The 114,283-nt window shown below is 51.2% G+C and overlaps 2 protein-coding genes across 7 annotated transcripts; one reads left to right on the top strand and one right to left on the bottom strand.

Annotated features, from left to right (window-relative positions):
* The first annotated feature begins 42,289 nt into the window (after positions 1-42,289).
* On the top strand, positions 42,290-97,955 carry CIITA (class II major histocompatibility complex transactivator). Of its 6 annotated transcripts, XM_047780507.1 has the most exons (21): positions 42,729-42,838; positions 52,257-52,474; positions 69,254-69,400; positions 69,613-69,708; positions 73,285-73,347; positions 73,537-73,617; positions 76,527-76,571; positions 77,584-77,736; positions 78,451-78,594; positions 79,972-80,121; positions 80,647-80,715; positions 81,813-83,466; positions 84,908-85,066; positions 86,282-86,353; positions 89,394-89,474; positions 90,623-90,715; positions 92,627-92,713; positions 95,641-95,724; positions 95,885-95,968; positions 96,740-96,836; positions 97,238-97,955. In XM_047780507.1, exons 2-20 carry the CDS (start codon positions 52,423-52,425, stop codon positions 96,807-96,809), a joined length of 3,384 nt encoding a protein of 1,127 aa, XP_047636463.1. In that variant the 5' UTR covers positions 42,729-42,838; positions 52,257-52,422; the 3' UTR covers positions 96,810-96,836; positions 97,238-97,955. The 6 variants fall into 6 exon arrangements, with proteins under 6 accessions (XP_047636466.1, XP_047636461.1, XP_047636463.1 ...); XM_047780505.1 differs by lacking the exon at positions 52,257-52,474 and having other exon boundaries at positions 42,294-42,838; XM_047780506.1 differs by lacking the exon at positions 42,729-42,838 and having other exon boundaries at positions 52,193-52,474.
* Positions 97,956-101,250: 3,295 nt separating this feature from the next.
* On the bottom strand, positions 101,251-113,509 carry DEXI (Dexi homolog). The gene is made up of 2 exons (XM_047780503.1): positions 112,573-113,509; positions 101,251-101,885 (listed from the first exon to the last, which is right to left on the bottom strand). The coding sequence occupies exon 1, from the start codon at positions 113,004-113,006 to the stop codon at positions 112,719-112,721; it is 288 nt and encodes a 95-aa protein (XP_047636459.1). The 5' UTR covers positions 113,007-113,509; the 3' UTR covers positions 101,251-101,885; positions 112,573-112,718.
* Between the last annotated feature and the right edge of the window lie 774 nt (positions 113,510-114,283).

Raw genomic sequence — 114,283 nt, 5'->3', positions numbered from 1 at the left:
GGGATGATGCAAGGACTAGAGAAAACAGGTGTGAAAGGCTTCTCAGAATTGGGGCTCAGGAAGCAGTGGCCCTGGTGACTCTGGCTGTCACCAGGGGAATCAGCAGGGGAACTCAAGGAGCCCCTGCAGGCCTGGTAGCACACAGGACCTGAGCCTCATGCCAGAGCCGTTCCTCCTGCCAAGGGACACCCGCCTAAATGGGGAACAGGAGCTGCACATTCAGCGCCATTGGCTGTTTCCTACCTGCACGTACCTGTGACAAATGGCAGCCAGAACGGAGGACCGTGCATCGCTCTCCTCCCCGGACAGGCCCCCGGGCGCCGTGGACCAGAAGGCAGAGGCTTGGATTGGACTAACACAGCTGAACTCTGGAGCCCAGAGTCTGGCCGGGGGCAGTGGGAGGGGTCGGCCAGGCTGGACCTCGCTGGGCTCCAAGGCATGCAGACTTTCTGCTCTCATTCTGTGGGTCAAGGGCAGCTGGCGCGCAGGGTTAAGTAGTGAGTGAGGGCAGTGGTGTGGGATCTACCTGTGCCTGGAAGAGGCCCTGAGCTGTACCCCATCGCCCATCAGACAGGAGGGAAGCAGCAGCTCCCAAGCCAGCAGCCACTTTTCACCCTCAACCTGGCATTCCCCGCTGGTCCCTAAGATCTACCCACACAGCACCTGACAATGGTCCTGCATGCCCCTCACCCCAAAGCAAGGTGCCAGATCTAGCAAGCAAAAACTAGGGAGCCCAGTAAAATGGAACTTGAGGTAAATCACTTTTAAACATAAGTATATCCCATGCAATATTTGGGATATACTTATGCTTTAAAATGATCGGTTGTTTTTCTCAAATTCTGATTTACCTGGTGTCCTCTATTGCATCTGGCAAACCGTGACTCCAGGCCAGGGGGCATCCAGGCTCAGAGGACCCGGGGCTCCCACCCTGGTGTCTGCCCGGCTGTCCCTCGGCCTCTCATCTCCCTGCTTTCCCACAGCTGTGCCCACGTCCCAGGGCCCCTCCCACCTGACCCGGGCCCTGTCCTTCTCCAGGCTGGCAGCCACGGCAGGTGCCCAGAGGGCCGAGCAGCGGGGCCAAGTAGGGCAGGTGGGTCCCTCCCGTGGGCTGCCCTGGGGTGGGGCCAGGCGGTGCGAGGGGTGAGCTCTGGATTTCTGCCCAATGGACCTCAGCTGTGCCTGGGCCTCTGATCCCAGGCACAGAGATTTCCCACCCTACACCCTCCCAGATCCTATATTCACTCAACTCTCACCTGCTCTGTGCTTGATATGCTGGTCTAGACATGGGCACAGCAATTGGTGAGACACGTTATATGCTTGTCCTCTTTGGGCCAATATTCCACTTGCAGAGGGATTAAAAACCACCAAGCCTGCAGCAAAGAATCTGACAGCAGTGGCTCGGCTCGCTGTGGAGGCATGGGTTCCATCCCTGGCCTGGCACAGTAGGTTAAAGGATCCAGCATTGCCACAGCAGCAACAGGTGTGACTCAGATTCAGCCCCTAGCCCAGGAACTTCCACATGCTGCGGGTGCAACCATAAAAAGAAAAACAAACAAAAAAGCCAAAAAAAAAAGCCAACCAAGTAAGAAAAAGAAGTTACAAGAGCTATTTGAAAAGTGCACTAGTCTATGGCCATACCACCCTGAACACGCCCGATCTCATCTGAAAAACACACTAAATGCCCCCAAACAATGCTGCCCAGCCCAATCCGGGAGCCAGGAGTCACTATGGAGCCCTCGATGGGGGTGAGACGAGATGGAGTTATTCTTATAAGATATACACACTGGGTTTTGACGACCTGGGAAAAGGATGTAAAATATATTCTCATAATTTTTAAATTGCTCACATATTAAAATGATCATGTTTTGGCTATATTGGGTTAAAGTGATTTGACTAAAATCAAACTGCCCTGTTTTTACTGTTTCAGACGTGGCTACTAGAAAATTTAATATGACCCATGTGGCTTGTATTACATTTCTATTCTAGAGAGTGATTGGGTGGAAATTCAAAAGGAGAACAAAAAAAATCCACTCTGAACAAAGCCCCAACATTAAAAAAAGTTTGGGGAGTTCCCTGGTGGCTCAGGGGGTTAAGGAACTGATGTTGTCCCTGCTCTGTTCCAACCCTGGCCCCAGAATTTTTGCATACCACAGGCAAGACCCCCCCAAAAAAAGAATTTTTATGCCCCAATTTAAACAAATGTAAACAGCATAATAAACCTTTGTGAACTTGTCCTGATTAAAATTTGTCTTTTCGCATTGACATTCCCTACTTTCTTCTTTTGTGTAATTTTGAAGCAAACCCCAGCATCTTATTATTTCGCTGTAATATTTTGGTATGTAGCTCTAAAAATGGACTCTTTTTTTTTTGGGGGGGGGGCCACACCCTCGGCATATGAAAGTTCCCAGGCTAGGGGTCGAATCAGAGCTGTAGCTGTCAGCCTACACCACAGCCACAGCAACAAAGGATCCCGACAACGTCTGCGACCTACACCACAGCTCATGGCAATGCCAGATCCTTAACCCACTGAGCGAGGCCAGGGATCGAACCCACAACCTCATGGGTACTCATCAGGTTCGGTAACCACTGAGCCACGATGGGAACTCCTAAAAATGGACTCTCTTGAAAAAAACAAAAGCACAGCAATTCCACTCCTAGGTGTGTCCCCACAAGAATTGAAAACATGTTCAGAAAAAAAAACCTTGGTCCAGGACTGTTGATAGCAGCATCCCCTCTGAGAGCCAGAAGATAGAAGGCATCTAAATGTCCATCAGCTATTGAAGGGGTTAAAGAAAATGTATCCTGCCCACGTCATGAGCTCCTACACGACCAGTTGGGCCCTGCAAACAGGATGCTCAGTGAAACAAGCCAGATACCAAAAAAGCACATATTGTCTGATTGCGTTTAGAGGAAATGTCCAGACGAGGCGAATCCACAGAGACGGAAAGTAGATGAGTGCTTGCCAAGGGGCGGGGGGGAATCTGCTAATTAGTACAAAGTTTCTTTTTGGAGGGATGAAAGTTCTCTGGAATTAGAGGGTGGTGAAGACCGCCTATTTGGGGGAATATCCTAAAAATCACTGTCTGTGACCCTTTAAAAGGGTGACTTTTATGATGTCTGAATTACATCTCAATTTTTAAAAGCTGCCACTTCCCCGTCATCATGCGTACCAAAGTGAATAATAACCAATCCTTAGCATTAGAGATTTTATCCAAACCCCCTCAGGTTTCCCATCTGGCTCATCAATATTTTTACTTCCCACAGTTTCTCACATCCCAACAAGGTCACACCCTGCTCGAGATTAACTCATGGATAAATCTCTTTCTTCTTCTTTTTTTTTTTTTTTTTTGTCTTTTTGCTATTTCTTTGGGCCGCTCCCTCGGCATGTGGAGGTTCCCAGGCTAGGGGTCAAATCGGAGCTGTAGCCACCGGCCTACGCCAGAGCCACAGCAACTCGGGATCCAAGCCGCGTCTGCAACCTACACCACAAGCTCACGGCAACACCAGATCGGTAACCCACTGAGCAAGGACAGGGACCGAACCCACAACCTCATGATTCCTAGTCGGATTCGTTAACCACTGCGCCACGACGGGAACTCCGATAAATCTCTTTCAACCAGAAGTTTCCTCTCCCCAGCTCTTCTCTCGCAGCCTCTTCTTGGGAAGACCCAGGCCCTTTGCCTTTGCATCTTCCCATGGTCTGTGTCCTGCTGCCTCCCTGAGGCGCAAGACCCCTCCAACCACCCCAGGCCCGAGGGGCAGCTGGAGAAAAGGCAGATAATCTGCCAAAGAAATATCACTGCAGAGATGATGCTGAGACAGAGCCAGGGTGCCAGGTACATAGGAAGGGCTAGGCCTTATCTGCCAACTGTGAAAGGAATGCCATCAGAGCCACCAGAACATCCCCAACAAATGAGATCGTCCCGGCCCTCTTATCTTTCCACTCAGCGCAGATCTCACGGGACCCTCCCTGTCCTCCCACATCTGCAGCCAGAGCTGTACCCCGCCCTCTGCAGAGGAGGAAGTAGGAAACCTGGGTTTCCATCCTCTGCCACGAGGTCCCCACTTTCCCCTTCCCATCAGGTGGACCCCAAACTCCCACCCTAGCTCATAAGGCTTTGCAGGGTGGGGCTGGCTACCCTCTGTTAGCTGGCTGGGAGACTCACTCTGCTTCCGTGCACTGGCCAGATTCTACCAATCACCAGAACCCATCATCAGAGGAGGCCTTTCCTTCCACAGGGCCTTTGCACGTGTTGTCTCTTCTGCATCAATATTCCTCAGTGCATACACCGATTTTTCACAGGTAGAGAATCCAAGCTGCCCCGCCTGACCTCCTCCCTAATGCCTCGCTCAACCACTGTCTCTACACCTTTGCTCTCTGTGTTCTGAGTTCTTTTTTTCCCTTTTCTTTTACTTTTTTGTTTGTTTGTTTGTTTTTAGGGCCACACCTGCAGCATGTGAAAGTTCCCAGGCTAGGGGGCGAATCAGAGCTGCAGCTCCCAGCCTACACCACAGCCACAGCAATGCTGGATCCGAGCCAGGTCTGTGACCTACACCAGATCCTTAAGCCACTGAGCAAGGCCAGGGATTGAACCCGAGTCCTCATATTTACTAGTTAGGTTCATTACCACTGAGCCATAATGGGAACTCCTCTTTCGAGTTCGAGAGACTGTTTGCTTTCCCCTCTCTTCTTTTACTTGCCATGTTTGGTCATTCTTATTCTCTCTGAATTAGAATCGCGGCTCAGTGAAGGTAGGACCCTCTGTCTAGACTCACACAGAAGAGGCGGATAAGCGGGCAAGTGAAGGACCCGGGAGTGTGCAAGACAGCAAATCTCTTCCCGTCTCATGGATAGGGGATCAGAGGCCCAGGCACAGCTGAGGTCCATTGGGCAGAAATCCAGAGCTTACCCCTTGCACCTCCTGGCCCCACCCCAGGGCAGCCTACGGGAGGGACCCACCTGCCCTACTTGGCCCCGCTGCTCGGCCCTCTGGGCACCTGCCGTGGCTGCCAGCCTGGAGAAGGACAGGGCCCGGGTCAGGTGGGAGGGGCCCTGGGACGTGGGCACAGCTGTGGGGAAGCAGGGAGATGAGAGGCCGAGGGACAGCCGGGCAGACACCAGGGTGGGGGCCCCGGGTCCTCTGAGCCTGGATGCCCCCTGGCCTGGAGTCACAGTTTGCCAGATGCAATAGAGGACACCAGGTAAATCAGAATTTGAGAAAAACAACCGATCATTTTAAAGCATAAGTATATCCCAAATATTGCATGGGATATACTTATGTTTAAAAGTGATTTACCTCAAGTTCCATTTTACTGGGCTCCCTAGTTTTTGCTTGCTAGATCTGGCACCTTGCTTTGGGGTGAGGGGCATGCAGGACCATTGCCAGGTGCCGGGTGGGCAGATCTTAGGGACCAGCGGGGAATGCCAGGCTGAGAGTGAGAAGAGGCTGCTGGCCCAAGAATGATGGGCCTGGGGCTACAGCTCCCCTCCCCAACCCGGGCCAGGGGGGAATGGGGTGCAGCTCAGGGCCTCTTCCAGCCCCAGGTCTGATCCCACACACCTTCCCCCCACTCAGTATTTAGCTCTGTGCCAGCTGCCCTTGACCCACAGAATGAGAGCAGAAAGTCTGCGTGGCTTGGAGCCGGGGGTGGTCTGGGAGTTACTTATCTGCTCTGTGACCCCCTCCTTGCCGCCCACCCTTGCTGAGTCCTCTTCTCCTGTGATGCAGCCTCTGTGTGCCAGAAGCTTGCACCTTGCTGGGCTCTGCCCTAACCTGGGGTGGGGGTGGGGGGAGGAGCAGCTTCACTAGGCCAGCTGGTCACTCCTCCAAGAAGGGACATTCCAGACTGGGGACAAAAGGGACAGCCAAGTTTCGATGTGTCCTACCCAGCCTCCCAAGCAGCCTGCTATCTCTCCAGGCCGTGGAGGAGTTGGCAAACAGGCCAGAGGAAGCCTCTTATCACTCAAGGGCTGAGACAGGGGCAAAAACATGAAGTTCACAGCAGGGCTGTTTCAGGAAGCTGGGTTCGGGGGTGTGCAGAGCTTGTTACCCATCTTGAACTTGGCCTCTTGGAACAGTGGGAGCTTGGCGGGTCCCTCCTGCGGGCCCGATACCAGGAAGATGATACTGCTGGTCCCCCCCCCCAGCAGCTGGAGGACCAGGGTGGGTCCTCCCCCACTAAAGAAGATGCCCCCAGTGAGCCCAGCTCCAGGGGGGACCTGCTGACCTTTCCCACCTTGCCCTCACCACTCATCATGCTCCGATAACACTGGCCAGACTCTAGGGAGTTCCTACTATGGCATAGTGGGTTAGGCATCTGACTGCAGTGGCTCGAGTTGGATCCCCTGCCCAGCAGAGCGAGTTAAAAGATCTGGCATTGCTGCAGCAGTGGCGAAGGTCAAAATTGCAGCTTGGATTCAGTCCCTGGCCTGGAAACTTCCCCATGCCACTGGCGTGGCCAAATCCCCCCTCCTCCCCTCCAAAAATGAAAAAACACTGGCCATACACTAACACTTCCAGACACCCTAATCCCCTCCCTGCCTCAGGGCCTTTGCACCTGCCATTTCCCCTGCAGATCTTAGGACTGAAAATATGAGGTCTCTCTCGAAACAAGACCCAGTTCATGTTCCACCCAATCACTCAGTCTCTCTTTCTAGATCTAGACATCTCTCTCTCTCTCTGGAATCTAGACATGTTTTGTCCTCTTTTGAGCAGTTTCCATGATCTCTGATTATCTTTCTTTCTTTTTTTTTTTTTTTTTGGTCCTTTTAGGGCCACACCCACAGCATATGAAGTTTTCCAGGCTAGAGGTCGAATTGGGGCTGTAGCCACCAGCCTACACCACAGCCACAGCAACGCCAGATCCGAGCCACGTCTGGCGCACCACCTACACCTCAGCTCACGGCAACGCCAGATCCTTAACCCACTGAGTGAGGCCAGGGATCGAACCCACAACCTCATGGTTCCTAGTCGGATTCGTTAACCACTGAGCCATGACAGGAACCCCTGATTATCTTTTCTTATTCGTTAAGCAAACTTTGCAATCCCTATGTCTCTGCTAGACTATTGTCTTCATGAGAGCAGGTGTGCCCTCTGTCTACCGAGTCCGTGCTGGCACACCGTGGACATGTGACCACTGTCTGGTGAGCAGGTCAGTGAATGAAGCGATGCCCAGCTCTGGGGAAGCTGCCAGGTGACTCTCTGCCCAACATGCAGAAGAAGATGTTCCAGATCAAGGCAAACAGAAGCCTGGGTTTCCCCCACCCCCGGGGGGGGTGCTCTCTGGATCCAGGTTTGTCTCAGAAACACACCACACATCACAGACACAGAGTGGAATGGGACAGGTGGTGAGGACCAGGCGGCTCAAGCCCCAGCTCAGGAGCACGGGCCCCGTGGAGGAGGAGCCCCGGTGCGGTCTGGCCGCCAGCCCTGGAAGGTCGGAGAGCCATCAGGCAGGGAGCCACCACTTACGGGAAACGCTCTGCTGAGGAGAAAGGGCAGCGATGTCTGGACACAGTGTTGGCCCCGGTCCAGAGGGATCAGGAAGCTGGTGCCATCGGCTCAACCCAGCTGAGTGGTCAAAAAGCAGCAGCAAGCAAATGCCAGAGTTCATTGCTAACATTGAAAAAGCAGATGTCACTTTTTTTTTTTTGGAAATCATTTCTGGTTTCTCTTGAGAAACTTAATGGTCAGGCGAGGATGAGCCTACCTCCCCTGTGGCGGAGCTGAGTGGGGGCTGTTTTTCTTTAGGTGGGTCCAGGCCACCCTTGGCCCGTTTGCTCGTTTCCGTTTTCTCTGTCTGCTCCTGGCCAGTTTTCAAAAAAACTCCGTAAAACCCACTATCTTAAGTGGGATTCTCCAGAAGCCGACCCTACATGAGAAGGATTTGGGTGAATGGGAGGAGTTAGCCAGCGTCCCCGAGAGCAGAGGGAGGGAGGCCACACAGGCAAGGAGACGTCAGGCCAAGTCCCACAGCAGGTGTGTCACCTTCCTAGGGCTGCCAGGAGGAAGGATCACCAATCGGGCAGCGTCAACAACAGAGATGCTTTGTCTCATGGTTCTGGAGGCCAGAGGTCCACAATCCAGGGGTCGACCCTCTGTGGCACTAGGGGAGACTCTCTGCCAGGCCTCTCTCTCCTGGCTTCTGGTGGTTCCCAGGATTGTGGCAGCCTAACTCCAGCCACTACGTGGCCGTGGCGTTCTCCCTGTTCACGTGTCTGTGTCCAAATTTCCCCTTTTTATAGGGACACCAGTCATGTTGGATTGAAGGCCCACCCTATCCCAGGGTGACCTCACCTTAAATATTTACATCGACCACAATTTATTTCCTAATAAGGTCCTGTTCTCAAGGACTGGGGGTTAGGACTTTAACATATGGCTTTGGTGGGGGGGCACAATTCAGCCCCAAACAGAGGTACCTGTGGCTCGCTCAGTCTCCCCTCGGGGGAGGGACTGGAAGTCTTTATACACCGCCCCACCCCCCATGCATCAGCCATTGGTTAAGCGTGGCCCCCAGAAGGCACAGCAATTGCCAGGTACGTCTGGCCCTTGGCACACACAGGCCAAGGGGGCTCCAGCAGCGTGGGTTGTCTTCCAGCAAAGAGGGGCAGGTGGTGCTGTTGGAAGGGAGAACTCACGGGGCTGGAGGATGTGAAGGTGGGAAAGGGATCTGAGGAGCGTGGGTACCTGCTGCCCAGCATCCACCGGATGCACTGAAAGCAGAACCTTTAGCCCACATCTGCCACCTACTTGCTTGGTGTGGGTTGGCCTCTCAGTGCCTTCCTTTTTTTTTTTTTTTTGGCTGCATCTATGGCATGCGGAAGTTCTTGGGCCAGGGATTAAACCCAAGCCACAGCCGTGACAACGTCAGCTCCTTAACCTGCCGAGCCACCAGGGAACTCCTCGGTGTCTTCCTTTATGTCCACACAGGCCACATTAGCTGGACGGGAGCTGCCAAGGCAGGAGTGGACCATACACCCCCCCACCCCCATTTGTGGGTACCCTGATCTGGCTGGCACTCAAGGGCTGTTGGCAGGTGGAGGTGTGCAGAGTCCTCATACCTGCCAGCATCACCTACAGAGGAGCCCAGGGAGGAAGAGGACCCCTAGCTCTGAGGCCACAGATCACGACAGGCAGCATCTGTAGCAGGAAGGGGAGCCAGCACTGAGTATACTTGTAGGAAATTGGGGTCCTAGAGTGGTGAATTTGACTCAGCACGGGACACAGGGGTCAGGGAGCAGTGGTGCTCTGAGAGCAAGTGTGAAGGTGCCCAAATCTGCCCCCACCCCGATCTCCTGGGCACTTAAGTGCTTGTGTGCAGACGGTGTGGGGGCCCAGTCTTGTGGAGCACTTCCCAGGAGCATAATGCAGAGACACACAGACATCTTCCCTGGGGGCAGGGGTGGGGGGGACAGCGGGTGACCAGGTGGTGGATGGCAGCCCTGACCGTCATGGTTGGAGCTAGAAGTCCCAACTTGGCTAGCGCACCACCAGGACTCCCTGTGCCCTGTCCTGCACCATGGACGGTGGCAGCAGTGAAGTGGCCCTGACTCCACCCTCTGCACCCCTGACTCTAAACCCAGGAACAGCTGAGAGTGGCTGAGGCTGGCAGACATGGGAAAATGAACCGCAGCTTGAGGTCGGTGCCTGTGAAGTTAGCCTCATGTCCACACACCACAGCGAGTACTGGCATCGACGACCTGGTTCTAATTCCAACTCTGCCATAACTCTGAGCATCAAGAATGAGCTTGGGCCAGGGGTCTCTAACAAATAAGCCTCACATTTTCCCGAGCCTTAATATCATAGAAATGTATCTCCTGCTCACGTAAACAGCCCTAAGCTGGTGTTCGGGCTGGCAGGGCAGTTCTCTACTTGGAAAAAGCCAAGGCTCTTCCTATTTCAGGGCTCCTCTGCCCTTGGACTTTGCTGTCTTCTATACCCAGAATTGGGTCAAATTGGAGCTACAGCTGTGGCACAGCAAGAGCCACAGCAACTCGGGATCCAAATCGTGTCTACGCCCTACACCACGGCTCACGGAAATGCTGGATCCTTAACCTACTGAGGGAGGCCAGGGATTGAACCCATGTCCTCATCCAGCACGGCTGTGGCTGTGGCGTAGGCTGGAAGCTGCAGTTCCGGTTAGACCCCTAGCCCGAGAACTTCCGTATGCCGCAGCTACGGACCTAAAAAGACAAAAATAAAAAAATCCCAGTTCCCAACACAGCCAGGGCACTGGGCTCACGGGACCACAAAGGAGTCATGGAACATCCTTCTGGAGCAGACAAGGCCCAGCTTGCTGGCCTCGTTCTTTCAGATAGGAAGCTGAGGCCCAGAGAAGGGAAGGCGTTGGCCTGGGGCCACACAGCTGGGTGAGTCAGAGTCAGGCCCTGCAGCGTGCATTTTCTCCGCTTTGCTCCTGCCCCCACTCCTGCAACCCACCCTCTGGCCCTCCATCGAGGGGAGATTGTTGTCAAACAGTAACTGGATCCTGTTGGACTCCGGCTCAAAACTCCCCAAAGGCTCCCATTGTTCACACCGTCAGATCTCAGCTCTGATGTGCCCAGGAGAGTCCACCTGGCTCCTGCTGCCCGGCCCCCAGGAACCTCAGCCACACCACCATCCTGGCTGTCCTTGTCCCCGCCTGCCTCAGGGACTCTGCCTCTGTGTTTCCTGTGCCTGGCATGCCCTCCACATGTCCTGACATGCTCGTCCCAGGCCAACTCTTTCACATCCTTCAGATGGCTGCTCATGTGGCACTTCCTGGAAGAGCCACAGTTAATGTTTCACCAGCACCACTGGGCACCCATGGTTCCCAAGCCTGCAAACATCTTCCCTTCTTTACTGGGGGCTTCTCTCCCCTCCAGAAGCCATCAGGCCCCTAAATGGGGCAGTAAACCGCAGGAACTCCCAGAACCAGTGACTTTTGGGAGTTGGTGTCTAATTCCCCAGCACTCTCCGCCCCCAGGTGGGGTGGTAACTCCGAGGCTTTGGGTCTGTTCGGGAGGGCCCCGGTGTGGGGGGCCTCAGGCACCCAACACTCTCTGTCCCCCTGCAGGGCTTCTGGCCTTCCTCCCACATCCTTGCCTGAGAGTCGACATCTGGAATGAGTCACACCCTCAGAAGCCTTCCCTGCCCCTCAGATCTGTAGGAGGTTGACTGTGCCCCCAGAAAAGATATGTCCGCCTCCTAACCCCTGGAACCTGAGAACATGACCTTATTTGGACAAAGGTCTTTGGTGGATGTAATTAAGGATCTGGAAATAAGATCATCCTGAATGACTCAGGGTGGGCCCTAAATCCAGTGACGACTGTCATTATCAGAAGAGGAACCCATCATGACTCAGCGGCTTAAGAACCTGACTAGTATCCATGAGGACGCAGGTTCAATCCCTGGCCTCGCTCAGCATGTTAAGGATCCAGCGTTGCCATGAGCTACGGCCTAGGTTGCAGACGCAGCTCGGATCCAGCGTGGCTGTGGCTGTGTTGTAGGCTGGCAGCTACAGCTCCAGTTCACCTCTAGCCTGGGAACCTCCATATGCCACAGGTGTGGCCCTTAAAAAAAAAAAAAAGGAAAGAAGAGGAGAGGATACCCAGAGAGGGGAGGAGGTCACGTGAAGACCCAGAGGCAGAGGCAGGCGCAGGTGCGGGCAGCGGCAGAGACAGAATCCGGCTTCTCCAAGTCAGGGACCGACGGCCGCCCCAGAAGTGAGAAGAGAGTCGGGGGCAGGTTCTCTCCCAGAGCCTCAGAGGGACCCACTTCTGCCAGCACCTTGACCTCCAGAAGTATGAGAGGCTATTCCCTGTTGTTTGAAGCCACCCAGCCGGGGGTCCTTTGTTACCACAGCCACAGGAAACAAACACCACGTCTACGTGGCTCTGCATCCCTCAGACCCCAATTCACTCAACCCATCACTCTGGCACATCTTCACCAAGAAGGGTGCAGGTGACCCATCTAGTCCCTGTCCGTGTCCCCCGCTCGAATGAGAGGGGACCCTAACTGTCCTCTTTGCCCTGTATCTCCAGCCCCAGGAAAACCCCTGATGCTCGATATTCTCTGTACAGAACTGACGAATGAATGAGCCAATGGACCCCCACCCGGTGGTCTTGTCCCCTCCTCCTCAGCCCCCGCCTCATCTGGAAGACGAACATCCATCCCCAGTTAAACTTGGCCTCACGCTCTCCTGGCCCAGGGTGCTCAACCCAGCAGGCTGTTAGAATCTCCAGGAGATTTTTTTCACGAGCCCCGTGCCCGGTCCCATCCCTGAGACTTGGAATCAATCGTTCCGTGGTGGGACCAAGACAGCAGCATCTTTTAAAAGTTCCTCCAGGTGATGCCAGTGGGAGGTGGGGGGGTGGGGACCAAGCTAGGGTCAGAGATCTAGGGTGACCCGCTAACCCGGGCCAAGGGGGTTCCAAAGGTGCAGGACTTGCCGTGCTAGAGCCACGACGATCCCAGCCAACGAGGACGAGCGGGTCTGAGGGCTCCCCAAGCCTCGGGGACGATGCTCCACTCAGCTGGCCACACCCCACCCTGGCCACTGTTAGAGGCAGGAATCCCCACCATCGGGAGCAAAGGCCCATGGGTGCCCACTCTAGCCACGTGGACATCAGAAAAGGGGCAGGGCAGCACCCGGACAGTCGCGGGTGGGGCAGGAGTCTGGGACTCAGGCGTTTGGTGCTGCTGATGAAAGACAGATTCCCCCCCCCAACCCCGAGGCAGGCACGATTCTAACAGAAGAACTTTCTGTGAAGAATTCTAAGAGAAGGATTTTCCCATGTGGCTTGTGGGTACTACAGGCTCATTATGAGAGTCTTTTGAGGTCAGGCTGGGTTTGTTTCCTCCTCAGGGTCCCCCCGCACTTGGATCTGGCACATGGTGGGTGCTCAGTGAACAGAAGTTGCTGGAATAATAAGCAATGAGATCCTGCTGTGTAGCCCTGGGAACTCGATCTAGTCACGCGTGATGGAGCCTGATGGAGGATAATGTGAGAAAAAGAAGGTATATATGTATGTATGTGGGACTGGGTCACTTTGATGTTCAGTAAAAAATGGACAGAACACTGTAAAGCAGCTATAATGGAAAAAATAAAAATCATTTAAAAGTAAAAAAAAAAGAGCAACAAGCAAGAATTAAAATGCAAAAAAAAAAAGAAGAAGAAGTTGCTTGAATAAAGGCACAAAAAAAATTGATAATCATGTCAGCTGGGAACAACCAGCCCATTCCCCACTTCCTCCTGCCCCAGGAGCAGCCCTGGGATGGAGGATAAAAGCCCCAGTTCCTTGCCCTTCCCATATAAGATCCCTTCCCAAATACATTCTTTCCAGTCACATCCTTACCAGGATCCCTTTCTAAGAAGCATACTGGTTGGGCCCCAATTTTTTTTTTAATCTTTTTAAGGCCATACCTGTGGCATATGGAGGTTCCCAGGCTAGGGGTGGAATGGGAGCTACAGCTGCCAGCCTACGCCACAGCCACGGCCACGCCAGATCTGAGCTGCATCTGCAACCTACACCACAGCTCACAGCAACACTGGATCCTTAACCCACTGACTGAGGCCAGGGATCGAACCCAAGTCCTCATGTATACCAGTCGGGTTCGTGACCCCTGAGTGACAGGAACTCCTGGTTGGGCCACATTTTATTTCCATTTCCTGCCTTCAAGATGCTCAGCCTGAGAAACTAGTAGACAACCGTGTTTGCCCAATGGCTGGGGTTCCCTGGTGGGCACCAGCCGGATCCTGTGGGTGTGCCTGACTAGCGTTCATTCTTTTCTTTTCTCTCTTTCTCTTTTTTTTAAGGTCATACAGCATATGTAAGTTCCCAGCCTAGGGGTCGAATCAGAGCTGCAACTGCCGTCTCTACCACAGTTACAGCAACACCAGATCTGAGCCGCATCTGCGACCTACACCACAGTTGATGGCATTGCCAGATCCTTAACCCACTGATCAAGGCCACGGATCGAACTTGCATGCTCATGGATACTAGTCGGGTTCTTAACCCACTGAGCCTCAACACGAACTCCACCAGGTGATGTTCATTCTGATGGTCTGGTACCCTTGGTAATGCTTATGCTCTACGGAATTATTGTATCAGCTTTATTGAGATGTAATTCTCATACCATATAATTTATCCACTTAAAGTATACAATTCAGTATATGAACTGGGATGTCTAACCATCCCCACAGTCAACTTTAGGGCATTTTCATTGGTCTAAGATAGCTTATATGCCTAATTCAATGTTCCCCCAAACCTTCATCCTCTCAAGCCTTAGGCACCCACTAATCTATTTTATGTCTCTATGGATTTACCTATTTGGACACTTTGTATAAACAGAGTCATACAGTATGTGGTCGCGTGTGACCAGCTTCTTTCACTTAGCATAACGTCTTCAAGGTTCATCCACATTGTGGCACATGCCAGTGCTCCACTCCTTTTGAAGGCTGAGTAATATTCCATTCTGTGAATACATGACATTTGATTTATCCAGTTATCCCTGGATGGACATTTGGGTTGTTTCCACTTTGGCTCTTATGAATAAGCCTCTATGAACATTTCTGTACAGTTTTGGTGTGGATTTTTTTCAGTTCTCCTGGGTATATACCCAGGAGTGGGACTGCTGGGTCATGGGGTTTCTTTGTCTATCTTTTGAGGAACTGCCAGACTGTTCTCCAAAGCCTTAGATTATTTCCCCCAAGTGAAAAGCTCAGATTCTATTCAAATATGTCTTCTATGCACATAAGAAGAAAACCCAAACTTTTTTTTTTTAGGGCTGCACCCAAGGCATATGGAAATTCCCAGGCCATGGGTCAAATTGGAGCTACAGCTGCCGGCCTACACCACAGCCACAGCAACACCAGATCCAAGAGGCATCTGCAACCTATGCCGAAGCTTATGGCAACGCTGGCTCCTTAACCCACTGAGCAAGGCCAGGGATCAAACCCACATCCTCATGGAGGCTAGTCAGATACGTTTCCACTGCACCACAACAGGCACTCTGAGAAAACCCAAACTTTTAATGAAACTTAAAATACATGTAATTTTAAACCTGTAGTGGTAGACTTAATATAACATTAAAACAATGTAAGAAAATACAGTTTACAAACATGAAATTGAAACAACGGACAAAGACTTCCTTGAGTGTTCTAGGGTTGTTTTGTAGGCATATTTATTCCACTCAATAATATTTTTAAGAAACTGATGAATCACAAGCTCTTATAATAACATTTGGTGCTCAGCCAATAGAAAATATTTGCTAATTGAATGAACTACCATTTATTTGATTTTGGTCACCTACTAGTTCATTGCAGTTATCATTTTGCCCCATCTTTCCCATTCTTGAATGAATTCAGTGTCACAATTTTATTTTTTTCTTCCTTTTCCTCATTCCATTTTTTTGTATGTTTTCACTATGATGCTTCATCTTGGTGACTCCTTCCTCATTTTTTTTGTAGAATTGCATTAGTAGAGAACATTTAAGTCTAACTTGCCTGTGAATGACTGTAGATCAAAGCCCTAGATTTTTTGGAGTTCTTGCCAAGTTGCAGCGGAAACGAATCCGACTAAGAATCATGAGGCTGTGGGTTTGATCCCTGGCCTCCCTCAGCGGGTCAAGGATCTGGTGTTGCCGTGAGCTGTGGTGTGGGTCACAGACGCTGCTCAGATCTCGCGTGGCTGTAGCTGTGGCGTAGGCTGGCAGCTGTGGCTCCCATTCCAACCCTAGCCTGGGAACCTCCATATGCTTTGAGTGTGGCCCTAAAAAGCAAAAAAAAAAAAAAAAAAGAAAAAAGAAAAAAAAGCCCTAGATTTTTTAATGTAGAAGTAGAGCTTAACATACATACCAAAAAGGGCAAAATCATAAATGCATAACTTAGGAATTCCCTTTGTGGCTCATCAGGTTAAGAACCCGCCTAGTCTCCAAAAGGACATGGGATCATCCCTGGCCTTGCTCAGTGGGTCAAGAATCCGGTGTTGCCACAGGTTGCAGCATAGGTTGCAGATGCATCTCGGGTCTGGCGTGGCTGTGGCTTTGGCCGTGGCCAGCAGCTGCAGCTCCGATTTGACCCCTAGTCTGGGAACTCCCATATGCCACAAGTGCGGCCATAAAAAAAAATAACAAACACACAAAAAAACCCAAACAACACAAATAAATAAATAAATGTACAACTTCGTGTGTCCTCATAAAAGGAGCAGTCCCATGTCACCAGCAGCCAGATCAGGGAGCAGACTGTTGCCGGCCCTCCAATCCCCTCCTTCAATGGGAAATATCGTTTTGCCTTCCAAGGGCACAATTTCCAGTTCCTTTCTGGATTTGAAATGTCCTCCACCTGGGGAGCGGTGGCGGCCAGTGGTTCATAACCAGGACTCCGTGCTCCCTTCCAGCACAGGGGCCCTCGGCCCTCCAGGCACAGAGGAATCCTTCCTGGAGCCCAGGGCAGAGCCACGCCTTCTGTGCTTGTCAGCGTGGGAAGAGCCAGGGAAGCTTCCAGAAGGAAGCAGATTGCCTCACCTCTCAAGAACCCTGGCTCTCAGGAACCCCTTTTTCCGCCGTGGAGGCAGGAAGGCCCAGGAGGCAGCGTGACCCCAGGCTGGGGACATGCCAAGAGGGAAACACAGTCTTGAATCTGCGGGGGCGCGGCGGCGGGGGAGGGGGGAGTCCTGGCAGTGGGGCCCACAAGCCTTCCTCACGCAGCCCTGTGCCTCCCCTGCGGACACCCACTGGGAGTTTTAGGGGGTTTCCTGTAGTTGCAGAACCAGGAGACATTTTCTTGATCTCGGCTTGGCCTCGAGCGCCCGTACTCAGCCTGAAACCGAAAGCGAGGTTGATGAGGGCTAGGACTTCTCTTGTCTGGGACGGGACGCTGGCCAGACACAGCAACTTCAAAGCCAGAACTGTGGGGCCTGAGGGCTTGGATGGAGCATTTCATCTGCTTAACATCAGGAAGGCCCTGGAAAGACAGAGCCATGGAGTGATGCTCTGGGCCACAGGGGAGTTCGGGGCTGCAGTGTAAACGATTCCATTTAGAATGGATGAGCCAGGGGGGTCCTGCTGCACAGCACAGGGAACAATATCCAGTCTCTTGGGATAGACCGTGATGGACGTTGGTATATATATATGGATGACTGAGTCACCATGCTGTACAGCAGAAGCACACAACGCTGTGAATCAATTACACTTTAATGAAAAAAGAAGGAGGAGGAGGAGGAGGGCGGGGAGGAGGAGAAGCCAGGATGTCTTAGTCCAGCTGAAACACAGGGGGCAGGAGTGGGGATCCATCTGACACCTGGAGCACGATCCCCGGACAGGACGATGCTGAGATAAAGCAAGGACCTAACTGCTCTTACACAGCAATGAGAGGACCCCTGAGGACACCGAGTGTGCCCTTCTGTTGCCCTCTGGGGGGGCCCCCTTACCTTCATCGCCCCCCACCCCCCCAGCCCCCACTCTGCTGACCCTCAAGGACACATCAGCAGGCAGGTTCCCAAGACCTCCAGCTTCCACTGACCAATGCGGGACCCCCACGGGAGATCAGAAGGTGGGGGAGACTGAGCTCCCTCCATCAAAGATCAACAAAGCCAGGCACCAGTTCAAGTGGCGAGGCCAGGTTTCACTCAGTGATGCTACTGCAACGGGGAAACGGGCTTAGTGTGAACGGGGCTCAGATTCCCTGAAATAAAACGGCGGAGACTTTTATTTTTTATTTTTGTATTTTTTGGTCTTTTTTATCTTTTTAAGGCCTCACCCGCGGCGTACGGTGATTCCCAGGCTAGGGGTTGAATCGGAGCTACAGCTGCCGGCCTACCTTTCAAAGTAGTTTGCTGGTCAAGAACAAGTCACACAGGTCCTAGAGAAAACAGTTGTGGGCGGGAGAGTCACACTGCACAGGGTGGAGAAAGGACTCAGGAACATCTCACTAACACTCAAGGAGGCCCCAGCTCCATGGGGCCTCATCAGCATTGCCTGGGAGCGTGTTGGAAATGCCAAGTCTCAGGCCCCACCCCAGAGCCACCGAATTAGAATCTGCCTTTAGTAAGGTCCCTGCGTGGTCTGTGTGTGGATACATACAGCTCTCGACTCTCTCCATCAGTGGGTCTCACCCTGACTGCTTGGAGCATCCTGGGCTCCCCCACCCATCCTGTGTCTCATCCCTGAGACTGTGATGTAGCCTGGGTATCAGATATTTTTAAAGCCCTCCCAGGTGATTCGAATATGCAGCCAGATGTGTGAACCACTGGTCTAGGTTAGTGCTCAATCTTGGCACTACTGAAGTTCAGGGCCAGATAACCTTGGCCGTGGGGTCTGTACTGTACGCTCTAGGATGTTCAGGACATCGCTGGCCTTTCCTCACCACGTTCTCCAGTTGTGTCAACCAAAAATGTCTCCAGAAATTAGCCCTGAGGGCCAAGCCATCCCTGATTGAAAACTCATCTTGGAAATACTCTACTAAAAAAACCCTTCCCCACACAGCTCACCATCCAATGATGATCCTGTTTGTGGCCTCCCTCCCTCTCTCTTAGCCCTGCTGGGTTTCTCTGGGGTTTACATTTTTGGACGTGGCCCGGGTCCGAGATCTTCCACAGCAGTGGTTCTCTGTCCGTATTCCTGAGACCAGCAGCATCAGCATCACGGAGAAAAATGCAGATTCTCAGGCCTCACCCAGACTGACTGATCCAGAAAGTTAGGGGCTGGGGACCAGCCATCTGGGTTTCAACCAGCCCTGCACGGAATGCTGTGCCCTCTGAAGCTCAGCCCCCCTGTAAGGGACATTCTCTCTGTTTCGTGGTATGGACCTGGGAGCAAAGGTGTCTAGAAATAGAGCCGCTTGCCCAAGTGTGAAACTAAGTCTATCTTGAGCTTCCAGGGCTGCCAGAACAAATTTCCATGGAATGGGTGGATAATAACAACAGAAATGTGTTCTCTCACAGTCGTGGAGACCAGAAGTCCAAATCTAGGTGTCAGCAGGGCCTTGCTCCCTCCCTTGCTCCTTCTGGGGGAGAAGTTCCCTTGCTTCTCATCTCCAGTGTCTGTCTGTCTTCCAGAAACCCTTGGCATTCCTTGCTTGAGCCGTGCAGCTCCAGTCTCTGCCTCCAACTTTATTTGGCCTTGGCTCTTGCCTCTGTGTTTCAGACCGTCCTGTTCTGCCTCCGAGAGGGCACTAGTCATTACATTTAGGGCCCACCCCAACCCCAGGCTGAGCTCACCTCGAGACCCTTATGACATCAGTGAAAATCCTATTTCCAGAGTTCCCACTGTGGCTCAGAAGAAATGGATCCCTGAGGACGCAGGTTCAGTCCCTGGCCTTGTGCAGTGGGTTAAGGATCTGCTATTGCCGGGGGCTGTGGTGTAGGTTGCAGACACGGCTCAAAACTGGCATTGCTGTGGCTGTGGTGTAGGCCAGCAGATACAGCTCTGATTGGACCCCTGGGAACCTCCATATGCCGTGGGTGTGGCCCTAAAATAGAACGCCCCCCCCCAAAAAAAAATCCTATTTCCAAATAAAGTCACATTCACAGGCAGCAGGGGTGAGGATCTGGCCATACCTTTTGGGGGACACAATTCAATCCACTATACTCTGCTTGTCTACTTCCGCCTAGCACTCTGCTTTCTATGGAGAACAAGGGAGAGGCTGGGGGCAGAAAACCTGAGCAGGTCCATAAGGCAGGTGAGTCTCTTTACCCACTCCCCTTCTGGGGAGGTCTCCGTGAACAGGCTTCATCAGTATAACTTACACAGGAGAGGATTTTTACAAATCAGGACAGGGAAAGGAAGAAATGGAAGAGGAGATAAAAGTGGATGAGAGAAATCCATGCATTTTTGGAGGGTAAGAGCTAAGAGAGGGCGATCCCCACCTCTGCCCAATGGAAACGGAGTGCTAGGCAGATCAATCAGGCAAGACAAGAAATGAGGCCTCTACACTGAAAAGGAAGGCGGGAAATTATCTGTGTTCCCAGATGATACGACCTGATGTGTAGAAAACCCTAAAGATTCCACACCAAGAAAATGTGTTAGAATTAAATGTATTCAGTAAAGTAGCAGGATACAAAACCAACACACAGGAGTTCCTGCTGTGGTGGGATCGGCAGCATCTCTGCAGCACCAGGATGCAGGTTCAATGCCCAGCCCGGCAGAGTGGGTTAAAGGATCTGGCATTGCTGCAGCTATGGTGTAGGTTGCAACTGTGGCTCTGATCTCATCCTTGGCCTGGGAACTCCATATGCCAAGGGGCGGCCAAAAAAAGAAAGAAAAAGAAGAAAACCAACTCACAAAAATCAATTGCACTTCCATATACTGACAAGGAATGATCCAAAAATAAATTAATAATAGAACATAATAGCTTCAAAAGGAATAAAACACTTAGGGATTAATTTGACCAAGGAGGTGAAAAACTTGCCCAATTAAAACTTCAAAACATTGCTGAAAGAAATCAGATAAGACATAAATAAAACAAAATACATCCTGTGTTCATGGACTGCAAGACTCAATATCATTAAGATGTCAATATTACTCAAATCAATATACAGTCAGTGTAATTCTCATTAAAATCCCCATGGCCTTTTTTTGTGTGCAAAAATAGAAAAATCCACACTAAAATTCATAAGGATTCTCGAGGGACCCTCAGAGAGCCAAAACAATCTTTAAAAAAAAAAAAGAAAAAGCTAGAGAACTCACACTTCCTGATTTTAACACTTCCTACAAAGCTGCGGTAATGAAAAGCATGATACTGGCATAAAGACAGACATATAGATCAACAGAATAAAATAAAGCACCTAGAAATAAACCCTCATATGTAGGGCCAAGTGATTTTTGATAAGGGGGCCAAGATATTCAAAGGAGAAAAGAAAGTCTTTTCAATAAACGGTGCTGGAAAAACTGAATATCCACATGCCAAAGAATAAAGCTGGACCCCTACCCAACACCATATGTAAAAATTAATTCAAAATGTATCAAAGACCTAAATATAAGAGCCTAAACTATAAAACTCTTGAAAGAAAACATCGGGGGAAACTTCACAACATTGAATTTGGCAACAATTCCTTAGATATGACAACAGAGGCCTAGGCAGCAACAGCCAAAAAATAGACAAATTGAACTTCAGGAAAAAAAATTTATGTATCAAAAGGCATTATCAGGAGTTTCCATTTGTGGTGCAGCAGAAATGAATCTGACTAGTATCCATGAGGACACAAGTTCGATTCCTGGCCTCGCTCAGTGGGTCAAGGATCCAGCATTGCCATGAGCTGTGGTATAGGTTGCAGACTCAGCTCAGATATGGCATTGCTGTGGTTGTGGTGTAGGCCAGTGGCTACGGCTCCCATTCCACCCCTAACCTGGGAACTTCCATATGTCTCAGATGTCAACCCCCCCCCCAAAAAAAGGCATTATCAACAAAGTAAGAAGCAACTCACAGAATGGGAGAAAATATTTGCAACTCATATATCTGATAAAAAAATTAATATCCAAATTATATAGAAAACTTCTAAAACTCAACAGCAGAAAAACCAAATGACTCAATCCAAATTGGGCAAAGAATTTAGCCAATTCTCCAAAGAACATGAGCAAATGGCCAATAAGCATGTGTAAAGGAGCTCAAAGGACTACCCATTAAGGAAGGGCAAATCAAGACCACAGCAAGGTATCACCTCACACCCATTAGGATGGCTACTATTTTAAAAAAAGAAAACTGATGCCAAGGATATGGAGAAATTGGAATCCTTGTGAATTGTTGGTAGGAACGTAAAATGGTACAGCCACTGTAGAAAACAGCATGGCAGTTCCTCAAAAAAAATAAAATAAAAATAAAAATAGAATGACCACATGATCTAGCAATTCCACTTCTGGTTATATAACCAAAAGAACTGAAAGCAGGGTCTCAAAGAGATTGCCTTTACGTTCATCATAGCAGCATTATTCACAAGAGCGAAAACATGGAGGCAGCCTGTGTCCCTTGACAGATGAGTGAATAAGCAAAATATGGTCTGCACCTATAATGGAATATTATGCAGCCTTAAAGAGGAAGAAACTTCTGACCCATGCTACACCATGGATGAAACTTGAGGACACTAGGCTAAGTGAAATAAACCAGTCAGAAAAAGACAAGTACTGTATGATTCCACTTAGGTAAAGTACTTAGCACAGTCAAATTCATAGAAAAGTAGGATGGTAGTTGTCAGAGGTTGGGGGCAAGTGGGAAGTGGGGAGTTACTACTTAATGGGTTGAGTTTCAGTTTTCCAAGGTGAAATGTGTGCTGAGATGGGTGGTGGTGATGGTAACACAACATAATGAATGTATTTAATGTCGCTGAACAGTATACTTAAAAATGGTTAAGTTGGTGGAGTGCCCATCGTGGTGCAGTGGAAATAAATCCGACTGGGAACCGTGAGGTTGCAGGTTCGATCCCTGGCCTCGCTCAGTGGGTTAAGGATCCCAGCATTGCCATGAGCTGTGGTGAAGGTCGCAGATGCAGCTCAAATCCTGTGTTGCAGAGCTGGTGGCTACAGCTCTGATTTGACCCCTAGCCTGGGAACTTTTATATGCCGCAGGTACAGCCCTAAAAAGCAAAGAAAAAAAAGGTTAAGATGTTGATTTATGGTGTGCGTATTTTACAATTTTTAAAAATTGGAGAAAAAAAGGGGGAACCACTTTCTGTTACTTTCCACAAGTAGTCTTTTAGTAGGTATAACTCAAACACTGTCACAAAAAAAGAGGCAAAGTAGATGAGTAATGCAGGTGGGTGTTAGGCATTAGGGAGTGGTGGAGGTTGTGTCCAACGAAACAGGACACTGCCTCTGTATTCATTTGCTAGGCCTGCTGTAACCATGTACCATGGCTTCCACGGGGTGGCTTCAACAACCAAAATTGATTTTCTCACAATTCTAGGCTTAGAATTCCAAGAGGCATCAGCAGGGTTAGTCTCTTCTGAGGCCTCTCTCCTTGGCTTGTAGATGGCTGCCTTCTCCTTGTCTTCAGTCTGCACATGTCTGTGTTCTAATTTCCTGTTCTTATAAAGACACCAGTCACATTGGATTAGGGCCCTTCAATGACCTCCTTTGAACCTAATTACCTCTTTGAAGACCCCGTCTCTAAACATGCCAAGGTCCTGAGGGTCAGGCCTTCAATGTATGAATTTGGAGAGGGGGCCCAATTCAGCACCTAACAATCTCCCCAAGAATATTCCCTTTCACATTAAAAAAAAAATCATTTTGCAGGCCAACCACATTCTCCCTCTCCACTTTGCAGGCTCTACTGCAACATGTTTGTTGATTGAAGAACAGTGGGCATTCGGTGAGGCTGCTCCCTAGATGGGAAAAACTGGACTTGCTGGAATTGGAGTGATCTCTGTCCCCTGCACAGTTCAAATTTGGAGAAGCAGATTCATGCATTTATTTGGAAAGGAGAACTCACCCCTGTGGTTTCTGCATCTTGAGAGGAAGTTCCATGAAAAACAAAACAAAACAAAACTTGTTTTTGAAACACTTTCTCCCAAAATATGTTGGATATTTAGAATGACCACTGCCTTCCAGAGGAAGCCTAGCTGAGCTGGGCTTGGGGACAAGGAATTTCCAGGACTCAGTGAGTCTAAGGCAACAGCTCAACTCCACCCGCCCTTTCTGTGTGTCTCTGTAAAGGTCATTACATACATTTATTATGACCCACTCTGGAGGGGGCAGTGTCAGAAAAACACTCATTGAGCACTAGCTGAATGCAGAACCTTTTGGTGGTAGAGGTCAGGGGAAAAGAGGAGTTGTGTGGGCTTGAAGGGCGAATGCTGGGCTAGTTCCAATGCTGGCTTTTCTACTCTTTTGCTGTGAGATCATGAGCAAGTGGCTTTGCCTCTCTGAGCCTCAGTCTTCCTGTCTTCAAAATGAGGATGTGCCTAACCCACCCTGTAGGGTTGCTGGGTGACTCAAGTGTGAAAACCTCGATGAGGGTGCTTTTGCCAGCCAGGAGGGCCCAGGAAGCAGGGGGCATCGTCATCACTGTGGGTTGAAACTCGAATTCTGAGAATGAGATGCATGCCAGTATCACGTGAAATATCAGAAACGGAATCCCTAAAAAGATAAGGTGAGGTGGAGCAGAAAGGCTGGACGTGGGCTTCCAGCCCATGACTGTGAACTACACAAATCGTTCCACCCTCGTGCTGCTTGAGATCCTCTTCTGTCAAGTGGAGATCAAAGTACCTACCTTTCGGGGCCAGTTTGAGATCCTAATCATCAATCCTAATTGGTTCCGGACCCTTATTCTGTGCTGGGTGGGTGTCTCTGTCATTCTCATCATGCCTCATTTGAGCCCCATGGCAACTCCAAGAGGTGGGACGTGTTTCTACTTCCATTTCTACAGGTGAAGCTCAGAGAAGTCAATTCACTTGCCCCAGGTCACACAGCTTAGGAGAGGTTGACCCTGGCTCCCCAACGTGTACTACTTGATCTGTGAAAATGCTTGTACGACATCCAGCTTCAAACAAAGCTACAATGTGGTCCATGATTGCAAGGGGGCAAGGAGTGGAGGTGAGGAGAATACAAAAGTGGTGAGCAGTGGGGGCGTTAATCTGAGAAGGCTTCCTGGAGGAGGCAGATGTGAAGTCAGGTCTTGACACTTCAAGACTTGGGGTTATTGACAAGTGGAGAGATGGGTGAGGGAATTCCAGGTGGGTGGATTGACGGGTGTCAGGGCAGGGAGGGGAAAATCCGCAAGCTCTGTGCATGGGCGAGGCAGCAGCTTGTCTCTGATTGAAGGGACTGGTGATGGGCTGAGATGAATTGAATGGGGTTTACATGGTGGGAAGAATTATAACTATGTTACAACCATATCCCTGTTAGTATAAATCGAAGGCTTACTCTGTGGTGGCTACTCTGCCAAGCACTTACCTCTAACCTTCCGTTTTCTTATCTGAAAACAGGTTAAATAGTTGCCTATGTCTCGGAGCTCTTATAAGGATGATATAAAAGAATAGGTGTCCAATTCTTATAAGCCCAGAAACGTATTCCATACTTGCAGCTACCTGGTCCTCACTCTCTTGGGGGTGCTCCTGAGCATATGTGTGCATTTCATTCATTCATGAATGAATTCAACAAGCATGTACTGAGCACCTAGCAGGTGCCAGGCCCTGGGGATTCGCAGTGGACAAGATAGAAAACATCCCTGTCCCTAGAGAGCTCACACTCAGGCGAGAGACACTTGCTAGGGAGAAAAATAAAGCTGAGAAGGAGGATAGGGAAGAAGAGAGGTATGTGGATAAGGAAGAGGAGGAAATTTCCAGGCAAAGAGAGCAGCAAGTGCAAAGGCCCTGAGGTAGATCATGTGTGTGGAATGGCAAGGAGGTCAGCAGGGCTGGAACAGAGTGGGCCGGGCGAGGCTGGGAGGGGGCGAGGGCAGAGAGGTAGTGGGGGGTCGGAATGTCAGGGTCTTACAGGCACAGTGGGGAGCTGGGCTTTTCCTCTGAGCCAGATGGGAGCCCTTAGAGCCATGGGCAAGTAGAGCAGTGACCTGCCCTTGTAGGAGGGCCTCTTACTGCTGGGTGGAGGGCACGTGGAGGGGCTTCGGGGGAAAGTGAATGACAGGCGAGTGCCTCAGACTTGGATGGTGAAGGTGAGAGTGGCTAGAAGCGGTCAAGTTCAGGGTGGTCCCAAAGTTAGAGCCAACAGGCTTCACTGAGGGTGTGGATGGAGGGTGAACAGAACCAGAAGGATGGGCTTATCATCAACAGAGAAGAAGGTGGTAGTTGGACAGGTTTGAAGGAGAAAAGCATGAGCCTGTTACTTTTTTTTTTAGCTGCCCCCAAGGCATGCAGAAGTTCCCGGGCTAGGGACCGAACCCATGCCACAGAAGCAACCTGAGCCACAGCAATGACAACACTGGATTCTTAACCTGCTGAGACAGCAGGGAACTCCTGCTACTTTTTTTTTTTTTATCTGAAAGGGACTTTAAATTTTTTAACTTGAGATAAACTGACATAGCTATAAAATTCAGTGATTGTTTGTACTGTCACAAAGTTGTGAACCCATCATCACTGTGTAATTGAAGAACAGTTTCATCACCCTCAGAAGAAATCCCGTTAGCTGTCACTCTCTGTTCCTTCTCCTCTCTGCCGCTGGCAACCACTAATGTGCTTTCTGTGGCTATGGATTTGCCAATCCTGGACATCTCATGTGAATGGAATCACATACTATATAATTTTTGTGTGTGGTGTCTCCCACTCAGGGTGAGGTTATCAAGGTTCATCCATGTTGCAGCCTGAATCAACACGTCATTTTTGGTGGGTGAATAATATTCCATTATGGGGATATGTTGTATTTTGTTTATCCCTCATCCACTGACAGACAATTGGTTTGTTTCTACTTTTTGGCCATTTTGAATAATGCTACAACGATGATTTGTGTACAAATTTGGGGGTGGATACTTTTTTGTTTGTCTTTTTAGGGCCGAACCCGTGGCATATGGAAGTTCCCAAGCTAGGGGTCCCATCAGGGCTGTAGCCGCCAGCTTGTGCCACAGCCACAGCAACGCAGGATCCGAGCTGCGTCTGCGACCTGCACCACAGCTCACGGCAATGCCGGATCCTTAACCCACTGAGCAAGGCCAGGGATTGAACCTGAGTCCTCGTGGACGCTAGTCTGGTTCGTTAACCCCTGGGCCATGACGGGAGTTCCTTGGTGGACACTTTTTTACTTCCCTTGGGGCAGAGTGGAATTGCTGGGTCTCAAGATAACTGTGTAACTTTCTATGGACTTGCCACACTGTTTTCCAAAGTAGCTGCACCACTTTACATTCCCGCCAGCAATGTATGGGTTCTAGTTTCTCCATGTTTTGGCCAATATTTACTACTGTTCATCTTTTTGACCATCCTAGTGAGTATGAAGTGGTTTTGGTTTTCATCTCCCTGATGATTGATAGTGTGCATCTGTTCTTGTGCACGTGTGTCACACTGGAGGTGTCTATAGGACAGCTGGATGGAGATGAGGCACAGACGGATGGACATGCAGGCCTAGAGGATGTGGCAGAGGTCTGGGATGGTGACATGAATATCGGAATCAAGATTTCCTGGCCTCGTTCAGTGGGTTAAGAATCCAGCATTGCCGTGGGCTCTGGTGTAGGTTGCACATGAAACAAGGATCTGGCGTTGCTGTGGCTGTGGTGTAGGCTGGCAGTTGCAGCTCCGATTCGACCCCTCGCCTGGGAACCTCCATATGCCCTGGGTGAGGCCCTAAAAAGACAAATAAATGTCCATTCCATACAATATTACAACACTATCCAAAGGAAGGAAAGGGGTTTGTATGCGTGGTAGATGTCCAAAATACAGTAAATGTTTTTATTGTGAAATAACTACAGACTTATAAACTGTTGCAAAAGAAGTATCAAGAGTGTGGTGTGTCCCTCACACAGCTTTCCCCAGTGGCAACATCTCACATAAGGACCGTGCATTATCGAACCCAGAAAACTGACATGGCCGCAACAGAATTAACCAGACCACAGGCCTGGCTGAACCCTCCCTACTGACTGTGGCCTCTGGCTTTGTCCATCACCCTCCTTCTTGGGTGTTGGTCAGTCTGTCTGAGGGTGTGCCGCAATTTGCAAAATAAAATTGCCATTCTTGCCAAGTTACAGAATTTCCTGAAGTCGATGTAAGTGATATGGGAGAATCATTCAAGGCACATCCAAAGACAGTAACAAATGAGCAATTGGCCCATGCAGTTCTTAGACCAAGACACAACCAAAGCAGAGGAAATGATGAGAAGACAGGGCAGCAATTCCCTTGCAAAAAGACTAAGAAAGCCCTTTGGGGAAGGGGAGAGGGATGGACAGGAAGTTTGGGGTTGGTAGATGCAAACGATTCCATTTACAATGGATGGGCAATGAGGTCTTACTGTACAGTATAAAGGAGTGCGTATGGATGCATGACTGGGTCACGCCCCTGTGCTGCAGAAATGGACACAACACTGTACATGAACCATACTCTAATTTAAAAAAAAAAAAAAAGCTTTAAAAAAAGGCCTTCTTGGAAGCTGTTAGCATCTTCGTACTTTTGTGACTATGCCTCGCTGTATGATGGTGATGTGAAACTTGAAGAAAATGATGTCCTATCACACGCTTTCAAACAGTTTTGTCAGGAAGAGCACGGCTTCCTTTCAGATACCCGGACTGGGTCGCAGTGTGGCTGCTGCGTAGAGTAGGGCAAGGGGCACAGTAGGAAACGAAGCCGTGGAGGCTGCTCACAGGAGCTCTATTCAAGAGCTGATGCTTTTTCCTAAGACAGTGGGGGGCCACCGAAGGGTCTTCAAATGTCGGTGTCGCAGTGTAGGAAGTCTCCCCCTATCAGCAGTGGTTGCAAACTAGAGGAGGTGACGGTGACAGCAAGAAAACACATTTAGAAAGTGGTGACTAAGATAAAGGCTCTAGGTTAGACCAGGGCACCGAGTCAGCCTCCTCCACTCACTAGCTCTGGGACTCTCACTTAACCGTCACAAGCCTCGGCTTCATCATCTGTGTAAGGGGAATAGTAGCACCCTCGCCTACGACGGTCAGGAAGACAAGTGTCAAATAATGTGCTCTTACTCAAGAACCACACTGGAGGCTGGATGAGAGGTGGGGGGAGAGTCATCCTGAGGAGTGTAGTTTAGGCTGGGCAGAGAGGAAGGATGAAGGTGGATGAGAAATTCCAGAAATACATCCGCCCAATAATCAAGTGACCCAGGACCAGACTGCTTGAGGATGTGGTTCCAGTCTTTGATCTGGCTGCCTGAGTGGCGTGAGCATCAGTCCCTGACTCAGGAGACAAAGAGGGAGGAGCGGGTTTTGACTCTGAGTCAGTGGGTTTGGTTTGAGTATGGGTAGAAATATGAGATGCCATAGTATAATTAGGAAGTTTTATCTTTGTATCAGGAATACGTGTTTGTTTGTTTGTTTGTTTGTCTTTTTAGGGCCACACCCACAGCATATGGAAGCTCCCAGGCTGGGGGTGAATCAGAGGTATAGCTGCTGGCCTACACCACAGCCACAGGAATGCAGGATCTGAGCTGCATCAGCAACCTACACCACAGCTCATGGCAACACCAGATCCTTAACTCACTGAGAGAGGCCAGGGATCAAACCCACATCCTCAAGGAAACTTGTCGGGTTCATTACTGCTAAGCCACAAAGAGAACTCCAGGAATGCTTTTACTGAACTCAAGTTTGTCATAAATAGCCCCATAAAGGGCAAGAGCAACTACGGCAGCTATCTCATAGAACAACTACTAGAAATCATGCTAAACTTTGATAGTCTGAAGAACAACAGACTTTGTTCAAGGAGGGAGAGGACTAAGCACAGACTTCTAGGACACTTCACACACCTCGAAGTCATTCATATTCTTGTCGGAAGAACAGACAGCCTCCGAGGTCCAACATGACAGAGGATTAGACATCCTAATCCTCCACCCACTGAAACAACTAAAATGCTGCATGACATTCTTGAATGCATCTTTTAAACGCACTGCTGATCCAGCACACAGGTAAGGAATCCACAGAGGCTCCAGAGACAAGAAAGCAGGGATACTGGGTGATAAGCATCCACCAAAGCCAGTTTTTTCCTGAGGGTTTCTTTCAAACTCTGGATCATTTGAGCTTCATCTTTAAAGGATGCAGAGGCTATAAAGGCAGGACGCAGCCTAGGGAACTCCCACATTGAAACGTTCAAAGTAGTATACCATCACAGAGCTGAACCCCAAAGGACTATACCCTGGAAGGGCGAGGGGGAAACAGACCCCGCCAGAGAGAAGGGAGAGTTATGAAACTTGCCTGTCTCAATCTTAGAAGTGAGTGTAGGGGAAAAAAAATCTCACCTGAGAATTTGTCATCACAACGGGTCCCTCACTGAGGCTTGTGACCTGAACTCGTGCAACGTTGTAAGCAGCAAGAAAAAAAAAATCAAGCAAAAAATTTCATTTAAAGATGTCACAAGTTGAAAGTAAGACCCACAGAGATTAGCACAGGTGAAGCTGACTACTCACTAATGGAACTTAACTTTATACCAGAAACTCAAACATCTCCTGCAGTAAATTTATAAAGAAGTGAATAGCTCACAGTCAAAAAAAATCACACACAGAGGAAAAGAAGTATAGCACCATAAGGAGAAATGTAAATGGATCAAACTCTCCACTTAAAAGACAGTGATTTTGGAGTTCCCATTGTGGCTCAGCGGAAATAAATCTGACTAGCATCCATGAGGACGCAGGTTCGATCCCTAGCCTCACTTAATGGGTTAAGGATCTGGCGTTGCCGTGAGCTGTGGTGTGGGTGGCAGAGGCAGAGCGGATCTGGTGTAGCTGTGGCTGTGGCGTGGTCTGGAAGCTACAGCTCCGATTCAACCCCTAACCTGGGAACCTCTGTATGCCATGGGTGCAGCCCTAAAAAGATAGCAATAAAAAAAAAGACAATGATTTTTAGACAGGATGTACTGTGTATAAAAGGAATATTTAAAGCTTAAGAACCATAGAGAGATTAAAAGTCAAATGATATAGAAAAAGATAGGCCAAAATAAATATAATCAAAATAAAGCTAGACAAATAGACTTTAGGCACTATCAGAAATCAAGAGAGTCATTGCATAATGAAAACAGGTTCAATGCAACAAGATGTAGGAGTTCCTGCTGTGGCCCAGCGGGTTAAGAATCAGACTACAGCAGTGCAGGTTGCTGTGGTGGTGCAGGTTCAATCCCCAGCAGGGCACAGTGGGTTAAATGATCCGGTGTCACCACAGCTAAGTCAAATCTGCAGCTCAGATTCACTCCCTGGCCTGGGAACTTCCATGAGTGGCAGGTGCAGCCATTTAAAAAAAAAAAAAGTAAAAATTCTAGTTCTGTTCCCACGTTTTTTCCCTTCTCAAAGGAGAGGCTTATCTTTTTTAAAAATCAGAGTTGAGTTGATGTACAATATTATATAAGTTATAGGTGTACAATATAGTGATTTATAATTTTTAAAGGTTAGAGTCCATTTGTGGTTATTTTAAAATATTGGCTATATTCCTTGTGTGAAACAATATATCCTTGTAGCTTATTTTATACCTAAGAATTTTTATGAATTTTATTGTGTTTATAGCTGTACAACCACATTGCAACCTACTTTTAGAACATTTCTACCCCAAACCCCCCGTCCCCTCCTTCCTCTCCGCCACCCTGTCCCCTTTGGCAACCATAAGTTTTTCAAAGTCTGTGAGTCTGTTTGGGAAAGGCTTATCTTAACTGGTTTTTACAGGTGTTCAGTTTTCTTCAAGATACTTCAGAAAAAGAATGATTACAGGCATAAGTATAACTGAATCACTTTGCTGCATATGTCAAACTAATACAACATTGTAAAACAACTATACTCCAACAAAAATGATATTTCAGATTGAGCTTTTTTTTTCTTTCTTTCTTTTTTTTTTTTTTTTTGTCATTTGTCTTTTTATGGCCACACCCGAGGCACATGGAGGTTTCCAGGCGAGGGGTAGAATTGGAGCTATAACTTCAGGGGAACTTCCATATGCTGCAGGAGCGGCGCTAAAAAGCAAAAAAAAAGAAAAGAAAAGAAAAAGAAAAAAAAGGCATGCTCACACTTGAATGTGGTGGAACAGGGATGATTTAAACCCACCTTTACTAACTAAAAAACAGCCACTCCCTCTCGTCGCCCCCAGCTTCCTTTTAGTTAGCATGGGCCATATGCACATCTGCAGTTTTATGACACTGCAGTCGATTTGAAATAATTTTATAGCTGCTATGAGGAAACAGTTATGTTAGTTTACAGTCATTCCACAGGCTAGAGAGAAGTGTCTAAAGACAGATCTTAAGGAAGGAAAAAAATTCCCTGCGCTAAGATCGTACAAACTTAAACCTTTGTGTCATTTGAGGTCTTCCGGGAAGCAGACACTAAAACAGAGCTGGAATTCCAGAGGCTTAAATCAAGGATAATGGCCCCAAAAGATAAAGGGGAGAGAGAACAGAAAGAGGCAGGCAGAGCTGACACTCGTGCAGAGAGGAAGATAAGGTGGAAAATCTCAGACCGCGGTGCAGCTCTGAGAAGTCTCAGACAGGTCAGCAGGGAGCCTGGGTACTTTTCTTTTACTTTTTAGGGCCGCAGGAGGTTCCCAGGCTAGGGGTTGAATGGGAGCTGCAGCTGCCGGCCTGCCCCACAGCCACAGTAACACAGGATCGGAGCCTCGTCTGTGACCTACACCGTGGCTCACAGCAACACTGGATCCTTAACCCAATGAGCGAGCCCAGGGATCAAACCCGTGTCGTCATGATACTAGTCGGCTTCTTAACCTGCTAAGACATGGTGGAAACTCCGAGCCTGGGAACTTAAAGTGCTGATGGACGAGTCCCGCACATGCCCCTTGTGTCACTGCCATGTTCCATCATTGGCCAGAGACTGCCTGGGAAGGCCCTGGCATGAACTTACAAGCTGAGGTGGAGTCCCGAGGCATCCGGGGTGGAAGCTGTCCACTGACTGCGCACCCTGCGTCAGGTTCTTGAAGGGAACCAAGGGGCACATCTCCAGAGCTGCCCCAGCCTTGACAGCTGGCGAAGCACGTGCACCGCCCCAGCTCTGTGAACAAAGCAGAGGTTAAGTTGGTGACCCTGTAAACTCTGACAGCAGACACCCTCTGATAAAAGCCTGCCTCTTACTGGCTGTATGACCTGGAGCAGGACACGACGTCCCAGAGCCTCAGATTCCTGTGATCCTCAAATTCCTTTTGTAGGTGAAGACTTGTAGGGAACTACTCGATCCTCTCTGCCTCTCCAGAACTGACCCACTGAGAGAAACAGAGAGCGTCTCAGTATGGGACTGAATTCCCTGTTAACAAGTGGTCCCACTACCCCCTTGTTAAGAGTGTCAAGAGGAATCACATGGGCCTGGTTTGGGATCTTCTTCAAGCTTCATCGGGTGATGGTGATGATAAGAATGCCCACCTTATAGGCTGATGTAGACATTTCTGAGTTGAAGACGACGCACAGTGCCAGAGGCGGTGATAATGCTGCGGTGGAAACACTGCTCATGGCAAAGGAGACAGAGAGCTGGCGGAGGTGACTGCCATTTGTGAAGGTGGTGGTGACAAGGATGGAGGTAGCAGAAGTGGTGAAAGTGGTGGCGGGAGTGGCAGAAATGACAGAGGCGGCAGGAAGAAGATGCAGGTGGCGGAGATGATAGTAACCATGGACGTGGAAATGGTGGTGGCGGCAGAGGGGGTGATGACGGAGGCGAGAGGGTGGAGGCGCTAGCGATCCTGCAGGAGGTGGTGATAATGAGAGAGGTGGGGGCGGAGATGACAGAAATGACAGCGGTGGTACCAGAGGCCGAGGCGATGGAGGTGCTAGAGATGGCGGTTGTGGTCGCGGACATCAGCAGCACTGGGAATGATGGAGGGGATGGAGGGGAGATGAGGACAGGGATGCTGGAGAAGGAAACGGGAGTGGTGATGACGGCGGCGTTACAGGGAAAGACGGTGATGCTGACTCCAGCACCCCCTGGGCTCAGGTTTCCTGACTCCAACTTTTGGCCCCCCGGGAGCCTGGGGGGGTCATGTCACCATCCTGTAAACTATGCAGCAGTCCCCACGCACTCTCCCCACTAGCTCTGTAGTCATTAGCCAGGGAAAACCGGAGAAGCAAAGGTAGCCGCCCACATCCCCAAGGGGCCGTCAAGGTGACTCAGGCCACGACGCAGCCAGCCATTGACCTGGTCTATGGGCGGACATGTGGCATCCAGGGCCCAGGCCTGCCATGCATACAGGCAGGTGCTCTCCCAGCCTTTCAGGAGGAAGTAACCAGGACCTCTTCTCCTTTTGCAAACCCCCAGCAGGCTTTCTTCCTCAGGTTCCCGCTCAGGTTCTGAGACTTCACGTCTCTGAGCCTCGTCAGTGAAATGAGATGATTAATGCCTGCCTTGGGGTGACTTTGATGATGATGTGACCATATCCAGAAAACGTCTCGCTCCCCACTACCCTCACTCAAGATATGGCATCTGGGAGTTCCCGTCGTGGCTCAGTGGTTAAAGAACACAGCTGGTGTCCATGAGGATGTGGGTTAAGGATCCGGCATTGCTGTGAGCTGTGGTGTAGGTCGCAGACAGCTCAGATCCCGTGTTACTGTGTCTCTGGTGTAGGCTGGCAGCTGCAGCTCCGATTCAACCCCTAGCCAGGGAACCCCATATGCTGCAGGTATGGCCCTAAAAAGACAAAATAAATATGGTATCTGAATACTTTAATATATTGTAATTTTCATTATTGATCTCTAAGCCAGAGGAGCAGAAGAGAGTAAGAAGGCAATTGTCTCTCACTCTGCAGGTAGATGACCTCATGACTACCTGAGCCCTGGCCTTGACCTGCATGTAGCTAGCTATGCTGCCTCCTCTCTGCAGAGCCTCCAGCACCCTCTCTTTCCCCTGCTGCTAGCCTTCACCACTCATTTGTCATCCCCAAGACCAGACCATAGGTCTTGATTTATGACTAAGCCATGACAGCATTCCCTAAATCGGTGCTTCTCCAAAGTGCGGCTCCAGCACCACCCTCCTGGTAACCGGACAGCTGGGGAGGAGAGTTTCACCTAGAGACTTTGTTTGATTTTTATTTTAGGGGCCATGCTCATGGCATGTGGTGACTCCTGGGCCAGGGATCAAACCCATGCCACAGCAGTGACAAGGCCATATCCTTAACTCGCTGAGCCGCCGGGGAACTCCCCTCTAGGCTTTAAATGACATGGCAAGAAAGAGAGTTTCCTTTCAATTCTTCATTATCATCGCCATCGACATTATTATTAAGTCATACCATATGATGGGTTGTTTGGTAGATTAAAACAGACAAGTGGCAGCAACGTCATTTGACTCAGCCTACATGGATATTTTAGACATACAAGAAGGTAGTAAGAACAGGAACAGGAATAAGAACAGGAATGGCTATGTCATCAAAACTCTGCTAATGAAATAAAACATTCAAGTTTTATCTAAGCTGCCTGGGAATCCCTCCCTGATACTCTTCCTCTTCCTCTCTCTTACCACCACACCCCTTTGCTCTAGAAGTAACCTGTCTCCTGAACTTACAGTTGATAATCTTTTTTTTTTTTTTTTTTGTCTTTTTAGGACTGCACTCACGGCACACGGAGGTTCCCAGGCTAGGGGGTCTAATCAGAGCTACAGCTGCCAGCCTACACCACAGCCACAGCAACGCCAGATTTGAGCCACATCTGCAACCTACACCACGGCTCACGGCAACGCCGGATCCTTAACCCACGAGGGAGGCCAGGGATTGAACCTGCATCCTCACGGATGCCAGTCAGATTGTTTCCACTGAGCTGCAACAGGAACTCCTTAAACTTGGTTCTAGATTCTTAGGGTGATTTTTTTATGGGTCAATGCAATGACTATTTTCTTTAATTGGTTTTGGTTTATACAAGCTAAGTTTCAACTTTTAATAATAAAATTCAATAACCTCAATTCTCTAATCATAAACCTTTGCTGTGCGTATCATTTTCATGTGGCCAATGTCTACAGCCAAACAAAACATCTCAAGGGCTAGCTGACTCTATGCTTGGTAACATCACACAGGACAGAGCTAATCAAGTCACAGTCATTCAAAGATGAAATTACAGACATGCACAGAATGTTTGTCACTGTTCGTAAATATAATAATAATGCCTTCCTCTCCGAAATAGACATTCTTTCTTTCTTTCTTTGGCCACACCCACAGCATGTGGAAGTTCCCAGGCCAGGGATCAAATCTGTGCCTCAGCAGTGACCAGAGCCACCAAAGAGGCAATGCCAAATCCTTTGACCTACTGGGGGAACTTCAGAAATAGACATTCTTGGAGTTCCCATTGTGGCGCAGTGGAAATGAATCCACCTAGGAACCATGAGGTTTCGGGTTCGATCCATCTTCGCTCAGCGGGTTAAGGATCTGGTGTTGCCGTTAGCTATGGTGTAGGTCGCAAACGCAGCTCGGATCCCGCGATGCTGTGGCTGTGGCGTTGGCCCGTGGCCACAGCTCTGATTAGACCCCTAGTCTGGGAACCTCCATGTGCCTCAGGTGCAGCCCTAAAAAGTAGGAAAAAGAAAGAAAGAAAGAAGTAGGCATTCTTAAATTAAGCATTAGAGACCATATATAAAATTTTTCTGTTTGCATAAAAATCCTCCAGCTTTGTAACAATCATCAAATAATTTTAAGAAATATAGACTACAACCAGAACTGGGAAAGGAGCTAGACTCTCCAACATCCTGCTCTGCTTGGAATAGCTGCCTTCCACAAGGCAGGTTGAATGCGGTCCTTTTACCATGGTCATTGCGGGATCGTCAAACAGAAACCGTTTAAAGACACTATCCTTCAATACACACAAAGATGAGCAGTGCTTTTCTATGAAAGTATCAGCTTTTTATGGCAGGGCAATCAGATAGCCTCAGTGACACCAAACTTGTGATGATCCTAGAAGGAATTACAGGTGGGCCAGCTTGAACGACCAGTGCCACAAAAGGTGGGGAGGTAGTACTATCAGCAGAGCTCGTGAGAAGATTCTGGAATGGCTATATCAGAATTCAGAGCCCTTGATAACCTGTTTTAAGTTTCTCTTCTTAGAAATATAACACTCTTGAGAATTCCCATAGTGGCTCAGCAGGAAAGAAGCTGACTAGTATCCATGAAGACGCAGGTTCGATCGTTGCACTTGCTCAGTGGGTTAAGGATCCGGTGTTGCCATGAGTTGCAGTGTAGGTCACAGATGCTGCTCGGATTTGGAGTTGCTGTGGCTGTGGAGTAGGTCAGCGGCTACAGCTCTGATTCAGCCCCTAGCCTGGGAACTTCCATATGCTGCAGGTGTGGCCCTAAAAATCAAAAGAAAGAAAGAAACAGAAAGGAAGGAGGGAAGGAAGGAAACACTCTCATGACTAATCCCAAGGGGAAATTGTGGAGCTTGGGGACCAGTGGGTTCTGCAAGTAGGTAACACCTCCCTGAAAACAGCAGCATTTCAGAACTGAAAGAAATTCGAGGGATCCTGTAATCTGATCTACTGTTTAATAGGTGACGACATTATGGTCCAGAGAGAGGAAATGTCTCACACAATGAGTCAGTGACCAAGCGGAGGCTGGCATTCAGGTTTCCCTGACTCTAAGCCCAGGACTGTGTAGTGACTGGATTGATAGGAAAGAGGAAGGTAGCCTTAGAAGTGGCTGAGAAACCCTAGTCCCTGGTTCTGCACCCCAATGCTTGTTGTTTCATTATTCTCTCTCTCTCCACCTTGGATGCTCATGGTCTGGTTCTCATCCTCCCCTTGGGGTGTCTGATGGACTCTCATGGTCTGGTCTTCATCCCCATCTTGGATGCTTGGGGATGGATGCTTCAGATCTGATTCTCATCCTTACCTTGGGGCATTTGATGGACTCTCATGGTCTGATCTTCATCCCCATCTTGGATGCCTGGGGGATGGGTTATCACGCCTGGTCCTCTCTCTCAAGTGTCTCAGAAGTGAAGCACTTAATGACATGGTTTTCTTTCTCCTCTCAGTAACTGACCCACTTGCCAGCTTCTCCACAAACTTGGCTCAAGATTACATGTCACCTAATCCATCCGTTAAGATTCTCTTTGGGCTCCCTTCTTTCCTAACTCCTCAATTTTAATCTCAAATCTCCTCTTCTTCTCTTAGGGATAGTTGATGGGTATTACCACCTTGTCCAAGAAAGTGTGTGGTCTTTTGACTGCGGGGAAAAGAAATCTCAGAAAGAAACGGGAAGTGGGGGCAAAAGTTCCCTCTTCCTCTGTAGCTGCAGTAAAGCGGACGCTGTTCTGTATCACAATGTTGGTTCTGAGAAAGTTGAGAACATTTGCACAAGTCTCCATCTCATTCTCCTGTTGTGGGAGATGTAAAGCTTTACATGAAGATGTAAAGCTTTGTTTTGTGACAGCAAAACTATTCTTTTATTTTTTTTATTTTTTTATTTTTTTGTCTTTTTGCTATTTCTTGGGCCGCTCCCACGGCATATGGAGGTTCCCAGGAGGCTAGGGGTCGAATCGGAGCTGCAGCTGCCTGCCTACACCAGAGCCACAGCAATGTGGGATCCGAGCCACGTCTGTGACCTACACTACAGCTCATGGCAACACTGGATCCTTAACCCGCTGAGCAAGGGCAGGGACCGAACCTGCCACCTCATGGTTCCTAGTCGGATTCGTTAACCACCACGCCACGACAGGAACTCCAGAACTATTCTTTAAAGTATCGTTTATACAAAAAAAAAGTATTCTCTTTTTTTGTCTTTTTAGGCTGCACACACAGTGTTTGGAAGCTCCCAAACTAGGGATCAAATTGGAGCTGCAGCTGCCGGCCTACACCACAGCCGCAGCAATGCCAGATCCGAGCCCTGTCTGTGACCTACCCAGACACAGGAGAACAGAAGATGTATATTAAAATCCCTTGGGCAATCACTACATTGAACCCGCGCCCTCATGGATGCTAATTGGGTTTGTTACTGTTGAGCCACAGTGGGAACTCTGGCTGAGCCTCAAAGAAGTAGTTTAAGATACTTCGCCTGCAAAAAACTATTGAGTTGATCTGTGGATTATGACCCTATATGCCGAAAAAGCATGCAATTTTGATTACCTTAATTGATAATTTGTTGCCCTGGGGCTAATATTTATATCTCTCTTTCCTTAAAAATAGAAATGCTTTGTTGGGAGTTCCCATTATGGCTCAGTGGTAACTAACCTGACTAGTATCCATGAGGACCACGGTTCAACCCCTGGCCTCGCTCAGTGGATGAAGGATCTGGCGTTGCAGTGAGCTGTGATGGAGGTTGTAGACGTAGCTTAGATCATGCATTGCCGTGGCTATGTAGGCCAGCAGCTGTAGCTCCGATTTGACCCCTAGCCTGGAAACTTCCATATGTTGCACCTGCGTCCCTAGAAAGAAAAAAAAAAAAATATATATATATATATATATATTTGTGTGTGTGTGAGATGAGAAGAGCTTTGAAATTTCTATCTTCTACCTTTTTACCTTCTGCCCATATACACAGAATTTGTAAGGTCATGATCTGGTCAGACCGCTTATTCAAGCCAAGAGTTAAGTCCATCTCATTTAAAATTCTGTATTAATTTCAAAATGCTGTGTAGCTATACATTTTTGCATTATGTTTTAGTGGTTGCCCAAGGGATTTTAACCTACATCTTCCATTCTCCCAACCTACCTAGAGGTAATACTGTGCCACTTGATATAAAATACAGAAACCTTGCTACTATACAGGTCCAATAACCACATTTTATGCTATACCATCCTTTATGCTATTGTCATTATAGGTACTAGAGCTCCTCTATTTAAAAATCACAGGTCATTATTTTGCTTTAAGCAGACATGTTTTTAAATAAATTAGGAGAAAAACCCCATCTTTTATATTTACCCACAATTGCTATTTCTAATGCTCTTCAATCCTTCCCATAAGATCTGAGTTTCTTTTTTTTTTTTTTTAAGATATGAATGTCTAATTGGTATCATTTTCCTTCCACCTAAAGAACTTATTTTAGCATTTCTTGTAATGCAGTTCTGTTGCAAAACATTCCTTTCGTTTTTTGTTTGTTTGTTTGTTTTTGTCTTTTAGGACCGAACTTGCGGAATATGAAGGTTCCCAGGCTAGGGGTGGGATTGGAGCTACAGCTGCCTGCCTACACCACAGCCACAGCGACACAGGATCCAAGCCATGTCTGCGAACTACACCACAGCTCACGGCAATGCCGGATCCTTAACCCACTGAGCGAGGCCAGGGATCAAACCTGAACCCTCATGGTTACTAGTTGGATTCATTTCTGTGGCGCCACAACGGGAACTCCTATTTTTCCTGCTCTCTTGAGGGATATGTTCACTGTATTCAGAAATCTGAATTGATAATTTTTTTCTTCTGTTTTTCCAAATATTATTCCACTGTCTTCTGACTTCCATGATTTCTAATGAGAAGTCAATGATTGTTCACATGCTCTCCTGTGTGTAGTGTTTTCTTTCAATCTGGCTGCTTTCATGAGTTTCTCTTCATCTTTGGTTTTTAGCACCTTGCCTATCATGTGGTGAGCTTCATGGTTTTCATGCTCTTTTCACCATATTTAAGATGTTTGGAGCTTATCTCTTCAACTTTTTTCTGTCTCACTCTCTTTTCCTTCTATGCCTCTTAAATATGCATCAGTTGGACCATTTGATATTGTCCCATAGATCCTTGAAGCTCTTTTTTTTTTCTTTTTGCCATTTCTTGGGCCACTCCAGCAGCATATGGAGGGTCCCAGGATAGGGGTCGAATTGGAGCTGTAGCCACCAGCCTACACCAGAGCCACAGCAACGCGAGATCCGAGCCACATCTGCAAACTACACCACAGCTCACAGCAACGCTGGATCCTTAACCCACTGAGCAAGGCCAGGGATCGAACCCACAAACTCATGGTTCCTAGTCGGATTCGTTAACCACTGAGCCACAACGGGAACTCCCTTTTTTTTTTTTTCAATCTTTTTCTCTCTTCTTCAGATGGAATAATTTTTATTGCTCCATTTGAAAGTTTCGCACTCTTCTGCCATCCTCATTTTGCTGTTAATCCCACCCAGTGATTTTTAAATTTTCATATATTGTCATTTTCACTTTGGTGATTTCCATTTGGTAATTTTTTAATAGTTTCTGTTTTTCTGCTGAAATTTCCTATCTTTTTATTTTCATGAGCATATTTTCCTTTGAATCCTTTGTGTATTTTTCCTTCACGGTTAGAGTCACTGCTTTAAAAAAAAAAGTTCTTGTCTGCTCATTTCAACGTCTAGGTCATCTTAGGGTCCATTTCCATTGATGGTCCTTTTCTCTTGCGAGTGGGTCCCTTTTTCCTATCTCTTTATAGTCAGGTAATTTTGGATGTCTATTGCCCATTGCAAATGATATATTGTGAACATATCATTCTGTTATAATCCGAACAGGGTTAATTTTGTTGTTTTCGGCAGGCTTATATCTTGGTGGAAATCAAACACACAGTCTCCTTCCTCCACCCTACTTCCATAGTAGCTTGCAATTCAAGTTTCATCTCAGTTCCTCCAGCCTTCATTGAACTGTTTGGAGTCTGCCCATGGATGCATGAATGAACATGAGCTCGAATGAGCCATGAGTATAAGGTTCAGAAGTCAGACAGATAAACACATAGAATTTGGAGAACTTCTCTCTCTCTTTCCTGGAATTTCTACTTCCGCTTTCCAGTAACTACTGTCATCCCAAATCCCGTCCTCTGGTTATTCAGGGCAGTAAAACTTTGCATTTTGTAGAGCATTTTAGTTGCCTTGCCCAGCATCAAGTGGTGTCTTTTTTGGGCTAAACTCATGTGCCGGGAATTCACCAGTGATATTCTTGTCTTCTACATATTGACTCCCTTCCAGGGTCTGCCTGTCTGGTCACTCCCCAGTGCCTTCAGGTAGTTGTTTTTTATACTCTTCCCTCAGAGCTTGTAGTTGTCATCAGGGTAGATTTGGTTGGATAGGCACTCTCAGCCATAGTGGAAGTGGAAATCCCTCTTTGTCTCATTGAAATGAACAATGCAAATGGTCCCATCTGAGAGAGGGTAAAGCTGAGGCCAGGGGAGGAAACAAGGTCACAGTGTGTTTCAGAAAGAGCAATCATCTATGATTTTTAAAAATGGGGTTGGGTTTTTTTTTTTTTTTTAGGGTAGAATCCTACAACAGACTGGCTCCTATGCAAAGCCTCTGTTTTGTGTATTAATAAATTGGGGATAATATTAGCATATAGTCAATGTTCGGTAAGTGCTTCTTAGGCCCAGTGCTAAGCCCCCTAAATGCATTGTCTCTTTTAGTCCTCAAGACAACTTGGTGAGATTCAACTTCTTTCATTGGGAGATTTTACAGAAGAAGGGACTAGGATTTAGCGAGGTTGAGCCCAAGGTGACAGTTGTTTGCATGATTAATTAGTAATGATAATGGCTCCCATTTACTGAACTCAGATTTATTGAACTGTAATCATGTTTTAGATAATGGGCTAGTTGCTCTCCATACGTCATCCCATTTAATACTCCCTACAATTCTAAGAGGTAAGTATAGTCATCATCACTTCACCTTTTCAGATGGAGAAAGAAGAGGCTAAGTAACTTGCCCACTATCAAGTAATCTGGGATGTGAACCCTGGCAGACTGGCTCCAGACCCAACCACTCAACCTCTACGCCTCAATGCCTTCTTGTTATGATACATCTGAAACAGCCTATCACCTTAGAGGTCCTCAAAGAGGCAAGTCCCCTTCCTCTTGATAAATACTGGATTGGCTCTAAAGGAAGCCACAAGGCTGGGAGCTTCTTCGGCTGGTGCACGCAAGTGGTACCCGTGAATATCCATGGGGTCTAAATCAGCCCCCAGAACCCATTTCCATCCATTCATCAGGCAACCCCAGCCTAACATGCAAATGAGGAAATCCTCCTAAGAAGGAATAAACTGCAATAAACTGCAGAGGTTCCCTCATCCTGTTTTTCACTTCACGTTTTGGATGCTGCAGGCCGGGTAAGCAGAGATCCCAAGGCTCTGGCCCCCGGGGAAGCGGCCCTGTCTCCGAGCCCTACCATGAACCACTTCCAGACCATCCTGACTCAGGTCCGGATGCTGCTGTCCAGCCATCGGCCGAGTCAAGTGCAGGCGCTCCTGGACAACCTCCTGGCGGAGGAGCTTCTCTCCAGGGAGTACCACTACGCCCTGCTCCAGGAGCCTGACGGTGAGGCTCTGGCCAGGAAGATCTCCTTGACACTGCTGGAGAAAGGAGCCCCAGACCTGGCCCTCTTGGGGTGGGTCTGGAGTGCACTGCAGACCCCAGCAGCCGAGAAGGACCCCGGCTACCAGGAGCCTGATGGTAAGTTGGCATCCCCTTTTCTCATGGGGTTATACCTGGCGCAAAGCAGTTCTCTGAAAGGGAGACCCATGTGTGTCCATCTCTCCCAAGCTGGGAAGGCAGACCTGGACAGGAATCAGGGTCTCTGGCTGGACTGGCAGGAGCAGCCTGGAGTCTGTGATGCTGAGCACCTCGAGGAAATACAGTCTGCTTCCCACGCAAAAGTAAACCTTCCTGGAGGCATTCAGCCAAGTGTCTCTGTGGGTCCCTCTCTGAGCCACCTCGATATCTTAGGCACAGTGCTGGGTGCCCGTGAGGGACACAGATGGACAGATCAGCTCCTGCCTGCAAGTGAGGAAGACAGATGCAGGTACAATCAGTGTGTTTCGAAGATGGAGAAATGGATTACCACAGAACGGAATCTGGGAAGCAGAGTTTCCTGTGGGTGCCTTTGCATGTGTGCACGTACATGTGTGGGTGTCCGTATGTGTGGGCGTATGCGTGCAAGTGCATGTATTGTTGCATGTGTGCATCTGTGTTGAGGAAAGAGATAGAAACTGAAAGACGGGGAGAGAGAGAAAGGGAGCAAGAGACAGGAGAGAAAGAGAGAGATGGAGAGAAGGGAAGAAGGGAGGAAGGATGGGAGGAAGGAGGAGAGAGATAGGAGAAGGAAGAGAGAGTGGGAGAAGGTGGGGAAAGAGAGACAGAATAGGGAAGGAGTGTCTTATTTTTAAATGATGACATTTGATCTGTCTTAAATCAGAAAAACAAGCCCATACCCTCCTGTTTCCACTCGAACCCTTGGCTCTGCATACATTCTAGATCTTTCTTCCCACTTTGTAACCTCTTTGTAGAGGTTCTCCCTTTGCTGCAAACCGCATTCTTCCTAAAGACACCTGTTTTTCGCTCTCCTCTATGCAAATCCGTGCTTTCCCAATTTTATGAGCTGGAGTCATAAATTCTAGTCCTTCTTGGTCCTTTTATGGTTTCTAAGTAACTTGAAACTAAGACAATAACAATTATGTACATTTATTGAGTAGGTACTGTGCACCAGGTACAGCCTAAGTGGTAGTTCTCATAACCACCCAAGCCCTTTGATGATCTCCAACCTTACTTTACACAGAAAGGAGAAACAGAGGCTGCCCAGAGGTGACCGACTCTGGCCCCCAGGTGGGAAGTGATGGGAGCTGGATTTGAAAGCAGACAAGTTTTAGACTCAATCTGGCCTTGAGGGGTTAAAATGCCTTGATGGTTTAGCCGTGGGCACAAAGGCTGCGTAGGTATTTCTCCAACTTTTTTTTTTTTTTTTTGGTCCTTTTGGTCTTTTCTAGGGCTGCACCCATGGCATACGGGGGTTCCTGGGCGAGGGGTCTAATCGGAGGTGTAGCTGCTGGCCTATGTCACAGCCACAGCAACACAGGATCCGAGCTGCATCTGCAACCTACACCACAGCTCACGGCAATGCCGGATCCTTAACCCACTGAGCAAGGCCAGGGACTGAACCCACAACCTCATGATTCCTGGTTGGATTCGTTAACCACTGAGCCACGACAGGAACTCCATATTTCTCCAACTCTTTTGCCAAGATACAAGTTTCCACGCGCTTGGCTGTCCTCCTGGTTAAATTCTCACCCAGATGGGCTCTCTCTGTTCCTTGGATGCACCCTTTCCTCTCCCCCTCCTGACAGACCTTGGGCTTCGTTACCACCGACAGACCTCCCAGACTTCTTTCTTTTTTTGGCTGCAACTGGGGCATATGGAAGTTCCCAGGCCAGGGATTGAATACGAGCCGCAGCTGCAGCAACAATGGGTCCTTTAACCCACTGTGCCAGGCCGGGGGTCAAACCCACACCTCCTCAGCCAGTGGAGACGCTGCAGTCAGATTCTTAACCCACTGTGCCACTGTGGGAACTCCCCAGACTTTTTCATGGAAGTGCGAGCAGCCCATGTGTTCTTTTTTTTTTTTTTTTTTTTTTGCTTTGTTTAGGGCCGCACCTGCAGCATATGGCAGTTCCCAGGCTGGGGGTCAAATCAGAGCTGTAGCTGCCGGCCTACACCACAGCCACAGCAACGCGGGATCCGAGCCGCATCTATGACCGACACCGCAGGCAAGCCAGATCCTTAGCCCACTGAGCGAGACCAGGGATCAAAGCTGTGTCCTCATAGATACTAGTCAGATTCGTTTCTGCTTCACCATGATGGGAACTCCAGCCCGTGTGTTCGTGATGGAGGTACAGATGCCAACTTTGGGGAGTGCCAAACTTCTTCCCTCCTTGCCACGCCCCCTGCCAACTGCAGCCGCCTTCCCACCGAAGGCTGTCCAACACCTCTGCCCCTCCCTCCGCTTCTCTGCGAGGGCTGGTTCCTGTTATTGAACTCCATTTCCTCCCTGGGGACGTAATACATTTATTTCTGATTCCATGTGACTCTAGAAAGGGAACTGGGCTCAGGGCCATGTGGCTTTCAGGAGGCTGGGAGACAGGGAGGACAAATCGCTTCCTGTCCCTGCTGCTTCCCACCCTCCAGGTCTATGACACTCGACCGACCGTAAGGACCTCGGGCAGGTGTGCTGCTGGGGCCAGGGGATGGGAGCAGGCTTCAGAGCGGGACAAGGAGAACCAGGAACAGAGAATTGTGTGGTTTGTAAATAAAGGGCACAGGCTTTAGTTTCACCAGGGATTGGTTCAGAAAAGGAAATCAGGGAGTTCCTGTTGCGGCTCAGCAGGTTAAGAACCCGACTAGTAACCATGACGACGCAGGTTTGATCCCTGGCCTCGCTCAGCAGCATAAGGAGCCAGCGTTGCTGTGAGCTGTGGTGTGGGTCACAGACGTGGCTCAGATTCTGCATGGCTGTGGCTGTGGCGTAGGCCGGCAGCTGCAGCTCTGATTTGACCCCTAGCCTGGGAACTTCCATATGCCGCAGGAGCAGCCCTGAAAAAAAAAAAAAAGGAAAGGATATCAGTGGGCAAAGTTTTTGTAACTCTCGCCACAACCCTCTTGTGATCTTCACCCTCCACTACTCTAAACGCTGCACTGACTTTCTGTGTCACTTGGAGGAAAGCTCCATCTGGACGCCCCACAAGGCCCTCCATCACTGCTCTGCTCGAGTGCTGTCCTTCAGCCTTCTCATCTTCTCCAGAACCCTCTGGCACCCTCGCCACCCCTGGCACGGGCCTGGCACAAGGTCTACCACAGGACCTCTGCACATGCTCTTCCCGTCTGGAACGCTCTTCTCCAGACAGCCTCTTCACCAGCGTCCTTGGATCTTCTGGCCCTTTGCTCAAATGTCACCTTCTTGAGGAGGCCTACCCTGACTGTCCCATTTAGAATCGCAAACCCCCCTCCCCGGGCTGAATACCCCCCCCACGTCAGTGACACATTCCCCTTCTATAAAACTTACGTTTACATTATGATTGCTGTTTATCATCTGACCTTCCCACTGGAAAATAAGCTCCTTGTGGGCAGGGATCTATGCTTTCATCACAGATGCTCCCCAGATGCTTAACACTGTGCCCGGCAAAGGATGGGTGTGCAATGTTTGTTTGTTGAATATTAGAGTGATGGATGGATGGAGGGAGGGAGGGATGGATGAGGGAGGGATGGATGGGTGGATGGATGGATGGAGGGAGGGATGGATGGGTGGGTAGGTAGGTGGATAGGTGTGAGTAGGTGGGGGGATATGTGGTTGGGTGATAAGTGGATGGTGGATGGTGGAGGGAGGCAGGATAGGTGACTGGTTGATGGATAGATGGATAGGTGATGAGTGGGTGGATGGTGGACGGCTCATGCAGTACCATTATTCTCACTTTACAGATGAGACACTGAGGCATTGGGAGGTTCGTGATTTGCCTCAGTCATGGCCTGGGCGGGGGTGGGGGGGATGTTAGATCTTTTGAATCCAGATCTATTGCTGCACTTTCTGCTTAGCTGCCCCTTCTGAGTAACCCAAAGGGATCCCATAAATCTACCCAAAACAGGCTAACCATCTTCAAACTGAAACCAACCTGATGATTCAGAAGTTACCTTCAGACATAGCAACGCCTCAGTTGCGATTGTGCAGAAAGCCCACTTCTGGGAACACAACCTTGGGGGTTGACTCCACGCCACAGAGAACAGCAGGGATGCATCCAGCCCCAGGCAAGCTGGGGCGAGGCCCAAGGGTCCCGACAGGGCCCCATCGCCTCACTGGGGAATCAGTGCAAACACTCAGGGGGTCTTTGGCTTGACAGGGGTGACCGACACCTGGAGGGCAGACAGAGGCCAAAGGAGAGAGATTTAGAATGGCCTTGATAGAAAAAGAACCAGGCTGGAAGCTGGCCAGCTCTGCTTCCGAGGCCACGCTCTGCTGCTTATAAACTGTGTGACTTTGGCCACATGACTGGGCCACTCCGACACTCGCTTTCTTCATGTCTACGATGGGAGCGATGACAGACACTTGCCAGGGCTGGAGTGAGGGCTAAATGAGATGGTAGCTGGGAAACGATCCAAGACAGTGCCTGAATGAGACACATTACTCGAGGGCAGTGCAGCCAGGAGAACTGGACAGGGGGTGAGACACCAGGGCTGTGCGTCTGCAGTCTCTGTGGGGACTCTCATCACATCCAGACACAACTCCTTCACTGAGGGCTTGAGTGCTGCGTGCATTCGAGAAACGAGCCAACGATGACCCCCACCCACAGACTAGCACGCTGCGTGAGCACATGGGCTGCGGCCTCAGACAACCTCAGGGTCCACTGTGACCCCCCTGGCTCCAAGGGATCTGACTGAGCACTTCCCGGGACCCCTCTGCGCCTCAGTTTCCCCATCTATAAAACGGAGGCGATACTAGTACCGAGTGGTTTTCCAAGCATTCAGTGACATTACCCGAAATAAGGCAGCTGCATTCCTGGCAAAAGGAATGCTCTTTCTGACTTGTCAGCCTCGAGAGTGGTGTTCGGGGCAACCATCGACCGAGGGGGAGCAGAAGGATGACAGGGGTGGGGGCGACGTCAGACCCAGTGGGCCTTGGGTTTGTGAATGGAGGCACAGCAGTGCCCTTGGGAGCAGTTTTCTCCAAAGCTGTAGGACACCCCTGCTGTGGTTTGTATGTTGTCATTTTCTGTGGCTTTCCTTTGTTCTTTTGCTACTCTATGTTTTCGTCATGTGCTATTTCCCCCCTCGAAGCCTCTGTTCTAGGAATCACAGAACGAAGGGCTCCTTCTAGGCTGTTTCCTGGTTCATTGGAAAGGGAGGGACACACCCCAGGCTACCAGGCTCCTCCAGCTTCCTTCCCCATCTGCTTCTTAGGATGCGCATCCCCAGTGCCAGGACCAGAGAGGAGAGAGTTGGCACCCTCCCTTCCCCCTCCTTCCTTTCCCCAAACCCATCCCTGCTCGGATCACTGATCTGGGAGCCTCCTTTGACCCTGGGAAGGAGATGTGTTGGTGAGGTCAACTCGTTTTTTTCATCTTGAGCTGCTTCCCGGCCAGTGGGACCCACTTCAACTCCCCCTCTCCAAGCTGCCGCAGAAGGAAAAGTACCTGCACCGGAAGTTGGCACGTCCCCATGGGTTTTCCCAGGCTGACCAGCAGCCTGTTCTGTGTTCGGCTTGGCTCTGAGCCTGGCGCCTGACCCAACCAGGGGCTGTTTCTGTTCCCTGTCATTACCTTGAGCAGCTTACCTGTGTCCTTACATCTCTCCAGCCACCCGCCCATCCACCAACCTACCTGCTCTCAAACTTACCCGGTCTACCTACCACCTACTAATCTCTATTCATCAATTTATCAGCTTACATTACTATCTACTTTATCTACTTATCAATGTATCGATCTTCCCTTTATCTGATTACCTATGTATTTATGTATCAGCTTACTGACCTGCTTTCCTACCAACTAATCCATTTATCCATGAATGGGCACAGGTTCCAACCTGCCTAATTTGCCTACATACCAGTTTTCTCCTCTCTCTTCACCCAGCTCTCCACCGATCTCTTTTCCTTTCTTTTCACCTCCTTCCTTCTCTCCTTCTAAATCATTTATTTATCATCTACTAGGAAGCCTGGGGTGGGGGCGGGGGTAGGTATCACAAACAAGCGTAACTAAAGACATTTACAACTTACACAGGGAGGACTTTGGATCCCTTTGGAACTTGAGTCTGCCTTGATCATTCAAATCCAAACTCCGTCCATTTGCTCCACCAGTCCTGGAGTTGTGTCTTTTAAATAAGAAAATGAAATGCTGGGTCCCAGACATTAAGGACTTTGAGACTTCATCAGAGGCAGCAGGGGCCATACTCATGAAATAGGAAATTCACCATGTATTTGCCAATCTGTGACACGTTTGCTAAAAATGAGTGAGGCAGAAGGTTGTTCGTATAGCTGGAAGGGTGATGAAAGTGGGACCTCGGGCCACGAAGGATGGTGAAAATACAGCCCAATGGGAGGAGGCAGGTGTGTGGTTTCAGGGCAGGGGGTGGGGGTGGGGTCTGCTTGAGCAGAGGTAGGGCCGAGCAAGGTCTGTCTGGGGAGATGGCAAGCTTTCTGGAATGCTAATCCTACTTGTAAGATCAGGTTCTCCCTATCTCCTGTCCTTAATACTTGGCAGAGAACTTTAACAGTGCTTCTGCCCGTAGCTTTGTCATGCTGCATTCCCTTGAGACAAAGAAATTCAGATGCCCAGGGCAAGGCCAAGAGGGCCCCTCAGTCCAGAGGGAATTGGCTTTATTCGAGGGAACCCTGACCTCAGAAGAATGGTCACCACTAGGGGAGTTTTGAAGAGGTACATCAGCAGGAATGCAGACTTTATTTATTTTTCAGCTTTATCATTATTATTATTATTAGTAGTAGTAGTAGTTTTAGTTTTGATTTCTGGCTGCACCCATGGCATATGAAACTTCCCGGGCCAGGGGTCAAATGCTGGATCCTTAACCCACTGGTCAGGGACCGGGATGGAACCCATGACCCAGCAGCGACCCATGCTGCCACAAAGACAACACAAGATCCTTAACCCGCTGTGCCACAGAGGGAACTCCCAAGATGCTTTAATAGGGAGAAACCCCAGGGTTGGCTTAATTCCTCAGGCGCCTCCTTGCCCCGCCCACTCAGTCTGGGAGGCTTGTCAGTACCAGCCAGCCCGTCTCCTCTCCTCCACTGCCTCTGCTAAAACGCAGGCCCCCATCAGCTTCCAGCTGGGTACCACATTAGCTCCTCTGACCTCTATATACGATGCCTTCCTTGTGCCAATTTTCAACCTCTGCCATCTGTTGAACACACAGCTCGAACATATCACCACCCTCCTTAGGAACCCATGTTGACAGGGCATGACCAGAGTTGGGTCTCAGGAAGTGTGAGGAGAGGGTGAAGGTGAGAGGACAGGAAGAGACCAAGTAGCAGACTGCAGCTGTGGTCCAGGTGAGAGATGACGGCATCCATACAGGTGCACCCAGGCCGGGGTGACTTCCATTCCAAGCTCGGCCCCGCCATGAGGCTGAGTCAGAGCTGCCTTGGCCATGGCCATGGGAGCCGGCTCCCTCCGAGGCCACAAATGTGGCCTCAGGAGACTGAATGACCAGGTGTGCCTCTCCCTGGGCATCAAGTCAGAGAAGATGAGACTTCTTGGGACCTCTCATATTCATCATGTCTGTTTTGTTAGCCCGATATAGCAAGACTGTTTCAAATTGACTTTCTGCATTTTCATTTGTCTGTCTACTTCCCCTCCGGGGTTTCTGAAAGCAGCAACAACTTCAAAAATGATCACCATACAAATATAGGCATCACCCTCCTCATTTCACACGTGGGGAAACTGAAGCCCACACCGGGGAAGTGAGGGGTCCAAGGTCAGCCATCCACTAGTACCCGAAGGAAACAGACCACCGCTCTTCTCACTCCCAATCCAGTGTTTTTCAGTACAAATGCTTGAGGCACTTAAGTTTGTTTCCCAAACGTCATCCATTTCCATTCTCATGATTTCTTCATGCCATCTAACCATTCATTACTAGCTGGACAGGTTTTTCTTGTTTGTTTTTTTCAAATTACTTTTTTTTTTTTTTTCATTTTAGGGCCGCACCTGCAGCATATGGAAGTTCCCAGGCTAGGGGTCAAATCAGAGCTGCAGCTGCCGGCCTACGCCACAGCCACAGCCACGCCAGATCCAAGCTGCATCCTCCACCTACACCAGAGCTCACGGCAATGCTGGATCCTTAACCCACCAAGTGAGGCTGGGGACTGGACCCACATCCTCATGGATAGTAGTCAGGTTCGTTTACGCTGAGCTACAGTGGGAACTCCTAAACTACTCAAGTTTTTCATTCAACTTCATTTTCCAAGGGGAGTTGATGTCCACCATAAATGAAAAAGAATGGCACGCACAGAGGGTGACTATGAAACAGGAAAGCAGAGCATCATCATTGCATCTAGCCAGACACTGCTTGCAACCGAAGGCTTGAGGCTGGGGCTGCTCTCTGTGAAATGGGAGATCAGGCATTAGAACAAGTGTTGGAGTTCCCGTGGTGGCGCAGTGGTTAACGAATCCGACTAGGAACCATGAGGTGGAGGGTTCGGTCCCTGCCCTTGCTCAGTGGGTTAACGATCCGGCGTTGCCGTGAGCTGTGGTGTAGGTTGCAGACTCGGCTCGCATCCCGCGTTGCTGTGGCTCTGGCGTAGGCTGGGGGCTGCGGCTCCGATTCAACCCCTAGCCTGGGAACCTCCATATGCCGCAGGAGCGACTCAAGAAAAGTCAAAAAGACAAAAGACAAAAAAAAAAAAAAAAAAAGAACAAGTGTTAAAATTCCCTTAGTCCCAAACTGAGACTTTCTTCTCAAGGCTTCCAGGAGCACAGACAGAGATTTGAAAGGGCTCTGACTTTCTCCCTGTGCGAGACTAGAAAGCTCTCTGCCATATCTACATGGTAACCCAAACCCTCTGGCTATGTCATATTTGGGGTAACACTTTTTTACATATAATTTATAGTTCAGTCTAATGTCTTAGGATGAAAATGGTAAGTGGACCACTCAGGCGCTCCAGGGAAATTCAGGGCAATTTGGTGTGGGAGTGGGGGTCATGGATGGAAGTGGCATCTAGAAAGCCTGCCAGAACCCAGTAGGGGCTTTCAGCTTGTCTTGAGGCATTTGTGGGCCTCTAACCCTGGCCCCATCCTGCAGATGGTGGCAGATGTTAGCAGCTGGCACCAGTGTGGGTCCATGGTGGTCTCCATGCTTTCAGAATGTCAGCATGTTGAAGATCCGCTCCCCCATCCGCCCCCCACCCAACAGACAACTCTTAACCTTCTCTGGTCACCACCCCTTTTGGTCCTTTACAGGGAACTGAAATTAACTTCAGGCACAGGGCATGTGTAAGGGAGCGTGGGCAAATTAGAGCATGTCTAGATGTGAGAAATCTAACAGCCCTGGTAGGGCAAGAATTTTCTGCTGGTCCCTTACTTGCTTCCTTTGCATGTTTGCTTAGTCTTGGCGGGCTCCTGACAGGAGCAGGGAGACCAGCCAGAGAAGTGGTTGACTGCTGCTGAGTTAGGCATCCGAAGGCATCATTGGGAAGGCTGAGGGCACCAGGAGAGGCCCCAGGAGGGGCTGCCAGAGTCCGGGAGCTGCCACCTGGCCACATTTCCCACACCATGCGTTGCTTGGCTCCACGCCCAGCGGGGTCCTACCTGCCAGAACCTCAAGGTAAAAAAAAAAAAAAAAAAAAAAAAAGAAAAGAAAAAAAGAAAGGCAGGTGGAGGATGTTGGAGTCTGGAATGCTTCTTAATTTAGGGTGAGGTCTCAGCTGGACCCACCATCCCAAATAATCAGATGTTGCTCTGAACTGGTGGGGGGGGCACGGTGGTGAGGGTGGAGAGAGGGGCCTTTGGAAAAAGTGAAGTGGCCTGCCCAAGATGCCTGGAATGTGAGAGGGCTTTAGGAGCCTGAAGGGTGCTAGAGAGCTGACCATGGGGGGGGGGGCGTGTCCTTAGCTCTCAGCATCAATGGCCTGGCCTGGCCAATCATGAGGTCCTCTCTCTGGCAGGTAAACACTGAGGGGTGTTCTCGAAGGATGGAACCCCTGCCAGACCCACTCTATCCCTGGAAGCAGGGAAACCAAAGCCAGAGGGCGCCCCCTTGGTGTAGACGCTGAGCCCCAGCTGATGGCCCAGAGCCAGTCACGTGGGTGGACCCATGCTGCCCTCGCTTCAGTTTCCTAATGGTGTTTGGGGGGAATAAGTGGGGGACAGGGGACAGAGGGTAAGAGATAGCATAGCACGGACATCTGGTACCAGCTAAAGGCAGCCTGGCAGGTTGGAATCCCAGCTGCACTGTTGGCTGGGTGTGAAGTGACACTGAACGTGCCCCAAACCTCCGAGGCTATATTCCTGAGCTGTAAAATGGGATTAGGGGGAAACTCTGATTACAAGACAAAGGTAAGGAATAAAAGGGTCTAGCGGAGAGCCTGTGCACTGTAGGAACTGAAGATCAGCACAGGAGCCCATTATTACGGTGTCCCATTGTTGTGTGGCTAGAGGGTGGGACTCCTTTTCTCAGACTGACATTCCAGGCTTCCTCTGAACCTACAGATAGATGACAAGTTTGCCAGCTCTGTTGAATGCAGCCAGAGCTTGTTGGGGGAGTTTTCCAGGGGCAGGGGGAGAGGGGTCAGAAGTCACCTCGACCCATCTCCCTTCAATTCCAGATGAAGAAATCCAAGCCTGGGAAAGGAAGTGACCTCCACCAGCTCTCAGGGTGGGTGGAGCAGGTCCAGGACCTCTGGAGGAAGAAGGGTAGGAGAAAGAGCTGCCAGGGGGTGTCTGGTAATGGGAACTCAGGCTTTCCAGGGCTGAATTTCCAGCCAGGGCAGGTCCTTGAGGAATTTTCTCTTCCTCCCCAGGACATCCATCTTCCCAGGCTTTCCTCTGAATGACTGACTCAGAGAGCAAGTCTCTGGGCCCCTGCGCCCTGCAGGGATGGTTTGCCACCTTCAAGGTGGGGCTGAGCTGGAGAGAAATTGAGGACCAGCCAGGGGTGGGGATGAGCTCCCTGTAAACCAGAGCTTTCACATCATTTGTCTACCAGCGGGCTGCCTTCCTCCCAAGCCGGGCACTGGCAGTTTCCAGGAGCTGATTGGACACTCTGCTCCAGGAGTCTCCAGGAATGCAGGCGTTTCTGAGAAAGCACGTGGTGGGTGCAGCAGAGGGGAGGTTTGGGTGCCCAAACCCCACGCTGCAGAGAGAAAGTGAAAGAGAAAAAGGGCTGCTACAGGGGGCGGAGGTGGGGTGGCCAGGGGACTGCCTGCACCATACTTGCTGCAGCTCCAGAGCTGGAGGGAGGGAGAAGCCACTGGCAGCGCGGGAGTCCAGGGAGCAGTGGTAGGTAACCAAGGTCTCCTCTGCAGCCCCTGAAGTCCGGCTGGGCACAGAGGGTCAGAGACTGGCAGCTACTTGCCAGAGGTCACACAACAAGGCTGGGAGGAGGGAGAAGGTGCAGAGTGTATATCCTAGAAACTCCTTTCCAGCATCCCTGGAAGGACTCTAGCAAGAACCGGGAGCAGGAAACCCAGGGCTGGGCTGCTGTGCCCAGAGCACTGGCACCCAGGGACGGTGGCCTCGGGGAGACCTGGTGGGAGCAGTCCGCAGAGAGACTGGGACATAGGAGTGCAGAGCCGACAGGTGGTGGCAGCGGTGGCGGCAGAGGGCGGTGGGGCCAAACTCTCGCTTGCTCGGTAGACAGATTTCCTGCGCGTCCTAGACTCTGTAGAGGCTTGCAGAGGCACGTGGAAGAGGACACAAGCTTGCTTTCTATGGGGGGGGGGGGACCTGGGACCAGGGCCACTTTTCTCTGAGCCTCAGTTTCCCTCTTGAATCACATTCCTGCTCTGACTTTGGAGTCTGGGTCCTTGAAGGGGTCCCCCGGTGCAGGGAGGGCCATGGGGAGACCTTTAGCCAGCGGACTGGAGAAATCCTCACTTCTCTTTAACCATCTTGGGGGGTGGGCAGAGGTTGTCCCAGAATGTCTTTGACTGTTGACATCTCCATGGCACTTTGGGGTCCTGAACCACATCCTCTCGGAAAAGAAACTAAGGGCCGCTAGAGCGGGGTCAGGGCAGGGGGTCTCTGGGGTCCCAGAACATCGGAATTGGAGCCAGTATGTCTGGCTCTGTCTGGAACATTTAAAACCCACGATTCTCCCTTGTCGCACAGCGTATCTCTCTACCCCGAGTGACACAAGACACAAGGGAGGGGATGTAAGCGCCCACCTCCAATTGAGGCCAGTAGTTCCTAAATTGGACAGGAAAGCTTCGTCTATGTCCACTTCCCTGGCCCCCATCCCTCAAAAAAAAAGAAATACTACTCCCAGCCAACCGAAAGGTTAAGGAAATTAGTCTGGTCGGGCTGAAAGGGGAGGAGACTTCAGCAAATCATTGCTTTCCCAAACCCCAAGCTGCCTTAGTCAAGGATGCCGCGGTGGGGTGGGGCGGGGAGTGGGTTCCTCCCGGAAGCCTGCTGTGGGAACGCCCAAGAGGCTGTTTATAGCACAGGTTGCCAGGCCCCGCCCCCAGATCCCATTGGCTGGGCCTGGGATGGGGCTCCCAATGGCAAGTTACCCAGCTGTGTGTGTGTGTGTGTGTGTGTGTGTGTGTGTGTGTGTGTGTGTGTGTGTGTGTGTGTGTGTGTGTGTGTGTGTGTGTGTGTGTGTGTGTGTGTGTGTGTGTGTGTGTGTGTGTGTGTGTGTGTACGTGTTGAGATATTCCTATGTCAGAGGTCATACAAACATTAAGAGGCACTGATGTGGTCCAAGCCCCTTTCCTTGCTACAAAACCTTCCAGGGATTTCCCCAGGAAGTTTTCTCAAAAGACCATACGGCCAAGGCATTAGCAGAGTCAGGATTTGAATCTAGGTTCCATCCAGTGCCTGGGTGGGAGGTATGAGCCTCCGAAAATGCAGAAATGACAGGTCCTGGATAGTCAGAGGGAGACTTGACGATATAGCCAAGTCTGTCTGATGGTCGGGACCAGCACTTGGTAGCTTGTGAAGGATGGAAGTGGAGAATTAAGACAGGGGTCAGTCTTGGGCAATTGGGGAGGTGGTCCGAGAGGGAGGGTGAAGCTTAGGGACTTGGCTATCACATGTGACATCAGTCAAGTGACTGGGTAAGTTACTTCCTCTCCCGAGGCACAGCTATAAGATGGATAGGACACGAGCGCTTTCCTGATGCTTCCCTGACCTGCACAGCAGCCCCTGGGAAAAGCCACCAAAGAATACACACGTGCCAGGTAGCCCTTTCAGATTCTAAAAGGATTGTATAGACAAATCTGAGAGGTCAAGGGAGGCACAAGGGAGATTCCCGAAGGCTTGGACACACACATGATCTGTGGCCCGAAGACAGTTCTCAGAGAGGCTGCAACTGTCACTGGTTCTCATAGGGAAGAAATTGGATCTTTTCTGTTTCTCTTTTAATTTCCTTTTTTGTGTGCGGGCATTGTTAGTGGCACTCTAAAACGAATGTTTCTTTTTAACAAAGTGGGAGAGCAGCTGACATTATTTTGATAACATGGTTTTCTTTTCAGTGGCAAGTGATATTGTTTTTTTTTTTTAATGCAAGACAGCGATAAAAAGTTTTCTTTAAAAAAAAAAACAAAATTTACCCATGTAATTATCTTTAAGTGTCCAATTCAACAGCATTAAGTACATTCACAATGTTGTGCAACCATCACCACCATCCATCTCCCAAACTCTGTCATGGTCCCAACCTGAACTCTGTCCCCATTAAGCAATGACTCTCCATGCACCTCTGGGCCTTGGCCCTGGCACCCACTCTTCTATTTGCTGTTTCTATGAATTTTTTTTTTGTCTTTTTGCCTTTTCTAGGGCCGCTCCCACAGCATACGGAGGTTCCCAGGCTAGGGGTTGAATCAGAGTTGTAGCCACCAGCCTACGCCACAGCCACAGCAACGTGGGACCCGAGCCGAATCTGCAACCTACACCACAGCTCACAGCAATGCCAGATCCTTAACCCACTGAGCAAGGCCAGGGATCAAACCTGCAGCCTCATGGTTCCTAGTCGGATTCTTTAACCGCTGCGCCACGACAGGAACTCTCTCTTTTTGTGAATTCAACAACTTCAGGTGCCACAAAGACGTGGAATTATACAGTAGTTGTTCTTTTGTGTCTGGCTTCTTTCACTTACCATAACATCTTCAAGGTTCAATCATGTTGTAGCGTGTCAGAACTTCCCTCCTTTGCATGGCTGAATAATATTCCAAGGGGTGGATGGATCACTTTCTGTTTATTCACTCATCCGGAGATGGGCCCTTGGGTTGCTTCCTTTTTTTTTTTTTTTGTCTTTTGCGAATGGCGCCGATATGAACATCTGTGTACATGTATCTATTTGCATGCCCTGCTTTCTAGCACATTTTCTTGTACAACAAAAACATTTGTTTTTTCAAGTTAATTTAAGGAAAATACTTAGGTAAATGATACATCAGGTGGTAGGCAGATATGACTTAAAAAGAACTGTAGGGCGTTCCCATCGTGGCGCAGTGGTTAACGAATCCGACTAGGAACCATGAGGTGGAGGGTTCGGTCCCTGCCCTTGCTCAGTGGGTTAACGATCCAGCGTTGCCGTGAGCTGTGGTGTAGGTTGCAGACGTGGCTCGCATCCCGCATTGCTGTGGCTCTGGCGTAGGCCGGTGGCTACAGCTCCGATTCAACCCCTAGCCTGGGAACCTCCATATGCCGCGGGAGCGGCCCAAGAAATAGCAACAACAACAACAAAAAGACAAAAAAAAAAAAAAAAAAAGAACTGTATAGAAGGCAGGTAAGTGCCTGGAGTTTGGGATACTCTGGCTTGGTGGAAACATCTGGTAGCTCTTGGAACAATCTAGGCTGGAGGCTGGGGGCTGCTAAGTCAAGGGGATAGCTGCTGAGGGACTTGTGGAAGGAAATACAGCAATTGGGGGTGTGTCCAATCTGATTCCAGGGTTTCCAGCTGGGAAGTAGAAAGGTGGCAGAGATGCAGGGTCTGGAAGTTTCCCTGAGAGGAAGGAAAAGTGCTGCAAACTGAGAGATGGTGTCTTCTAGGCAAGTGGAAATGCAGGCAGCCTTGAAAATAAAACCTTATATCTCAGAATCAGCTGCAAGGCAAGGGTGTGATTTGGGGGTGAGGGGGCCCCGGGGCAATGCTCATTTAAAAATACAGACATCTTGGAGTTCTACCTGTGGTACAAAGGGGTCGCTGGCATCTTAGGAGTGCTGGGATGCAGGTTCGATCCCTGGCCCAGCACAGTGGGTTAAGGACCTGTTGCCACAATTGTGACTTGGGTCTCAACTGCAGCTGGAATCTCATCCCTGACCTGGAAACTCATTATGCTTTGGGGTGGCCAAAAAAAAAAAAAAAAAACGACAGCTATCTCAGGAGTTCGCTGCTAGCTCAGTGGGTTATGGTTCCGGTGTTGTCACTGCTGTGGCTCTGGTTGCTGCCGTGGCGTGGGTTCAATCCCTGGCCTGGGAACTTCCCCATGCAGTGGGCGTGGTAAATAAATAAGTAAAAAGATAAAATTAAGACACCGATGTCTAGACCTCACCACGGACTGAGCCAGAACCTCTGGAAGTGAAGTCTGGGCTGCTGTGTGTTTAGCTTCCGCTTCAGTAGATTCTGACTCACAGCCAAGCTGGGGCTGGCTCCTGATTTATCTCGGAGTCCCCAGCACCCAGCAAGGGGCCGGGCGTTGGCTTAGGTACCATCTAATTAGGTCAAGAGGTGGGTTAGGACTGGAGTTGGGAGCCTGGCTTTGCTAACTGCAGCCACAGGCACCTTACTCTCCCCCCGGCTCCAGCCCCAGCACCTGGCTCCAGTTTTCTTCCAGCAGAGGGAGTACAGAGAGGCTTGTGTTGTGGACAAGCCCGAGGCCCCCTCCTCCCCTGGCTGCAGCTTTTACAGCCGCTGCCTCCTTCTCCTCCCAGGACCATTAGGTGCCAATAACTGTGCCATTTCTGGGCACACACACCCACTGAGCGGGTCTCATTTGAGTTACAGGATTTTCCAAATGGTGAGATGGATGTCCTTTATGAGGGTCCAGAGAAGATAGGTGGCTTGCCTGAGGTCTCGGCAGTTGTCTCTGGGGGGTCTCTTGTGGGGTTCTGTACGGTTTCCAGGTCCTATGTGGGGAAACACAGAACCGAGTAGGCTTCCCCAGGAGGTAGAGGCAGAGGTGGGATTTACTGGGGAGAGACCTGGGGGTGGGGAGCAGGTACCTGAGGAAAAGGGCAGAATCGGGGTGGGGCAAAGCGAGGACCGAGGCTGCAAACAGTCACAGCAGAGTTCTTGGCCAGTCCCCCGGGGAGGGCTGAAGCTGGGACAGCCGGAGGTATCCCAGATGGAGGCTCCCAAGCCAGACCTGTGCACCTCCACGGGCACCAGTCACCACGTTTGGGTTCCCCTGGAGGAGGGTGTGACCTTGGGCTCTTTCCAGAGAGGTTGAGTTGTGACCTGCGAGCCAGGTGCCCTCCAGCAGCTGGTCCTAAAGGGACTGATCTGAGCAGCACATCGCAGAGTCCGTTATGCAAGGTGAAATTGTGCAATCAACGGACACAGAGTGTCTGGAGGCCAAGGTCTAAACAGTCATCAAGAGTTGCTGTTGTTGTTTTTAGCGTATCTGTACAGCCCCTTTTGGGGAAGGGAGGGTCCCTCCCCCTCCCCCCTTGCCCCCACCTCCGTTAATCGAAGAGCCTCATCATCACCTGTTCTGGGATTCCGGCTCTATGTGCAGTTTCACTGGAAAGCCACTGTTATAGCGTGACATTCTTCTTTTTGTCCTTTTTAGGGCTGCACGCACAGCATGTGGAAGTTCCCAGGCTAGGGGTCAAATCCGAGCTACAGCTGCCGGCCTGCACCGCAGCCATAGCAACACGGGATCTGAGCTGCGTCTGTGACCTACACCATAGCTCATGGCAAGGCCGGATCCTTAACCCACTGAGTGAGGCCAGCGATGGAACCCGCACCCTCATGGATACTCGTCAGGTTCTTAACCTATTGAGCTACGATGGGAACTCCTGGTGACATTCTTATTTAACGAAGGAGGCCACTGGGGATTGGAGAGGGAAAGGGGCTTGCCCAGGGTCACCTAGCCTGTCAGATGCAAAGCAGAGCCCAGATCTCAGGTCTTGTGACTGCCTGTGTAGATCCTATCTCACATCTGTTGTAAACTCAGTGGTCTTCGTGGCTGTGCCGATTCACTTCCTCTGCTCTCGCTCCTGCTGCTGAGTAACCCTGCAGCCAAGCGGTAGAGACAGTCTTCCTTCCATTTCCAGCTTTCCTGTGCTCAGGTCCCTCTGTCCCGGCACAGGCTGGTCCTGATGGAAATCCCAGGATCCTTGAGGAGGGTGAGGAAGCAGCAGGCTGGGTCCAGTGGGGAGTAGCTCTTTGTTCCCAGACAGCTTGTTTGCCAACCCCTTTTCGATCTGAGCCGGGACCAGAGCCCAGACACCACAACTCCCATGCTTCCTGCTCTTTCCCTGGTGGGCATGCCAAGCTCTTCTGTTGGAAGACACCCTCTCGTGTATCCTAACCCACCACAGGGCAGGGCAGAATTCAGTCCAGCCTCTCCCTGCCCCAACTGCCCGTCCATCTCAAGCCATCATCTTTCCAGCATGTCAGAGAGAGAAGTGACCTTAGAAGGCCTCCAAGCCAATGGTTGCAAACTCAAATGCCTACGGGGCCATTATTGTGCCAAATGGGACCAGGCAGAATGCAAGAGGAAGCAGTGGGGACTTTGGCAACTATCAATTGTATAGTCTATACGGAGACCTCGAGATGGTAATTAAGACACACTCAAATTGTCTTGGGAAACAAACACCCCGGCCTCTGGGTCTGATACACCCCTGGTTAGGAATCCATCCTCCAAGCCAGGAGCCTCTTGGTGTGGAGGAGGAGCCTACAGTCAGGGTCCTGCACCATAGCCAACCAGTATTTCCAGACCTCTCCTGCTGGCCCCTTACACACACACACACACACACACACACACACACACACACACACACCTCTTCCATTCTCCCTGCCACACACACACACACACACACACACACACACACCTCTTCCATTCTCCCTGCCACACACACACACACACACACACACACACACACCTCTTCCATTCTCCCTGCCTGGAGAAGTGACCAGAACCTCCAGCTGCCTCCCAGCCCCACTGCCCTCGGCACTGCCACCTACCTGAGTTCTCCCTCTGTCTCCTGTGACCTCCCCAAGCCTTCCAGGAAGTGAAAGTCTTGAGACCAGCGGTTTCCAGAAGTCCTCTCTGTCTCATTGTCCTGGGTCGCCCAAGCTGGGCCAGCAAACGGAGCCAGAGTGTAGAGGCTTCTTCTGCAGATGGTACCTGCCCTCCCCTGCTCACCTTCAAGTCCTGCACATTCTCCTCTTCCAGGATGGGGGCTCTGGGGCCCAGGTCAGCCCATCCCTGGACGGCCTATAGGAGAGCAAGAATGCAGGTTTATTCCTTTTTGAGCATCCACGAGTGTTGGGCCTTGTGCAGGCCACAGAAATACCCCATCCCACAAAGATCCCATCGTTTTTGGTATTGATTTGTTTCTTCAGGAGTCTTTCTGTCCTGAGCTTGTTGCCAATCTCACTTTGCAGCACGTTAAGATCCTTAGTCCCCAGGAGGCATCTCTCTTAATGAAGTTCCCCTTTTCCCTTGTCGGCACCTGTTCTCACGCATTCAAGGTGTATTCTTTTGTTTGCCTGTGTTCTTATAAAATATGTATTGCTTTTTTGTGTGTATGAATATCACTCGGCACTTCGAGATTTGGGCTAGCAGAGCTCATTCTGCACCTTGTTCCCTCTGTTCTTAAGATCTGCCTCTGTGTGCCTTTGGTCTATTGCTTCGAATCACTGCATTAACCTCCACGGATGGCAGCAACTACTTTTTCTGTCCCTCCCCCAGCAATGGACACTCAGGTGGCCTCCCACCCCCGGTCCCCACAAATAGCACAGGGATGAGCATATCCTCAGATGGGTGTCCTCGGCGCAGCTGTGGGAACATTTCTTTGGGATGTATAGACTCAAGAATTGAATTGCTGGGTGATAGATCCCTGCACACTTAGATACCCTCAGTGGTGCCAGGTTGTTCTGCCAGTGGGCACACACATCCACACTCCCCAGCCCCTTGGCACTGCCAAGATTTCTAATTTTGAGCAGTTATATGGTGGCAGGTGACACCTTGCTGCTTTCCTCTTGGAGACCACGTCTTAGTAGCACTTCCTGGATATGTCACTTTGGGCATATCATAGCAACCTAATGAGGTGGACGCTATGCCAGCTAAGTATAAACAACTCAGAGAGGCTGAGTAACTTATGGGAGGTCACACAGTAAGTGTGGGACTGGAATTCGAACCCAGAGCCCACGCTCTTCAACTCCGTACCATGATCATCCTATTTCGTCCCTTCTAAAATATCACCCAAGTCTACGCTGCAAGCTTCTTGGCAGGTGCTGTGTTTTATGGATAATTGTTCTTTTATTTATGGATCATTTTTTTTAGGGCTGCAGGTGCGGCATATGGAAGTTCCCAGGCTAGGGGTCGAATTGGAGCTGTAGCTGCTGGCCTATACCACAGCCACAGCAACATGGGATCTGAGCCACGTCTGTGACCTACACCACAGCTCATGGTCAGATCCTCAGCCCACGGAACAGGGTCAGGAATCGAACCTGTGTCCTCATGGATGCCAGTCAGGTTTTTTACCGCTGAGCTGTGTTTTAAACCTTTCTAGGGCCCCCAGAGAACTGAACCCATGACTTGCCTGTAGGAGATGCTCAGTACATCATTGTTTTATAGCTCTGGACAGCAAAAGGCACAAGGGGTCTTGCAGAGTTTATCTGGAGGCCTACAGATACAAGGGGGAAAGAGGAACTCAGTTTGATCTACTAGCTCCACAGAGATGCAGACGGGGTGGGGAGGGGAGGGGATCCTGGTAAGTAAATGGCCTGGACTTCCGGCTTCCTGCCACAATGTGGCCTCCGGACGCAGCTTGTCATGAAGTTGAAGAGCAGAGTGGCAATAGGGGGCCTTGGGGGGAAAGGAAGGAGGGAGGGCTGACAAGCCATGCAGACCCTAGAACCCCCAAATGCCTCCTCTGAGAGGGCTCCCACAGCCGGCTGGTGAAACTCGGTCTCAGAAGGATAGAGAAATGCACTCAAGATCAAAGGCAGAGCTGGCACTCAAACCCGTCTCCAGACACACAGTTCAGAGGTGTCTCATCCCTTCCCCGGCAGGAGGAGACCACAGTCCACAAGAAGGGACGTCTTCCTCCTCAGGCTCTTTCAGCACAGTGCAGAGCAGGGCTGAAGGCTTCGGGGTAGCAAGGGACACCCCCCTTCAAAGCTTCCTCACACCTTCAAGGATATACTCACCCCTTTTCTGGGAAGAAAGCAGGTGATACGCTGAGCCTGACCTCTTGGTCATCATCTGTACAATGGGTACAATTGCACAAATGACCCAGAACTGCTGTGACAACATCCAGCACAGCCCCAGACACAAAAGACTCTCCCAGCTGAGACCGAGTGTTCTGTCGGAGCACAGAATAGCCGCAGAAACTGAATGTCAGGGTCTGAGCTACGACATTCTGGTAACGCTTGTTTCTCTCAGGGGAGAGAGAAGTGAACTTTTATTTCGAAAACCATATTGGTGTACCTGTTCTTTCAAAACTTGCTGTGTTATGTGAAGTGAGGACGGAAACCAACCCCCAAAGGGACTTTTGGTGGCAAAAGGGTTAGGAACTTTCTCTCAAGTTGGATGTGGAAGGTGACGGCCCAGGGGGAAGGGCTGGTCCAAAGAGGACCTTTGAAAAATACTGTGTATTTACCAAAAAGATGCAGCCCACTCCTGTGCTGGACCCTAGACAGCTCTTCAAAAGGAGAAATCATCTTGCCACCCACGTTTCCTCACCTCGGGTGAAGGCACCTCCCAAGCGTGGCTGGGGACCAAGAGCCTAGAAAAAGCTGAGACCAGGTGCTAGGCAGCTGGTTCAGACCCCAGCTCACTGCTCCTCTCTCTCAGCCTGTTTCTTCATCTGAGAAATAAGCATACAGATAGTTAGTTAGTTCAGCTTATGGGGGGTAAGGTCTATAAATCTTGTTCCTGTGGTGCCTGGCACTGCACCCAGAGGGTACCTACAATTTCTAGCTATGCATCATCCCTACTCTTCTTTTCTTTTTAGGGCCACGTCTGTGACATATGGAAGTTCCCAGACTAGGGGTCCAATTGGAGCTGCAGCTGCAGGCCTACACCACAGCTCACGGTGACGCCGGATCCTTAACCCACTGAGCGAGGCCAGGGATTGAACCGGCATCCTCATGGATACTAGTTGGGTTTGTTTCTGCTGAGCGACAACAGGAACTCCCTGCATCACTCCTACTGTTGGTGAGATCCTGCCACATGCTAGAGCCTGGGGGCAGGTGAGCGAGATGGAAGTATTCCTGCCTTCACGGGGCTCCCCGCCTATAGGGTCTGCCCTGTGCTGGGGCAGCTGAAGAGGACTCTCTCCCCTGCAGTGAAGTGCTCAAAGCCCTGTGCCCCCCGTCCTCTCTGGAAGTGCAGGTGGAGGAAAGAGCCCAATCAGGAGCCTATGAAGCACTTCCCAAGCATCCAGAGACACAGGAAGCATGGTTGTGAACACTGGATTGTGAGAACACTTGCATCCCAGGCCAAGATGTAAGTGGATCTCGGCATGCCCAGGAGGAGCTGTGGCACCATGGGAAGCTCTAGGTTAACAGCCCAGGCTCTCGGGCTCCTGGCATAATGGGCTTCCTTGACCATGGGCCTCCTATGTGCCTGGCGCATCATGTAGAGCCTTTCTTGGTCTTTTGCTGGCCCCTCAAGGTAAGCGGCATTGTTCCAGTCTGGTGGTGGGAAAGCTGATACTCAGAGAGGTTAAGTCACCTGCCTGAAGTCTCCCGGCCAGGACTCAGACTCCGGCTCTCCAACCAGGTGACCTTGGACAGGCCACTTCAGTGAGGTGTTTGAGTATCCTCCTCGGTCAAATGGGCATGATACTCCACCGGCCTTCTCCCAAGCGCTCTTTGTGACTCAGACTGGGACCTGGAGGCAGAAGTCTCTTGCGAACCACAAATCCCTGGCTACTCAAGAGAAAGTGTGTAAGGTGCAGGCTTTGTCTTGGAGATGCAGGAAGGTGACAGGGCGTGTGCTGGGGTGTCTGGGAGCAGACTGGCTGGGTTGCACTGCTGGCTGTGGGGCTTTTTCTATGGGGTCTCCTTACGCAAAAGAACAGCTTCACAATGTGGTGACTCAGGAATGGAACAGAAAGGATCCCTTTATCAACCTCACAGAGGTAAAAGGTGAATTAAGGAGTTCCCGTCGTGGCGCAGTGGTTAACGAATCCGACTAGGAACCATGAGGTTGCGGGTTCGATCCCTGCCCTTGCTCAGTGGGTCATGGTTCCGGCGTTGCCGTGAGCTGTGGTGTAGGTCGCAGATGCGGCTTGGATCCTGCGTTGCTGTGGCTCTGGCGTAGGCTGGCAGCTACAGCTCCGATTTGACCCCTACCCTGGGAACCTCCATATGCCGCAGGAGCGGCCCAAGAAATGGCAAAAAGACAAAAAAAAGGTGAATTAATAATAATCATGGCCATCACCTATATTGTGCTCATCATGCGTGGCTTGGATGCTGCTCAGCTTCCGTCCACTAAGCCCTTACCAAGCACCAGTCGCCTTCCTGAGAGCTCTACATGAATGAACTCGCCTAGTCCTCGTGAGCTACCAAGTATTATTATTCCACTTTACAGATGAGGAAACTGAGGCTCCTAGAAGTTTAAGAAATGAACTCCCCAGGGGGCAGAGGGTTGGCAGATAGGCGTGGTTTCAGAGTCAGGCAATTTGACTCCTGCCTTCTTTCTCTACCGTCAGTAGAGTTTTGCCGGTGTTTGACTGCATGTGGTGATAATGTCCAGTGTGTGAAGCTAAGCTCGTCAATAAGCCAGGCTTCTCCCCACTTCACCTCCCTCCATTGCCCATCTGTGATGGGACCTGGTCCCTACTCCTGAACCTAGATCCATGGGGGCACTTATTTGACTGGAAGCATCATGATTGACAGGAAAGAGCGTGGCCTGGAAGTCTTGTGCTGGGGGATCACGTGCAGGCCCAGCCCCTGGCAGACTCTGGGACCTGTGCAAGCACATCCCCTCTCAGAGTCTCGTCTTCTCCTCTAGAATAAAGGAGATTGAGCTTAAGGGTCCCTAAAGATCTTGTGAGAAAACTGAGAATTTCAGAAACTTGACCAAAGTCGCACATCTCTTTTATGGAATTGCTGGCATTGGTCCACCACTATTCTTGCCAGACCTCACCGCCTGGCAAATGAGGCAGGCTCCTGTGATGAAGGCTCTCAATAAAGGCCACGGGTTGAAAATGGGAGGCTGGCAGCAGACAAGATTTGGGGCAGGGAGGTCTTCTCTCCCTACCCTGGAGAGAAGAGTAGATGGCTTGGTTGGCTCATAGGAGAGCAGGTTAGGAGAAGTGGAGCCCCTCTCCCCACCTCCCAGTCTTGGCCCCACTCCAAGAAAAGGGTGGTGGCCCCATCTTTCAGTTCTGCTTCCTCCAGTCACGGGTGGCTGGGCCTTTAACGCAAGTCTGCTATGTTTGGGTTCCTGCAGCTCCCACCCAACCCATCATAAATAGTCAACCCTGGCCAGGGCCTCACATTGGACTGGAAAATTCATTCTCTGTGACGTCCAGGTCTGTGCTGAGACCCTCCATAGCGAGTGAGTGTTGCTGAGTAATGTGCGTGTGTTTTCTCAACTCCATTTCTTTCTGGCCCAGGATGGGCACTCAGATGGCTATCTTGGGAGCTCCCATTGTGGCTCAGTGGGTTAAGAACCTGACATGGTGTTCATGAAGATGTGGGTTCGATTCCTGGCCTCACTCAGTGGGTTAAGAACCTGACATGGTGTTCATGAAGATGTGGGTTCGATTCCTGGCCTCACTCAGTGGGTTAAGGAATTGGCGTTGCCAAAAGCTGCGGTGTACGTTGCAGATGTGACTCTGATCTGGTGTGGCTGTGGCTGGGGCGTAGGCTGGTAGCTGCAGCTCTGATTCAGCCCCTAGCCTGGGAACTTGCATATGCCATGGTACAGACATAAAAAGAAAAAAAGAAGAAGGAGAAGAAGAAGGCAGCTATTTTGGATTTTCTAAACTTCAGGGCTATCTCTCTTCTCACCTCCTACAAGAGGCTTCCTTTGATCCTTTCAGCACTTGTCTGTGCCCCATGTATACCAGGTTGAATGCCCCCCCCCACCAAGATATGTCCACATCACACCCCTGGAAGCTCGAATGCTACTTTATTTGGAAAAAAGGTCTTCACAGATGTAATTAGGTTAAAGGATCTTGAAGTAGTATCATCCTGGATTTTTCCGTGAATAACAGAGTAATAACAGAAGGGGAATGATTCTCCCCTAGAGCCTCCAGAGTGCCTGTGGCCCTGCCAACACCTTGACTTCACACTTCTGGCCTCTAGAACTGTGAGGGAATAAGACTCAGCTGTCTTAAGCTACTAGGCTTGTGGTACTTGGCCGCAGTAGCAGTAGGAAATGAACAGACTATGGGATCACAGACTACCAGAACTATGGAGCAGGCCAGGGCCATGGCGGCCACACAGATGAAGCTTCACCCTGGCTCTAAGCAGCAAGAGCTACCCATCAGGAGGTTGCTTAGCCGCTCTGAGCCTCAGGTCACTTGTCTGCAAAATGGAAACAACAATGCCGACCTTCCAGGGCCAGAGTTTGGTTTGCTTTTGTTTTAACAGCTTGGGATATAATTCAAATTATCAGACAATTCCCCCATTTAAAGTGTACAATTCAATGGTCTTTTTAGTCTATTCCCACGCCTGTGCAATCATCCTCACAGTCCACTTCAGATGTCTCGTCATTCCCCCCAAAAGAAGCCACATACCCATTAGGACTTGTTCCCTGTTTCTCACCTCTCCCCTGACTGTAGCAAACCACTAATTTACTTTCTATCTCCAAAGATTTGTCTGTTCTGCATATTTTGGATAAATAATGTGGACTTTGTGCTCGGCTTCTTTCACTTAGGGTGTTTTCAAGTTTCATCCGTGTTGAAGCGCGTAGCAGTACTTTATTGATGTCTTTTTTTTTTGCCTTTTCTAGGGCTGCTTCCGCAGCATATGGAGGTTCCCAGGCTAGGGGTTGAATCGGAGCTGTAGCCGCCGGCCTACGCCAGAGCCACAGCAACATGGGATCCGAGCCGTGTCTGTGGCCCACACGACAGCTCACAGCAATGCCGGATCCTTAACCCACTGAGCAAGGCCAGGGACGGAACCAGCAACCTCATGGTTCCTAGTCGGATTCGTTAACCACTGTGCCAAGATGGGAACTCCACTTTATTGATGTCTTGAGCACCATTCCCTTGTATGGCTGGATTGACCACATTTTGTTTATCTATTCATCCACTGATAGCCATCTGACAGATGCATTTCTTTCTTTCTTTCTTGTCCAGCAATGCTGGATCCTTTCACCGGCTGTGTTGGGGCGGGGGCAGGGGGGGGGGGGGTCAAACCCATGCCTCTGAAGCAACTGAAGCTGCTGCAGTCAGATTCTTAACCCACAGTGCCACATCGAGAACTCCAATAGCCATTTGAGTTGTTTCCCTATTTTGGCTATTATGAAGGATGCTTCTATGTACATTCATATACCTGCTTTTGCATGGACATATCCAGGGTTCTTTTGAAGATTAAGTGAAGTAGAACCTAAGGCATCTGATATGTTCTCCAAAATCAACAATGAGATACCTTAGAGAAAATCTGTCCAACTCCTTCCATGTACAGATGTGGAAAATGAAGCATGGAGAGAAGCACAGACTTGTCAGACTTGTCAAGCACAGACTTGTCAGACTTGTCAAGGTCATCCAGGGCAGGAAAGCCTAACACTTAAATGCAGGTCCCTAAGTCAGATTGCTCAGAACCAAATCCCGGTTCCGCTTGGAACCGGGTTACCTTATGGAAGTCACTTAACCCCTCTGAGCCTCTGTTCACTCAGGTGTAAAATGAAGTTAGTAATAATACCTACCTCATACGGTTGCAGATGTGTCTGGTGCATAGTAGGTGCTCTATATGTCTTAGCCGTTATCATTCATGCGGCGCCAGTGGCAGGCGCAGGTCTCCTGGCTCCCAGGTGTGAGATGTCTTGAATCTACACTTCTCCACTTCCCTCTTCTTTATCACAGGCATCTCTCCAGTGTGACGGTAATTTTTTTGGAGGGAGGGCATAGGGCTTCCCCTCCGCCACTGGCCGGAGCAGTCAGCATGCTGAGCGAGAACCTTCGCTCAGGTTCTCTGGATCCGGCCAAGCCTGGTCTTCATCAAGCAACCCAGCTGGGATCGGGGGTATGTGTAAATTGTCTGTATCTTCCCATCATCCCCTGACCGAACCGAATGTCGTTCTTCCAGGCAGTGGACAGTGCGCCACCATGGAGTTGGGGCCTCTGGAGGGTGGGTACTTGGAGCTTCTCAACAGCAGTGCCGACCCTCTGCAGCTCTACCACCTCTATGACCGGATGGACCTGGCTGGAGAAGAAGAGATGGAGCTCTGCTCAGGTGGGCCCTCCTCCCTCTGGCCCTTTTCAAGTCCTTCCCCTTCCCTCTGCCTGCCTCGGAGCGCCGCTCAGCACCACGGACAGCTCCAGAGCCCGCCGCCAAGGCGGGCTCCTCGTGGGGACATCTCTCAGCCTGCCAGGCCACCCCCTCCTTCCCCACCAGCCCTCTTTCCTGGCTCTTTCCTGCTTCATCCAAGTGGCTTTTCCTCCCAGAACCTGACACGGACACCATCAACTGCGAACAGTTCAGCAGGCTGTTGTGTGACATGGAAGCAGATGAAGAAACCAGGGAAACTTACGCCAGTATCGGTGAGGAAGCAATTCTGAGCCAGAAAAAGGACAAGTGAGGGGAAGAGGCTTCTTTTCTCTTTGGTTAATCTCACCCACTCACCAGGAGCCAGCAGGCCCTACCTCAGAAATCTGGGCCAGGGGGATGGGGAGTGAGGGCTGGAAGGACGGAGAATCGGGGAAGAAGAGAGATGGAGAAGGGGAGGGAAATAGACCCCTTCACCGATGAACACTAGGCAATTAAGTCGCACTTTTACAGAGTTCCCATTGTAGCTCAGTGGTAACAACCCTGACGAGTAACCACGAGGGTGTGGGTTCGATCCCTGGCATTGCTCAGTGGGGTTAAGGATCTGGTATTGCCCTGAACTGTGGTGTAGGTCGAAGGTGTGGCCTGGATCCTACATTGCCGTGGCTGTGGTATAGACCAGCAGCTGTAGCTCTGATTTGACCCCTGGCCCAGGAACTTCCACATATTTTACATGGGGCCCTTTAAAAAAGAAAAATCTCACTTTTACATCCTCTGCCTCTATTTCTACATCTTTTTCTATTAGTTGCTCTTCTCTCCTTCCTTCCCACAAAGCCTATGTCATACACCCCTCCCTCTCTCCCCAGCTCCCAAGCTAAACTACTCTAGTATTTGTAGTAACTACCATTTGGGGAGCATTTGCGGCCTGCTAATCGCTGTGCGTGTCTTATCACATTGAATCCTTACAAAGACAAAGGAAGTAGATATTCTTAGTATTTTCACTTTACAGATGAGGCAACTGAGGTTTAGTGAGATAAAGCAATTTACCCATGTCTGCGTTAGAGACAGTAATGGGCGTGTCTGAAATTCTAACTGAGGTCTTATTTTTAACCACAAAAAGCAAAGTATCTAGGGTGGGGAGGTTTGCTAAGGCTTAATCTAAGAGGCTGGTTTGCAGCTTTATCATTTTTTTTTCTTTTTAGGGCCACACCTGCAGCATATGGACGTTCCCAGGCTAGGGGTCAAATCAGAGCTGCAGCGGCCAGCCTGCACCACAGCTCATGGCAACACCAGATCCTTAACCCACAGGGCGAGGCCAGGGATCGAAGTCGCATCCTCATGGATACTAGTCAGGTTTACTACTGCTGAGCCACAGTGGGAATTCCTTGTTTGTAGCTTTAAAAAGAGCTACATGGATCCCACGTTGCTGTGGCTGTGGCATAGGCTGGCAGCTGCAGCTCTGATTTGACAGCTAGCCTAGGAACCCCCATATGCTACAGGTGTGGCCCTAAAAAGACAAAAAAAAATTAAGAGCTGCATTATAAACTATAACAGAAAAAAATTTTAAAGACTACATATGTATAACTGAATCATTCTGCTCTACACTTGAAACTAAAACAATATTGTAAATCAACTATACTTCAATTTTTAAAAAGAGCCTCAGCTTTCAGTCAAGGGTAGAACTCTTTGGGGAGAAATGTTTCTGTTCTGTTGTGTTTTTTGCGGGGTAGGATGGGGTAAAGGCTCTCTCCTTACCAGGGACATCGCTGTCTTATACAGAGGCTTTGTTCAGTTATAAAAAGATGCTCCTTCTTCTGGAGGATGGAGCCCCCATTAAAAGTAACAGCTTGGGAGTTCCCGTCATGGTGCAGTGGTTAATGAATCCGGCTAGGAACCATGAGGTGGCGGGTTCGGTCCCTGCCCTTGCTCAGTGGGTTAACAATCCGGCGTTGCCGTGAGCTGTGGTGTAGGTTGAAAATGCGGCTCGGATCCCATGTTACTGTGGCTCTGGCATAGGCCAGAGGCTACAGCTCCAATTTGACCCCTGGCCTGGGTACCTCCATATGCCACAGGAGTGGCCCAAGAAATAGCAAAAAGACAAAAAAAAAAAAAAGTAACAGCTTGGCTATCAAAGTGCAGTCTGGATTTCTGCCCCCTTTTGCCCTCTTGGCTGGGCCCCCTTGTACAGTGAACAACCTGCACAACTGTTCTTAGTGGCCCTTTTCCTGGCAACCCAGGAACGACATCCCTTAGGAAGTCTGGCATAAATGTGGCCAGTCTTTCCACAGCACAGAGTGCAGAAAATGTAGAGGAACAGTAACCGTATGTGTCTCAAAAATTGCAGAACTGAGAGCCTGCCTGTTTCCTTTCCTTTCTGGGAATTTACTTGCTGGAAGGAGAAATGTTTGGGCTTGAGGGTATTCACAGTTCCTCACAACTGGAGGTAGTAACGAAGGATTTGGGCTTTTTCCCAAGTCACTTAGGAGGGGGGACTTTTTCCCTTTAGAGGCATCTAGACAGGAAGCGGGAGCATGTGGAGGAGGCAGCTTCGCCCAAGTCCGTTCCTCAAACCTGTGCTCCTAGAATCTCTGGCCAGGTAGTCATTTGAGCAACCTAGGCTTCTATAGAGATAAACTGGGAATAATAATCCCACCTGCCTCGTGGAATGACTGTGAGGACTGAATACGTTTCTGTGCATAAAGTGATTAGAACAGGATTTTGCAAAGAGTGAGCACTCAGTGTCAGGTTCCACCCCACCACGACCACCAACACCGTCATGTCATCATTATCATGTTTGTCATCGTCTTCATCACCATTATATCTTCCCTCCATTTCCTCAGCACAGAAGCCTTGTATGGCTCCCCACCGCCTATAAAATCAAGTCCAAACTTTCCCCGACATGAAACTTTAACTGCAGATACCAGTCTCTAAGAGTTTCCCAAACGGCTTTCCTCCCTCTGTCCGCACCACCCAGAAAGCCCTCCTCTTTCCTTCTCGCAGACTCTGCCCCATCTTTCTTTCTTTCTTTCTTTTTTTTTTTTTTGTCTTTTTGCCTTTTCTAGGGCCATTCCCACGGCATATGGAGGTTCCCAGGCTAGGGGTCTAATCAGAGCTGTAGCTGCCAGCCTACACCACAGTCACAGCAACACGGGATCCTTAACCCACTGAGCGAGGCCAGGGATCGAACCCGCAACCTCATGGTTCCTAGTCGGATTCGTTAACCATTGCGCCACAACGGGAACTCCTGCCCCATTTTTCAAAGTCCAGCTCCAGGACGCCCTTCTCTGGGACGTCCTCCCTGATTGCCCCATCCCACTTTACACCCTCTCCTGTATCTTCTGCCATGATAACTGTCATCCTGTTGGCTCCAAGCCAGGTTCCACTTCATACAGTTTACAACTGCTTACTGAGTGTCAACTGTGTACTGACTACTGTGTTGACTGCTGGAAAGGCAAAGCCTATACGCCTCACCATCCATCCCTGAATTGTAGGCATTACTTGTTATCATCACGTAGAAGAGGAAACGGGGACCCGGGGAGGTTAAGTAACTGGCCTAAGTTTGTACGGCTAGTAGGGTGAGTGAGGGGTAGAGCTGAAATTTAAACTCAAACCCAAGACAGCTCTACTATGCTACTGGCACTACTTTATAGTACTAGATACACATCATCCCTCTGATTAGGTTAAGAGCCCCTGAAGAGTCAGTGATCATTCATTCAGCAAACCTTTACGGACCCCCATTGTGGGCCAGGTCTGGACGGTCATGGTTGCCCAATGCCCAGCCCAAGGCCAGGCACACAATAAGCGTGAGGTGAAAACTCACTGATTGACAGCACTTTTCCTTGTCTGGACAGCGGAACTGGACCAGTATGTTTTTCAAGACTCTCAACTGGAGGGCCTGGGCAAAGACATTTTCAGTAAGTTGGGGGGTGGGGGGTTCTTGGTTCAGCCTGCATTTCCTTCCTTGTTCCTTAGGGGGCGCGGTGATACCCAGAGGCCACCCTTCAATGAGAAGTCAAGTTCCCTCCCCAATGTAGGGACAATGAGGGCTCATCTCGGACATCCTCTGACTGTGTGTCTTGGTGTCTTTGGTTTTTTCTCTGAAGTTGAGCACATAGGATTGGAAGAAATGATCAGTGAGAGCGTGGAGGTGCTGGAGGACTCAGGGCGGAAAAATCAGAAAAGATGTGAGTGAGCCCCACCCCCACCCCGCCATCCAACCTCTCCTGGCTTCATTCCTGGCCCTGCCCTGGCTCTAAAACCTCCCAGTCGCATTCCTTGTTAAGCCTTGCCTGCTCCGACCTGGCTTTGGGTGTCCCCCCCACCTCTCCTCTCACCACTGCTCGCTCGAGACCCAGAGAGGAAGCAAGTGGCCCAGCAGCAGATGGTCCCTCTCCTGGTGGGTCTCTGTTTTTGACTGTCATTTCCAAAAGACCTCTGGGCTCTGGCTTCTTTCATCCTTAGTTGTCACCCCTGTATTTAAGGGAGGTCTCTTCAAGGACAGTCTTTCCCCAGCAAGATCTGGGTTTGAATTCCAGATCTGCTATTTAAGGTCTGTGTGACCTTGGGCAAATAATTGCACCTCTCTGAGCCTCCTAGTCAGTCTGCCTGCCTCCTCTGTCTGTCCTCACCTGGCAGCCAATATGGGCTTTTGAATGCAAATTCAATCATTCGGCTGGCCTGCGAACCCTCCAATGGCTCAAAATACATACCACAAGGATCTGTAGGATCTGGCCCTTCCCCCTCTCCAAATTCACGAATGTGAGTCACTATGCTCCATCCAGCCACACTGGCTTCTTTCCATTCCTGTAACTCTTGTATCCTTTCCAGCCTCAGGGCCTTTGCACTTGCTGTTGGCCCTGTCTGGAATGCCCTTCCCCCATTTCTTCCCATAGTGGCACCTCCGAATCTTGTAGGTCTTGGCCAACATGTTGCCTCCTCCCGAAGGCCTTCCTCCATCAACTTTTCCACATAAATTAACCTCACTTACTTTCACCTTGTTTGTGTCTCTCCAGCATCACAGCCCTTGTCACAATCTGGACTTGTTTTAGGTATTGGCTTTTGCTTAGTTCCCCCACCATGGGGACAGGGACCTTGTCTTTCTTATGTAATCACTACCTTCCCCAGCACCTGGTACATGCCTGGCATGCGGGAGCATCTCCATAAATATCCACTGAATGGAAATTTCCAGGAGTTCCCATCGTGGTGCAGCAGAAAGGAATCTGACGAGTATCCATGAGGATTCGGGTTCAATCCCTCGCCTTGGTCAGTGGGTCCAGAAACCAGCACTGCCGTGAGCTGTGGTATAAGTTGAAGATGAGGCTCAGATCCCGTGCTGCTGAGGCCTTGGCGGAGGCCGGCAGCAGCCGATTTGACCCCTAGCCTGGGAATTTCCACATGCCTCAGGTGCAGCCCTAAAAAGAAAAAAAAATTTCCAGGAAATGGGCATCACAGCTAATTGAATGCTTACTCTAGGCCAAACCATGTGTAAGCCCTGAACCTATTTAATTTGAACAGGTAAACAGGTGCATGGCATAAAAATTCAAACGGTGTGAAGAACAGTCAGTAAAAAAATAAAAGAAGAAAAAAGAGCTCCCTCCCACTCGTTTCCCAGTCTTTCATTTTCCCTCTCTGAAGACAATCTATGCTGCCAGTTTCCTTTTTGTCTTATATTTTGCCTAAAAGCCAGCTCTTTAAAACAATGTTCCCCCACAAGTGGCATTTCACCCACCGTCTCGGGCACCTGGCTTTCTGCGTTTACCACGTCGGGGCGGCGATTTCCACACCATGATGGAAAACACGTGGTCCTGCCGCCCAGGAATTTCCCTTTCCTTTTCTTTTCCTTTCCTTCTTTTTTTCCTTCCTTCCCCCTTTCTTCTTTCTTTTCATTTCATAAGCATTTTCTCCCAATATTTTACTATGTGGTGTAGGGTGCAGACCACAAAATTTGTCTTTTTTTGCTTGTCTTTTAGACCCCAGGCTAGGGGTCGAGTCCGAGTGTAGGTGCCGGCCTACACCACAGCCACAGCAATGCCAGATCCTTAACCCACCGAGCGAGGCCAGGGAGCGAACCTGCGTCCTCATGGATGCTAGTCAGGTTCGTTAACCCCTGAGCCACAACGGGAACTCTGAAAAATTTCAGCACATAGTAGAGGTGACAGAATTGTACTACAAGCAACCACATACCCACTGCTCACAACCTACCATCAGTGTTGGGTTATATTTGCCTTAACACATCTCTATCCATCTGTCCATCCCTCTATCATCCACCCATCCATCCATTTTCCAGGGGAACGTGTCAAAGGACGTTGCAGATGCCAGTACTGCCCGCACATCCTTCCGCATCCTTGTTATTTTTAGGGCTGCATGGTATTTCACTGGGGGATGAATCATCATTTGTTTCATCAGACCCTCGCTAAGGGACACAGCCGGGTTTTCTCTGTTGATGTGTGCCGTGCTTGATATGCACTCACTGATTTCCAGTGCATTCCTGCAAAATGGGAATCACCACCCCTGTTTCACAGATGAGAGAGCAAAGGCTCAGAGAGGCTGTGCAGCAGAGACAACACGGCCAGGAAGGGCCCAAAAGCAGGTGGTGTTTTTTTTTTTTTTTTTTGGTGGGAGGTTGTTTTTGTTTCTGTAATGGCTGCACCCATGGCATACGTTTCCAGGGCAGGGATTGAATCTGAGCTGCAGCTGTGGCAATGCCGGATCCTTTCACCCACTGCACCAGGCCAGAGATGGAACCTGTGCCTTCACAGCGACTCGGGCTGCTGCAGTCAGGTTCTTAACCCACTGTGCCAGGGTGGGATCTCCCACAGATGTTTTTTTCATTTTTATTATTATTATTTTTAAACTCAAACTCTTCCTGTGTCTCTTCTATGGTTTTGCCTCTTCCAGTGCCTCACTGCCCTGGGTGCTTCAAGATGGGGTTTGGGCTCAAGCAAAAGAGTGGGGGCAGAAATGGTTGGAGGAAGAGGAGGGAAAGGGACCCCCCCAGGCCACTTCCCAGCCACTTAAGGCAAGGCCACAAGGCCTAACTGGGGTCCACAGGCCCGTCCTGGCTGGGTCTGATGACCGTGTGTTCTCTCTGAAGCTTTCCCGGAGGAGCTGCCTGCGGATATGAAGCACAGGAAGCTAGGTGAGCAGGGTGGGTGTGTCCAGGGAGACTGCCAGGCAGGGAAGCTGGGGTCTCCTCAGGTGTGCACATAAACTAGCATTTAAAAGCTGAGGCTCAGAGAGGTGAAGCCACTTGTCCAACATCACACAGCAAGTGAGAGGTGGAGTTGGGATTCAGACTAAGATCATGAATCCACAGTGCGTGCTCTGCAGTTCAAGGACTGTTGGGAGATTCACCTCTACCCACAAAACCTATTTTGAACTCTGAGTCAGAGCTGAGGACCCCCCCACCCCACCTTGTTCCACTGCCCCTCCAGGCCACAGCTCTCCTTTCGGAAGGCAGAATCACCTCTGGTCAGCTGGTTGCCTGGCGGTTCCCCCCTCCCATGCCTCAGTGAGCCTCTTCCCCATGCCTCCCCCCGCCCCCACCAGATGCTTCCTCCCCTCCCTTCCTCCCTCCTCCCTGATTCGGTTGTTATTGCAAAGGTGGGGAGGCCAGCTCCCCTGTGAGAAAGAGACTGAGAAATGAAAGCCTCATAGTCTAATGGAGGAAGCCTGGTCTCTACTCCCAGGTCTAATCGGATGGAGAAGACAGGGACCCTGACCAGGAGGACCCCAGCGTGATGGAGACCCCCAATCTGATAGGGGAGGCGAGTCTCCGCCCTCCTGAGCTCCCGATTCAATGGAGGAGATAAACTCGTGCCCCAGGGAGATAGCAAGTGCTCGAGGTCCCTGGAGGCTATAGAAGGTGGTAGGGGCCTGGGCTAACACCTTCTTCTTAGGTGTGTCCCGCCTGCCCCTGGCTCTCCAAGGCAGGAAGTGCTCAGGGAGGAGGCCGGGGGTGGGGGCTGTGTGACACAGCACGGTTGCTGCTCAGACCAGCTTCACCCAGGGCTGCGAAGAGGACAGGAATTCCCTTCCACTGCCAGCAGAGAATTCCACTCTGCTCCCTGAGCACTCCCCACCCTGGGAAGGACCCTCGGGGCACCCACCCAGATCTCACCCAGCCTCTGACACGGCCCCCTTTCTCATAGCCGAGCCCCTCGCCATGCCCATGGTGACTGGCACTTTCCTGGTGGGGCCAGTGAGCGACTCCTCAGCTCGACCCTGCCCATCACCTCCTGCTCTGTTCAACAAGGAATCAGCACCCAGCCAGACCCAGCTGGAGGACGCTGTCCCAATGCCCGGTAGGTTAGGGGCTTGGAGGGGCAGGGCTTCCCCTTCCCACCTCCCCGCAGGTGCCTGAGGAGTGGCTACTGCAGGAGCCACAAGGGACAGGAACTGCTCCCCCTACTACTGTCACCACTTCCATCCCAGCCAGTCCCACCCCCCAGGGTCCCCCTCGACTCCGTCTGTGCCAGAGAATGTGCCCTGGGCGTCACAGCAGGGAATCTCTGCCAACCAGGGAATTCACCGCCAGCCCTATGCTAGTTCGCTTGCTTTCCTCAGCAGTGAACCAAGCACCCTCTCTGGGCCAGCTGCTCTGCTGGGTGCCAGCAACACTGTGCTGGGCCAGCAGACAAAGCTTTTCAATCTCCTCCAGGATCTCTCGATTAGAGTCCTTGAGAAAGGAGTCAGAAGTTAATTAAGATGCTCAAGGGCTGGGAGTTTGGAGTTAATAGATGCAAACTATTGCCTTCCGCGTGGATAAGCAATGAGATCCTGCCGCATAGCACAGGGAACTATATATCTAGTCAGTCACTTGTGGGACATGGTTAAGGATGATGTGAGAAAAAGAATGCATACATATGTACAGCTGGGCCACTCTGCAGTACAGTAGAAATTGACAGAACACTGTAAATCAACTATAATGGAAAAAATTAAAATCTTTCAAAAATTAAAAAAAAAAACAAAAAAGATGCTAATGGAGAACCCCACCTTACCACCTTGGTCTCTTGCAGCGCCCCCTTCAGGTTCCTTGTTGAGCTGCCTGAGTGTCCCGGCTGGATCCATCCAGATCATCCCCACGCTCTCCACCCTGCCCCAGGGGCTCTGGCACATCTCAGGGGCTGGGACAGGGGTCTCCAGTATACTCATCTACCAAGGTGAGCGTGGGAAGCCAGGCTCCCCACCCCCTCTGCCTGTGACCTGACTATTCCCTGACGCCATCCTTTCCCCACCCCAGGCATTTAGTACTTACAGCCCAGCACCTTCTCAGGATCCTCTGTCCCCATTTCCCCAAACTCAAAAGAGAGGAGCAAAGCTCCCGCGTGGTCTAAGCAACCCAAGTGCCTAAGTGACCTTTTTCAGTCACTTTTCTCCACTAAGCCTTAGTTTCTCCCTTTTAAGAAAAATAACTTCATTATACTTTAAAATCCCAACATTTATGTATGCTCATTAAGAAACCAAAAAATAAGACATACTTACAAGAGTCACGGAGTCTCCCCATCGCTCTCTTTAGTATACCGTTGTGGATAGTTTGGTATGGATCCTTGCACAGCTTTCTCAAAATTGTCTTGTTTCCGGGTCCGTAAGAAGGTCCTTGCTGACCTGCCACATTGGAGGGTTTTAAATTGTCCAAGGGAAGGCACGTTGGGCTCTCAGGGATGGGAGAGAGAATGAGGCTAAGGAGATATTTCCACTCAACTCAAGAGCATCCTTTGAGGAGTTTCCACTGTGGCACAGCAGAAATGAATCCAACTAGTATCCATGAGGATGTCGGTTCAATCCTTGGCCTCCCTCACTGGGTTAAGGATCCTGTGAGCTGCGGTGTAGGTTGCAGACACGGTTCGGATCCTGCGATACTGTGGCTGTGGTGTAGGCCGGTGGCCATAGCTCTGAGTCAACCCCTAGCCTGGGAACCTCCATGTGCCGCGGGTGTGGCCCTAAAAAGCAAAAAGACAAACAAAAAAAACAAAACAGTAGAACTGCGCTGCCTCATGGCTCACAGTCTCCGGTTTTACGGGAATGGGGTTAGTTTCTGGGTGGTCTGTGGCTTGGTCCGGCTTGCGCGGACTTTCTGGGTGGCACACACACCTCTCAGCCAAGATGGATTCCAGCGCCAAGGATCCTGGGAAGTTGGTGGTCTCCTCCCTCCCACGGGCCCCTCCCACGGGCCCCTCCCACATCCTCCCGGTTAGTCTTCAGGGCAGCACCACATTCCTCACGGGGCCTCCTGTTTCGAGATACCTCCTGCTAGTGGCTGTTACCCTGCCTGGCCAAGGTGGGCAGTTTCGGCCAGTCGTCCCCTAACAGAAGCGCTTGCCCTTCTCCCTAGAAGCTGGTTGTGTCCCTTTCACAGATGGGGAAATCAAGGCTCCAGGAGCTCCGTGTCACTCCAGAGCTTTTTCCTCAACTCAGTCCTGAAATGTCTTCGTCCCCTCTCCTCTCTCCAGACTCCCAGCCCCATATCCTGATTTGGGGTCAGGGCGACTTGAGTGGGTGCCTGGTTGTTCCTAACACTCCTTTCCTTCCCAATGTAGGTGAGATGACCCAGGCCAGCCAAGCACCCCCTGTCCATAGCCTCCCAAAGTCCCCAGACCGGCCTGGCTCCACCAGTCCCTTCGCCCCGTCAGCAGCTGACCTCCCCAGCATGCCTGAACCAGCCCTGACCTCCCGGGCAAACATGACAGGTAAGAACCTGCAGGGCCCTGAGAGCTCCTGGCAGCAGGATTGAGGCCCTGGGGAAAGGAATTTCCTCAAACAATGAGCTCTGTTAACAGAGGCGCCTGCAGGACCAGCAAGTTGTGATCCTGTGAAATAGGGCAGGGAGGGTCTCAGGGAAGGGGGTCCACGGGAGGGGGGCTGAGAGAGAGAAACAATTGGAGAATCCACGTCCCACCTCAATGGGGCCACCAGCTTTTACCAGCTTGTCACTTGGTAGGAAAAGAGGCTCAGTGCAGTGAGACCTTCTGAATTGTCAGCAAATCTGAGATCCTGATTTTAACATAGATGTTGTGATTTTTAAAACACTGGTGAAAGTTTTAAAAGAGCAGCTGGCCAAAGAAAGGCATCTTTGAGTAGGATACAGCCTCGGGTCACCACCTGGTAACCAGCAGTCTTGAGGACTCTCAGTCCAGGTCAGAAGACTGATGCTCCAAGGGGGGTCCCCCAGGCACCCCTCATTCTAACTCTAACATGGACTTCTTCCTCTCCAGAGGGCAGTGTGTCCCCCACCCAATGCTCAGGTGATCAAGAGGCCTCCAGCAGGCTTCCCAAGTGGCCAGGTGAGTGGTGGCAGGGTCCCTCTGCCCAGGTGCTGGACATAGAAGCCCAAATCCGACTTCCCTTCATGCATTCACCCAACACTTGTTCAATCTCTCTTTTGTTGGCTCACTCATTCATTCATTCACTCATTCATTCACGTGCTCATTGCATCTGCACATCATCTCATCACTCATTCCTCTGGTTATACCTACACTTAAAGCTACCTTTACCGAGGTCCTGCCCCGGGGAAGCCCATGCTGGGCGTCAATATCTTTTTTTTTTTGTCTTTTTTTTTGTTATTTCTTTGGGCCACTCCCGCGGCATATGGAGATTCCCAGGTTAGGGGTCTAATCGGAGCTGTAGCCGCTGGCCTATGCCAGAGCCACAGCAACACGGGATCCGAGCCGCGTCTGCAACCTACACCACAGCTCACGGCAACGCCGGATCGTTAACCCACTGAGCAGGGGCAGGGATCGAACCCGCAACCTCATGGTTCCTAGTCGGATTTGTTAACCACTGCGCCACAACGGGAACTCCTGGGCGTCAATATCTTGTTAGCGAGGCTGAGAGAGTGAATGAAAGGAGCGTGGGTGACCAAGGGACGAAGACAGGAGTGGGGATGAAAGGGCAGCTGACTGCTGAGTCTGACTCTGTCCCTGGTACTCCAACACAGGAGATGTAGTAAATCAGGAAAGTCCCAACCTGACTATGGTCCCCATTTTGTGGAGAAGAAAACTGAGGCACAGCGGGGTATCGCACATGCTCAAGATAATACTAGTAAGTGGTGGAGCCAGGACTTAAACCAGAAACATGGATTCCACTATCTTAACCCTCAACACACACACACACACACACACACACACACACACACACCTCCAGAATGGTCTCCCAATCGTGAGTGAGCAAAAGAAGAAAATCTTGGAGTGGGTAAATGATGGAGAAGATGAGGGAATGAATGAGTGAATGAGGCAGCTAATCCAGAAAGCCATCAGGGAAGATGGGTGAATGGATGAAGAAGCTAGTGATGGTGGCCGGGCTGGCCTCTCGGCAGCCCTCCTGGTGGCCAGTCCTGCCACTAGCATCCTCCCCTCCCCCACCCCCCCTTTGACCTGTGCAGAGACTGTGGAGCAGTTCCACCACTCACTCCGGGACTGGTACCAAGCCAAGCCCGCAGGCCCGGAAGGCATCCTGGTGGAGGTGGACCTGGTGAGGGTGCGGCTGGAGAGGAGCAGCAGCAAGAGTCAGGAGAGAGAGCTGGCCTCCCTGGACTGGGCAGAGCGGCAGCTGGCCCAAGGGGGTCTGGCGGAGGTGCTGCTGGCCGCTAGCGACCGCCGGGGGCCACGCGAGACGCAGGTGATCGCCGTGCTCGGCAAAGCAGGACAAGGGAAGAGTCACTGGGCCCAGGCCGTGAGCTGGGCCTGGGCTGACGGCCAGCTGCCACAGTACGACTTTGTCTTCTGCGTCCCCTGCCACTGTTTGGACCGGCCGGGGAACACCTACCGCCTGCAGGATCTGCTCTTCTCCCTGGGCCCGCAGCCCCTGCCCATGGACGACGAGGTCTTCAGTTACATCTTGAGGCGGCCGGACCGCGTTCTGCTCATCCTGGATGCCTTCGAGGAGCGCGAAGCCCAGGACGGCTTCGTGCACAGCGCGGGCGGACCCCTGTCCTCAGAACCCCGCTCCCTTCGGGGGCTGCTGGCGGGGCTCCTCCAGCGCAAGCTGCTGCGAGGCTGCACCCTGCTGCTCACGGCCCGGCCCCGGGGCCGCCTGGCCCAGAGCCTGAGCAAGGCCGACGCCTTGTTCGAGGTGGTCGGCTTCTCCGTCCAGCAGGCCGAGACCTACATGCTGCGCTACTTTGAGTGTCAGGGAGCCCGCGAGCGCCAGAAGAGAGCCCTGGAGCTCCTCCAGGCACAGCCGTTTCTCCTGAGTCACAGCCACAGCCCCTCCATGTGCCGGGCCGTGTGCCAGCTCTCAGAGGCCCTCCTGGAGCTGGGCGAGGAGGCCGAGCTGCCCTCCACGCTCACCGGCCTCTACATCGGCCTCCTAGGACCAGCGGCCCGCGAAAGCCCCCCGGGTGCCCTGGTGGGACTGGCCAGACTGGCCTGGGAGCTGGGCCGCCGTCACCACAGCAGCTTGCAGGAGGGCCAGTTCCCATCGGCAGAGGCCAGGGCCTGGGCTGTGGCCCAAGGCTTGGTGCAGCGCGCCCCAGGGGCCCCGGGGGCCCCTGAGCTGGCCTTCTCCAGCTTCCTCCTGCAGTGCTTCCTGGGGGCCGTGTGGCTGGCTCTGAGCAGCGAGATCAAGGACAAGGAGCTGCCGCAGTATTTGGCATTAACCCCTAGGAAGAAGAGGCCCTATGACAACTGGTTGGAGGCTGTGCCGCGCTTTCTGGTCGGGCTGGTCTTCCAGCCTCGCGCCCGCTGCCTGGGAGCCCTGGCAGGGCTGGCGGCAGCCACCTTGGCGGACCGGAAGCAGAAGGTGCTCAACAGGTACCTGAAGCGGCTGCAGCCCGGGACCCTACAGGCAGGGCGGCTGCTGGAGCTGCTGCACTGCACGCACGAAGCCCTGGATTCTGGGCTTTGGCAGCATGTGCTGCAGGGGCTCCCAACCCAACTCTCCTTCCTGGGCACTCGGCTCACGCCTCCGGACACCCATGTGCTGGGCAGCGCCTTGGAGGCTGCAGGCCGAGACTTCTCCCTGGACCTCCGCAGCACTGGCATTGACCCCTCTGGACTGGGGAGCCTCGTGGGACTCAGCTGTGTCACCCATTTCAGGTGGGGGCTGGGGACAGGAGAGAGGGCTTCTTTGCATTGAGCACCTACTGTGGTTTTGCTGCTGTGCCCAGTGCTGGCTCTGTGGGGTCTCATTCAGTAGGCATGGCAGCCAGATGTGGGTAGAAGTGATTCCACTCATTTGAAGATGAGGAAGCCAAGGCTCAGAGAGGGAGAGTAGCTTGCCCGAGGTCACACAGCCAGTGAAAGGCAGCATCATTCTTTTAACCACTGTTTGAAGGGGCCATGTTCCAGGCACTGGGCCATGTCTAGAGTCTAAGACTGATCTGGGTTCAAATTCATTTTCTTCTCTCCATCCCCTGATCAAGTCACCATTTTGTCATGGTTAGATTAAAACCACAGCCTCCCCTGACTTCCCTGCCCCCGTTCTCGCCTCTTCCACTCCATTTTATTTTATTTTATTGGTTTTTAGGGCTACACCTGTGGAATATGGAAGTTCCCAGGCTAGGGGTTGAATCTGAGCTGTAGCTGCTGCCCTACACCACAGCCATAGCAACGCAGGATCCGAGCCACATCTGCAACCTACACCACAGCTCATGGCAACTCTGGATCCTTAACCCACTGAGGGAGGTCAGGGATTGAACCACATCCTCATGGATCCTAGTCAGGTTCGTCACCACTGAGACATGACAGGAACTCCCCCACTCCACTTTATTTATTTATTTATTTATGCCTTTTTTTTTTGCTATTTCTTTGGGCCGCTCCCGTGGCATATGGAGGTTCCCAGGCTAGGAGTTGAATCGGAGCTGTAGCCACCGGCCTACGCCAGAGCCACAGCAACGCGGGATCCGAGCCGCGTCTGCAACCTACACCACAGCTCACGGCAACACCGGATCAGTAACCCACTGAGCAAGAGCAGGAACCGAACCCGCAACCTCATTGTTCCTTGTCGGATTCGTTAACCACTGCGCCGCGACGGGAACTCCCCCACTCCACTCTATACTTAACCATCAGAGCAATCTCCCTAGTAATTGCATCTGATCATCTTTCATCCTTGCTTACAATCTTTTAGAGGCACTCCACCTCCCTCAGGGTGAAGTCAAAGTTCTTAACTTAAGGAATCTAAATCCTCCTGTGATCTGTTTGATCCCTTAAGCCTGATTTCCAGAGAATCTCTCCTACCTTCCCTCTAGGCATATTTTACCAGAGCTATAAGGTCTACACCATTGTAATGGTTCAACGGAGAATTTAGCACTGAGATTCCTGGTAGCCAAAGCAAAAAGGGAAAGAAAACCCAGGAGAGTTAAGAAAAAGGAGGAATTGATAAGGGCTTAAGTGGTCATGGAAGGCTTTCTAGAGAAAGTAGGGGGTTAAGCTGAGCAAAGAAAGTACCTGAATAGGTAGGAGGTCCCTTCATGGAGTTGCCCATCCATTATGGTCTAGCCCGGTCACCATGCCTGGGTCTGAGGCCCTTCCTCCACAGGGCCGCCTTGAGTGACACAGTGGGGCTGTGGGAGTCTCTACAGCAGCGTGGGGAGACCAAGCTACTCCAGGCGCTGGAGGAGAAATTTACCATCGAGCCTTTCAAGGCCAAGTCCATGAAGGATGTGGAAGACCTGGGCAACCTCGTGCAGATCCAGAGGTGAGGAGGAAAGGGCACGGGAGGTAGTCCAGGCCATGCAGGTCCATTACATTTGTCATTAGCACTTCCAGTGCCTCATCTTTGGGGGACATCCCATGTCCTCCCCTTGGACAGTGGCCACCCAGAATCTCTCACTGTTGTCACCACCCATGCAGAGCTCCCAGGATTTATCACTTGGTCCCATTAAAAACTTGCAGTCATGTTCCCAATTTTTTTTTTTCTTTTTTAGGACCACACCTTCAGCTTATGGAAGTTCCCAGATGAGGGGTCAAATTGGAGCTATAGCTTCTGGCCTACGCCACAGCCACAGCCACAGCAATACCAGATCCAAGCCACATCTGTGACCTACACCACAGCTCACGGCAATGCTTGATTCTTAACTCACTGAGTGAGGCCAGGGATCAAACCCTTGTCCTCGTGCGTACTAGCCAGGTTTGTTACCCCTGAGCCACAATGGGAATCCCCCTAATTCTTTCTCAGCTAAAGCCAGGGAACTATTCTCTGCTGCTAAGAGTTCACAAGCTGCCTTCTGCATCTAGTAACAGAAGTGACACTATGGCCACCTTTCAAGGCAGCCAGGACCAGTATCATCCCCATTTTTTCGATGGCAGAGATCTAATGTCTAGTGAGTAGAGGACACTTGACCACAGAACAACTGCCTTTCCCTCATTCCTTCATCATACATTGTTCGAGCACCTACTATGTGCTGTCTGGGATGGGATGGGTCTCCTCTGAGGCTCTTTTCCATGAAACACACAGGAATATTAGCCTTCATAACATCCTGTTCTGAGGCTTTTCTTTTTAAGAAGGGCATAACAAGGAGTTCCTGTGGTGGTTCAGCAGGTTAAGAACCCAGCTAGTCTCCATGAAGACAGGGGTTCAATCCCTGGCCTTGCTCAGTGGGTTAAGAATCTGGTGTTGTGTGAGCTATGGTGTAGGTCGCAGACACAGCTTGGGATCCCACGTTGCTGTGGCTGTGGCGTAGGCCAGCGGCTACAGCTCCAAGTCCCCCCCTAGCCTTGGAACTTCCTTATGCCACAGGTACAGCCTTAAAAAAAAAAAAAAAAAAAAAAAAAGAAGGGACTAACCATAGCCCGGGAAAGGCAGTCCTTCTGGGGAATTTTGGGAATGCGGCACGCATCTTGGTACATTTAGGAAGGGACTCAGCGACAGGTGAAGATCCCCTGACATTGCCCATTCTCTCCATCTCTCCAGGACGAGAAGCTCTTCTGAAGACGTGGCTGGGGAACTCCCTGCTGTCCGGGACCTAAAGAAGTTGGAATTTGCGTGAGTGAAGGGGGTATTATCTCGGGTCCCCACGATGTTTCTTCCCCAGCATTAGCTCGGCTTGTGCCACCAGAATGGAGATGGATCCTCAGAATCTTTCTTACCCGTCTTGCCCCACAACTCTAGAAACCAGCTTCCAGCAGCTGCGGTATGACCGGTCCAGGCTAGTCCTGGAGGTTCTCAGGGATGAAGCCAACTGGCCCATTGGCTGGTATATGTGCTCATTTGCATCCACTCATTCAACAGACCTAATCCTAGGACCAAGGCCACTGTTCTCCATGAGCTCACCATCCAGTGTAAATAGATAATTACTACCTGCTGTGATTGGTGGCCGGAAGCTCAAGGGCTGTCAAAGTGCAGACTTAGGAGAGGTCAAGGCGACTTCCTGGAGGAGGCAATTGAAGCATTGAAGTTTGGCAAAGGAATGGAAATGAGCCATGAGCTAAGGAGATGTTGTTATCGTTGCCCCATTGTACAGATGCAGGCAATGAGGCCGAGGGAGTGTAAACTGTTTGCCCAGAGTCACAGATGACAGGTCAGCCTGGCTGTTGTTCCAACAAAGGAAAAAGCTAAATTTGTGATGAGTCCTTATTAAAGATCTAAAACCATCCGTCAGTGAGGGAGGAATTATTAAACACCTATGGTGTACTCGGGGTTTTTTATATGCAGTCTCATTAATTTCAAGAGCTACTCTGGGAGAGAAATGTTATCCCCTCCCCCCATTTTATAGACGAAACTGATGCCCAGTGAGGTTAAGTAACTTGCCCGAGTTCCCCAGCTGGTCACCCATGAGCTATCTGCTCCTCCTGATTGCTGCTCCCACCCCCGCACCCCCAGAAAAAGCCAAGTGTTTCTTCTTTTGAACAGAGGCAAGGTGCCAAATATGTGCAGAGCGGAGGTAAAAATGTTGCTGAAAAGAGGAAATAAATGTGTAAAAACAATCACCAAGAGCCCTTTCTGGCTTTGAATTATTTTCAGCTTAAAAAGCCCCTAGTTCAAAGTCGGAACTGTGCTCTGGGAAACAACGAGCCGTGGGGTGGAACAGCCCAGAACCAGGAGACTAGCCACCTGCAGGCTGGAAGCCCTGAGAAAGTTCTGAGGAAAGAAGGAAGGAAGAAAAGGACTATTTTGGGTGTGTGGCCAGCTGCTGCTGTGCCAGCCACTGTGCCAGCCCTCCTGTGATCTCATCTGCCTATAGGTCGGGCTGCTTGGCCACTCGCAACCCTGCAGGGGCTCTGCTGGTAGAAAAGTCTTCCCTGATTCAGCCCCCTTTCCCTCTGCACCCTCACCTCCTGCACTCTCCCCCAGGCTCCCTCCACTCCAGCCATGTGGGTCCTCTTGAGGCTTTTCAACCTCACTAGGCCTGGCCCGACCCCTGGGCCTTTGCACTGGCTGTGCCTTCTGCCTTCTGCCCAGGATGCTCTCCTCCAGATATCCACGTGGCCCAAGCCCTCATTTTCCTCTGGTTTTCAGGGAAAGAGACCTTTTCTGACTCCCATACTTGAAAGTACAATTCTGCCCTGCCCACCACGTGCTCATCACTTATCATCTCCTCCGCAAGATAGTTGACTGATTTCTTTGATTATCTATCTTGCTTCCTGAAATGTCCGCCCCATGAGGGCAAGGATTTTGTCTGCTTTGTTCATGGCTGTCTGCACGACAGGCCGGCTGGACCTGTTGTATAGGAGGCAAGCCGTCGATATTTGATAAAGAATTTCTTAATCTTTCCAAAAAGCTCTGAAGACTGGGGCTAAATTTGAAAAGATCGAGATGCCAAGTAAAGAGATTTGCTCAAAAGGTCCAACCGAAGGACAGAAGCTACGTGGCAGAGCCCAGATTCCAATCGGATTTTGAATTTCCATCTTGTGCCCTGGATTTTGAATTTCCATCTTGTGCCCTTTCATTGAGGCTAGAGGTTCCCAGACTTTGGGGTTTCAAAGACAAAATATTTCACAATATGAGCAACTCTGCAGTTACCATCTTAATTTGTATCAACTGTATTTACTCAAACAAGTGAAATAACTGCTGCTGGCAGCATAATTTTATTTAAAAAGATGAATAGTTTAGGAGTTCCCATAGTGGCTTAGTGGTTGATGAATCTGACTAGGAATCATGAGGTTGTGGGTTCGATCCCTGGCCTTGCTCAGTGGGTTAAGGATCCAGCGTTGCCATGAGCTATGGTGTAGGTCGCAGACGTGGCTCGGATCCCGAGTTGCTGTGGCTCTGGTGTAGGCCGGGGGCTACAGCTCCGATTCAACCCCTAGCCTGGGAACCTCCATGTGCCGAGGGAGCAGCCCTAGAAAAGGCAAAAAGACAAAAAGAAAAAGAGGGGAAAAAAAAGAACAGTTTAATGTCAAAAAAGTTTAAAGGATTTCAGAATAGAAGACAGTTGTTTGCACTGAGTACACTTAACCAGATTTTAAAAACAAAATCAAACCTCCCTCCATTGTCTTTGTTCTTCTCGTTCCCCGAAGTCTGGTCTAAAGGTCCATCCAGGCTGTGTGACCTTGTATGAGTTAGTTAACCTCTCTGTGCCTTGGTTTCCCTTTCTGGAAAATGAGGATAAGAAGCACTCTTAGCTCAGAGTCATGGTGAGGAGTAAATGAGACCTGAACTGGGTGATGGACTCAGCGTGTTCCTGGCACATAAAAAGTGCTCAAGAAATGGTTCTGTTGGTTATTGAAAAGCCATGGCAAATAATTAAGCCACCTTTCTCAGGACTGGTGGTGTCCTCGGGCCGGCATTTGGGACCCACTTCCCCAGGCCAGGGTAGGAGAGGCATGTATGTGGGTGTTGGCAAGAAATAGACCTGGCTCCCTGCTCAGAGAGGACAGCTGGGGACCTGCAGTTGGGAGCGAGCTGGCCTCTGGAGGAGCCTTTGTGAAAGCAGAAGAATTGGGAGCCCACCTGGTGGGGCGGGGGTGAGGGTGGGGCCTGGGGAGGCAGGGACGGGGAGGGGGCCTCAGATGGTCCTGCTTTCTGGGGGCTGAATAGAGGGGCCGTGACTGTTTGGGGGTCTTACCTCTTCTTTGCCTCCTAGGCTGGGCCCTGTCTTGGGCCCCCAGGCTTTCCCCAAACTGGTGAGGATCCTTGAGGCCTTTTCTTCCCTGCAGCATCTGGAGTGAGTATAGACGCTGGCATCCCTCCTGGAGACCTCGAGCTTCAAGCACCCTAAACCCTGGTCATGTCTGTCCCTTCCTCTCCCTCTCTCCCCCTCTCCCTCTGTCCTGCTGCTTCCTCGGTGTGGCTCCTGTGAGTGACCAGATGCTCCACCGCAAGGAAGAGATGGCAGATGGGAATCCCGAGTAATAAATAGCTTGAGGCATCCCCGTTGTGGCTCAGCGGGGTTACGAACCCGACTAGTATCCATGAGGACACGGGTTCGATCCCTGGCCTTACTAAGTGGGTTAAAGATCTGGCATTGCTGTGCGCTGTGGTATAGGTCACAGACATGACTCAGGTCTGGCGTGGCTGTGGCTGTGGTGTAGTCTAGTAGCTACAGCTCCGATTCGACCTCTAGCCTGGGAACTTCCATATGCTGCAGGTGCAGCTCTGAAAAGGCCCCCCCCCCAAAAAAAAAGTAGGTCGACTCCTTCTGTGACCTTTGAAACCCTTTCCCCCTCATGGGCCACTCCCAGCAATCCTGGCGGCAGCAGGGTTGGGGAACAAGAGCCCATTGTACAATTGAGGTTAAGAAAGTTGTCCCAGAGTTCCCATCGTGGCGCAGTGGTTAACGAATCTGACTAGGAACCATGAGGTTGCGGGTTCAGTCCCTGCCCTTGCTCAGTGGGTTAACAATCCAGCGTTGCCGTGAGCTGTGGGGTAGGTTGCAGACGCGGCTCGGATCCCGCATTGCGGTGGCTCTGGCGTAGGCCGGTGGCTACAGCTCCGATTCAACCCCTAGCCTGGGAACCTCCATATGCCGCGGGAGCGGCCCAAGAAATAGCAACAACAACAACAACAACAACAAAGACAAAAGACAAAAAAAAAAAAAAAAAAGAAAGTTGTCCCAACTCCTGAGGCTCCCAGGAAGTAAAACAGGGATTCAGGTCCATGGGGTGGGGGGGGGGAATTGGAACCTTGGCCCCTGGCTGGCCACCTGGCACCCCCAGGGTGGTGAAACCATGCTCTCAAAGGCACAGAGCCCCATCTGGCTATAGTGTGTCCAGGGGTGGGGGATGGGAGGAGACCCTCTGAGTTGGAGGGCAAGGGAGGGTCTAGTGGCTTCCGGGGTGCTGGCTGATGGCCCCCCTCTGATTCCACCTGCAGCCTGGACTCGTTGAGTGAGAACAAGATCGGGGACGAGGGCGTCGCCCAGCTCTCAGCCACCTTCCCTCAACTGAAGGCCCTGGAGACCCTCAAGTGAGTGGGCTGAGCCTGCCCTTCCTGCTGCATTTGTCCCCAAAGTCTAGCCTTTTTATTCTTTCCTTCACTCATCCATTCAATCAGGCATCCATGTAATCATCCATGCATTCATTCATTCACTCATTCGATCATTTATTTAATCCTCCTTTCAACAGTCATTTATTCATTTCATGAACAAATATTTAAGGAGCACCTGCTATGTGCAGACACCATTCAAGGCCCAGGAGACCCAGCTTTAAATAAAACAAAGCCTGTGACTTCAGCAGTCTTCTAGGGAGGAGACCCAGTAAACAAGAAAACAAACACCCATAATTATGAAGCACGCAGAGATGAATGCAAGCACTGCTCAGCGAGAGGAAGTTAGACTGGGGGGTGGGGGGGCAGATTGGGATTTATCAGTAAAACATTATTATCAAAATAGTGAATTTTTATTCACTGGTTGGTGGCTCAGCAGGCCACGGATCCGGTATTGTCACTGCTGTGGTCGCTGCTGTGGCGCAGGTGTGATCCCTGGGCCCCAAACTTCCGCATGCTGCAGGCACGGCCAGAAAACACCTTTTCTGGGTTTTGAGAAGTAGGAGAAAATATGTTGCAGGAGGGTCGACGTGATTTTTTTTTACTGAAAAATTCCACGTCTAGCCACACTCCACAACCATGACCCCAGAATTCACTTAGGGGTTTCCTTGACTGTAGGACACTGAGATTTCTTAAGTAATTTATCGTGTTTTAGGAAACAGGGTGAGCAAGCTAGATTCCCCTCCCTTTGTCCTTCCTTCCCTCGCCACTTCCTCTTTCCCTTCCCTCCTCCCTCCTCCCTCTGTCTCCTTCCCCCTCTTACCTTTCCTTCCTTTCTTTTTTCCCCATTTAAATATTTTCAGAGCACCTGCTCTGTGCTTGCCACTGCTCTAGACATGGGGACACTGTAATGAACAAACCAGATCCAACCCCTTGCCTCATGGAGCCCACATCATTAAATAAATCATGCGAGCCCTTATTAATAACAAGGGAGAAAAGTGGCTGAAAAGTGGTCCAAAGGGAGAAGAAGGATGCTGTAAAATCATAAAACAGGTGTAGGGAAGAGGGATCCCTCTTTCTCTCATCTGCATCCTCACCCCCATCCTCCCATGCAGCCTCAGGACTTAACTGCATCTTTTTATTGATTAAACGTAAACACAGGGGGAGTTCCCATCCTGGCACAGCAGAAATGAATCTGACTAGTATCCATGAGGATGCGGGTTCAATACCTGGCCTCAATCAGTGGGTCAGGGATGCAACATTACCTTGAGCTCTGGTGTAGGTCAAAAACACAGCTTGGATCCCATGTTGCTATGGCTGTGGTGTAGGCCGGCTGCTACAGCTCCAATTTGATCCCTAGCCTGGGAACTTCCATGTGCCATGGGTATGGCCCTAAAAAGCAAAAAAAAAAAAAAAAAAAGAGTGAACATAGGGCGTTCCCATCGTGGCTCAGCAGGTTAAGAACCCAAGTAGCATCCATGAGGACATGGGTTTGATCCCTGGCCTCGCTCAATGGGTTAAAGCTCTGGTATTGCCATGATCTGCGGTGTAAGTTGTAGAAGCAGCTAGGATCTGGAGATGCTCACCCTGTGGTGTAGGCCGGCAGATGCAGCTCAAATTCAACCTGCAGCCTGGGAACTTCCAGATGCCACAGGTGCAGCCCTAAAAAGACAAAAATTTAAAAAAGAGTGAGCACAGGTCTATCCACAGCACCTCCTCCTTAGTCTGGCACCCCCAGCTCTCATCCAGGTAGATGGTCTTGCGTTTGCTGCTTTGATCAGCCCTAAGAGGAAGCAGGAGCTCCCGGGTCTGCCCGAGCCTGGGGCTGTGGATGCTGATGGGGAGGGGCGTTCAAGTTTGGCCCTGAGCCCTCCCCCTTGTCGCACCCTGCAGCTTGTCCCAGAACAACATCTCCGATGTGGGTGCTTGCCAGCTGGCCAAGGCCCTGCCCTCGCTGGCCACGTCCCTCCTCAGGCTGAGGTAAGTGCCCCACCCCTGCCTGTCCGGCACTGAGCTGGTGGGCTGGGGGCAGGTAGAGAACCCCCTTGGTGCCAGCTGCCAGGTCCAGCACTGGACCCCAGAAGCAATCACTGACCAGGCTCTTCTGCTAGTCAGTGTTGCACAACTTGGTGGGGGAGAGAGGGTGCCGACCTAAAATCCAACAGGGACACACGCCCCTGAAGCTGAGCGATGTCACCACCCCGAACAAGAGTAATCTTAGCAGCACCTGGGGAAGGGCATCTGGCAAATTCTGGGCAAGTTACTTCCTCGGGAAACTGAGCCTGTGTGCTCATCTGGAACATAGGGACCATTCCAATGGCCTATGGAAAGCGCTTGGCACAATGCCTGGCTCTGGTAGTCAGTAAATATTGGTCCTCTTTCCCTAGGGGATGGCAGGACTGAGCCTTTTAGAGGCAGTGGTTGCTAAGAAGGCTGACCTTGTACAGGCAACCTAGGCTGGCTCTTGTCACTCTCACACTGGTCTGTCCCTACACTGCCACCTTCTGGTGAAACTTGGCATAGAATATCTTGCTTTTGATGACTTCCAGCCTGGCCTGTGGTGGTACCAGGGACTCATGGGTCCTTCCAGCCAGAGCTCCCACCTACCACTGCCTAGGTAGCGTGCTGGGCAGCTTGTAGTCTATGTGATTGGCACCCCCTAGAGTTGTGAGGGCATCTAATATTCTCTAATATCAGCCATGGCCAGAACCTGTGCTAGGAAGTAGAGACACAGCTATGAACAAAACAATTGTGGGTCTTGCTTTCAGGTTCCTTGCATCATAGTAAGCATATAGGGAAATTCCCGTTGCGGCATGGTGGAAATGAATCCGACTAGGAACCATGAGGTTGTAGGTTCAATCCCTGGCCTCACTCAGTGAGTTAAGGATCCAGTGTTGCCACAAATTGGTTGCAGATGCGTCTCAGATCTGGCATTGCTGTGGCTGTGGTGTAGGCTGGCAGCTGCAGCTCTGATTAGACCCCTAGCCTTGGAACCTCCATATGCCACAGGTGTGGCCCTAACAAGCAAAAAAAAAAAAAAGCCTATGCATAAACAAAATATTTAAAATGGTGATCCATGCTAGGAAGGAAAAAAAAAAGCCCTGGAGGATACACTAGGGAGTATTGAACTCACCAGGGAGGCCAGTTCTGAGGACGTGACCCTCCCCTTCTTGTAGGAAGCTGTCAGGGAAAAGCATTCCAGGAAGAAGGAACAGCAGATGCAAAGGCCCTGATGTGGGAAGGAACCTGGGTCTTTCAGGGCGAGAAGGGCCATTGTGGCTGGCTATAGGGAATGAGGGACACAGGGGGGATGCGACAGGACGGAGAGGTCAAAGGAGGCCAGATCATACAGGGAGTCCCTTGTAGGTCAGGAGGGGATTGGGGGGTTTTCCTTTGTGAATGGAGAATCGGGTGGGACATGTGAGGTGATACCTGATCTGATTGATGCTTTAGGAAACCTCTTGTTTTACGGACTCGAGATGCCCTCTGTTGTAAGTCACCATTAAGAGAACAGAACACTACTAATTACACCATGACATCCATTGGCGTCCCCGCTGGGATACAATGAGTTAAGAATCTGACTGCAGCAGCTCCAGTCACTGCAGAGGTGTGGGTTGAATCCCTGGGTTGGGTTAAAGGATCTAGCATTGCCACAGCTGCAGATTGGGTCACTGCTGCACCTCGGATTCAATCCCTGGCTCAGGAACTTCCATATGCCATGGGTGCAACCTTAAAAAAAAAAAACAAAAAAGCCAAAAAACAGGGAGTTCCCATTGTGGCTCAGGGGTTAAGAACCTGACTCGTCTCAGTGAGGATGTGGGTTCCATCCCTGGCCTCACTCAGTGGGTTAAGGATCTGGCATTGCTGTGGCTGTGGCTCCGATTCTACTACTAGCCTGGGAACTTCCATATGCAGCAGGTGCGGCTGTAAAAAGTAAAGAAAAATCTATAACATCCATTATCAGACACATTCTGATCTCATTAATTTTCAGATGTAAACATGTACATCTTGGCATCAATGAAATATGGGAAGAGTTCCTCTGCCTCATGGGGGAGGAAGAGCCTCCTGGGTTCTAAGATCCATCCCAGGAAGAGATCCTAAAACCTCTCCTTTGTTCCTGCCCTGGTACCAGCCAACCCATGACATCAGGGGATCCTGGAGTTTAATTTGAATCCACGTTGCTGTAGTGTTGACCTGCTGCTTTTACATGCAGCCCTGCAGTGGTAGCTCTGAGGCTGAGTCATGGCAAAGTCATGGCCTTGAAATCATAATCGCGGCTGTACCTGGCTTGTGAAAAGGATGCTTGTTGTAATGAGTGTACAGCTTAAGTCGGGACCAGCAACACCCGTTGTGCTATTTTTGACACTTTTCATGGTGACTGAATACACTATAGAAACTTGAGTCTACCCAGTGACTCTGGGTTTTTCCCTTCCCTGCTGTTCTGAACGCTGGGCACAGCCCCAGCAGTAACTGGTGTAGCCTTTACAACCCCCTTGGGAGGTGTAATAACCTGTAGTTAACTTGCGCTTCATTCCGCGTCTCAGGCCCCGTTCTTGGTGTTTTAACAGCATTAACTCATTTATTCCTCCCCACAATTACCCTATCATACCCATTTTATGGAGGCACAAACTGAGTCACAGAGGAGCTACGTAACTTGCCAAAGGTCAGACAGGCAGGAGAACACAGAGCTGGGATTAGAACTTGGGATGTCTCAGCCAGAAAGCTACTTCCACTCAGTCCTCCTGCTCCCTCAGATTTACCATGTGATCCCGGAGAAGTAGCCTCGATTTCCTGGGCCTCAGTTTTTCCCCCTGTAAAGTGGGGCAGTAATTCCGGCTGGGTGCGTTTGTCCCGGTCCTTGACTCCCCAGCATCCCCAGCCCCAGCTCTGACCTCTGTTTCCGGCAGCTTGTACAACAACTGCATCTGCGATGTGGGAGCCGAGAGCCTGGCACATGTGCTTCCAGACATGGGGTCCCTCCGGGTGCTAGAGTGAGTGTGGAACCCTGGGCATGGGGGGTGGGGACAGGGGCTGCACGGTGGGAGGACCAGGGCTGGGCTGAGGTCCGAATGTTTGAGAACCTGGTGATGGCCTTGGTCTGGGGCTGGAGGGTCCCCAGGGCCAGGCTCTGCAATGGGTTTCTCTCCCCAGTGTCCAGTACAACAAGTTCACAGCTGCCGGGGCCCAGCAGCTCGCCGCCAGCCTGAGAAAGTGCCCTCGCATGGAGACGCTGGCGTAAGTCAGTGTGTGATTCTGTGTGTGAGCCCTGAGCTCAGATCCCTTCAGCTCTGCCCTTTGTCAGCGTGTGACCTTGGGCAAGCAGATACTTCACCCCCAGCCTCGGATTCTTTGACTATAAAAAGGGAGTGATATTAATTATACCCTCAAGCCATTTTGTGGGGTTTAAATCAGTCAAGATACTTAGAACAGTGTTCGGTGCATGAAAATGCTCAATGCGTTAGTCTGAGCAATATGAAATCATTTATATTCAAGCAGTTTTGACCTACATAATTGGCAATTTCATATGGTTCAAACAATTACCATTAAAAAAACGAAGGAGTTCCCTGGTGGCCTTCTGGCTTAAGGATCCAGCATTGTCACTGCTATGGCACAGGTTCAATCCCTGGCCTGGGGCATGGGTAGGGCCAAAAAAACCTTATTTTTTATTATGTCACCAAAATATCTGCTTTCCAACACTGTACTTTACACTCTTCAATCATTGTCATCTACATCATCACCCATATCTTCTAAGAGGGATAGGGTGCATCTTATAAGACCTGTTTTACAGATGAGATGAATAAGGCACAGAGAGGTTAACTAACTTTCTGAGGTCACACAGCAAGTCAACAGCAAAACCCACTCTAAAGAAAGGGGTCTCGGGGCTCCTAGGTCTCTGGTGTCCCTGTCACCCCACACTAGGCTGGGTGGGAGGAGGGATTTGGGGGCAGCTTGCACAAAGCCCCCTCTCCTCTAACCTAGCCTCTGTGCACTATGGCCCCATCACAGGATGTGGACACCCACCATCCCGTTTGGTGTCCAGGAACACCTGCAGCAGCAGGACTCAAGGATATCCTGAGATGACCCAGGCTGCACCCGGGACAAGGTAACTCAGGTGGACTTGGAAGGAGAGAATCACAGGGGCCCCCTGGGGGCTGTGCGCTGTGAAGTTGGGAGGCGTAAAAGTGGGCTCAGGGCAGTGGGTGGGAGCCGGGTCACCCCCCCCAACCCCCGATCTCCTTCAAGGACTTCCCAGCCTCCCCGGTGCTGTTGCAGCCTGTTAGCTGCCCCAAGCTCTGCACTGTCTTCATAGGAATTTGCTCTACAAATTTCCTGCCTCTCTGTGCAGATACTGTCCCCTCACCTCCATGGTCCTCCGACTTGGGCCGTCCCCCTCCTCCATTCCCACCGCCCCTGCCATCCCCAATCTCGAACCAGACTCTCCCCAGGTGTTGAACTGCCTGGTCCTAAAGCTTCCTGACCTCTGCCTCTCCCGATCTCCCACAGCACGTTCTCTGAGGACGCTGACCACGCTGGACCCTGACCTGATCATCTGTGGACACAGCTCTTCTTAGGCTGTGTCCCGTGAGCTTTGGCGATCTGGTGCCCAGCCCTGGTGGCTCAGAGTCAGCCCCCACTCTGCTGGGGAAAGGACCCACGGCCTGCTGTGTGGACAGACCCAGGCCCGGCCCCAGGCTCCTTCGGGGCCCAGGTTGTTGTCAGCCTTGCTCAGCCACTGCAGTCCTGGCGACAGGCGGGCACCCAGTGGCAGCTAGGGTCCACCCGGGAGCCCTGAAGCACTCCCTGCAGGACACTGCAGACAGTGGTGGCCAGGTCAGAGTGAGGGATGTGGCGGCCACATTACCTGCCCAGGTCCTGCTGGCCGGGGGAGAAAGCACCTCTCCACACTGCTCCCCTGGTGGGGTAAGCTTGGCGCTCAGAAGATACCAGCCAGCACCCCCCAGCGTGTTGATTTCCCGAACGGTGACCGATGGGGGGTCCACGGCAGCTGCCCTCTGCCTCCGGCACCTGCGGGTTTGCACTCACTTTGTTTGCCGATCCCAAAGCTGGGCCTGGCCAGACACGCTGGACCTTAGCAGGGGAAGAGCCGACAGTACACTACGGGACGAGGGGGGGGTGGCGAGGGTCTGGAACCACATCCGCCTTCTTGCCTTCACGTCCTGTGTCTTTTTTCACTACATTATACATGGCTTATTCAGTCTTACAGGCAGGTCCTGTGTTTGAGTTTATATCACGAGGACCATTTTGCGGGGCCCACTGTTCGGCCAATCTGATGCATCACAGACTAACCCTAGGTGTGCCGTGGCTCAAAACAACACACATTTATGGAGCGCACACACCTGTCTTTTGGGCAGGGCTTGGTGGGGACAGCTCATCCCCCCCCCACCCCGCTCAGTGTCAGCTGGGGCGGTTTGAAGGCTTGGTCACTCCTAGACCTAGCACTTGATGTTGGCTGGTAGTTGGGGGCCTTGGTTCCTCTAAGGAAAAGTTGGGGGATCCTTGCCACGTGGGCTAGTTTGGGCTTCCTCAGGGCATGGTGGCTGGGATGAAGAGTGGTCACCCCAAAAGGAAGAGAGGTGGCGGGGGGAGATGGACACCCCAGAGAGAAGTTGTGTCCTTTTTGTAACCCAGCCTTCGCTGCCACACAGCATCATTTCTGCCATATCCTATGCTGCTCTCCTACCCTCCCCGCTCCCCTCAGCCCAACACACAGCAGAGTCCACTGTGGCCCAAGTCCTGTCTTTGGGGAAAGGATTTTCTTTTCTTTCTTTCCTCTTTTTTTTTTTTTTTTCCTTTATAGGGCCGCAGCTGCAGCATATGGAGGTTCCCAGGCTAGGGGTTGAATCAGAGCTGCAACTGCCAGCCCACGCCACAGCCACAACCACGCAGGATCTGAGCTGCATCTGTAACCTATACTGCAGCTTGCAACAATGCCAGATCCTTAACCCACTGAGCAAGGCCAGGGATTGAACCTGCATCCTCATGGATGCTAGTTGGGTTCTTAACCTGCTGAGTTGTAAGGGGAACTCTAGGATTTTCCTTATGACTTCCTACAATTCATTGTCAAATTCATTCTTTGGGGATCAGCAAGGTTGAAGCACTTTTGAGCTTTGCGGAGTAGTTTCCTCTGCTCTGACTTGCTGCTCTATCCTGGGAGCCGTTTCTTAGCCAAGCTGGAATTGGGCCCTGGCCGTAGCGAGTCTGGAAGGGACTTGGCAGCTTTGCTGTCTACACAGAGAGCTGCCAGCTCAGCTGTTGTTTTTCACTGGGGCACGGCATGCCCGATCAGAAGGCCTGATCTGGGGCAACTTGGCTCTCTCCCAGTGGCCACGGGAGCCGTCTCTTCAGCTCCCGTGCACCAGCCCTGATCCCTGGTTCCCAATCCCCTCCTCCTCCCAGCAAGGGGGAGTTGGGGTTTGGAGGGTCAGAGGGATTCTGTCCCGGCTGCCTGGCTGGCAGTGCTTGCAGAAAGGCAGTGCCTTCTGCCCAGCCCAGGGGCTAAGGGTAGTGAGCCTTGCAACTAGGGCATCACTCCTCAGGGTGTCCCGGCTTCTGTGGATGTGGGACTCCCATTTGTGCGGCCACAGGGTCTGATCTAGGCATCTACTGCACCCTTCAGCCAGGCAGGGTGGGCACTACTGTCCACTGCTTTTGGTCTGTTCAGAAGTGACAAAATGAGGTCAGAGCCTAAAATTATTCACAGTAATGACTTTTCCTTTTTAGGGCCACACCTGCAGCATATGGAAGTTTCCAGACTAGGGGTCCAATCAGAGCTGTAGTCGCCAGCCTACGCCACAGTCACAGCAACGCCAGATCTGAGCCGCATCTGCAACCTACACTGCAGCTCATGGCAATGCCAGATCCTTAACCCACTGATTGAGGCCAGGGATCAAACCTGTATCCTCTTGGTTAAGTCAGGATCTTAACCCACTGAGCCACAACGGGAACTCCAGTAAATGACTTTAAATGATACCTACTATTTACAAAATGAGTTGATATGTGTAAAGTGCTATCACAGGGCAAGGGGGCATAGTAAGTTCTTAATGAATATTAACAAATATTATGACTTTGTGCCAGGCACTGAGCCCATCCTTCCAAAGCAGCACCACAGTGTAGGGTCAGCAACTCAGCTCTAGAGACTGCTTGGGCTCAATGCCCAGCCTACCACTTACACGTGCAAATTTCCTCTCCGTGCCTCAGTCTCCTCATGTGTAAAATGGGCATAAGCACATCACCTTCTTTGTGGAGTGATGCGGTGATTCCGTGAGCAAATACACGGAGAACAAGAGCCTGGCATATCGCTCCGTCCATGTTAGCTGTCACTTCTGCATACGTTGGTGTGTTTCACCCTCTCCTCTGCCTGGGATGTTTTCCCAGCTCTTCACATGGCCTGCAGGGCTCAGTTTAACAGACAGCTCCTCAGGAAGGTCCCTCAGGCCACCCTTCTAAACACAGACATAACCCCCTGCCACAAGTTTGGTTTTTCACACTTATTTTTTGTGTTGTCTGCTCTTGCTCCAGAGTGTGAGCTCCAGGAGGGTGGGTAACTTGTTTGTTGGTTTCTTGGGTGCACCCTCTGTAACCAGCAAGGTACCTGCACATAGTCAGTGCTAAGTGATTGTGGAATCAACAAATAATTCCCGCCACAAGTATGCTTTCTCTGCTTGCAGTATCCATCCCACAGATATGCACTGAGTACGCGGTCCTGTAGTCTGTCCGATACTCAAGGTCCCTGCTCTGTTAAGTCTGGCATTTTAGTAAGCTGCAAAAACTGCCTGGGAGTTCCTGCCGTGGTGCAGCGTAAACGAATCAACTAGGAACCATGAGGTTGCGGATCCGATCCCTGGCCTCATTCAGTGGGTTAAGGGTCTGGCCTCTCTCCCAAAGAATATGTCTCCCTTCGTCAGCTTCCCTCTTTTCCTGCGTCGCCCTCTCAGCATCCCCTTTCTTAGAATCACATGAGGACAGGCGGCGCTGTAACCGCCTTCTCCTGCATCCTGCTGGACCTTTCCCGCACCTCAGTCTTCTCGCCTGTAGAATGGAGCTAATCACCTGCTCCTTGTCAAACACGGCGTGTAGGTTAAGGGGCTCAGAAAAGCCTCGAGTGTTCTGCAAACTGGAGACAACGACAGCAAGCGGCCAGCTTGCATCCTTGCTTTGCTCCTTCCCTCATCCGCTTGCTCCCCGTCTCGTCCGCTTGTTCCCCCCCACCTTTAGGGGAGGCCGATCCCCGCCTCCCACTGCTTGGGGGTTCAGGCCTGATTTTTCAGCATGGCCACCAGGCCTTTCCCACCATATCCAAGGCCGGTCCTGGCTTGTCAGGCTTGTGGGAGCCGGGAGGGGGCCGGGTTGGGATGCACACGCCAGCCCAGCGTGGATGAACCAACTGGGGAGGCCTCGACTCTAATGCCCTTTGTCAACCACGAGGTTCTGCGGAAGGAGAATCTTAATTTCCCCAATCTCAGGAGAAAAAAAAAAAAGGCAGGCCCCCCCAGGGGTGGAAGTTGCATACATTTTTTAATTGTAATTGAAAGAAGTCAGCCTTCTAAGTATTGCTTTTACAGGTTTATCGAAGTCAAGTATTCATACCACTCACATTTTCAAAAAATATTTTGGGCCGGAAGAGTGCCATCCCCTGGCACAAAGTATCAGTTCTGGCAACTTGATGGACAGCAAACAACTTGAAATTAATGAGTCAAAACCCCACCCTCGGCCCCCGATGTGTTCTTCTCCTTCTGAGTCACTCTGAAACAGTTGCGGCTTCTGAGCCCGGCCCTAGGCCGAACCCTGCCGGGCTTAGATCTCCAACAGCTGGGAATGGCTTCTGTGTGTGAAGTGTCCTCTCCGAAGGTTAAGTGGGGGAAGCAGGTGCAGTCGGGGGTGAGGAGCGGGGAGGCCGACTCTGGCGGGGTTCCTGTAAACATCCACGGCAATGGCGAGAGGGTGGAAGCCAAGGCAAGGCCGTTTGCGCGACGCTGCAGGCCAGTGAGGTCTGGGGGCACCCCTGCCACCGCCCTCGGGCAGGGGCATGTGCCCTCCCGACCTCGGCACTCAGTCTCAATCTCTCTGTCCCACTGTCCTTGGTCCGGACGGGAACCTCTCTGTTGGCACGGAGCTTTCCAGGGGAGCAGGCCTAACAAGGGGGACAAAGGGCCGTTACCAGCATGGAAGCACCGCCCTGCCACCCAAGGGGCGGTGGGTGTGGACCCATCCTCCATCCCTCATATTCGGGGAACCGCCAGAAACCCCAGGCTCAGGCTGGGGATGTTGTCCTCTAATTTCCATTGAAAGTTCTTTTTTATGATTCTGCCTGATTTCTAAGGACCCTGGGCTGGAGAAGCAGTGCCATTTCACGTGGGACAGGAAGGACCATCATATTCGTGAGAGCTAACACCCAGGAGGGGGACCCTGGGACCTGAGGGAGGAGGGAAGCCTGCTTGGGGGTCACAGGAGGTTTGCTGGCAGACCTGAGCTCCAGGGCACAGAGGCAGCTCTGGGGAGTGGGCGGGGCCTGGCAGCAGCTTCCACCTTGTCCGGAAAATGCTGCTTCGCAGCCTCCAGGAAGGCTGTGGCCACAGCCAAGCTACTCAGCTACTCAGCAGCCCCACTTGCCTTGTCATCCCCACTGCCTGGCTCCCTGCAAGTCCTCATTTCCTGTCCTTCTCTCTCTGGGTCCAGCTGGGTGCCAGCGTGTCTGCACGCCTCACAGTCCCATGCCCGTGCTCCTGACAGCCCCTACAAGTCCTGGCCCGGTTCTGAGCCTCACTTTCGCTGGCTGAGACTATTCCTTCTGCAAATGTCATCAAGCATCAACTAAACCTTAGGCGTTAAGCATGGCATGTGTTATTTATTGTTCAGCAGAGCACTGTTGATGTTTGGGGCAGGACAATTCTCTGATTTTGGGAGGGGGGCTGCTCTGGACACCCTCGTCCCTGACCATTTAAATGCCAGCAGCACTCCCAGTCACCATGACAACTAAAAATGCCCCATTTCCAAGGGTTGCCCATGGGGGCAGAGCTGCTTCCACTGAGAGCCATGAATTTCCCCACTTAAGGAGCTAAGGAACAGAGGTTCAGGAAAACCAAGTGGCCTGCTGAAAGCTGCACAACTGTGACAGGCAGAGCTGGCACTGGACTAGTGACACCATGGAAACAATCACAGTCAGGGCAGATACCACTTCCTGAGCTTTTACCATGTGCCATGAGCCCAAGGCAGAGCGTGGGTGCCTCACCTCATTAAGTCCACTCACCACCACCCCCACCCCGAGGCATGCTCACCTGGCAGCTTCCACCTGCCCGGCCCCTCAGGTAGCCTCTTTGCCTGAGGCCTCTCTGCATCCAAGCCTGCTTGGGCCCTGGGCTGCAAGGGCAGGCAGGGCCTGTGTCTCCCCAAGCTGCCTTCCAACCAGTGACGGCCAGAAAGCGGGTGGATCAATACCCCCAGCTCTCCCAGCCGGCCGCTGGGATGACTCTGAGGCCTGTTCTCCATTGACACTGGTTCCCAGAGCTCCTGGGCAGGACGGCGCCCAGGACGGGGCTGCAGGGGTGACCTGCTAGATGACTCGCCCTTCCCTGTCTCACTGCCCACCAGGAGTGCCCAGGATCACCTCCCGAATGAATGATTCGTACTGGAATCCTTGTCCCAGTGTCTGCTCCCAGGAGAGCAGTGACCAGTACACGGGCCATTTCATTCAACCCTCCTCATAAGCCCAGGAGTTTCCCACTATGATGATTCCATTTTACAGATGAAGCCAGGGAGGGTAAGACACTTGTCTACGGAAGTTCCCATTGTGGCTCAGTGGTAATGAACCCAACTAGTATCCCTGAGGATGCAGGTTTGATCTCTGGTCCTGCTTGGCATTGCTGTGGCTCTGGTGTAGGCCGGCAGCTGCAGCTCCGATTCGACCCCTAGCCTGGGAACCTCCATAGGCCGCGGGTGCGGCTCTCAAAAGACAAACAAAAAAAGAAAGAAACTTGTCTACAGATGCTCAGCTCTCCAGGCTTTTGTCCCACAGGAGATTTTAAATGCTATATAATCTCATACCTCCTATGTGCCAGGTCCTGACCTGGGTGCTGGGGACCACGGGATGAGTGCAGGGGCCTCAGACACAAAATCTGGCGAGTGTTTCAGCCCAAGATAACACATTGACACCAGGAGGGAGCACGAGATGGATGGAATGCAGAGCCTTGGGAAGGCCGGGCACAAAGGACAGGCCAGGAAGATGGAGGGCTGACGACCAGATTGGTGTGGCCTGAGGCAGAGAGAAGGGGGTTGAAGGCTGGCCATGGAGGGAGACAAGGCTGGAGAGGTGAGCAGGGGCCAAAGCCGAGTTCCATGTGACCTGTGCCAGATGCATCCCCTAGGGGCCAGCTAGGGACACCCTTTCACTGCTCAGAGACCTTGCCTTGCTCCCACTGATGACGCAAGCAAGTCCTCTTCACCTCGGGCCCCATCCTGTCTCCCCACTGGACCTGCCAGGTGGGAAGGGAGGCCAGGGCTGCTATCAGAGAATCAGAGAGCTCCACCTCCGAAACGGAGTTTTTGGGTTCCCCTCCCATCCTGGCAGGGGCCCACCCTCTGCTGACCTCTCTCCTCCAAGAAGACTCTGCGGTTCCCTGTGGGAGTCAGTGGAGGTGCTTCCGAGAGCCCCGCCTGGGGAACCCGGAACAGAATTGAGTATTCAGATTTAGCATTCCCAGGGTGCACTGCGCACTCTCCAGGGCAGGGGGTCCCTCTGGAGCCCATTTCAGACGTGAGTGGAAGGGCTTTCGGAGAACAGGGGACCATCCCTTGGAACAGGGCTCATTCCCTTCCCAGTCCTCATGACTGCAAGCGGCATCGAGTCCCCAGCAAGTGTCAGTCTGGCTGGCGCACCTCTGTCACACATGCTAATCTCCCTTCGGAACAGGCGCAGGGCCTCGCAGGCGCCGGCTCCGGCTGGAATGCACTACCGTGCTGTTCTCATGGTTTATCTGTAGGGTCACCTTCTATTTAAGCCGAGTGATACCAGCTTTCCATTTCTGATAGTAATTCTATTAAGTTCCTCTCTTTCCGTGACGTGAATTTCACTTTAAAAAGAGAGCGAGTTTAAGGATAACAGCTGCATTAGAAACAGTTCAGGCAATGGGCAGATAGAGCAAAAAACTGTTGATGCTGTCATAAGAGGTTTGAGAGACCCTGATCTGAGGTGGTCACTGCAAAGAGAATGAAGGGGTCCAGGGAGGGTGATGACCTGCCCTAAGTCACACAGCATGCTGAGGACAGAGGCATGGCAGAAAGGGACAATTACCATCATTTTTGAATGATGGATCTGTGGCCAAAGAATGTCCTGGGGCCTTTCATCTGTGCCACAGATCGTGTTAAAAATCAATCCCCTTGTTTCTTTGACTTGCAGGTCTGGCCTCCCAGCAAACCAGCTGACATCTATTAAGCACTTGCCCTCATCTCATACTATTTGCTTTAACTCATGGCTTAGCTCGTTTATTCCTCAAAACAACCTTGTGAGGTGGGGCCAAGTAGGACCATCACACCTGAATTTCAAAAGGGGCTCAGAGAGGTTAAGCAAACTGGGCAAGGTCACCCAGCCCATAAATGGCAGAGCCAGGATGTGAACCTCTGCAATCTGACCCTGCCTGTCTCAGTTCCTCAGCATCTAGTTCATCTCTTTCCTCAGGCATCAGAAGCTCCAGGCTGAAAAGCATCCAGGGGCTGCAGCCTAGAGTCCATGCCATGGGTTTTCCAACTTCCTAACCTCATCAGAGCATGACCGACAGTTCAGGAGCTGCATTGGCTGTGGCTGTCTTTTCTTTCTGAAACTGTCCTCTCATGCCAGGCCACTCCCTAGAGCTGGGCAGGAGTGGCCAGCTGACTTGTCATGAGAATGGCAGTTGGGCATTTGATCCATTTTAAGAAGCAATGTCTCAGCTTGATAGCTCCGCAGAGAAGCTGCCCAGTTCGAGACTCCGCTTAAGTAAGAAAATGCCCCTTGTCTGAAAGGCACTGGTAGGGCCATGCTCTGGACACACTGGAAGGGAAGTGCCTTTTTTTTTTTTATGCTTTTTAGGGCTGCACCCGCAGCACATGTAGGGGTCGAATCAGGTACAGCTGCCGGCCTACACTACAGTTGTGGCGACTCGGGATCCGAGCTGTGCCTGAAACCTACACCGCAGCTCACGGCAACACCGGATCCTTAACCAACAGAGTGAGGCCAGGAATAGAACCCACATCCTCATGGATACTAGTCAGGTTTGTCCCCACTGAGCCACAATGGGAACTCCTCAAACTCCAAAATCTTTAAAGGAATCTTTATGTCACTATTATGAATTAAAAAACAGAATCCTTTGACATAAACAGAAAGCAACACTAAAATGAGGAAGATGAAACCACTGATTCTAGACAGACCCCTGGGCCTACGAAAGGGAGCCTGGGCCTGGTTTCTCTGCTCAAAACGGAAAAGCAGCAAGTGCCCAAGAGGGGGAAGCTTACGACAACCCGGTGGCACCAGGCTTTGGTGCACTCACTGCTTTGCCACCTCAGAACTGGAGCAAGTCCCTGAACCTCCTCAAGCCTCAGTTTCCCACCCTGTCTAATGGAGTTAATGAGCCCCATCTGCTTCATGGGGTGCTGCTCAGGGAAGTTATGGTGATGTGGCAGAGGCAGGTATTTTTCACCACCTAGCCAAGTCCCCTGCCAGGAAGCAAGCTTGGCAACAGAGCCTTCCCCTTTGGGGGCAACTGGAAGTGGAACCAGATGCCAGCCACCCCCAAGCTTGAGGCGGGGCCCGATCACTAGGAGGGTACCAGCATTACCTGGGCTCACTGGGCACCAGCGAGCACTGCCCTCAGGCTGATTGGAAGGCTGTGCGCAGAGACACACCCTGCTTGGTAACTGGCCCCCACACAGAGGAAGGGTGCCTGGGAAGTTGGAAGACCCGAGCCCCCTCTGGGTCTGACACACCACCAGCACTGATGGCATCATTTATCAAAAACCAACTACGGGACCATCACCAACTCATCTGAGGTGCGTCAGCAGGTATCGCCATCACCCCCATTTTACAGAGAAGGAAACTGAGGCTTGGGAGGTGAAGTCGCTCGTCCCAGGTGTTGGTGGAGCTGGAATGTAAGCCTCAATCTGTCAGACTGCAAAGCCTCTAAGCACCCATCTTAAGGGGGTACAGGAGATGGCCTGAGATAACACTGAGAGGCACACAGCAGGCCAGAGACTGGCTTTTCAGTTCTCAGCCAACCCTTATGATTACCTAGAGGAGAAAGCTCTACTTTGGTTCCGGAGTTTACCATGTGACAGTTGCTAATCTGACTTTTTAACAAAGAGCCAGGGGCCCTGCGGCTTTAGCTGGCTTCTCTTTGGCCAGGGGTTAATGACTTCGGCGCTTAGTACTTTTACTCCTGCCAAGTGATGCTGGTTTTCTTGTCAGTGAAATTCTTTTAAAAATAAATTCACTCAAAAAAGGAGATTTAAAAAAAAAAAATGAAGCACTGAAACAAGTGTACCTGATCACAAATGGTGAATTATAAAGGGAGGAACGTTAACTCTGCGGTGGAGAGAGCTGGCTGACAAAACCCTAGCCAAGCAGTCCAAGGTGGTATCCACCACCAGTAATGGGGCAGGTGGACGTCTCCCAAAATGATGCACTCGGGACAAACACTCCCTTCTCTGTGGTCTTCCTGCCAAAGACACACCATCTGAATCTCAAAGACCAACTCAAACTGAGAGACATTCTACAAAACATCAGACTCACACGCTTCAAAAATGTCAATATCACAAAAGATACAGTCAGACTGAGGGACCGTACAGACTGAAGACGGCACAAGAGACGTGGCAGGTGACCTGGGAATGGATCTCAGCGCCCCCTCTTTTCACCGCGGAAGGACATTATTGGAACAATGGATGAAATATGAATGGTCAGAGATTAGATTGGTCATAAAATTGTATCAACATTAAAAGTGTTGACTTCGATGGTTGTGATTGTGTAAGTGAACGTCCTTGTTCTAAGGAAAGACACACTGAAATATTTAGAAGTAGTATAATGTCTGCAAGCCGTTTTCAAATGGTTCAGAAAAACATTTATAAACATCTGTATATACATGTACACAGAGAGTGAGCCTTTTGCACACACGAGCAAATGTGAATTGATGCAATTGGCGAATTTGGGTGAAGCGTATGTGGGAATTTTTTGCAAATTTTGTGTGATTGTGAAATTATTTCAAAATAAAGTTCAAAAAAAAAAAAAACAACAGAAAAATGGAGTGTTAGTGTATATGAGGCAGGCCTGGCAGAGCCAGGTGAGTGGTGTTCCAAGGACAGGGGTTGGGAGCCCCTGCTGGAGGCCCCCGGCACCCTCCCTCAGCACTGGGCCAGGAGGCTCGGCTGTCTTATTGGCTTTGTACCCCTGGCCCCCTCACTTCTTTCTGGGCCTCGGTATCTTTATTAGAGATGAGGATGCCTGTCCCTTTTATTGTGATCTTGGTTTCCCAAAAGCAAACTTTGCTTTCAGAAGTCCCAGGGGGCGAGGGGGACAGCAGACAAATCAGGAATTTGAGTGGTCAAGTTGATAGGAGCCCTTAATTTCTTAGTTCAGTACGACAGATGCACAGCCTGTTCCCCTTGGATGAGATCTCCAGTTTGCATAACTCAGCCGCAAGGGAGCGGGACCCCTGGCCTCTCAGTTCTGTCTTGAGACACACACTGGGCTCCTCTCCTGTCCCAAGGAGCAGCCCGCACACTTCCTTCCCAGGAAGCCTCACGTCAAGGCAGAGCTGGAGGGTCAGCGGGGGCTGGGGGTGCCTCCCCCGGTTGTCACCACCACCCATCTCTCACCTGGACGCCAGCCTCAGCCTCCCACCTGGCTCCCCGCACCCGCCCTGAGCGCCGCTGTGGGATCTCCCACAACCCGTGTCTATCATGCCCCTGAGGGAGGTTTGGGTTTCCGAGCAGGGAAGCCACATGCCGTGTGTGCTGCTGATGGCACAGGCCACAGATGGGCACAGAGGGACCAGGGCAGGCAGATGGGAGAGGAGCAGCTGTAGCACCCAGCCTGGGAACCCCTGTATTAAGCAGGCTGAGTCTGGTTACCCTTAGCCCCCAGTCTGGCCTCCACCAGGCCGTGCTGACTCTGGCAGCAATGCCCTCCAGTCTCGCCATTTCCAGCGCAGAGGCTCCTCTCCCACAGCCTGGCAGGCGCTAGCTGCTTTCGTCGGGAACCAAGACAAACCAATCTGGCTAAGCTGCCTTCGCAGTGGGACTGCTGGGACGGGAGGACTGTCCCCAGCTCCCGGGCCAGCTGCAGCGGCCCTTTCTCTGGGGAATGAGGGCGCTCTTGATCCCCACTCCCTGCTCCCAGGCAACGATGGAGGAACACTCTAGGAAAACCACAGGGCTGCAGCTCTGCAGACCTCCTCATCTGGTGGTCTTTGGAGACTACAGGGCGGTGGGAAAGGGCTCTCAAGGGTCCCGGGCCTGCAAGGCACAGTGGGAAGTTTGTGCCCACCCAGCGCTCAGGCCGTTGGTCTTCTTTTGCTTATCACGGGCTATATTCATGCACGAGTGCATGTGCCGGTTTATACATTCACAGGGGCCTGGGTGTACACTTTCCATTGTATCAGCGGTAATTTTAATAGATCACGTATATACACGGGAAGATCTAAGAGCTTTATATCTACCCCATTCAATCCTCAGCATGAGGAGGTTTTAATGAAAAAAGCTAGATCCCAGCTTTATAGAGGACTCTGCTGCACGCGGGAGTAGGTAGCATGTCCAAGGTCATGCAATGGGATGTGAACCTATGACATCTGAGTCTAGGACCTCGCTCCTGATCGTGACTCTAATACGGCGCCTCCAAAGGGTGCTCAACAAATGCTTGAGGAACTGAATTACATGGGTTCACACACAGGAGAAAAAAGAGAGAGGGAGCGAAAGGGTGTGCACCTGTCATTGTGAGCCCCACCTGGGTCCCCACCGCCTGGGGGGGGGCCCACTTCCTCAGTACTTCCTGGGTCAGCTTGTGTGTAACATGAGGTGGTGTCTGTGTGAGAAAGAGTGAGAAGATTTGTTTCTCTGCTTTGGAAAGGGGCCTGGAGAGGCGGTACAGACCGAGCACCTTTTTAGTCTATCTCACAGGCGGTTCCTGCTGCTAGCCGCCCCTCCCCCACCCAGGCCTGGGCCTCCCCAGTCCTTGGGGCTGAGGCCTCCTTGGCTTGGACTTTGCGGGGGCAGGCAAGAAGCAAGGCTGCGCATGCCCCCGCCCACCTCTCTAGGCACGTGTGTTTCCCACAGCCCCAGGCCTCGCCACCTTCCAGGGCCAGGCCCTGTCACTCTGAAAGCTTTGCAAGCGGTGTCCCTGAGACACACTTCTGGGTGTTCCCAATCAAACGGTGTCTGCTGTAAAGCACAGGGAAGTGTTTGGGCTGCAGTTTTCGGTTCAGAGGACGCCAGTGTTTTCATCTGGAAGGGGAAGTGTTTCTGTTGATGCGGTGAAGAGATAAAATAAGACATTCTTCACCAAGTTACACTGACTAAAAGTCAAGAGCTCAGCTTGGGGGGCAGGGATACTTCTGGGGATCCTCCGTGCCTGGCAGAGCTCCTGACAGAAGAGCAGGCAGGGCTAACCTTTGTGGAATGACCCAATGAGTGGCTAGGCAAATGGCCTAGAACCAGGTGTGGTACACGATCCATACTCAGTACAGGTTCTAAAAGGATCCCATGGGTTCTACCTCCAGGCGTTCTCAGTCAGCCTGTGTTTCTCCATCTTCACTACCTTCGCTGCATCTAGGCCTCCATCACCTCTGACCTGAGCGGCTCAACAGCTCCCCGTTTCCACACTTGCCCCTATGGCTCATCCTGCCCACAACCGACAGTCATCTTTGCAAAAACATAAATTGGAATCATGTCATCCGCTGCCTAAAACCTTGTGATGATGGCTTCCCACTGTTCGAGGCCGTGGCCTCCCAGGTCCTGCGTGATCTGGCCCCACCCAGCCCACTGACCTATCCCCTGGCTGCCCTCCGGTCTCACTTGCCTCCTTTCGGTTGCTGGAAGAACCAACTCTTGGCACTAGTGGGTCCCTCTCCCTGGACTGCTTTTCTCCAGATCTTCACATGTGGCTCCATCAAGTTAGGGCTTAGCTCAAAAGTGTCATCTCCGCAGAGGGGCCTTCTCTGAAACACCCCTGTCTGAAGCAGCCCATCTCTAGTGTTCTGTTTCACTTAACCCAGGCATTTATTGAGCACCTATTGGGATGCTAGGTGATGTATTCCCATGATGAGGAAATAGCAGTGAACACAAGAGGGGACCCTATGCTTCTCTTACATGGTTTTATAGCTCAAAAAATCTGACTGTTTTGTTTGGGAACCCGCTTGCCTTTCTTACCAAGTGCCAGGAGGGCCAGGGCTGAGTCTGTCTTGTTCACTGTTCACCCACCTCGCACATTAGGTACTCAGTAAACATTTGTTCAATAAAAAAACAAATTGATGGATGGATGGATGGAAGGCAGGCAGGGAGGCAGGCGGACTGGGTTGGTGTGCAGAACAGCTGACACACACTCCACCTGGTATTTGGCTCTAGCCAAGGTCTCACTAAGCTCAAATGAAGTTTTCTTCAAAGAAATCTCACTGTCAGCCCCTCAGGGAACACCCTTCCCCCAGCACTGCTGCCCACCTTGTATCATCCTGACTGGTCATCTTGGCTAAGACAAGCAACAGAGGAGGAGGTAAACTTAGCGTGCTTGGGTGAATGGCACTAGCATCAATTTTCCGTAAGAAGCCCCTGCCCACCGCTTCAGTATCCCTGCTCCACTGCCACTCAGTGGAGCTGCTCAGTGCCTAGCATCGTCCAGCTGAGGGGCTCAGTCAAGGAATTCCTGGGTGCCCAGTGAAACCTCACCAGACCTCTCTCATCTAGTCCAGCTGCCCCTCCTCCTTGCTAGGACTTTGGCCAAGTCTTCCCCCTTCCTGGATCTTCATTTCCCTCCTACTAGCACACAAGGTGGGGCTGGACACAGTTTCCAGCTGGCGGCCTAGAGGCAGGACTTTAATGCCTCAGGGCAATGATCCCATGGTCCCTTTGCCTGCTGGCCAACGAGCCCCTTGAGACCTTGCAAACATTGCAGGCAAGGCCAAGCCAGCACCAACCCCCAGCTTGCCTGGTCTGTGAAAGCAGCTTGCGAAACTGACAGCCCCTGCAGATTTGAGCTGCAGAACGGAACTGATGAGCCGGGCACCCTGAAACCTGACTCCAAAACAGCAGCCAAGCCAAGACCAAAGGAAGTACAACGTCCTTTGCTGAAGTAGGTTTTTCCTCTCAGTGTCAGCCGGGAGCCCTTGCTCTCAGTCCCCGGCCAGTCCTCCAAGGGGCCACAGGACAAAGGTGATCAGGGCCTGGCTTCCTACCTCTTTTAACACTGCAAGTCTTTATCCTTCCAGGACTAGTGGGAATTCCCCCAAAGCCAAGGTCACCATCAAGACAGGTTAAGGATGGGGGGAGGAGTTGACAGGTCTGCCTTAAATGGATTTGGGTGCAAAGGCTTTTCCCACAAGTTTTGGCACTTGGTACTATGGCTAACCAAGATGCCACTTAGGTCCTGCCTCCCTTCCCTTCTTCACCAGCTGTAACCCTTGCTAAGGGGAAGCTTTCCTGCCCTAAGAGACTAAGAAGAGTCCAGCCATTCCTGGCATCCAAACAGACCTAGGGGAAGTGGATGAAGGAATCAGAAGTCTGGGGTAGGGTTTTGTGTCCGGCTTGGGATGCCTCCCTCTTCCTAGCCAGCGCCCCAACCCGCCCTCATCATGCGCAGAGAGGGCACTTACAGGCCTTGGAGGCCGGAGAGGGCCTCGTCCTGGGGGTCCCATCCCTGGCCTGACGGTGCCCTCAACCAGCAGCGGCAGCATGATCTAGGCGCTGGTCCAGGTCGAGGGTTGCGGGTCGTAGGGGGAGCGGGGGACAGCAGCCAAGCCTACTCCAAGTAACCATCGAAGACGTCGAGCTCCGAATCGGCATCATAGAGGCCCGAGCCGGGGTCAGAGAGCACGCCGAGGTCCACGAGCGCCTGGTCCATGTCCTCGGGCAGGAAGACTAGGCCCACGTTAAGGACGATGTACTCCATGAGAAAGGCGTAGTATAGGATCAGCACATTGACGAAAAACAGGCCCACGTAGAACATAGAGGGTAGCAGCGGCGGCGGCACGGAGGGGACCAGGGGGCCCAGCGCGTCCAGGTGGGCCGCGACCCGGGCGCCGGGCATGCAGGGGGCGGCGAGGGCGGCAGCAGCCCGGCGATCTCAGCGAGCTCAGCCGTTGCGGCGCCCGGCCAGCCGGCGAGCGGGCAGCTCAGCCATCCAGGGCCGCCCCGGGGCTGGCCGAGGCGGCGCTGGGCCCCGGCGGTGCCCCGGGGGATGTGCGTTGGCCCCTGCAGACGCGCCCAGGCCCCCGAAACGTGCCAGGCGGGTCACCCCACCACCAGAGGTGCCCACACGGCCCTGTAGATCTGCCCAGCGGTCAGGCGGATCCCCCTGAAGTAGCCAGCGGATCCCCCTGAAGTAGCCCGCTCGTGCTCATAGGCCCTCGCAGCGCCTGCGGGGACCCTCGCCGCGGGTCATCTCAAGGGCCAGTCCCGGCGACGGTCTCTTCAGCCGCGCCCGGCCGTTCCTCGAGCCCTCTCCGCGCCCCCGAAGGCCCAGCGCCCATAGCTGCGGCCGCCGCGTCGCTCTCCTGGTCGCATCCCGAGCACCGCCTCCAGAGCAGCCCCGCGCTGATTGGCCCGCCGCCCCCAGCCTGCGCTGATTGGTAACCTCAAAGCCAACACTGATTGGCCCGAGCCGTCAGGTGGGCGGGTACCTCCGCGCTCCGCCCCTCGAGGTGCTGGCTGCTGAGTTTCTTTCCTAGTTCCGGACTCAGAGCAGATCTGGAATACAATTTGCTCAGTGAATCCGCGACGGAGTAGGGGGACGGGAAAGAGTTAGAACACATTTCAAACTTAGACGTATCCTAAGGCTACCAAAACTGAGGGAAACCTTGGTTTCATTAGCACGTGCTGGATTTGAGTATTGGCGCCAAGCCTTTTTGGGAGTCAATTTACCAGTTGAAAAAAGAGGCAGGGTCGGGGCGGTGGACCTTACCAGTGAAAATTTTGCATTTCCCTAAAGTGGCAAATTGTCCTCGGTGGGGAAGATCAACCAGTCCCCTTCATCTCTCCAAATTCTGGCTGTTGGAAGGTCCAGCCCCGCGGTAAGGGGCGGGATGGGAGTGGGGGGAATCTGCATAATAAGGCAGGTCAGGTCTGCAGCAGGAGAATTGCTTCTTGTTTTTACTTTGAGAAACTTGTTTTAAAGCAGTAATAATGCACGTGGTTTTAACCAAGAAATACACAAAAAAGTAATTTCCCTCTGATTCCCCTCCTCAGGGGCAACACCTGTACATCCACCAAGCAACTGATCTTGCCCAAATCACCCTCCAAAGCAGTTAAGCAGGCCACACTGAGCTGGGTGCTTTACATGCATTGCTTAATTGCAGCCAGATGGGG

Source organism: Phacochoerus africanus, chromosome 5 (genome assembly GCF_016906955.1).
Source record: "Phacochoerus africanus isolate WHEZ1 chromosome 5, ROS_Pafr_v1, whole genome shotgun sequence".
Taxonomy (NCBI): domain Eukaryota; kingdom Metazoa; phylum Chordata; class Mammalia; order Artiodactyla; family Suidae; genus Phacochoerus; species Phacochoerus africanus.
The sequence above is the reverse complement of the archived record's forward strand: the minus strand, read 5'-3'. Positions and strand labels throughout refer to the sequence as shown.

Coding starts and splice junctions, on each gene's coding strand:
- CIITA (XM_047780505.1), top strand. CDS start 42,556: ATGAACCACTTCCAGACCATCCTGACTCAGGTCCGGATGCTGCTGTCC. Junction 69,401..69,612: donor AGAGATGGAGCTCTGCTCAG/GTGGGCCCTCCT, acceptor TTTTCCTCCCAG/AACCTGACACGGACACCATC. Junction 95,725..95,884: donor GGGTCCCTCCGGGTGCTAGA/GTGAGTGTGGAA, acceptor TTCTCTCCCCAG/TGTCCAGTACAACAAGTTCA.
- DEXI (XM_047780503.1), bottom strand. CDS start 113,006: ATGCCCGGCGCCCGGGTCGCGGCCCACCTGGACGCGCTGGGCCCCCTG.